This window comes from Felis catus, chromosome A1 (assembly GCF_018350175.1).
Source record: "Felis catus isolate Fca126 chromosome A1, F.catus_Fca126_mat1.0, whole genome shotgun sequence".
NCBI lineage: Eukaryota > Metazoa > Chordata > Mammalia > Carnivora > Felidae > Felis > Felis catus.
This window is the reverse complement of record NC_058368.1, coordinates 89,338,215-89,478,350: the sequence shown is the minus strand read 5'-3', so window position 1 is coordinate 89,478,350 and position 140,136 is coordinate 89,338,215. Positions and strand designations below refer to the sequence as shown.

At 44.8% G+C, this 140,136-nt stretch overlaps 5 protein-coding genes, 2 long non-coding RNA genes, 9 other non-coding genes and 1 pseudogene across 44 annotated transcripts; 12 read left to right on the top strand and 5 right to left on the bottom strand.

Moving 5' to 3' along the window:
• Positions 1–28,751: 28,751 nt before the first annotated feature.
• LOC101094232 (H-2 class I histocompatibility antigen, Q10 alpha chain-like) lies at positions 28,752–47,739 on the top strand. 8 transcript variants are annotated; one of them, XR_006597484.1, is made up of 11 exons: positions 31,527–33,358; positions 33,667–33,774; positions 38,963–39,223; positions 40,333–40,608; positions 42,384–42,659; positions 42,773–42,883; positions 43,227–43,259; positions 43,520–45,140; positions 45,507–45,677; positions 46,751–46,893; positions 47,016–47,739. XR_006597484.1 is itself a non-coding variant. In XM_023253928.2 (8 exons), the coding sequence occupies exons 1-8, from the start codon at positions 30,484–30,486 to the stop codon at positions 43,582–43,584; spliced, it is 1,179 nt and encodes a 392-aa protein (XP_023109696.1). In that variant the 5' UTR covers positions 28,752–30,483; the 3' UTR covers positions 43,585–45,491. The 8 variants fall into 8 exon arrangements, 5 of the variants coding, with proteins under 5 accessions (XP_023109696.1, XP_044912992.1, XP_044912988.1 ...); XR_006597480.1 differs by lacking the exon at positions 45,507–45,677; XM_023253928.2 differs by lacking the exons at positions 31,527–33,358; positions 45,507–45,677; positions 46,751–46,893; positions 47,016–47,739 and adding an exon at positions 28,752–30,532 and having other exon boundaries at positions 43,520–45,491.
• A 2,848-nt stretch (positions 47,740–50,587) lies between these two features.
• On the top strand, positions 50,588–68,024 carry TRIM52 (tripartite motif containing 52). 4 transcript variants are annotated; one of them, XR_002742261.2, is made up of 3 exons: positions 50,595–54,258; positions 59,407–59,593; positions 65,428–65,501. XR_002742261.2 is itself a non-coding variant. In XM_006927490.5 (2 exons), the coding sequence occupies exons 1-2, from the start codon at positions 53,440–53,442 to the stop codon at positions 57,668–57,670; spliced, it is 888 nt and encodes a 295-aa protein (XP_006927552.2). In that variant the 5' UTR covers positions 50,588–53,439; the 3' UTR covers positions 57,671–58,981. The 4 variants fall into 4 exon arrangements, 3 of the variants coding, with proteins under 3 accessions (XP_006927552.2, XP_006927554.2, XP_019686023.2); XM_006927490.5 differs by lacking the exons at positions 59,407–59,593; positions 65,428–65,501 and adding an exon at positions 57,602–58,981 and having other exon boundaries at positions 50,588–54,258; XM_006927492.5 differs by lacking the exons at positions 59,407–59,593; positions 65,428–65,501 and adding an exon at positions 65,856–68,024 and having other exon boundaries at positions 50,590–54,258.
• On the bottom strand, positions 56,332–65,433 carry LOC123385269. Its single transcript, XR_006597474.1, has 2 exons — positions 64,720–65,433; positions 56,332–57,420 (listed from the first exon to the last, which is right to left on the bottom strand). It is a non-coding gene; the product is annotated as an uncharacterized LOC123385269 (long non-coding RNA).
• A 143-nt stretch (positions 68,025–68,167) lies between the features above and the next one.
• RACK1 (receptor for activated C kinase 1) lies at positions 68,168–72,674 on the top strand. Its single transcript, XM_003980639.4, has 8 exons — positions 68,168–68,396; positions 69,418–69,589; positions 70,128–70,275; positions 70,521–70,616; positions 71,014–71,124; positions 71,540–71,680; positions 72,071–72,181; positions 72,566–72,674. The coding sequence occupies exons 1-8, from the start codon at positions 68,288–68,290 to the stop codon at positions 72,629–72,631; spliced, it is 954 nt and encodes a 317-aa protein (XP_003980688.3). The 5' UTR covers positions 68,168–68,287; the 3' UTR covers positions 72,632–72,674.
• On the top strand, positions 68,691–68,758 carry LOC111557009. Its single transcript, XR_002736729.1, has one exon. It is a non-coding gene; the product is annotated as a small nucleolar RNA SNORD95 (small nucleolar RNA).
• LOC111556989 lies at positions 69,896–69,974 on the top strand. Its single transcript, XR_002736704.1, has one exon. It is a non-coding gene; the product is annotated as a small nucleolar RNA SNORD96 family (small nucleolar RNA).
• Positions 72,675–73,536: 862 nt separating the features above from the next.
• Positions 73,537–85,026, bottom strand: TRIM41 (tripartite motif containing 41). Of its 11 annotated transcripts, none has more exons than XM_019830363.2 (7): positions 82,822–84,949; positions 80,718–80,765; positions 78,470–78,565; positions 76,474–76,737; positions 75,890–75,912; positions 75,562–75,689; positions 73,537–75,119 (listed from the first exon to the last, which is right to left on the bottom strand). In XM_019830363.2, exons 1-7 carry the CDS (start codon positions 83,629–83,631, stop codon positions 74,518–74,520), a joined length of 1,971 nt encoding a protein of 656 aa, XP_019685922.1. In that variant the 5' UTR covers positions 83,632–84,949; the 3' UTR covers positions 73,537–74,517. The 11 variants fall into 11 exon arrangements, with proteins under 11 accessions (XP_019685922.1, XP_019685926.1, XP_006927551.1 ...); XM_019830367.2 differs by having other exon boundaries at positions 76,474–76,704; positions 82,822–84,932; XM_006927489.4 differs by lacking the exon at positions 80,718–80,765 and having other exon boundaries at positions 73,537–74,371; positions 74,944–75,119; positions 76,474–76,704; positions 82,822–84,916.
• A 468-nt stretch (positions 85,027–85,494) lies between these two features.
• Positions 85,495–85,567, top strand: TRNAV-CAC. The gene has a single exon. It is a non-coding gene; the product is annotated as a tRNA-Val (tRNA).
• Positions 85,568–86,014: 447 nt separating this feature from the next.
• On the top strand, positions 86,015–86,087 carry TRNAK-CUU. The gene has a single exon. It is a non-coding gene; the product is annotated as a tRNA-Lys (tRNA).
• Positions 86,088–89,419: 3,332 nt separating this feature from the next.
• TRNAV-AAC lies at positions 89,420–89,492 on the top strand. The gene has a single exon. It is a non-coding gene; the product is annotated as a tRNA-Val (tRNA).
• A 6,200-nt stretch (positions 89,493–95,692) lies between these two features.
• Positions 95,693–95,772, bottom strand: LOC111557074 (annotated as a pseudogene).
• A 323-nt stretch (positions 95,773–96,095) lies between these two features.
• Positions 96,096–96,168, bottom strand: TRNAK-CUU. The gene has a single exon. It is a non-coding gene; the product is annotated as a tRNA-Lys (tRNA).
• Positions 96,169–96,601: 433 nt separating this feature from the next.
• Positions 96,602–96,673, bottom strand: TRNAA-UGC. Its single transcript has one exon. It is a non-coding gene; the product is annotated as a tRNA-Ala (tRNA).
• A 1,892-nt stretch (positions 96,674–98,565) lies between these two features.
• Positions 98,566–108,515, top strand: TRIM7 (tripartite motif containing 7). 9 transcript variants are annotated; one of them, XM_006927481.4, is made up of 8 exons: positions 98,580–99,687; positions 100,607–100,702; positions 103,111–103,341; positions 104,548–104,570; positions 104,863–104,978; positions 105,460–105,495; positions 105,734–105,842; positions 106,894–107,106. In XM_006927481.4, exons 1-8 carry the CDS (start codon positions 99,181–99,183, stop codon positions 106,952–106,954), a joined length of 1,179 nt encoding a protein of 392 aa, XP_006927543.1. In that variant the 5' UTR covers positions 98,580–99,180; the 3' UTR covers positions 106,955–107,106. The 9 variants fall into 9 exon arrangements, 8 of the variants coding, with proteins under 8 accessions (XP_006927544.1, XP_006927543.1, XP_006927545.1 ...); XM_006927482.5 differs by lacking the exon at positions 104,863–104,978 and having other exon boundaries at positions 98,576–99,687; positions 106,894–107,032; XM_003980637.6 differs by lacking the exon at positions 105,734–105,842 and having other exon boundaries at positions 98,866–99,687; positions 106,894–108,515.
• Positions 108,516–111,026: 2,511 nt separating this feature from the next.
• Positions 111,027–114,320, top strand: LOC109499615. Its single transcript, XR_002156968.2, has 2 exons — positions 111,027–112,094; positions 113,076–114,320. It is a non-coding gene; the product is annotated as an uncharacterized LOC109499615 (long non-coding RNA).
• Positions 111,763–111,835, top strand: TRNAT-UGU. The gene has a single exon. It is a non-coding gene; the product is annotated as a tRNA-Thr (tRNA).
• Positions 114,321–114,372: 52 nt separating the features above from the next.
• Positions 114,373–114,444, top strand: TRNAP-UGG. The gene has a single exon. It is a non-coding gene; the product is annotated as a tRNA-Pro (tRNA).
• Positions 114,445–140,136: the final 25,692 nt, after the last annotated feature.

The following is a 140,136-nucleotide window of genomic DNA, read 5'->3' as shown; positions in this document are numbered from 1 at the left end:
AAATGTCATTCATTTTCACTGCTGCATAATATAGCATATTCTACTATAAATACATATATATTTCCATATTTTGGCTATTGTAAATAATGGTACAATAAACATGAGAGTGAATATCTCTTTGAATTAGTGTCTTTGGGTGTACCTGGCTGGCTCAGTCAGTAAAACATGCAACTCTTGATCTCGAGCTTGTAAGCTTGAGTTAGCATTTTTGTTTTCTCAAAGTAAATATCCAATAGTGGAATTATTGGATCAAGTAGAATTTCTATTTTTAATTTTTTGAGCACCTCCATACTGTTTTCCAAAGTGGCTGCATTCACAATTCACATTATATTCACTATTCCCACCAATAGTGTACAAAGGTTTCTTTTTCTCCACATCTTCACCAACACTTGTTACTTCTTATGTTTTTTATTTGAGCCATTTTAACAGGTGTAAGGTTATATTTGATAGTGGTTTTGATTTGCGTTTCCCTAGTGATTAGTGATATAGAGCATATTTTGTTTCCTTTTTTTCCTTTTTATGATGTTTATTTATTTTGAGAGAGAGAGAGAGAGAGAGCGAGCGCACTGGTATGGTAGGGGCACAGAGAAAGGGAGACACAGAATCAAAATCAGGCTCCAGGCTCTGAGCTGTCAGCACAGAGCCCAATGCAGGGCTTGAACCCATGAACTGGGAGATCATGACCTGAGCTGAAGTTGGATATTTAACTTGCTGTGCCACCCAGGTGCCCCTCATTTTCTAATAACCTAATAAGCTAGGATGTTTCACACATGAAGCCCCACATGAAGGCATTTATCAAGATTCTGTTTGTGTTATGTTTGCTCCACAGTGAATGGCAAAGCAAGTCAAAGGCTAAACCATATTCAAAGGATGGAAAGAAACACATTACAATGTCTACATAGGGAAAAACTCACAGGTATTTTTCTGTCTACTACATTCTGGGATCAAGAGCAAATGAGATGTGAGAAATTGGAGAGAGAGAGAGATAATTACTTCAGGAATATTGCTCAAATGAAGGGTAGAAATGACTCAAGAAATGTACAAGAAATACACTACATCTGCATGTTGATAGGGAAATTTTGATAATGGGTGTAAGAGAGAAGAATAATGAAAGTTTGGAGTCTTAAGCAGAAAAGAGAGCTCCAGATTTATTGCACAAATGGATGGATTAGCTATGATAAAGAGCCTTGGCAATTCATTCACTGCACCAGGGTAGAATGACAAAGATACAGAGAAAGTGACTGATGTAATGGCAAGTTTTTTTGGGAAATAATCTTTTTATTACTTTAATTTCCTAAAAGAAATATGCAGACTATCGATAAATGAATGAATAAAAATGCATATATACATTTATGTACAAATATTTATATAAATGGATCTTATTCACAATGGAATATTATTCAGTCAGTAAAAAGGAAATCTTGCCATTTAAGACAACATGAATAGAACCTAATATAAGTCAGATAAAGACAAAAACTGTGTGATCTCACTTATATGTGGTATATAAAAAAGAACCATTGATACAAAGAATAGGTTGGTGGTTGCTAAAAGAGGGGTTGGAGGTAGGTAAAATGGGTGAAAAGAGTCAAAAGGTATAAACTTCTGTTATAAAATAATAAGTCCTGTGGATGCAGTGTACAGAAAGGTGATGATAGTTAATAATAGTATATTGTACCTCTGAGGTTGCTAAGAGAGTAGATACTAAAGTCTTGTCACAAGAAAAAAGTTGTAACTATGTGTGGTGATGGATGTTAACTAGACTTGCTGTGGTGGTCATTTTGCAGTACAAGTGACTCTTGAACAACATAGTGCTTGGGGCACTGAACCCCCATGCAGTCAAATATCTGCATATAAATTTTGACTCCCCTAAACTTTACTGCTATTTGCCTACTGTTGGTCAGAGGCTTTACCAATAACATAGTCACTTAAAACATATTTTGTATATTACATGCATTACATACTGTATTCTTATGATAAAGAAATCTAGAGAAGAAAAATGTTATGAAGAAAATCATAAAGAATACACTTACAAATCTAGAAATACATTCACAGTATTGTACTTTTAAAAATCCACATATAAGTAGTCTAATGCACTTCAAACCTGTTTTTTTATGACAAGTTTGTATTTTATTTTATTATTTTATTACTTTATTTTATTTTTATTTTATTTTTTCTGAATTTTCTTTTTATTTTTTTTAAATATGAAATTTATTGTCAAATTGGTTTCCATACCACACCCAGTGCTCATCCCAACAGGTGCCCTCCTCAATGCCCATCACCCACCCTCCCCTCCTTCCCACCCCTCATCAACCCTCAGATTATTCTCAGTTTTTAAGAGTCTCTTATGGTTTGCCTCCTTGCCTCTCTGTAACTTTTTTTCCCCTTCCCTTCCTTCATGGTCTTCTGTTAAGTTTTTCAGGATCCACATAAAAGTGAAAACATATGGTATCTGTCTTTTTCTGTATGACTTATTTCACTTAGCATAACACTCTCCAGTTCCATCCATGTTTCTACAAAAGGCCATATTTCATTCTTTCTTATTGCCCAGTAGTATTCTATTGTATATATAAACCATAACTTCTTTATCCATTCATCAGTTGATGGACATTTAGGCTCTTTCCATAATTTGGCTATTGTTGAAAGTGCTGCTATAAACATTGGGGTACAAGTGCCCCTATGCATCAGCACTCCTGTACCCCTGGGTAAACTCCTAGCAGTGCTATTGCTGAGTCATAGGGTAGCTCTAGTTTTAATTTTTTGAGGAACCTCCACACTGTTTTCCAGAGCGGATGCACCAGTTTGCATTCCCACCAACACTGCAAGAGGGTTCCTGTTTCTCCACATCCTCGCCAGCATTTATAGCCTCCTGATTTGTTCATTTTAGCCACTCTGGCGTGAGGCGGTTTTGATTTATATCTCAGTGTGGTTTCGATTTGTATTTCCCTAATGAGGAGTGACGTTGAGCATCTTTTCATGTGCCAGTCCTGTGATTGATTTCATTTCATAACATTGTAATCTGAAAATGTGCATGGTATGATCTCAATTCTTTTATATGTACTGAAGGCTGTTTTGTGACCCAGTATGTGATCTATCTTGGAGAATGTTCCATGTGCACTTGAGAAGAAAGTATATACTGCTGCTCTAGGATGTAGATTCTAAATATATCTGTCTAATGGGACCTCATCAAGATAAAAGATAAAAACTGCAATGGATAAAGAAGATGTGGTTTATATATCCAATGGAATACTACTTGGCAATGAGAAAGAATAAAATCTGGCCATTTTCAGCAACGTGGATGGAACTGGAGGGTATTATGCTATGTGAAATATGTCAGAGAAAAACAGATAACCATATGTTTTCACTCATCTGTGATAGTGAGGATGTGTGGATATTGAGAAACTTAGCAGAAGACCATGTAAGAAGGGAAGGAAAAAAAAGTTACAGAGAAGGAGGAAGGCCAACCATAAGAGCCTCTTAAATACAGAGAACAAACTGAGGGTTGATGGAGGATGGGGGAGAGGGGAAAGTGGGTGATGGGCATTGAGGAGGGCACTTGTTGGGGTGAACACTGGGTGTTGTATGGAAGCCAATTTGACAACAAATTTCATTAAGAAGAACGAAAGAAAATGTTTCCTGATATCAATTTTCTTAGAAGAGTTAGAGAAGAATTGTTATTAATTCTTCTTTTAATGTTTGGTAGAATTAACCAGTGAAGCAATATAGTCCTGGGATACTCTATATTGAGAGAACTGATTACTTATTCAAAGTCCATCATTATCAGTCTGTTTAGATTTTTAAATGTCTCCCTGAGTCAGTTTTGGTAGTTGCATATTTCCAGGAACTTGTCAATTTCACTTAGATAATCCAGTCTGTTGGCATATATCTTTTGTATTTTTGTTTTCAATAGTTTCCAGTTTTGTTTACTCTTTATTTTTCTTTAATTAAAGATTTGTCCATTTTCTGTATCATTTTACAAAACTAGCCCCTAGTTATATCAGTATTTTCTGTTGTTTTTCTTGTCTTTAATTCATTTATTTGTTTTGTGATGTTTATGTCTGTTCTTCTGTTTGTTTTTGACTGCTATTTCTTATTTTCCTTTTCTTTGAGGCAGAAAGTTATACTTTTTTTTGAGATGTTTACCTTTTCTTAATGTAGGGATTTATCACTCTAAAATTTCCTCTTTGAACTTCCTTTACTGCAACCCTTACATTTCAGTATATGGTGTGTCCATTTTTGTTTGTTTTAGGGTATTTTTCATTTGTCTTTTGATTTTCTCTTGGCCCACTGATTCTTTAGGGACATGTTATTTAATCTGCATATATGTGTGAATTATTTTTTCAAAGAACATGCTCCTGATTTCATTAATTACTTTGAATGTAAATAAACTAATGCTCCAATATATAGACATAGGGTGACAGAATGGATAAAAAGACAAAAATCCTCTATACACTGTTGATAAGAGATTCATTTCTTTCTTTTTTTTTTCACTACCCACTTTTTATTTTTTTATTTTTTTTTTATGAAATTTATTGACAAATTGGTTTCCATACAACACCCAGTGCTCATCCCAAAAGGTGCCCTCCTCAATACCCATCACCCACCCTCCCCTCCCTCCCACCCACCATCAACCCTCAGTTTGTTCTCAGTTTTTAACAGTCTCTTATGCTTTGGCTCTCTCCCACTCTAACCTCTTTTTTTTTTTCCTTCCCCTCCCCCATGGGTTCCTGTTAAGTTTCTCAGGATCCACATAAGAGTGAAACCATATGGTATCTGCCTTTCTCTGTATGGCTTATTTCACTTAGCATCACACTCTCCAGTTCCATCCACGTTGCTACAAAAGGCCATATTTCCTTTTTTCTCATTGCCACGTAGAATTCCATTGTGTATATAAACCACAATTTCTTTATCCATTCATCAGTTGATGGACATTTAGGCTCTTTCCATAATTTGGCTACTGTTGAGAGTGCTGCTATGAACATTGGGGTACAAGTGCCCCTATGCATCAGTACTCCTGTATCCCTTGGATAAATTCCTAGCAGTGCTATGGCTGGGTCATAGGGTAGGTCTATTTTTAATTTTCTGAGGAACCTCCACACTGCTTTCCAGAGCGGCTGCACCAATTTGCATTCCCACCAACAGGGCAAGACGGTTCCCGTTTCTCCACATCCTCACCAGCATCTATAGTCTCCTGATTTGTTCATTTTGGCCACTCTGACTGGCGTGAGGTGATATCTGAGTGTGGTTTTGATTTGTATTTCCCTGATAAGGAGCGACGCTGAACATCTTTTCATGTGCCTGTTGGCCATCCGGATGTCTTCTTTAGAGAAGTGTCTATTCATGTTTTCTGCCCATTTCTTCACTGGGTTATTTGTTTTTCCGGTGTGGAGTTTGGTGAGCTCTTTATAGATTTTGGATACTAGCCCTTTGTCCGATATGTCATTTGCAAATATCTTTTCCCATTCCGTTGGTTGCCTTTTAGTTTTGTTGGTTGTTTCCTTTGCTGTGCAGAAGCTTTTTATCTTCATAAGGTCCCAGTAATTCACTTTTGCTTTTATTTCCCTTGCCTTTGGGGATGTGTCGAGTAAGAGATTGCTACGGCTGCGGTCAGAGAGGTCTTTTCCTGCTTTCTCCTCTAGGGTTTTGATGGTTTCCTGTCTCACATTTAGGTCCTTTATGCATTTTGAGTTTATTTTTGTGAATGGTGTGAGAAAGTGGTCTAGTTTCAACCTTCTGCATGTTGCTGTCCAGTTCTCCCAGCACCATTTGTTAAAGAGGCTGTCTTTTTTCCATTGGATGTTCTTTCCTGCTTTGTCAAAGATGAGTTGGCCATACGTTTGTGGGTCTAGTTCTGGAGTTCAAATTCTATTCCATTGGTCTATGTGTCTGTTTTTGTGCCAAGGAGATTCATTTCTTAAAGACACATGAAGATTGAAAGTAAAGGGATGGAAAAGCATTTATAATGCAAATGAATGCAAAGAGAAAGTTGGTATATTAATACTTATGTCAGACAAAATAGACTTTACAACTAGGACTATAATAAGAAGCAAACAACATATAATCACAAACAAAACAATCAACAAGGAGATATGAACATTATAAATATTTATGCACCCAATATGGAACACCCAAATACATTAAACTGTTAATAAAAAACATAAAGGAATTATTTGATAATAATATAATAATAGTAGGGAACTTTAATGACCACTTACATCAACAGACAAATCATCCAAATAGAAAACCAATAAGAAAACTGTGGCATTAAGTGACACATTGGACCAGATGGATTTAACTGATATATTTAGAATATTCCATCTCTAAACAGTGGAATACACATTCTTTTCAAGCACACATGGAACTTTCTCCAGAACAGACTACATATTAGACCACAAAAGAAGAGTTAACAAATTTAAAAGATCAAACTCATACCATGCATCTTTTCTGCACACAGTGCTATGATACTAGAAATCAATCACAAGAAAAACCTCTAAGGGCCACAAATACAAGGAGGTTAAATAACATGCTACTACACAATGAATGGGTCAACCAAGAAATCAAAGAGGAAATAAAAAAATACATGGAGACAAATAAAAATAAATACAAAATGTCTTCTGCCTATTTCTTTACTGGATTATTTGTTTTATGGGATGTTGCATTTGATAAGTTCTTTATAAATTTTGGATACTAACCCTTTATCTGATATGTCATTTGTAAATATCTTCTCCAATTCTGTTGTTTGCCTTTTAGATTTGTTGATTGTTTTCCAAAGAAGACATCCAGATGACTAACAGACACATGAAAAGATGCTCACATACTCATCATCAGAGAAATACAAATAAAAATCACAATATGATACTACCATTTCATACCTGTCAGAATGGCTAAAATTAACACTTCAGGAAAAAACAGTTGTTGGAGAGAAGGTGGAGAAAGGGGAACACTTTTGTATTGTTGGTGGGAATGCAAACTGAAGCAACCACTCTGGAAAACCGTGTGGAGTTTTCTCAAAAAATTAAAAGTAGAGTTAACTTATGATCCAGAAATTGCACTACTAGGTATTTATCTAAAGGATACAAAAATGCTGAATTGAAGGGGCACATGCACCCCAGTGTTTATAGTAGCAATGTCAACAATATCAACAATAGTTTGATTCAGCAGTCAAATGTCCATTGACTGCTAAATGGATAAAGAAAATATGGTATACATATGCAATGGAATACTACTGGGTGATGAAAAAGATTGAAAATTTTGCCATTTGCAACGTGAATGGAACTAGAATGTATTATGCTAAGTGAAATAAGTCAGTCAGAGAAAGACAAATACCATATGATTTCATCCAGATGAACATAGGGAAGGGAAGGAAATATAAGGTAAGAACAGAGACTCTTAATTACAGAGAACAAACTGAGGGCTGCTGGATAGTAGGTTGGAGGGCAGACTGGCTAAATGGGTGATGGCATTAAGGAGGGCACTTGTTTGAATGAGCACTGGGTGTTATATAAAAATGATGAGTCACTGGATTCTACTCCTGAAACCATTACTGCACCATATGTTAACTAACTTGTATTAAACAAGTAAATAAATAAAAATAAATGCAGCTCTCTCCCCGGTATCTCACCGCTGCCTCAGTGCAGTTAGGCATCAGCAAATTAATGAGAGGAGAGAGGAGGCCCCTGCTCTTGGGCACCCGCAGGAACTTACTCCAGCTCCAGACACACCGTAAACACTTTCATCTAACGGAAGATAAGCTGTGAAATCGGATTTCTGAACCACAAGACACTTGTGTAAAAACTGCATTCCATGCCAGGCCTGAAATGTTCCAAAGCTCAGTTCGCTATCAGCATCCCAGGTGGTGCAATTAATAAAGAGCTAGCGTGGGGCCACTGGCACAAACAAGGCAGCTCCTTAGAACCTGAACTTCCTATTTGTTCCATTCCTTGGGTAGATAACGCCTGTTAATTACTCTGGAGGGGAGTCAGGAATAAATTCAAAACAGATACCCATCTGCCCATGTGCCTGGTGGACATTTCCAGTCAACCTGAAGCCTTCTGGTTGCTCTATGTTCCCTGGTTTTGTTAGAACATTCTATCTGGTCTCGCTGGATCAAGCTCTCCTCTCCAGATCGCCCTATATGGGGAACTGAAAATAATCCTCGTTTCAGTGAAATTATTTTGGCGAGGAGAGAGGGAAGATGGCGGCGTAGGAGGACGCTGGGCTCACCGTGCGTCCTGCTGATCACTTAGATTCCACCTACACCTGCCTAAATAACCCAGAAAACCGCCAGAGGATTAGCAGAACGGAATCTCCGGAGCCAAGCGCAGACGAGAGGCCCACGGAAGAGGGTAGGAAGGACGGCGAGGCGGTGCACGCTCCACGGACTGGCGGGAGGGAGCCGGGGCGGAGGGACGGCTCGCCGGCCAAGCAGAGCCCCCGAGTCTGGCTGGCAAAAGCGGAGGGGCCTGACGGACTGTGTTCCGACAGCAAGCGCGACTTAGCGTCTGGGAGGTCATAAGTTAACAGCTCTGCTCGGAAAGCGGGAAGGCTGGAGGACAAAGGGAGGGAGAGCTGCTGAGCCCCTGGACGACAGAGCTCAGTTTGGTGGGGAACAAAGGCACTCGCCAGTGCCATCTCCCCCGCCCATCCCCCAGCCAAAATCCCAGAGGGAACCAGTTCCTGCCAGGGAACTTGCTCGCTCCGCGCAAACACCCAACTCTGTGCTTCTGCGGAGCCAAACCTCCGGCAGCGGATCTGACTCCCTCCCGCTGCCACAGGGCCCCTCCTGAAGTGGATCACCTAAGGAGAAGCGATCTAAGCCTGCCCCTCCTGCCCCCGTGCACCTTGCCTACCCACCCCAGCTAATACGCCAGATCCCCAGCATCACAAGCCTGGCAGTGTGCAAGTAGCCCAGATGGGCCAGGCCACCCCACAGTGAATCCCGCCCCTAGGAGAGGGGAAGAGAAGGCACACACCAGTCTGACTGTGGCCCCAGCGGTGGGCTGGGGGCAGACATCAGGTCTGACTGCGGCCCCGCCCACCAACTCCAGTTATACACCACAGCACAGGGGAAGTGCCCTGCAGGTCCTCACCACTCCAGGGACTATCCAAAATGACCAAGCGGAAGAATTCCCCTCAGAAGAATCTCCAGGAAATAACAACAGCTAATGAACTGATCAAAAAGGATTTAAATAATATAACAGAAAGTGAATTTAGAATAATAGTCATAAAATTAATCGCTGGGCTTGAAAACAGTATAGAGGACAGCAGAGAATCTCTTGCTACAGAGATCAAGGGACTAAGGAACAGTCACGAGGAGCTGAAAAGCGCTTTAAACGAAATGCAAAACAAAATGGAAACGACGACAGCTCGGCTTGAAGAGGCAGAGGAGAGAATAGGTGAACTAGAAGATAAAGTTATGGAAAAAGAGGAAGCTGAGAGAAAGAGAGATAAAAAAATCCAGGAGTATGAGGGGAAAATTAGAGAACTAAGTGATACACTAAAAAGAAATAATATACGCATAGTTGGTATCCCAGAGGAGGAAGAGAGAGGGAAAGGTGCTGAAGGGGTACTTGAAGAAATTATAGCTGAGAACTTCCCTGAACTGGGGAAGGAAAAAGGCATTGAAATCCAAGAGGCACAGAGAACTCCCTTCAGACCTAACTTGAATCGATCTTCTGCACGACATATCATAGTGAAACTGGCAAAATACAAGGATAAAGAGAAAATTCTGAAAGCAGCAAGGGATAAACGTGCCCTCACATATAAAGGGAGACCTATAAGACTCGTGACTGATCTCTCTTTTGAAACTTGGCAGGCCAGAAAGAATTGGCACGAGATCTTCAGTGTGCTAAACAGAAAAAATATGCAGCCGAGAATCCTTTATCCAGCAGGTCTGTCATTTAGAATAGAAGGAGAGATAAAGGTCTTCCCAAACAAACAAAAACTGAAGGAATTTGTCACCACTAAACCAGCCCTACAAGAGATCCTAAGGGGGACCCTGTGAGACAAAGTCCCAGAGACATCACTACAAGCATAAAACATACAGACATCACAATGACTCTCAACCCGTATCTTTCTATAATAACACTGAATGTAAATGGATTAAATGCGCCAACCAAAAGACATAGGGTATCAGAATGGATAAAAAAACAAGACCCATCTATTTGCTGTCTACAAGAGACTCATTTTAGACCTGAGGACACCTTTAGATTGAGAGTGAGGGGATGGAGAACTATTTATCATGCTACTGGAAGCCAAAAGAAAGCTGGAGTAGCCATACTTATATCAGACAAACTAGACTTTAAATTAAAGGCTGTAACAAGAGATGAAGAAGGGCATTATATAATAATTACAGGGTCTATCCATCAGGAAGAGCTAACAATTACAAATGTCTATGCGCCGAATACCGGAGCCCCCAAATATATAAAACAATTGCTCATAAACATAAGCAACCTTATTGATAAGAATGTGGTAATTGCAGGGGACTTTAATACCCCACTTGCAGAAATGGATAGATCATCTAGACACACGGTCAATAAAGAAACAAGGGCCCTGAATGAGACATTGGATCAGATGGACTTGACAGATATATTTAGAACTCTGCGTCCCAAAGCAACAGAATATACTTTCTTCTCGAGTGCACATGGAACATTCTCCAAGATAGATCATATACTGGGTCACAAAACAGCCCTTCATAAGTTCACAAGAATTGAAATTATACCATGCATACTTTCAGACCACAATGCTATGAAGCTTGAAATCAACCACAGGAAAAAGTCTGGAAAACCTCCAAAAGCATGGAGGTTAAAGAACACCCTACTAACGAATGAGTGGGTCAACCAGGCAATTAGAGAAGAAATTTAAAAATATATGGAAACAAACGAAAATGAAAATACAACAATCCAAACGCTTTGGGACGCAGCGAAGGCAGTCCTGAGAGGAAAATACATTGCAATCCAGGCCTATCTCAAGAAACAAGAAAAATCCCAAATACAAAATCTAACAGCACACCTAAAGGAACTAGAAGCAGAACAGCAAAGGCAGCCTAAACCCAGCAGAAGAAGAGAAATAATAAAGATCAGAGCAGAAATAAACAATATAGAATCTAAAAAAACTGTAGAGCAGATCAACGAAACCAAGAGTTGGTTTTTTGAAAAAATAAACAAAATTGACAAACCTCTAGCCAGGCTTCTCAAAAAGAAAAGGGAGATGACCCAAATAGATACAATCATGAATGAAAATGGAATTATTACAGCCAATCCCTCAGAGATACAAACAATTATCAGGGAATACTGTGAAAAATTATATGCCAACAAATTGGACAACCTGGAAGAAATGGACAAATTCCTGAACACCCACACTCTTCCAAAACTCAATCAGGAGGAAATAGAAAGCTTGAACAGACCCATAACCAGCGAAGAAATTGAATCGGTTATCAAATATCTCCCAACAAATAAGAGTCCAGGACCAGATGGCTTCCCAGGGGAGTTCTACCAGATGTTTAAAGCAGAGATAATACCTATCCTTCTCAAGCTATTCCAAGAAATAGAAGGGGAAGGAAAACTTCCAGACGCATTCTATGAAGCCAGTATTACTTTGATTCCTAAACCAGACAGAGACCCAGTAACAAAAGAGAACTACAGGCCAATATCCCTGATGAATATGGATGCAAAAATTCTCAATAAGATACTAGCAAATCGAATTCAACGGCATATGAAAAGAATTATTCACCATGATCAAGTGGGATTCATTCCTGGGATGCAGGGCTGGTTCAACATTCGCAAATCAATCAACGTGATACATCACATTAACCAAAAAAAAAGAGAAGAACCATATGATCCTGTCAATCGATGCAGAAAAGGCCTTTGACAAAATCCAGCACCTTTTCTTAATAAAAACCCTTGAGAAAGTCGGGATAGAAGGAACATACTTAAAGATCATAAAAGCCATTTATGAAATGCCCACAGCTAACATCATCCTCAACGGGGAAAAACTGAGAGCTTTTTCCCTGAGATCAGGAACACGACAGGGATGCCCACTCTCACCGCTGTTGTTTAACATAGTGCTGGAAGTTCTAGCATCAGCAATCAGACAACAAAAGGAAATCAAAGGCATCAAAATTGGCAAAGATGAAGTCAAGCTTTCGCTTTTTGCAGATGACATGATATTATACATGGAAAATCCGATAGACTCCACCAAAAGTCTGCTAGAACTGATACAGGAATTCAGCAAAGTTGCAGGATACAAAATCAATGTACAGAAATCAGTTGCATTCTTATACACTAACAATGAAGCAACAGAAAGACAAATAAAGAAACTGATCCCATTCACAATTGCACCAAGAAGCATAAAATACCTAGGAATAAATCTAACCAAAGATGTAAAGGATCTGTATGCTGAAAGCTATAGAAAGCTTATGAAGGTAATTGAAGAAGATTTAAAGAAATGGAAAGACATTCCCTGCTCATGGATTGGAAGATTAAATATTGTCAAAATGTCAATACTACCCAAAGCTATCTACACATTCAATGCAATCCCAATCAAAATTGCACCAGCATTCTTCTCGAAACTAGAACAAGCCATCCTAAAATTCATATGGAACCACAAAAGGCCCCGAATAGCCAAAGGAATTCTGAAGAAGAAGACCAAAGCAGGAGGCATCACAATCCCACACTTTAGCCTCTACTACAAAGCTGTCATCATCAAGACAGCATGGTATTGGCACAAAAACAGACACATAGACCAATGGAATAGAATAGAAACTCCAGAACTAGACCCACAAACGTATGGCCAACTCATCTTTGACAAAGCAGGAAAGAACATCCAATGGAAAAAAGACAGTCTCTTTAACAAATGGTGCTGGGAGAACTGGACAGCAACATGCAGAAGGTTGAAACTAGACCACTTTCTCACACCATTCACAAAAATAAACTCAAAATGGATAAAGGACCTGAATGTGAGACAGGAAACCATCAAAACCTTAGAGGAGAAAGCAGGAAAAGACCTCTCTGACCTCAGCCATAGCAATCTCTTACTCGACACATCCCCAAAGGCAAGGGAATTAAAAGCAAAAGTGAATTACTGGGACCTTATGAAGATAAAAAGCTTCTGCACAGCAAAGGAAACAACCAACAAAACTAAAAGGCAACCAACGGAATGGGAAAAGATATTTGCAAATGACATATCGGACAAAGGGCTAGTATCCAAAATCTATAAAGAGCTCACCAAACTCCACACCCGAAAAACAAATAACCCAGTGAAGAAATGGGCAGAAAACATGAATAGACACTTCTCTAAAGAAGACATCCGGATGGCCAACAGGCACATGAAAAGATGTTCAGCGTCGCTCCTTATCAGGGAAATACAAATCAAAACCACACTCAGATATCACCTCACGCCAGTCAGAGTGGCCAAAATGAACAAATCAGGAGACTATAGATGCTGGAGAGGATGTGGAGAAACGGGAACCCTCTTGCCCTGTTGGTGGGAATGCAAATTGGTGCAGCCGCTCTGGAAAGCAGTGTGGAGGTTCCTCAGAAAATTAAAAATAGACCTACCCTATGACCCAGCCATAGCACTGCTAGGAATTTATCCAAGGGATACAGGAGTACGGATGCATAGGGGCACTTGTACCCCAATGTTTATAGCAGCACTCTCAACAATAGCCAAAGTATGGAAAGAGCCTAAATGTCCATCAACTGATGAATGGATAAAGAAATTGTGGTTTATATACACAATGGAATTCTACGTGGCAATGAGAAAAAAGGAAATATGGCCTTTTGTAGCAACGTGGATGGAACTGGAGAGTGTGATGCTAAGTGAAATAAGCCATACAGAGAAAGGCAGATACCATATGGTTTCACTCTTATGTGGATCCTGAGAAACTTAACAGGAACCCATGGGGGAGGGGAAGGAAAAAAAAAAAAAAGAGGTTAGAGTGGGAGAGAGCCAAAGCATAAGAGACTGTTAAAAACTGAGAACAAACTGAGGGTTGATGGGGGGTGGGAGGGAGGAGAGGGTGTGTGATGGGTATTGAGTAGGGCACCTTTTGGGATGAGCACTGGGTGATGTATGGAAACCAATTTGACAATAAATTTCATATATTAAAAAAAAAAGAAAAAAAAAGAAAAAGAAAAGAAAACCAAAGCAAGAGGCATCACAATCCCAGACTTGAAGCTACACTACAAAGCTGTAGTTATCAAGACAGTATGGTACTGGCACAAGAACAGACACTGAGATCAATGGAACAGAATAGAAAACCCAGAAATGGACCCACAAACGTATGGCCAACTAATCTTTGACAAAGTAGGAAAGAATATCAAATGGAATAAAGACAGTCTTTTCAGCAAGTGGTGCTGGGAAAACTGGACACCAACATGCAGAAGAATGAACCTGGACCACTTTCTTACCCCATACACAAAAATAAACTCAAAATGGATGAAAGACCTCAATGTAAGACAGGAAGCATCAAAATCCTCGAGGAGAAAGTAGGCAAAAACCTCTTTGACCTTGGCCGCAGCAACTTCTTAGTCAACACGTCTCCAGAGGAAAGGGAAACAAAAACAAAAATGAACTATTGGGACCTCATCAAAATAGAAAGCGTCTGCACAGCAAAGGAAACAATCAGGAAAACTGAAAGGCAACCAGGGGAATGGGAGAAGATATTCTCAAACTACATATCATATAAAGGGTTAGTATCCAAAATCTGTAAACAAGTAATCAAACTCAACACCCAAAAAACAAATAATCCAGTGAAGAGATGGGCAAAAGACATGAATAGACACTTCTCCAAAGAAGACATCCAGATGGCCAACCGACACATGAAAAAATGCTCAACATCACTCATCATCAGGGAAATACAAATCAAAACCACAATGAGATACCACCTGACACCTGTCAGAATGGCTAACATTAACAATTCGAGCAACAACAGATGTTGGCGAGGATGTGGAGAAAGAGGATATCTTTTGCATTGTTGGTGGTAATGCAAGCTGGTTCAGCCACTCTGGAAAACAGTATGGAGGTTCCTCAAAAAACTAAAAATAGGACTACCCTATGACCCAGCAATTGCACTACTAGACATTTATTCACAGGATACAGGTGTGCTGTTTCGAAGGGACACACGCACCCCAATGTTTATGCACCCCACTATCAACAATAGCCTAAGTATGGAAAGAGCCCAAATGCCCATCGATGGATGAGTGGATAAAGAAGATGTGGTATATATATACAATGGAGTATTACTCAGCAATCAAAAAGAATGAAATCTTGCCATTTGCAACTACATGGATGGAACTAGAGGGTACTTTGCTAAGTGAAATTAGTCAGTTAGAAAAAGACAAAAATCATATGACTTCACTCATATGAGGACTTTAAGAGACAAAACAGATGAACACAAGGGAAGGGAAACAAAAATAATATAAAAACAGGGAGGGGGACAAAACAGAAGAGACTCATAAGTATGGAGAACAAACTGAGGGTTACGGGAGGGGCTGTGGGAGAGGGGATGGGCTAAATGGGTAAGAGGCACTAAGGAATCTACTCCTGAAACCATTGTTGCACTATATGCTAACTAATTTGGATGTAAATTTTAAAAAATAAAAGATTAAATTAAAAAGAATAAAAAATAAAAAGTAAATAAAATCTTTTACCTTCTCAGGTAATATAATGAGCACTGAACAAACATCCCAAGAAAAAGAACATCTCTAACAACTCACACCAATCTGTTCCTATTCACTCCAGTTCTGTCCACAGCTCCCGGGTAACAATGTCATGAGTACAGATTTATGATTCCTTTCTTTTATTTGTGGTGCTATCACTTACATATGCATGCCTAAACAATATATGGTTTTGTTTTCCTGAAGCTTTATTTAAGAGGTATTTGACTGGTTCTTTATCACAACACTATGCTAAAAGATTAATTCCTTTCTATATAACTATGGTTTATTCCTTTCAACACTGTGTAGCTCAACTTATTTACCCATTTCCTGTCAATGCTTACTCTCTCCTTTTTTCTTTTTTCTTTTTTCTTTTTTTTTTTTTTTTTTTTTTTTTTTTACAATTATGAAGACTTCTGCTAGGAGCGCTTGTCCACATGTCTCCTGTACAGTTTTACAGAATGACTCTTCAGTATAGTGTTAGGAGTGGAAACTTGAGTTCTGAGACACATGAATGTTCACTTTTATAAGATTCAGCCATACCGTAAAGTGATGGTATTGGTTTACATTCCCAGCTGCCATGTTTTAGAGATCTCCAATCTACATACATTCTTACCAATACCCAATTCTGTCCAACTTTATAACTTTTTCAATAGTATTAATGTACAATGCCATCTTAGAGTGTATTTGCCTCATTACTAATTCATCTATGGCACTTTCTCTCTCTCTCTTTTTTTGTTTTGCCCTAACATATTTCTTTTTCTAAGAGAGTTCTGTCCATGTCTTTTGCTCATTTTTCCTATATCATGGATTGTTTCACTTTTCCATAGTGAATTCTGAAAAAAAATTTAATGCCTTCTTTCCATTCATCCTTAGTTGACTACATTTGTGCAAATATCCTTTCCAGATTTGTGAAGATTTTTAAGATTTCTTTTTGTATTTGTTTTCATGTAGGGAAGCTTTTCATTCTAATGTTGTCAAAGGCATCGCATTTGTCAGTCTGCTTTATGTGGCTGTCATCTTGGTATCTTTATACAGGAATCACTTCATTTAAGAAATCTTTCCCTAAAGAACAGCTATATGTTCTTCTACAGTTTCCATTTGAGATTTAGGTCTTAAATCCATCTGGAGGGGCACCTGGGTACTCAGTCAGTTAAGCATCCGACTTCAGCTCAGGTCATGATCTCACGGTTTCTGCTATCAGCACAGGGCCTGTTGCAGATCCTCTGTCTCCCTCTCTCTCTGCCCCACCCTGACTTGTGCTCTCTCTCTTTCTCTCAGAAATGAATAAACATTTTTTCAAATAATAATAAAATGCTTTTTTTAATCTGTCTGGAGTTGATTATCATAAGTGATGTAAATAGAGATTCAATAACCTCTGTGTATACAGAGAACCAGTTTTGCAGCTCCATTTACTAGGTAGTGCCTTCTATACCCATTCACATCCCCTGCATTTCTTCCATGCAACAGAATTCCACACATTCCTGAATCTTATACATGGATTTGTGTTCCTTTCTGTGGGTCAGTTGTCCTATCTCTGTGCTAACATCCAAATGTCTTAGACACTATAGCATTGGAATAAATCTTATCTGATACAGCAAATCTTCCTATGTTCTCCTTCTTCTAAAGAAACTTTGGTAGTTTCCTCTTGATCTTCAATATAAATCTTAGAGTCCAAGCTCCTTCCTCCCTTTCTGTGTCCCACTCCCTGATATTTTGCCAAATTTCTTCAGAGCCCCTCCTTAAGTCACTCATGAGAAGTGACCCCATGACCTGGCAGGGTCATCTACCCCCAAAGATGACAATGTGGCAGCCAGCAACAGAGTTCCTAAAAATAAAGGAAACAGAAACACAGAGAAATGTTACAGTCTCTCCCCTTTCTGATGGGAAAAGCATCTCTCCTTTACTGGAAGCTTTGGAAACTCACTCACAGCCCTCCTCCCTGTCTCCAGTGCTCCCATAGGAGTCTTGGCTAGATGACCTCACAGGGGTCATTGGAGACCTGTGTCCCATGATCTCTGGTGTCTCTCTGCCCTCCCCCTACTCTCTGAGTCACCTGAAGTCACAAGACTTTCATGTTTGTTTTCCTGGAACTGCTTGTTTTGTACAGAAATGATAGTTTCACTTTCATATTTTATAAATGTGGGTCTTCAACTATCAGCTAAGTCTTCCTGAGGGAGGAACTCAAGTCAGAAGCTGTTATCCTTCCTGCTGTCCTTCACACTTTACCCAGGCAGGACAGGGTCTCTCCAGTTCCTTTCTCACTGCAGTGAACTCAGGGGCACCCAGTGCCTGCATTTCCCATGGAGGACAAGTCTGTGGAGTGTTCCTGTGTCAGGAGCTCCTGGGAGCACTTCACTAGACTCAGTATTTTCTGTTGTGTTACTAGAAACATTCATGATCTCTGACACTAGAAATCTTTTTTCTCTCCAGAGCTGGTGAGTGAGCAAACTGCACCTGCGGTGATGGGATGCTGGCTTTGTGTTTGTGGTGCTGAGGGCCAGTGCTGGCTGGTGGAAAAGATGTGGGTTCACTGTATAAACAGTGAACCATGCCACCTCCTGGGTGGCTCAGAGAGTGTGGGAGGGCAGAGAACCTGCTCAAGCCCAAGAGAACAGGTCCCTAGTGAAGCCTGGGAGGTCACCTAGCAAGACTTCCAGGTATATATCTTTCAATGTCCCAAACTCAGATCCTTCATCTGAATACAGATATGGTTGTATAATGCCTTATAGAGCTATTTGGAAGACAAAATGAGAAATGTTTATCCACATACAGATGTGAAGTTTTATTTTTATAAATTTCCCACATTCCCTCCCACTTGTCTCTCTGTTCACATCTGTGAACACACTCTTGCATGCTGGGTGACAAGATCCTGAGAATTCTACCAAGAGCCTTGCCTTAGTTAGCCCTATGCTAATTCTTACTGAAGAAAATAATGTTTAACAGAAGCATACATACAACCTCAAGTTCAATATAGGTCTGAACACTAGGGCAGGAATTAGTGTGGCAGAAATTTGTTCAGGTCATGGAGTTTGGGTGTCCACATCCTTCATTATCCAGGCTCTGCCTTTCTGAGGTTTTTTCTTTGCTCACTTGTCCCTTGGACTTTTGTGATGTTCCTCTCCTCCTGGTTGGTGGCTCACTAGTTAAACATGCAATTAGTCATCCTTCAGGGAATGTTGCCAAGAGAGCAGCTTACTGAAGCACCTGAACAGCTTGGGTGGGCATACGCTTCAGAAACTTGGCAAAAAGGATCCCAGGGGACGGTGGAGAGAGAACATCAAAAGTGTCTGCAATGAGTCAGTCTGTGGAGGGTAAAGAGCTCCCTTTGAGTATGTAAGTGGAAGTAAGTGAATCTCTCCACTTGCGACAACTGTAAGAAAATCCCCCCTCTCCTCAATGGAGAAGGCTCTTCTTATGCTCATCAGAACCTTGGATCATCCTTTCTGTACATGGTGAGTCTTAAAAGGTGGGAATTTGTAGGCATCCCTTGCTCACTTCCATTCAAACACCTCCCTCTCCATTTATCCATTTAACAAGTATTTATTGAGCATATCATTATGCACTTTTCTAGGCACAATAGAAAAATTAAGGAACACAAGAGAAAGATGCCTGCCTCATGAGTGGGGAAGACAATGGGACCAGAAAGGATAGACAAATGAGCAGATAAAAATGGAAAATATACAATCTTTCAGGTGGTGTCAAGTATGCCGGTGGTGGGGAGGACCAGCAGGAGAGGGCTGCAGATTAATTAGCGTGGTCAGGGAAGCACCCCTGAAAGGGGACGGATAGTGAGCTTGGGGACGATCTGGAGCCATAAAGGCAGAGAAACAGAAGCAGGAACAGATCTGGCCTATTGGAGGAACAACAGGGAGGTGACAGAGACAAAAAGGGAGAGGGGGAAGCAGGGGCTAGAGGGAGGGAGTGCAGACAGGACACAGGAAGGGCGTTCAAGGAGTATGTTTTTTCCCCCAATGAGGCCAAAGGCAGTGGTAAGTTGTGGACAGAAAGGAGTCCTGTAAAAAAAAAAAAAACAAAGGTCAGCAGTTGCTATTTCTGGTAAGACTGCCTGAAGAAAGGCCAGGGCAGAGATGGGGTAGAGGAAGAAACACTTTCCCTCCACCCTCCTATGTTCCATAGCTGGATCAATGAAGTGAACTAACAACTGGAAGATTAACAGGAGAGGTATACAAATCTATTAATTTTTACTATACCATACCATAGGGTACCACTGGAAAAATCGAATATTCAAACAGCTAAGAGGTTTGAGAGCTCATTTACCATCTTAATAGGGGAAGGAGAGAGGAAATGTAGTCCTCTTAGTGGAGACTAAATGGTTTTTAGGAAGATGAATGGGCCTTTTAAGAAGAGATGGGAGGTATGATAGTTTGTGACCAAGTTTGTCTGCATGTGGTATGGACTTCTATTCTACTCTCCTGTGAAGAGTCACTCTTCCACGGTTGATGAAATTCCAGGCAGGGTGTTTATGAGAATTGAGTTCCTTTTGGAAGATCTGTCTTTACATAAACAAGGACATTCAAAGAAAGCTTCTTCCTGCAATTGCTGTTTTTCAAGCGCCTTCAGCTCAAAAAGAATCAACATACCACCAAAGCAGTCTATTTTTTAAATTTATTTGTTTAAATTCAAGTTAGTTAACATACGGTGCAGCATTGGTTTCAGGAGTAGAACCCAGTGATTCATCACTTATATACAATACCCAGTGCTCATCCCAACAAGTGCCCTCCTTAATGCCTATCACCCATTTAGCCCATCCCCCCCACCCACCTCTTCTCCATCAACCCTCAGTATGTTCTTTGTATTTAAGAGTCTCTTATGATTTGCCTCCCTCTCTGCTTTTTAAAAAAAGTTTATTTATTCATTTTTGAGAAAGAGAGAGAGAATTAGGGAGAGAAAGAGAGAGATGGAACCCCAAGCAGGCTCCACACTGTCAGCACAGAGCCTGATGTAGGGCTTGAACTCACAAACCATGAGATCATGACCTGAGCTGAAAGCAAGAGTTGGATACTTAACAACTGAGCCACACAGGTGCCCTGCCTTCCTCTCTGTTTTTATCTTATTTTTCCTTACCTTCCCCATTATTATCTGTTATATTTCTTAAATTCCGCATGTGAGTGAAATCATACAGTACTTGTCTTTAGCTTAGCATAATACACTCTAGTTCCATTCACATTGTTGCAACTGGCAAGATTTCTTTCTTTTTTATTCCATTGTATGTATGTGTATATATATATGTATATGTATATATATATGTGTGTATATGTATATGTATATGTATATATACACTCTAGTGTATATGTATATACACTAGTATATATGTATATATGTACATATGTATATATGTACATATGTATATATGTATATATATGTGTATATGTATATACACTAGTGTATATGTATATATACACTCTAGTTCCATTCACATTGTTGCAACTGGCAAGATTTCTTTTTTATGTATACACATACATACAATGGAACAAAATTTGTATGTATACACACACACACACACACATATATACACATACAATTTTTTTTAATATATGAAATTTATTGTCAAATTGGTTTCCATACAACACCCAGTGCTCATCCCAAAAGGTGCCCTCCTCAATACCCATCACCCACCCTCCCCTCCTTCCCACCCCCCATCAACCCTCAGTTTGTTCTCAGTTTTTAACAGTCTCTTATGCTTTGGCTCTCTCCCACTCTAACCTCTTTTTTTTTTTCCTTCCCCTCCCCCATGGGTTCCTGTTAAGTTTCTCAGGATCCACATAAGAGTGAAACCATATGGTATCTGCCTTTCTCTGTATGGCTTATTTCACTTAGCATCACACTCTCCAGTTCCATCCATGTTGCTACAAAAGGCCATACTTCATTTTTTCTCATTGCCACATAGTATTCCATTGTGTATATAAACCACAATTTCTTTATCCATTCATCAGTTGATGGACATTTAGGCTCTTTCCATAATTTGGCTACTGTTGAGAGTGCTGCTATAAACATTGGGGTACAAGTGCCCCTATGCATCAGTACTCCTGTATCCCTTGGATAAATTCCTAGCAGTGCTATTGCTGGGTCATAGGGTAGGTCTATTTTTAATTTTCTGAGGAACCTCCACACTGCTTTCCAGAGCGGCTGCACCAATTTGCATTCCCACCAACAGGGCAAGAGGGTTCCCGTTTCTCCACATCCTCTCCAGCATCTATAGTCTCCTGATTTGTTCATTTTGGCCACTCTGACTGGCGTGAGGTGATATCTGAGTGTGGTTTTGATTTGTATTTCCCTGATAAGGAGCGACGCTGAACATCTTTTCATGTGCCTGTTGGCCATCCGGATGTCTTCTTTAGAGAAGTGTCTATTCATGTTTTCTGCCCATTTCTTCACTGGGTTATTTGTTTTTCGGGTGTGGAGTTTGGTGAGCTCTTTATAGATTTTGGATACTAGCCCTTTGTCCGATATGTCATTTGCAAATATCTTTTCCCATTCCGTTGGTTGCCTTTTAGTTTTGTTGGTTGTTTCCTTTGCTGTGCAGAAGCTTTTTATCTTCATAAGGTCCCAGTAATTTACTTTTGCTTTTAATTCCCTTGCCTTTGGGGATGTGTCGAGTAAGAGATTGCTACGGCTGCGGTCAGAGAGGTCTTTTCCTGCTTTCTCCTCTAGGGTTTTGATGGTTTCCTGTCTCACATTCAGGTCCTTTATCCATTTTGAGTTTATTTTTGTGAATGGTGTGAGAAAGTGGTCTAGTTTCAACCTTCTGCATGTTGCTGTCCAGTTCTCCCAGCACCATTTGTTAAAGAGACTGTCTTTTTTCCATTGGCTGCTTTGTCAAAGATGAGTTGGCCATACGTTTGTGGGTCTAGTTCTGGGGTTTCTATTCTATTCCATTGGTCTATGTGTCTGTTTTTGTGCCAATACCATGCTGTCTTGATGATGACAGCTTTGTAGTAGAGGCTAAAGTGTGGGATTGTGATGCCTCCTGCTTTGGTCTTCTTCTTCAGAATTCCTTTGGCTATTCGGGGCCTTTTGTGGTTCCATATGAATTTTAGGATGGCTTGTTCTAGTTTCGAGAAGAATGCTGGTGCAATTTTGATTGGGATTGCATTGAATGTGTAGATAGCTTTGGGTAGTATTGACATTTTGACAATATTTAATCTTCCAATCCATGAGCAGGGAATGTCTTTCCATTTCTTTAAATCTTCTTCAATTACCTTCATAAGCTTTCTATAGCTTTCAGCATACAGATCCTTTACATCTTTGGTTAGATTTATTCCTAGGTATTTTATGCTTCTTGGTGCAGTTGTGAATGGGATCTGTTTCTTTATTTGTCTTTCTGTTGCTTCATTGTTAGTGTATAAGAATGCAACTGATTTCTGTACATTGATTTTGTATCCTGCAACTTTGCTGAATTCCTGTATCAGTTCTAGCAGACTTTTGGTGGAGTCTATCGGATTTTCCATGTATAATAACATGTCATCTGCAAAAAGCGAAAGCTTGACTTCATCTTTGCCAATTTTGATGCCTTTGATTTCCTTTTATTGTCTGATTGCTGATGCTAGCACTTCCAGCACTATGTTAAACAACAGCGGTGAGAGTGGGCATCCCTGTCGTGTTTGGGCTCTTTCCATAATTTGGCTAATGTTGATAGCACTGCTATAAACATTGAGGTGCACGTGTTCCTTCAAATCAGTATTTTTGTATCCTTTAGAAAACCAAAGCTGTCTATTTAGGGGAAGTGTGTCCTGAACTCATTCATGCATCATTTCTAGGAGGCTATCTATAATCATTCCAGGTAGAGATGATGGTAGTTTGGACCAGGGCGATTCTCAATAGACTTGGAAGATCCAGCTGCAGAATTGTGGATGTGGAACAGGAAAGAACAAAGATTGTGTGGATGGGCTCATGTGCAAATAGGGGGTAACACTGCCATTAAGTGGAAGGGGGAAAGGAAAAGGGGCAGGGGCTCAGGTTAGGTTTGGGCACGTTCAGTTAGTCCAGATCATCCTAGACATACATAACAAAGGGAAGATGTTGCATAAACAATGGGATATTTAGGTCTGGAGTCAGGGGAGATGCCTGGGAGAAAAATTTGAGAGTTGACAATTGGTACTGGATGACATAAAACAAGATAAGATAACCAAGGGAACAGATACGTTTAAAAAAATAAGTCAACCAAGTAAATCTGAAGATCTAATTGGCGCTATTAGAGAATTCATGAATTGGGTTGCAACCCATCTAGCAAATAGAAAGCTCTGCTGAGTTGCAGAAAAGAAAATGTTTTTAAAGGAGAGAGAAGGCTTAAAAAAGAAAGGGGTTTATTAGCAAGGAATGCACTGTTTAGTCAAAATTGCCCTCCTAAGGGAGAATGGTCTCTCAGGGAACCACTGGCCAGGAATGGGGGTCTTAACTTAAATGACTCCATTATGGGCCTATGATTTTTCTTTTTAACAGATGCATGTGACGTAAGACTGAGCCTGTGGACACCTTAAATTTTAGGTCTCGTTGTAGGGAGAAGGTGTACACAAAGCAAGGCAGATTCAGCCTTACCCACTCCCTACTTTAATTTAACAAACTGGTTACTCATATGATTTCTCTTCCACCTTTGAAATGAAATGGATTCTCATTGTTCAAGTATCTTTTTCCTTTTATGGTTTAAAGATAAGTGTAATAGACATCAGAATGGGACTCATACTTTCTTTCTCACTTTTGGCTGAGGCATGGAAACAATTGCTGCTCCATTTCAAGGCAAACCATCACATAGAAATTTCAGATGAGGTGGTCATGAACTGGTTAGATGACTGTCACAGATCTCACTTTCATAGAAGGTACAGGAGGGTCAGAGTGAGGGGATTCCTAGAAGGAATTCCTAAAACTCTTGTAATTTCTTCAGCAATAGGAGTGTCTTTCGTATGCTAATGAGATACTCAGGGGTGGAGACCCTTCAGGATGGGGGCTGATGGCTAGAAAGACAACCCAAGGTTAGAGGATTGGAACTTTCAGCCTCCTCCTTCCTTCCTTCCCCAACCCCTACTCCCTCCCACCCCCCTCCCACCTCCACCCCCCCTCCCCGCCCCCCCCCAACCTCCAGGGAGGTGAGGGGGACCAGGGACTGAGTTCAATCACCAATGGCCAATGAGTTCATCAATCATGTCTATGATTCCATGAAAACCCCTAACTGGGTCAGTTCCTGACTTAGTAACTCAGTATTGTTTCAGGCATCTCTCTATGTTCATATGCATATATCTACTTTATTCCTTCTGACACAGTGATCAGTCAAACATATGTCCTATTATTAACAATAACATTGGGGCGCCTGGGTGGCGCAGTCGGTTAAGCGTCCGACTTCAGCCAGGTCACAATCTCGCGGTCCGTGAGTTCGGGCCCCGCATCAGGGTCTGGGCTGATGGCTCCAAGCCTGGAGCCTGCTTCCGATTCTGTGTCTCCCTCTCTCTCTGCCCCTCCCCCGTTCATGCTCCGTCTCTCTCTGTCCCAAAAATAAATAAAAAACGTTGAAAAAAATTAAAAAAAAAACAATAACATTATAATTTTATTAATTGAACTATAATAAAAGGTATTAATTATAAAAGACATGGTATCACTAGGGTACAGGCAAAACTACTGTAAAAGAGGGACCCAAACACAAAAACTGAGCACCAGGGCAACCTATCTCTCTCTCTCTTAAGACAGTGCAGAGATGAGCATACCATGCAGCTGGATGCAAATACAGAGAACAAACTGGTGATTGCCAGAGGGGAGGTGGCAACAGGTGAAATAGGTGAAGGGGGTAAGAGGTACAAACTTCTAGTTATAAAATAAATAAGTTATGGAGAAAAGGACTGCATAGGAACTATTACATATTTACCCAAAGTATACGAAAATACAGATTCAATGGGTTACGTGGACCCCAATCTTTATAGCAGAATTATCAACAATAGCCAAGCTATTGCTGAAAAGAGTCCAAATGTCCATCAACCAATGAATGGATAGAGAAGATGCAGTATATATACAATGGAATATAACTCAGCCATCAAAAAGAATTAAATATTGACATTTGCAACAACATGGATGGAACTAGAGTGTATTATGCTAAGCAAAATAAGTCAGTCAGAGAAAGACAAATACCATATGATTTCACTCTATGTGGAATTTAAAATACAAAACAGACAAACCGTATGGAAAGGAAAAACAAGAGAGAAGGAAACAAACCATGAGACTTTTAACAATAGAGAAAAAAACTGAGGGTTGATGAAGGGAGGTGGATGGGGGATGGTCTAGATAGGCGATGGGTATTAAGGAGGGCACTTTGATGACCACTGGGTGCTATATGTAAGTGATGAATCACTAAACTCTAGTCCTAAAATCAATATTACACTATATGTTAACTAACTAGAATATAAACAAAAATTTGAAAAAGAAAAAAATAATTTAAAAAATTTTTTAATAAAAACTGAGTATAGGACTTGAATAGACATTTTTCCAAAGAAGGCATTACAGATGGCCAACAGATACATGAAAAGATGCTCAACATCACTCCACATCAGAGAAATGTAAATCAAAACTACTATGAGATATTGCCACACACCTGTCAGAATAGCTAAAATTAAAAGCACAAAAAATGAATCTACAGTTATGTCAAAGTAAAGTTTTATTAAAAATTAATAATAAAATAGATGATATTTTTTAATCCCTAAAGCAAAAACATAAGAAGAAAATTGTTAGCTTTGATGACACCAAAACTCAAGTTTCCTCCTTAATGACAGTCACCATATACACACAGAAGAGGACAGATGAGAAAAAGATATTTAAAACAACTGCCAATGGCCAGAATATATTCTACAACTGGAGGAAAAATGAACAGGAAGTACTATGGAAAAATAAAGACTATGAAGAGGCAATTCACACAAGGAGAAACTTAAAAGGCCAACAGATATATGAAAGATTTCTCAAAATCAAGTGTCATGAGGAAAAATGGAAATTAAAACAAAAGTGGGGCACTCATCTATGCCTATCAAAGATGAGAAAAGTGAGGAGGCCATGTGTGAGGGGAGATGATGCAGGGAGAACCACAGTGGAATACCATGTAGGTATCAATTGTTAACAAATTTCAGATTGAGGCTGTAAGAACTAACAATGCACTTTTTTGGGGGTCTTAGGAGTTGCAATTCCAGGAGACACAGATTCAAGAGGAATTGAATGCATGTTCCAATTTGGGGAAGAAATTAGGGGTTATAAAGGCCCAAACTGCAAGGTTGTATAAACTGTTTTTGAAAGAATTATGATTGATGCTGACAAAGTTTAAGCTATCTAATACATAGAAATGTTCCAGGATATGGTTAAGTGGTTAAGGCCCAAGTGTGAGAGTTCAGTTTCCATCAGGGTGTGGATGTACATAAGCTCTGTGTTTCCAATGACCTCCCAGCTCCATTTCGGGACCCCCTTGCAATTATAACTCAATTTTGTAACTCTCTGTTCCCACTGTCCTCATGGCAAAATGGACATGTACAGATTATAAGAGAAAAAGTAAAAAAAGAACCTGTTCCAGAGAAAAATACTAGTTGTGTAAATTTAAAATAAAAACATGGGGCACTTGGGGGGCTCAGTTAAGCATCAGACTCGATTTCAGCTCAGATCATGATCTCATGGTTGGTGGGGTAGAGCCCTGAGTTAGGCTCTGTATAGTGTGGAGCTTGCTTGGGATTCTCCTCTCTCTCTCTCTCTCTCTCTCTCTCTCTCTCTCTCTCTCTTTCAAATAAATAAACATTTAAAATAAAATAAAATAAAAATATATTCAAATAAATACACATTTAAAATAAAATAAAATAAAAATATAAACTGCAACACAGACTTATCAAAGATACAAATGAATTTAATGATACATGTCAAAGCAGACAAATGCTATTGTGTGGGAGGAGAGTAGAATGAGGGGATGGAACAGGAATGGGACTTGACTTAGTAAAGAGCTGTTATCCTTAAAGATAAAACTGTCAGTTATTTTATCAGCAAAAAATGGGTTATTGGGGAATAGCAAAGAATAACAATTTAGGACAAGCAAGCTATGGCAAAACCATAGGCAAGTCTGGAGAACAAAGGAGAGGGCTGCTCTTTTACAGAGAAAAAGGGGAAGGTGGGAGGAGCTGTTATAAAAGCAAAGTCCATTGGAGCAAACTAGGAGCTCAAAGTACAGTGGCTTTTCATTCCAGGATGAGTGGTAACTTTATAATTAGCCTGTAGGGTGCAGAAATCTCATACCCCAAATAGGTAAATCCACAGACAGAATTCATATTGGTGGTAGAATGGGTTGAATAGTGTTCCCAAATAGATATGCTGAAGCCCTAAGCCCCAGTGCCTGTGAATGTAACTTTATTTGGAGATTGGGTCTTTGCTGATGTACTGAACTAGAGTGGGCCCTAATTCAGTAATGGGTATCTTTATAAAAAGAGAAGAGACACAGAGGGAAGGTAGCCACATGAAGACAGAGGTAAAGCAAAGATTGGAATGAGGCTGCCATAAACCAAGGAAGCTGGGAGAGGCAAGGAAAGATTCTCCCCTAGAGCCTTTAGAAGGATCATGGCTCTGCCAACACTTTGATTTCAGACTTCTGGCCTTCAGGACTGTGAGAGGATAAATTCCTCATGTTTTAAGACACCCAAATTGTGGTCCTCTGTTAAAGCAGTCACAGGAAAAAATACAAGTGGTCACCAGTGTCAAGGGGAGGCAGAAAGTAGGAGCAAATGTTTAACAGTTGCAACTGGGTACAGGGTTTCCTTTTCAGGTGATGGAAATGTTTTGGAACATTTCCGGTGAAATTGTTTAGAACTAAATAGAGGTTGCATAACATTGTGCCCTTCTTCCTAACTCATGCACTCGTTCTCTCTTTCCAAAAAAAAAAAAAAAAAAGAATTAAAAAATAAAGATGAATAAACAGATAAAAAGTAGAATCAAACCTATAAATACATAAACAAACTGATGGTTACCAGAGGGACGGGGGGTAGGAGGTTGAACAAAATGGGTGAAGGGGAGAGGGAGATACAGACTTCTAGTTATAAAATGAATGAGTTGCAGGAATAAAAGGCACAGCATAAGGAATAAATGCAGTGATATTGTAATAGCAATGTGTGGGGACTTGGGAATACAGCATAATATATAAACTTGTCAAATCACTATGTTGTACCTCTGAAACTAAAAAGCATTGTCTGATTATACTCAAATTTAAAAGAGCAAAAAAATAAAATTAGAGGACATATTTTTAAAAGAATACTTGAGGAGAACTGACAGCTAGTGAAGCTTCTGATCTGTGAATATGGTATAAGTCTTCTTTGTATGTTGGCTTTAATTTCTTGTCCAAATATTTTATATAATTCCCCTATGCATATATAAGAAAATAAATAGGAATTCTTATTTTTGCCCGAAGAAGTAACATAACAGACACTCACTCTCACAATTGATGGAGATCTTTCCATGTCCATACATAGAGCATTCTCATTGTTTCATGACAAATACTGTACCTACATCCATAATGTGTCATTACATATGCAGCCAGCCTCCACAGATGTACTTTGGGTTTGTTTCCAACTATACTGAAGCTGTAATGAATGATGTTGGTTATTTGAGCAGCCAGCTCTAACTCCTCACTCCTCCTTTAACCTGGCATGTGGGCCACAGCCTTAATAGGGGTCAGGAACTCAGAAAATAGTCTAGCTCTGGAAGTGGTTTCTCCTAATCCAGCCCCCCATTTTCCAGTTTATGGGAGTGAGGAGTAAAGCTCCAGGGTAGCCCCTCCAGTCTCTGCCTCACCTTAACTTCATTTCTTCTGCTCCACTCCAGTTCTCCATCAGCATAGGTGACCATGCATATATGCACACACTCACCAAGATGTAGAAGAAACCATTTTAAAGCCTGAGCTCTTGGCTCCTTCCCTCAAGATACCATGCTTGGATGACTACTAGACAGGAAAGAGATGACCCAAGATACAGAGTACATGGAGACATGACCTGGTAGGAGTCTCCAGACACCAGACTCAGCTACTAGAAGTGAGCGACAGTGGAGACTGTATCCAAGGAGGAGCTGAGATATACCTGCCTAGTGACACACGCAGGCCTGTAGGAACCTCTCTGTAGAGCCCAGGGTGGAAAGTGAAGGAAGAGAAAGAGAAGAAAGAAGAGGGAGAGATGTGGGATTGCAGAACAGGGCAGGCAAGAGTCTGAGGAGGCCAGACTGCCTGTCTCTCCCCTCTCCAGAACTTCCAGCCAGGGTACCCTCATGTCCAGGCTGTTGCTGATGCTGTACTGCTGTCCTCCAGTTGGAAGTGATCAGAGCCATGCTTCTCTGCACGTCTGGACACATCCTCCTGATGCTGCAGGTGCTGCACCCCCAGTTCCACTTTCAGGTTACTATGGGCACACGGTGTAGCAGGAGTGGCAGAAGTCCTCTGACCTTTAAACACCCTTGAAACCAGGTGATCCTCACTGGCCAATTACCAACACGATTGGTTTTCCTATGTATATATAAAGGGGACCGTCGAGGAGCTGTGGGGGACAACGCGGGGGAGTGGGGGAAGCTGTGACAATGGCCTTGGGAGCCGGAGCCCGAGGCTGAAGGGGCCGGGCTGGAACTCCAGCTGAGCGAGGCGGGCTGAGGTCGCTGATGCGCTGCCTTCCCAAAGCTGAGCTCTCTCGCTCTCCGCGGTTGGCGCCAGACCACCGACCCCACAGCTGAAGACCGACTCCGGGGAAATCGACGCCCTAGGGACGCGCGCAAGGCTGGCGGACACCGGCTGGCGGTCGTCGGGAGCGCGCACGTCTGGACGCCGCCGCGGACAATGCTGCTGCTGCTGCAACTGCTGTCGCTACTGCGGGAGCTCACGGCAGGTGACTGGGCGGAGAGTCTGGGGGCCAGGGGCAGAACCCCAATCGTTGCCCAGCAGAGCGCGGGTGGGGCTGGGGGAGGCAGGGAGAGATAGGCCACTTCCGGGTGTGGGGAACGAGGATGGTGGGAGAGCCGACCCAGGATTGTAGGAGACGCTAGGCCCTGCGTTAGAGCTCCTGTTTGCTGGCTCCCACGGTTACACCGGGATATGGATTAGAGTATACGGGAAACCGGCGGGACGTGGGGTGTTGGCGGTGACCCCGGCCTGGGACGCAGCCGATGCCATACCTTCTTGGGGGTGCCCTTGGGCACATCTGTTGGACGCCACTCGGTTTCTGGGGCCAGGTCCTCCAACAAGGCCCTGGTGAAGCCCTTGTGGAGTCAGGAATGTGAGAGCGGCTGGCACTTCCCCTGCTATCTAGCTGGGGCAGGCGCCCGCCCTTCGCGGTAGTCTCCCTGGAGCCTTAGCGAGGCTCTGTTGGGTTACCCGAGCATCCCCTGGCGTGGGTTGTTGGGTGAGGAAGATTTCTCTGACCTGGTCAGGAATTTCCATTCTTTCCCAATTTTAATTCTTCCAGCATTGGTAGCTGGGCCTGACATCATCCTGGACTCCCCCACCCCGCCCCCGGCTCCCATAGGGCACTGCCCATCCGGGCCGCATGTATACCCGAACATTTATTAGCACAGGCGGGGAAATGTCCACCATCATAGAAGTAACAATAGCTGGTCACCCTTACGCCAGGCTCTATTTTAAGTACTTCACATACAAGAAGCCATTTCAACTCACAGAACACTTCTCAATTTACTGTTTACAGATTTAATGTACGGCTCAGGACGCTAGGTGGCAGGATCAAAAGTCGGATTTTTTTTTTTTTTTTTTTTTTAATGTTATTTTTGAAGGAGAGAGAGACCATGAGCGGGGAAGGGGCAGAGAGAGAGGGGGAGACACAGAAGCTGCGGTGGGCTCCAGGCTCTGAGCAGTCAACATAGAGCCTGATGCAGGGCTGGAACCCAGGAACCGTGAGATCATGACCTGAGCTTTTAAGTCCAACACTTAACCGACTGCGCCACCCAGGAGCCCCAAAAGTCGGAATTCTTAACCTTTTCTATGCCTTAGACCCGGTCCCAGAATGTTTTCAATACATAAAATGAAATATATAAGGTTACAAAGGAATCTGATTGTTTCTACAAAGCTATTAAAATCTTTTAAATAGAAATATAAATGTGTGAGATGTAGAATGTATGCTTCTAAGTTAACACGTTTAATAACGCACTGAATAGCAACAATTCCCAGAATTTGTAAGTAGTGAGATTAAAGCATATTTCCAGGTGTCTGCAACAACTGGATTGTGATTCAAAAACACCTGTGGCTTCTGTCTGAGAACAAAGCACAGACCCTGCTAATCCTGCTGAGCTTTGTTGCCTTCATTCATCATGAGAGAAAAGCTAAATTTCAGCCAGAGGTTAGTGAAAATAAAGAGGTTATTTTTTTCCCTCCAAGTTGAGGCTCCCAAACTCAACAGGATGCATCTACAGAAGGATTCAGCCCTCAGCTCCCCACATGGAAAACACTTGAAGGAGAATCAGCTTGGATGTCTGGGAAGAAGATTGGGGAAGAGTTTGGTCCTTGGAATAGTGACCCCAAGGGCATGGGCCACTGTGTCTCTGGGCCAAGATTGTATAACCAGTCTTGGTTTTCAAGTTACATACAGCCTCTAGAGATTCTACTTACAGCACCCCCAAGTCCTCAGGTGTGATACAGGGGCATATGGGTGATTCTAGTTCTGCGTGGCAGGAATGGTCATGAGTGTGGGCACAAAGGCCCTGTAGCCTTTGTAGGGAATGGCCGGGATTGACTTAGGGAGACAGGACTCCAAACCAAAGAGGAGGAAAGGAGTGGAGGATAACCCCGGGGTTTACCAAACTGTAGGAGGGAGATGGCACACAGAGGGGAGGTAGCCAGAGGTTTTTGGCTGCCTGCTCACAACACTCCTGGATGCCAGTCTTTCCCTTTAGAAGCTAGGGAATGAGGAAGTGGCTTTCATGGGGCAGTTATCATGAGTGCTGCAGCAGGGAAGTTTGGAGTGGCCCAAACCTTAGAGGACTTGTTGAACTAAAGAAAGCTGGACCCCACCCCCAGAGCTTTTGATTCAGTAGGGCTAGGTTGGGTCCTGCAAATTTGCATTTCTAGAAAATTCCTAGGTGATGTTGATACAGCTGGTCCTGGAACCACACTAGATTCACTAGCCTAGAATGTTCTTTCCTCCTCACCAACTCCACTGCCTGGTAACTCACAGCTGGTGAGATCCCCTCCATGTTTCAGCCTATAAGGCCCCTGACCCCAGCACATTCCCACCCCAGGGTGTTTCTGGAGCCTGGTACTTCCTGCACCACAACGCTCATCAGCCCTGCTCACCTTATTGGACCTACTTATTTAATTGTTCAATTGCCACCTCCTTGTCAGACCTGAGCTTCCTTGGGCCCATGTCTGTCTTGGTTTCTCTCTGTCCCCACACACACCCCCACCTAGCTCAGTGCCTAGCTCATAGTAGTAGGGGCTCAACAGATGTTTGCCAAATGAGTAATGTCACAAGGGGAGAGGTCAGGACTGGCCCAGGTGAGCAAGTGTACAAAGCTGGGCAGGGCCAGGCAGAGCCAAGAGGGCATGGGCTCTTCACCTGGCAGCACATGAGCATTACCTGGGAGGTTTCAGTGCCTGCTAATGTCCTCTCCTCTTCCCTCCAAACCAACCAAATGTGTGTCCGTAGCAGAATTGTCAAAGCTGCCAGGAGGTACAGGGGCAGCTGGTTGGAAAACCTCTGGCAGAGGTATGAGCAACCCAGCCCTGGCTTCCCTCTTAAGTGGGAACAGCCTACCTCGCAAAAATGCAGTAAAAATGTCATGAATTAATCCTTATAAAGCTCTGGCACCAAGACCCAGAACTCAGCCCTTTTGGTTTTATACTTGCATGCTAAGGAAGTTTCTGGTCATTCCTGAGGCAAGGCTCCAATGTCCCTCTTCCCTTCCAATGTGCCTCTCTTTGTCATTTCATACCATCTCTCCAAGCAGAGACAAGGATGTGTAGGATGTTTATGCCTTGAGATTCATATTTCCCTTTTCCTTCTCCCCCATGCAGAGAGTCCCTGGGGGCTGCCTGTGGTAGCTGATGGCCCAGCTTCCTTAGCAAAGGTGGTGATGGCAGAACTGGCTGACCTGAAGTTAGAAAACAAGCCATGGCCTGGAGGTAAGGCTCTGCCCAAATGATGAAAAAGAAGGCAAGATGGCAGAGACCAGGAGCTCCCCCCCCACACCCCCCAAGCTTACAGAAGGGCATGTACAGTCTGGGACCCTGGTAGACTGTCTTTGCTTAGGTAGGGGACACAGAGGCCATACCGTCTGGAAGGTACCCCAGGGGGGCTTCGCTTAGGTATCTTTCCCCACCCTCATCCCCCCCGTACTCCAGCTCTCTTTTTCCCATGCCCACCTCTCCCTACCAGATAGGAAAGAACTAAGGCGAAGAAAATGATGTCCACAGAACCCTTCCTCCATGCCTATACTTCTTTGTGTTTATTTACCTCACCAAATGCTCCAGTGGAGCAGGTCACAGAGGAAGAAACCAAAGCCGGAAGCTGTGAAATAAGGTCACACAGCTAGAGAGTTGTAATCCACATGGATTGTAGGGAGGTGGGGCAGATACAAAAACGTCTACAGAGATTGGGGCAGGAAAGGGGTAGGGTACCTCATTCCCCACCATAGTCAGAGAAAAAGGGAGGCTGTGCATAAGAGGGCAGGACTGCCCCTTTTGTGTGTGGGGGGTGGGAGGGGTGGGTAATGTGGCCCAGTAACCAGGAATCAGCAGTGAGGGAAGGGGTGGATGATGACACAGAGCCTGAGGTAGCAGTGGGCATGTGGCCACTTTTGTGCCCCCAGCCAGCCACACACTGTTAGTCTTTATAATGTGTTCACTAAAGGGCAGGTGCAGGCCAGGGGACACCTTGAGAATCTGAATAATGCAGTCTGGCCCTGCTTTTTGCTACTGGTGTGAGCTTGGCAGTTGACTTTGCCTCTTTGGGGCTCAGTTTCCCCATAGACAGGAACAGTAGTGGCACAATACCTGCCCGATAAAATTGTCATGAGGGTTAATGGAGCCAAAATTTTGTAAAGTGCTCGGGACAGGGCCCAGCACCTAAGTGCTTTATAACTATTTTGTGATTTTAAAAAATAATACATTGATAGACTTCCCCTCATTTTTTAAACTAAAGTAACTGGCTACTGAGCAGCTAATATTAATAAATAGAAATGTTACCTAGGAAGCAAATTGTGCACTTGCCCCAACGAAACAACCAGATGTGTGTTGGTGTCTTTCCTGCAGGCCTGAACTTGGATCTCTTGTTCTTTCCCACCTTCCCACACCTAGGAAAGAGCATGTCAGCACCTGTGCGGCCTCTTTCCTTCAGTGGTGGGAATACCAGGGTCCCTGCACCCTCACTCTGCGTTCCCCAGGCCTCAGTCTTAGTGGCAGCTTAAAGACTGGCACAGCTTTCAGAGGACATCTCTCTTCCCAGACTGTGCATCTTTCTCTCCTTTTCAGGGCAGCAGAACCTCCAGAGCTCATGGGTTTGAACTGCTCACCAAACTCACAAGACACAACAGACTTTAGTCTCATGTTATATGTATTTGTTTTCTATAGCTGCTATAACAAGGGGACCACGGGGTGCCTGGATGACTCAGTTGGTTAAGCGTCTGACTTGGGCTCAGGTCATGATCTCACTGTTCATGGGTTCGAGCCCTGCGTCCGGCTCTGTGCTGACAGCTCAGAGCCTGGAGCCTGCTTCAGATTCTGTGTCTCCCTCTCTCTCTGCCCATCCCCCACTCGCACTCTGTCTCTCTCACAAAAATAATAAATAAACATTAAAACAAAATTTAAAATAAAAGGGGGGGGACCACAACTTGGTAGCTTAAGACAACATACATTTATTTTCTTAGATTTCTGAAGGTCAGAAGTCCAAAATGAGCTTCACTGGGCTAAAACTAAGGTACCACAGGAAAGCTCCCTACAAAGGCTCTCAGGAAGAATCCATTTCTTTGCTTTTTCCAGCTTCTAGAGCTGCATTCCTTGGCTCATGGCACCTTCCTGCCTCTTTCTCTGTTCCATCTTCACATTATCTTCTCTGATAGTCATGGAATCTTCCTCTGTCTCCGTTTCATAACAACACATTTATGGCCTGCCTAGATAATCCTGGATAATCTCCCCATCTCAAGATCCTTAATTTTTTATTTCTTTTTATTTTTTATTTATTTTATTTTTTAACCTTTTTTATTATCTTTTTTTACAATCATCATTAAGCTCAAGATCCTTAATTTAATCACACCTACAAAATCCCTGTTACTATATAAGGTAACATTCATAGGTTCTAGGGATATCTTGTGGGAGTGGGGGGCATGATTCAGCTACCATACTGTGTTCCCTTAGTTGTGGAGGAGGCAGGACAGAAACTACAACATGCATGGCTTCCCCACCACTCAGGAGGCCCAGCAGCTACCCAAGGGCACAGGCTCTTTGCCCTCCGTCACCCCACAAACAAGCAGAGCTTCTGCAGATCACAGCCAAGGAGAAGGTGGGTCACCTTAACATAGAGAAGCCACAACCTCTCTTCCTTTCAAGGCCTGCATGCCTGTTTACAGCTCCCAGCCCAGGAGCATCCCACTAATCTTAACTCAGTGGTTTGCAAGGAAACAACACCCTGAGACTCAGTCATTTCCCAGGAGGCCCACACCAGTCCAGACCTGGTATCAGTTCTTCACTCAAACACTTTCAACGTTGATCCCTCTCACCTCCCATAAGGAGGTTTCATCAGTGTGAGAAGAGGGCTCCTCTGTATTCTTCCTAAGCTTAGAAAAAGCAGGCTTGGGGCACCTGGGTGGCTCATTCGGTTAAGCATCCAACTTCGGCTTATGTCATGATGTCACAGTTCATGAGTTCGAGCCCTACATCAGGCTCTGTGCTGACAATTCAGAGCTTGGAGCCTGCTTCGGCTTGTGTCTCCATCTTTCTCTGCCCCTCCCTGCTCTCACTCTCTCTCTCTCTCTCTCTCTCTCTCTCTCTCTCAAAAATAAACATTTAAAAGAAAGAAAGAAAAAGCAGGCTCTGGGGAGAGAATCTGGGCTCTTCCCTTTCTAGTTACGACTTTGGGTGCTGTACTTGCTCTCCCCTGGGCTTCAGTTCCCTCATCTGAGAAACAGGGCCAATCACATCAACTTCTCGGGTTTATCCTAAGGATCAGCTGAGATGGTGAATGAAAAGCAGTTAGACTGGTGTAGGGCACACAGTGGTCACTGTCCAAAACTGACAGCTCTGATCATCATCATTGCCCTTCATGTTCTTGTTTTTTGTCCAACTCAGTAAACGCTGGAAGTGTCCACTGTATGCCAAGCATGGTGTTCTTCCAAGACCCGTGGAAACACTAGTGGCACAGTCAGATGTATTGCCCGCCTTCATGAAGCCCACAGTTTCATAGGGAGCCCAGAGACCCCTGAGGGATGTCTGGGTGGAATCAGAAGGGGTTCCTGGAGGAAGGGATGCTGACCTTCAAACCTGAGGGCTGAGGAGACATTGGCCGAGAGAAGAGAGGGAGCAGCAGGAACTGCAGGTACAAAGCGCCTGGGCAGAGTTTGATGTGGTTATAAAATAGCAGAAGGAGTTGTGAGGATGGGGATGCATTTGACTCATCCCTTCATATCTGAATATTCAAATGTTAACCACCTGTTGTGTGCCAGCAGCTGTTGCAGGCTGGGAAAGAAGGATGATCCTTTTTTTTTTTTTTTAATTATTATTTTTTTTTTAATTTTTTTTTTCAACGTTTTTTATTTATTTTTGGGACAGAGAGAAACAGAGCATGAACGGGGGAGGGGCAGAGAGAGAGGGAGACACAGCATCGGAAACAGGCTCCAGGCTCTGAGCCATCAGCCCAGAGCCTGACGCGGGGCTCGAACTCACGGACCGCGAGATCGTGACCTGGCTGAAGTTGGATGCTTAACCGACTGCGCCACCCAGGCGCCCCCTTTTTTTTTATTTTGAAAGAGAGAGCACAAGCGAGAGGCAGAGAGAGAGGGAGAGAGAATCCTAAGTGGACTCCATGCTGTCAGTGCAGAGCCCAACACAGGGCTCAATCCCATGAACCCATGAGATCATGACCTGAGCCAAAATCAGGAGTAGGATGCTTAACCGACTGAGCAGCCCAGGTGCCCCAGGAGAATGATCCTTACAGTAATCTCTGGCCTTGGGGAATGGATGTTACAGGGGAGAGACAGACTATGAACAAGATAAACAGAAAAAGTGCATGTTCTCTAGGAGGTGGTAATAATGCCCTAGAGAAAAACACTGTTGGGAGTGCTGGGGTTGTAAGTATTTAACAGAGTGGGCAAGGAAGGCTTTACTGGGAAAGCAGCATTTGAACAAAACCTGTTGTTTTTTTTTTTTAATGTTTATTTATTTTTGAGACAGAGAGACAGAGCACAAATGGGGGAGGGGCAGAGAGAGAGAGGGAGACACAGAATCTGAAGCAGGCTCCAGGCTCTGAGCTGTCAGCACAGAGCCTGACACGGAGCTCGAATTCACGGACCATGAGATCATGACCTGAGCTGATGTCGGATGCTTAAACGACTGAGCCACCTAGGCGCCTCCTGAGCAAGACCTTTTAAAAAATTAAGGGAGTAAGCCCTGGGTGAATCTCTGAGAAAGGTGGACTGAGGTTTTTTTTTTTAAAGATACAGCATTTGTTTTCGTAGCTTGAGTCAGGCCTGGCTGCTAAATAGATTTCATCTCCAGCATCAAGTTGAATGGATGAGTTGGTGCTTCTGGAGATAGTGGAGAACAAATATTAGGGCAGCATTTGGACATAAAGAGAAGAGATGACTAGCACTGTCTGCTACGGGAACAGGAGTAAGTGGAGAGTGCAGTCAAGATGCCACCAACTTGGCAGCAATGGTTCAAACCAGGAGTGATGGCTCAGCTTCATCAGGCATCTCTGGGGAATGAATAACTTCACGTAAATTAAGCTTAAAAACAATCAATTTTTTTTAATGATACCTTTTTTATTGTGAGACGGAAAAACAGTAATCATACTTACAGAGATGAGTGTAAAGCATGAGCAAGTAAGCCTGAGTCAGGAGCTGAGAAACTTCCTAAAAATAAAGTCCACAAGCCTGAGCAAATAAACTTTGGCCTCAGTGCTTGCTTGCTTGCCTGATTGATTGATTCTTTATTTGAACTATTTGGATACACTTATTTTCTTAACTGAAATTCTCAGTTCTTGCTCTTACTGATAAGCAAATACTCTGGATAGGTTTCCACCGCCAATCCCATCAGTCACCCAACCTGTGGTGCAGATCCTGGCAGTGCATAGGAGCCTTATTGTTTCATATCTTCACAGGGACACACTCTCTCCACTACCACTACCTGGCCCTATCAGAGCCAGGCCCGGACCTTCCTCAGTTTCTGGCTGTAGGCTACGTGGACGACCAGCCTTTCATCCATTATGACAGTCGTGTGGACAGAGCCAAGCCCCAGGCCCCGTGGATGGCAGCTGTGGACACCCAGTACTGGGAAACAGAGACCCAGAAGCAGAGAGCCTGGGCAAAGGTGCAGCAGGTGGAGACATGGACTGTGATGGGCTACCACAACCAGAGCAGTGGTGCGTCAGAGGCTCCTGCCACCCCACATCCTCCTTCCTTCATACTTTGCATGCTGACCCTCTGGGCAGCCATGCCCTTCCAGTTGGGAACAGAGGTCACTCCACTGAGCCCATAAGAGGGTACAAGGCATGCTCCTGATGCATAGCTTTCCCACCACAAGGACCAAGCAGGGGCCATAGGGGCCTTCAGAATAAGTTGTGGCTCCAGTGGCCAGCCCATTGGGCTAGCACAGCAAGCATCCACAGAAGTTAGGGACTCACAACACCTCCCCTTCAGCTACCCATGGTTCCAGACCTCAGCAGACTGGCAGAGGCAGAGGCTTTTCCCTACCTCATCCCTCATCCTCACCAAACACTTAAATCACACCCACCCACCAGGCTCTCAGACACCAACTCTGCCATGCAGGGAGGGAAGCCAAATGAACTTGAACTAGGCAGACAGCTCAGGGTGGGAAAGAGAACCTAGTTAAAAACCCCTGCTCTACCCAGTGTTAGGTATAGCATTCTCTCAGGCTTCTGCTTCCTTATCTCAGCAAAGGCTAGCTCATGCCTACTGATGGCTGCTGCTAATGCTGCATGTGTGCTTGTGGGGCACTTGTTCTCAGCCCTTTCCCATCCTGTCCCTGGAAACCCAAACTGAAGCCTCAGGTCCCAGATGCCTCAGAGGGAGTAGATTTAAAAGCCCAAGGCTGGGACAAGCTATACATTAGCCCAGGGGCCCCAGAATAATAAGCATGACCAGCCCCCAGGTGCTGTGGCAGCAGCCAGGTTCACATTTTAACATCTCTTTCACATCTCTGAAATTGGGGTGTGATTTCATCTTACCACGAGTGTATTTTAAGGACATCTTACTTCCATAAGTAGCAGAGTTTTCCTCCTAATAACAATGCCTGTAGTTATGTATGCAAGTGTTCTCACGTGAGAAGCCCAACGGGTTTCTCAGCCCTGGCCTGCTCATGAAAATTAACCAGGGAGCATTTTTTGTAAATGGCACCACTCTGACCCCCTCCCATCCTTCAGAGGCACCCATGGGTGGTGGGCTTCTCCCCAGCCTCAGGGATACGACCTATAGCCCAGGCAAACCGCAGCCTGCTTGCCCACATGCACAGGCACACACAGCACTCAGCGAACGTTCGGCTGTGAGATCCGGGAAGACGGCTGTACCAGCAGCTTCTGGCAGTTTGGCTTTGATGGCCAGGACCACCTGTCACTGGACCTGGAGACTCTGAGCTGGGTGTCAGCCAAGCCTGTGGCTGTGCAGACCAAGCGTTGGTGGGAAACAGAGCGCTGCTATGCCGAATACGACAAGGCCTACCTGGAGGGCCTCTGCCTCACTTCCCTGCACAGGTACCTGGAGCTGGGCAGCCAGAGCCTCACCCGGAAAGGTAAGGTGCAGCCTGTGGCAACACAGAGGGGCCCACACTCCCGTTCTCGAGGATCTTGGCGGGGTGAGGAGATAGGCTGTGTTTCCCTGGCTCAGACAAGCCCAATTGGCCCCAGAAAGAAGGCTGACTAGCCAACAGCTTCCTCAAGTAGGGCAGCACAGAAGCTTGGACCTTGGGCCCTCATTCCAGGTGAGGTAGAATGGGGAGTTCATGCCCCATGATATGGTCTTGGTGAATGAGGCTCTGACTCTGGGCCTCATTTTATTCATCTATAGAATAAGTAGGTTAAACTAGTTGGCTCATAAAGTCCTTTGCGCGTTTAACATCCTGTGGTTCTCTTTGGGAAATGGACCTCAGGCCCCAGGGGATAGCATCCATCACTAGGCCAGTCCCTGGACTACTGGGGACTGCCAGGGAAGCTGAGGCTCTTTGTCCCCACACCCCTCATGCTAAACATGCTCCTCAGACTCCAGGTGCATCCTAAATTCTTGACTCCAGCCAGCAGGGCTGGAGATACAAGGACTAGGATGGACCCTAGGGAAGGTGGGTGCATGGGGGTGCTGAGGCAGAGGCCTCACTGGCTACTAGTGGGTAGGGCTGGTCAGAACACTCAACACAACATGGATGTTCGGTGATGGACTGGTGGGATGTGAATCAGCTGAGGCAATGGGGAGGACATTCCTTGAAGGTAAGGCAGGGAAAATAACATCAAGAGAAGATGTGATTATGAGAGTAGAGTGTGTGTGGGTGGGGCGGTGGTCAGGGCTCAGGTACTGGAGCCTAGCCTGCAGATCCACGTCCTGGCTCCAGGACTGGCTAGCTGTGTGACCTTGGGCAAGTTACTTGCCCTTTCTGTGCCTGAGTTTCCTCATTAGTATTACAGGGATGGTAACAATAGCCCCTGCCTCCAAGAAGCACCATATTGGTGTTTTAAATGAGTGTTGAGCTCTCATCCAGCAGCAGGGGGATGTTCTACACACATATCACCTGATGAATTCATCAGGAATCTCCACAGAAACAGAACCAACAGGATGTGTTTAGAGAGAGAGAAAGAGAAAGGGACATATTTAAGGAATCCGCCCATGTGATTGTGGAAGCTCGGGAGTTCCAAGATCTGCAGTTGGCAAACCTGGAGACCTAAGGGAGCCAATGTTTCAGTTTGAAACTATAGTCAGGAAAAGACTGATGCCCCAGCTGAAGGTATTTCTTCTTACTCAGACTTTTTGCCCTGTTCAGATCTTCAAGTGATTGGATGGAGTCCACTCACATTGGGGACAGCAATCTGCTTTACTGAGTCTACTGATGCAGATGTGAATCTCACCCAGAGTAATGCTTGAGCAAATGCCTAGGCACAGTGTGGTCCAGTAAAGTTGACACATAAAATGAACCATCACTCACGGATTATGTCATTTGGAACAATCCTGAGAGGAAAAAACAAAGAATCCCTATCCGGCCCTGAGAGACTGGAGGATTGTGGACAGGAGTCAGGCTGGGCTTCAATTCCAGGCTGTCTGGCTCCAGAGCTACACACATGACCACCTCCTTCCAAAGTGAGGGAAGGACCATCATTCTTGCTTTCACTTCTTGTTAGACACCTATCATGTGCAAGAAGTCATGGAGGAAGTATGTAAAGTCTCTGAGAAAGCCACAGGGTTTCTGTGGGTAGAAGGGGTGTCCTCCACCCTGGAAAATGCTAGAGCAGCCCAGGATCAGGCATGAGGAATGAGCAGAGAGCAGCTTCTCACCAGCCTTCCTCCCTCAACCTCTCTCTGCAGAGCCGCCCAAAGTGCAAGTGACAAGACACACAGCTGAGGATGGGAGCATCACACTGAGATGCTGGGCCCGGGGCTTCTACCCACGGGACATCTCATTGAGCTGGTGGCTGGGGGAGGAGGAACTGGTTCAAGAGACCGAGTATGTGGAGACACGCCCCGGTGGAGACGGTACCTACCAGACATGGGCGGCCGTGCGGGTGCCAGCCAGGATGGAGAATGGGTACATTTGCCATGTGCAGCACTCCAGCTTGAACCATACACTCACTGTGGCCTGGGGTGAGGAGATGGGCTTGGTAGAGGGGATGGGGAGGAGCAGGGGAGGGTCCCAGGGAACCCAGAGACAGTCCCATGGCATGGGGCTGGTGCCCCCTTTTCTCTGCCGTCCTTAGAAGCACCCTCTCATCAGTGGATAACCAGTGCCAAGGTTATCTCCATCATCTTCACCATCACTTTCTTGCTGGTGGCTGGAGTTTTGACTTTCATCAAGCAGTACTCTCAAGGTAGGTAGGGAAGAAAAAAAAAAGTGGTGGAGGGTCCTCACAGCCAGCTCAACCCTATAGGGAGGAATGCTCTGCTCCCATCCCTTCCACCAGAACTGTTCTCTCTTGGGAAGAAGCAACTACTATTGAACACCTGTCCCCATCTGTGGAAAAGCCCAAGTACCCACACCCAATAGCCATACATTGCCCTAAAGACACTGTGGATCACACAGCCAGGGAAGACCACTAGGATTGACCTTCAAAAGACCCGAGAGGGGGAGAGGGAGTGGAAGGTGGGTACCTGGGACCCCCACCTCTGCCTACCACCCACCTAGTCTCTCCTTTTGTGTTCTTTTTCCCATAGCCAGGAATAAGGAATCTTGCAAACAAGCCCCAGGTGATTGTGGGATGGGTGGGTTGGGGAGAGGAAGCCCCAGGTGCTCCCAAGCATGGCTAAGATGCCTGAAAACCAAAAATGGAGGCAGGGTGGTGGGTGGAAGCTTTCAGTCTCCAGCATGGCCTCATCCCTCACCCTCTGCTCCCTCCCACCATCTGGGAGCCAGGTGGAGGGGGCAGGGAGCACTCCATTGAGCCACTGCTGAGTTTGGGAGAGGGCTGGGGAGCAGTCTGGATCACCTCCCTACTTTCTCCCTGCAGGTGGAGAGGAGCCTCATAATTCCCAAAACCCAATGAGCGTGGAGGCTGCTCAGCTGCTCTGCTGACACAAGTTCACTGTCACAGATCAAGGAGGTGTTTTATAGAGGGTTTGGGGGCATCCAGTGTGCTAGCTGGCTGGCAGTGGTGATCCAACTGTGAAGGGCCCACCCCACCTCAAAACTGAGCCCTCCTCAGCTCCGTCAGCCTCATCACAAGCAGTCTGGGCCACTAAGATAGATTTGCCATCTTCCTGAAGTCCTTTTAAAAGTCTAATTGTCTCCAGTTTGGGGGCGTGGGAAGGAGGGCAGTAATAATTCCTCAGATCGGTTCACACTTGACAATTTGCACGATAATTTCATGTAAAGTGTAAATCCCACCTGAGCCTCTCAGGTACTCTGTGAGTTCGGTGATGGTATTCTCACCTCCACTTCCCCAACATGGAAACCACAGCTATGGGAAGTTAAGGAAGAACCAGAACAGTCAAGGAGTTATGGGGGCAGCATGGCCAAATGCCTACCTCCTTTTATAAATGTGTTCTTGTGTGTATGTATATTTTCTTTTATAAAGATTGGAGTGTTGGGGGGTGTGAGGATATGTGGTTCCTGCAGGGTGAGGGTGGGTGTGTGAGGACAAGGGGGTCCATGATGTGTGTGAGGGTGTGTAGGGAGTGACGGTGTATGGGGGGGGTGTGTAGCAGGGGGTGACTTTGTGTGTATGAGAAGTTCAAGGGACAGGTGCTCAGGGACCTGTTAGCCCAGGGCAGCTGAAGGATGGAAAACAATACAGTCAGTATTTTCCATCCTGTCCTCTTGAATGGTTTGAATTTTTACAATAAGTACATGTTACTTTTACAATAAGGGGAAGAGAAGTTTCACTATGTCCTGTGGAAATGCTTGTTAAGAATTCTTGTTAAGGATGTGTCTGGGAAGGTCCAGCCTCTCCTTCTCTGAATTTCAGTATAGCAGAAACCCTACGTCTCCTTTGTAAATAAGAATCTCCTGGGGAGCACACATTTTTGTTTATTGAGAGAGCAGTTCAAGTCTCATGGCCAGCCAGCAGATGTGCAAAGGGAGAGGACTCCAGAGCCACAGCAGAGGGACCACTCCACTGGCATAAAGGACACAAGGTTGTGCCCTTCACAGGGCACCCTCTGCCTCTCTGTAGAGCCCCAAGGCATGACTAAGCCTCTTGTGGGGATTTCTGAAACCTTCATGTCTGCAGCCCTGGGAGGCCCCAAGCTGAAGGATGTGAAAGATTTGTGATACTAGACAGATTCAGCCTGCCCTGGTGGCCTGAAGAACCTCGGCAGTGAGCTTGCAACTATGTGATTGCACTGAAAATGTGTCTCTAATGTCTGTCTGCCTGTCTTAGTGCTGCCATCAGGATCCATGCTGTGCTGGTTCTGAGCACTTTTACATGTACTAAACTGTGTGATCCTCATAACACGCCTGTGTGGGAGAATTAATAATCCTGTGCTACAGGTGAAGACATTGAAGCCCAAGGTCGTATGGCTGGTTTGTGCCAGAGCCAGGACATGAAACCAGGAAGTCTGTGGCTGCAGTCTGGGCACTTCACTACTGCACCAAAAACCTCAATGACATCTGTGCCATTCTGTAAATGGGTACGTAAGCACAAATCTGCAATCCCTTATCTGCAGTTGTGAAAACCCTAACCCAAAACCAGAAGTTCCTTCCTTATTTTGGCATCAAAACCCAACCTGAAGTGAAGTGAGGCTATTTGTAGGCCAGTGTGCCTTTTCACAATTTTCCACAGATATATTGATATATTTGATTATGGAGTGGTGCCCCAGACAAACTCTGGAGATGTTATGTAACATTCAGCATCTGTACTTTGGCATTTTCTAAAGCCCAAAGAATTCTAAATTCTTAAATACATCTGGCCCCCAGGGTTTCAGGTAAGGGCTGTGGACCTGTATTAATAAGATTTTGTGATAATAAATATTTTATTTTTACACTTGTCTGTACAGTGAAAATGTTGAGGCACAAGGTGGGTCTGGCCCACACCAATGGAAGGCACAAGTGCCTGTGCTGTCCTTTGAAGATGTGCTTAGGATCTCCAGAGCAAAGGTCAAAACTCCATCCCTGAGGAGCATGAGGGCCCAGTGTATTTGTGGAGAAGCAGATGGGAGGAGGCTCTGGTCAGTCAGTCTCACTTTGAATTAGTATAGCTATGTCACATTTCTGTCCCCCTACCCCCAAAGACATCAGGCTCCTTCACCCACAGCTAACTTTACCCACCCCATCCTCCAGCATTGGTCCTGCCTAGTAAAGCATAGGCCTTAGACCAGCAGTTTGTGTGGCTTCTTTGATACAGAGGTTTTGTAAATTCAGGGAGCCTTAGACGAGGTACTCATCTCACTGACACTGGCTTCTATAAGTGTGAGCCTTGGGCAGAATGGGCTAGAATTTCCTGTTCAGTTCTGCGCATCTCTATGTGCAGAACTCTGAGAACTTCTTGGGCTGCAGGATTGTAGGACCATCTCTCTGATGAGGAGAGAGGGCAGAAAGGCCATGGACTGATACAGTTTCAGAACGGTGCCTACAGGATGGCAGCAGAGCCCCAGCCACCTGCCACAACCCAAAGGGTAGGGTCACCACTTACCAGAGTGGCCTCATTGGCTACTTGGTTTAGAAATGCCTGAGGGCTTGGGCTATGCTGTCTGTATCTGCCCTAGATAGCCATTCCTTTTTTTCACCTCACTTCCTTTTCCTGATGGCTTTCCTCAACCTCCACCTACCTGACCTTCCCGGTAGTTGGGAACCTGACAACTGCATGGGAACCTGGGACTCTGGGGACAGGGCCTGGTAGACAAAAATATCTTGAGGAGAGGGGTGGCCACTACACTGCCCCCTAACATGGAGGGGGGGGCTGTTCTCCCCTTTCCTGAGTCCTACTAACCCAATAACTTCTAGTTCACACCCCTGAAAGAATCTGATCTTCTTGTTGCCAAGGGCACCACCATTCTGACCTTCATGAAGTATCTGCTCTATAACTGGATTATGAGATCTTGGCAACTGAGCATCCTTCAGCTTTATTTTGTTTCAATCATATTTCCTTTACAGACTAGTTCAGTGTTTTGCCCATGGAACCATAAAATAAATTTTAGACCTAAAGGAACCCCATATAGCACCCTACAAGCCCCTGATAATTTGACACACTCTCCCCCACAAACCCCATGATCATGCCACCTCTCTCTGCTTCTCATGTTAGAGTCCTTCCTGTCCAGGATGTCAGCTCTCTCCAGTGCACATCTCTCTTTCTCTTCCACCCACATCCCAAGCATATATTGGTTTAAGTCCAGTGCACCTGCAAAACCTGAGACAAAGGAACATGCACCAGCGCCTCATGGCCAGGTAGGAGGTGAACCTGGGAGTCCCGAGTCTAATTCCACAGAGGGATGAACAGGCCCAGAAAATAGGGTGGTCTCGCTTAACCCAGGCCTTGCTCCCTCTCCCATTTTTGTTTCTCTGCTTAGCAATGGCTGGTCAGTGATCTCAACCAAAAGACAGGGGCTCTGGACCCAGCAGGACCAGCCTAGATGCCCTGCCTGCCTACGTCCCTGGTTCTTTCCTCAGCCACTCCTGCCTGGAGAGAAGCTCGTGAGAGGACAGAAGGCAAACACAGAGGGAGTTCATCTGAGCCCCAAGTGTTCCCCTGGGTGCCCCCTGATTACTACCACAGTCTTAGGAGTAGACAGAGGCAGGAGGGCAAGTGAGGAGGGTTCTAAGCACACTTGGAAGCAGTAAAGGGGCCTACAAATCTGGCAAGGACAAGAAGACAGCTTTGCAAAAAATCACAGACCCACAGGAAAAGCAACCTTCTCACCCAGCAGGGCAATACTTCCACTAGCTGCTCCTGAGAACTGCTTCTCTCTCTCAGCCTAGACTGGCCTGACCTTGGGTCAGAACCATGGGATCTCCATCCACAGGCCATTCCCTCACTCACAGAGGCCAAGACATCTTCCCCACGGGAGGAATGCTACATCAGACTTCTCTAGTCTTCAGGCTGCACTGAGATACCCCTCCACTGACACAGATCTTACCTGCTAACCCTCTGGACTCTAGTCCCAAACCATGACATTTTCCAGACCACCATATTTAGGGCAGAATTCAGTGTGGCCTGGAATTGTGCTTTGTGATGATGTGTCGAATGAATGAATGCATTGATTAATATATAATAAATTATGAGTATTCGATGAATATTAGCTTCTATGTCCACCAAATACTAAGGCTTCCTTACAGGCTATCCCCATTGCAGCCTCAGTCCTGTAAGTAACTGCACTGTTCCAATCCTAGAATGCCACACCTACTCTCCCCACAGCCTCCAGGAATTCTCTGAGACTTGTGCTCAGGTCATGCTCCCAGAAGCCCTCCTAGCCATCCCTGCTCTGAGGTTCCATGATGCCCACAGCACATGTCTCTCGGGTGTGTCCAGGCAGTCAGGGCCTGGCCAGCAACAAAGACCAGGAGGAAGGCCCAGTCCTGGACGAGTCTTTTTTTTTTTTTTTTTTTTAATCCCCTAACTTCCTGAAGAAGCTCACAGACCAATGTAAACAGAAGAGGATTGAAGACACAGGCTGTTTCATTTGTGTCTCTTTAGCCTTGCCCCTAGACTGCCACGTAACTGAATAGTAAGTTCCAGAATGGAATCACACAGCTTCACCTCAAGACAAACAGCTAGGGAAAAGGGAGTCAGTCTGCCAGTCTGCCCTATGCCAAAAGGCTGACCCTCAGGTTTCTCTAGGCCTGCTTCTTGGCCACATTGACGGAGCCACATGCTAGAGCAAATCCAGGACAGGGAGAGATACAGAGAGCCAAAGCATTGCAGTGACAATGGAGGAGAAGCTGAGCCTGAGTTAAGGAAGATGAAGGCTGTGCCAAAACTCATTTTCCCTTCACAGAGTACTAAGCTCAGAAGGCAAAATCTGTCCTTGCAACCACCTCCTGAGACATTTGCCTGGGAAGAAACAGCCAGCGGGAGGGAGCTAGGGAGTGTCTGAGAATGTTGGGAGCAGGGAGAATATTGCAGGCTCCAAGTTAGACCTGACCATGAATCAGATGGGGCTTGGGGGGTTGGGAGGGTGGATTCTTACCCGCACAGGCTCCCTGATCTTCCCCACCAAGACACCAGAGGAGAAGACACAGGGGAACTGTCCTGGATCATATGTCTTTCATCCAGCATCTGTCCCCATCAGGAAATGGGGTGCCTGGCACTCATCATCTTCAACTCTAAAGGCTAGCTGGAAAGGAGGTGGTGAGGGGCGCCTGGGTGGCTCAGTCGGTTAAGCAGCCGGCTCAGGTCATGATCTCGCGGTCCGTGAGTTCGAGACCCGCGTCAGGCTCTGTGCTGACAGCTCAGAGCCTGGAGCCTCTTTCAGATTCTGTGTCTCCCTCTCTCTGACCCTCCCCCTTTCATGCTCTGTCTCTCTCTGTCTCAAAAATAAATAAATGTTAAAAAAAAAAAAAAAAAAAAAGAAAGGAGGTGGTGAGGTGAAAAGAATGCCCTTTGAAAGAAATGAGTTGGGGGACACGTTGAGCTTGAGGTGTCCCCTAAATCCCTGATAATGACAACAGGCTGCTCCTGAGATCCCTAACTTTGTGTGCTGCCTGAGGACTGGTACCTCATGCTAGCTGACCTGGTCTGCTCTGGGGAGGTGCCAGCAAGGAGAGGCCTGGGGTAGCACTCCAGAGGCCTAGTTACTACCTCTCACTCAGCCTCAGTGTCCCACTCTGGTCCAGCCCCACCCATCCCAGTGAAATAACCAAAGTGCAGGGGGCTCTTAATTCCAAGGTTTAAATAATAACAGTTAAGTAGGATGTACTCAAAACTAAACCTATGTATCCCTCTGACCTAGTAACTTGACTCCTAAATCTTACATCCAGAAGAAGAAAATCCATACATATGTTCACTAAATGACAGATTCAAGTGTTCAAAGCACTGTTCATAATAGCCCCAGACTGGAAACAACCCAAATGCCTCTCAACAGAAGAACAGGTAAACAAATTTGCTCTACTTACACAATGGAGCAGTTATACCAAATTGGAATGAAGAATTTACTACTACATACAACAGCATGGATGAATCCCCTGGACATTAAGTAAAATGAAAGAAGCCAAGCATAAAAGCACACATTGTATGTTCCATTTTGGTGAAGTTCACAAAAAGACAAAACTAATCCATGGCTACAGAAGTCAGGATAGTGCTTGCGTGCTATGGGGAATGAGTGGAAGTGGACATGGGATTTCTGGGGATGCCCATTTCTTGTTCTCAATGTATAACTTTGAAATTTTTTTGGAGCTATAAATTTATGATTTGTGCATTTCTGTATGGATGTCACATTTCAAGTGGAGGGGAGTGAAAGAACTACCAGTATTTCTGGAGTCTTATAACAGTGACACCACCCACAAACCCACAACCAGACTCAAGGCAGACCTACTGGTCACACTCACCTGTCTAGCTAGGTCCTCTGTAATCTGACTCAAGAAGGGAGTGCTAGGGAAAGAGTCTGGCTCTTGAACCCAGAGGGGAGAAACAAGCCAGAATCACATCAAAAGACACTCTAGAGATCCTCTATTCCATGCCTCCTAGCCCAGGTGTCAGCAAACATTTTCTGTAAAGTATCAGAGAGTAAATATTTTAGATTTCTCTGGCCACATATAGTCTCCATCCACATATTCATCTTTATTGAACTCCTTTAAAATTTAAAAACCATTCTTGAGGTGCCCTGGGTGGCTCAGTCAGTTGAGCCCCTGACACTGGATTTTAGCTCAGGTCATGATCTCACAGTTCGTGGGATTGAGTCCCACTTTGGGCTCTGTGCTGACAGTGTGGAGCCTGCTTGGGATTCTCTCTCTCCCTCTCTCTCTGCTGTGCCCCACCCCCACCAACTCATGCATGCATGCTTGCACTCTTTCTCTCAAAATAAATAAATTTAAAAAATTTTTTTAAATTTAAATTTAAAAAAATTAAATTAAAAAAAAATAAAATTTAAAAACCATTCTTACTTCTTGGGGTTTACAAAAAGAAACTGAGGGCCAGATTTGTCAACCCCTGGGCAACGTAACCAATGCTAGACTGCCTCTCTAGTACCTCTGGCAAATGGTCCCCAGTGTCTGTGACAAGGGCTTGCCTTGTCACCATGAACTGGAATTTAATTATCTGCAGTTGAACTCTTGTGTGGGCTTCTCCAACCTAAAAATTCTGCTAGGGGCACATGGCTGGTTGGGTCCAAAGAGCATGCAACTCTGAGCAGCCCCCTCTTCTTTTGTTCTACTCCCCAGCTGGTTCCCCTACCATTCCATGTGTAGGGTACAACCCGCATTCAGAGATGGGTAAGTATTTCAGCCCTGAAATGCAGTTTCAGTTCTTCTTGTTCAGATTTCCCCTCATGGCTCCTCAGCTCAGTCATGACCTCTAGGAAGGCTCCCAGATTGTATACTGGGAATTTACTTGTTAGTTTCCTAACAAATAAACACTACCAATAGATGCCCCACTGTAGGCAGGCCAGGCCTGGGTTTCAACTCCCTCCCTCTCCAAACATAAGGTTTTCCAAACCACTAAACGACAGGCAGTAGGATATTTTTCACCACAGGGTCCCAATCTCCTGACCCTTCAAAGAGGAGGACTTTCTTCTATGGCTCATCTACTACAGGAAGGGCATATAATAGTAGGTGATGGGGATACAAAGATAGCCCCAGTAGGCACTGTTCCAATTACTTTACAGATGTCAATTATTCCAACTTCACAACAACTCTAATATATGTGTGCTACTGTCATCTTTATTTTGCAGATGGGGATATAGCAGCACAGTTGTTAAGAAACTAGTCCAAAGTCACACACAGAGTTAAGTGACAGAGTTGGAGTGCTAACACAGTCTGGGACGAGCCTCAGGGAAGCATCTCCTTCAAGAGGTTATGCCTAGGCAGAGACCTGAAGGATAATTAAGGAGCTATATCTGGGTGAACCAGTGAAACAAAAGCCTTCCAGGTGGAAGAACATGCCCAAAGACATAGAAGCCAACAGCCTAGCATGAGTGTGTCAGACTTCCATTTCAGGTGGATGGTTCTGGTGGCTTCAGGATGGACTGAAATGAGGGCAAATGACCCTTTGGGAAATGTATCCAGTTGGAAGCTGATAGGGTCAGATCTAGGATGACAGGAAGAGATAGAGAAATCGGCCTAGGTTTGGGGAGATAAAAATCAGCAGGACTTGATGGTTGCATTTTGTTGTGTTTGTTTACTATTTATTCAGCAGATAGGCTGTATGTTCAGCATTATGATAGATGAGCTGCATGTACAATGTTAACAGCATATTTACCATCCCTGCTCTGTAGAATTTACAGTTCAAGTTTGGGCTCAGAGAGGGACAGCAGGGGTTCCAGGGTGCCTTGAAGATTCCATTAGGGCAGGTGGTGTTCCTCAAACCAAACAGTGACCAATTAGTGAAGGGTGCAATCATACCAGTGGATCTTGAACAGCATTTTACCGAAGCAAAATAGAATAGAACATATCAGGGTGCCTTGACTGCCATAAGGGAAAGAACAATTTTCAGAAATCTTATTTCTGTTACATATGTGCAAGTCTGTATTAGATTAACATATGCAATGCACTTCTTAATGAGGGCCAAGGAAAGAAAGAAAAACAAACCTTGTAAAAACCTTGGGTTAAGGATAACCACACGCCTGTAACTCTGAACATCTTGAAGGGACTGATCATGCCTTACTCATGTTTTTGTTCCTATAATAAAGTGGATGGATAAATGGATGGGTTATGCATGTATGTGATAGATGGATGAATTAAATGAATTAATGATGGACATTAATTAAATGAATGGGCAGGTGGATGGGTGGATGTATTCATGCATGCATGGATAAGTGAGGGGATGGTGAATGGAAGCATTATTGATGAAGACAAAAAGATCTATAGAATAAGTCAGCGTAGGGCATGCTGAGTCTGAGGTTATCTGAGAAATTGCAGGACAGTGGAGATGGACATAGAAGTCGTAACGGGAGAGATGAGGGCTAGAAAGCCGAGGCTCTGCAGGTAGTAAGGGATTAATTGGTTTGAGGAGAAAAGTTGGAGGTATACGAGTCCCCACGCGAGATCCTTTGATTTCACAGCCACTCCACGCTACCGCAAGCACCACCCCACTGCGTTCTTGCAGGCCACACCCTCGAGCGTGGCCTCCGTGGAGAGGGCGTTCTCACTACCACAAAGGCTTCAGGCTAGAAGGGCCGAAAGTGCACGAGAGCACTTGGACGCCGCTCTCCCCACCCTTTTGGGTCCGTGTCCGGGGAACTGCCTCGGCTGAGGGACTGCTGGACACTCTGGCTGGTGTGGAGCGGTGTAATGGTCTGTTGATTCTCTTTCCACCTCTGCCCATTCTCACGTCTTTCCTATCAGGACCGGCTGGATGGCCGTCAGGGCTCCCAACTGTCGCGTCCCCTGGGGCATCATAGAGAACGTAGTCCTCCATTGGCTCAGTCTACCCTTTCCGAGTGTGGGTTAAAGTGCCTACGTCATTTTCGGTCGCCTCGGGCTGGGTGGGGAGTGCCGCCACCAGAGGAGGACGCCGCTGGGTCGGGCAAACCTGGAGGGAGGCAGGAAACGTGTCGGGACCCGGATTTGCAGGCTGAGGCTGGAAGGAAAGTGGAAGCTGCAGCCTGGTTCCGCTCCCGCTCCTCTTGGAGGGCGGCTGAGTCAGCGCTAGAGGGCTTTCGTGCCTTGAGCTGGGAAGAGCCTGAGGGAGGGGAGTAAGGCTCCTTTGCCGGCCTGAGGAGGAAGAGCAGTGTAGAGAAAAACCTTGGGTCAAAAGCGTAGCTTGGACACGTAGCCTGCAGACACGTTCCCCGCTCCTCAGCTCGGAGTTGACGCATCCACACCTCCAGGCTGCGCATTAAAATGGCTGGCTGTGCCACTACTCCTAACCCCATGCAGACCCTTCAGGAGGAAGCGGTGTGTGCCATCTGCCTGGATTACTTCAAGGATCCCGTTTCCATAGGCTGTGGGCACAACTTCTGCCGAGGATGTGTGACCCAACTGTGGGGCAAGGAAGATGAGGAAGACAGGGACGGGGAAGAAGATGGATGGGAAGAAGACGAGGACGACGATGTGGAGGGGGCCACCGGTGGATGGGACAACTCTATTCGAGAGGTTTTGTACCAGGGCAGTGCTGACGAGGTGTTCCAGGACCAAGAAGATGAACTCTGGGTTGGTGACGGTGGCATCAGAAATTGGGACAACATGGACTATGTGTGGGACCAGGAGGAAGAAGAGGAGGAAGATCAGGACTATTACCTGGGAAGCTTGAGACATGACCTGAGAATTGACGTCTACCCAGAAGAGGAGATATCGGAAGAATACGAGGACGAGGAAGAGCTGTATCCTGACACCCACTTACCTCCTCCTCCTCCACCTCCACCCCCTCCTCCGCCCCCTCCACGTCAGTTCATCTGTCCCCAGTGCCGAAAGAGCTTTAAGCGTCGCAGCTTTCGTCCCAACTTGCAGCTAGCCAACATGGTCCAGATAATTCGCCAGATGAGCCCCACTCCTTATCGAGGAAGTCGGGGGAATGATCAGGGCATCTGCTCCAAACACCAGGAAGCCCTGAAACTTTTTTGTGAAGTGGACAAAGAGGCTATCTGTGTGGTGTGCCGAGAATCCAGGACCCACAAACAACACAGCGTGGTGCCAATGGAGGAGGTGGTGCAGGAGTACAAGGTGAGAGGCACAAGGGGGGAAGGAAAATGGGGGGGTGAGGGGAGCGGAGAGAAAAACAAGGGCAGCTGGGAGGCAGATACTTGCTAGTTGAATCTTTTTTGTGAGAGATAAGGGCACAGTAGTGGAGAGAGATGGGCATATGTGGACAAGAGACACAATGGCTGAGGCTGATTGGCTTCCCCAAAGGAAGCTGAGCAGAGGCACCAAAGCTGACCACTGTTGTTATTCCCTTTCAATCTGAGTATCAGTGGCATGTCCCTAGTACCAAATTTCACTCTGTTGAGTACTGAGGGTGTACCTGACCAAGACTCCAAGACCCTTAACACATAGGAATGGAAAGCCATTAAGTACTTGAACCATAATAGACATTTGAAACCTCAGAGCAGGGGCGCCTGGGTGGCGCAGTCGGTTTAGCGTCCGACTTCAGCCAGGTCACGATCTCGCGGTCCGTGAGTTCGAGCCCCGCGTCAGGCTCTGGGCTGATGGCTCAGAGCCTGGAGCCTGTTTCCGATTCTGTGTCTCCCTCTCTCTCTGCCCCTCCCCCGTTCATGCTCTGTCTCTCTCTGTCCCAAAAATAAATAAACGTTAAAAAAAAAAATTAAAAAAAAAAAAGAGAAACCTCAGAGCACAAGCAGTGTCAAAATGATGACTGGGGAAACACACACACACAAACATTGCTGGTTTTGGTAGGCTGAAATGCCAGGTAGGAGTCATAGACTAAGTGCAACAGGCCATACCCCCTTCCCAAAATCTGAGGTTGCTTCCTCACCTTCAGTGGGGTCTGTTTTCCCTGTAGAGAGAGGCAGAGGACATAAACATCTTTATGATGGATCAAAAGAAGTCTCATGTCCTTAATCACTCTCCTTTCCTGGTATTTTATCATGAAAGGAGTGAGGGATTTAGGATGAGATGACCTGGCTCTGCCACTTACTGTCTAAACTTGGGCAGGTCTCCACCTCTTACCTTTACTTTTCCCCTAGGCTTGTTAAAATTAAAAGAGACCACATATGTGAAAGTTTTTTATAAACCATGAAGCACTAAACAGATGTTTGCTTTTATTTGATTTTCCTGTAATTTGTCTTTGCTTTGGGTTCTGATTTAGTTAATACATTGCTTTCCTGACCTGAGTAGTAGAGAGTTATCTCAATGACCACATAAATAATGTCTTCCTTACCAAAAGCCTAGGTGAATGTGACTTCTAGCAGTACCCAAGAAAGGAGAGGATAGATATCTCAGGCCCCAAAAGTCTTATCTTGGATATTCATTAGCAGCTGCTCACATCTCAGTGTGCTTTACAGTTTATAAAATCTATTTCCTCATGTTCTCCTACAGCAGTGGTTTTCCAGTTGTGGATTTTGACCAATTAGTGGGTCTTAAAATAAATGTGTCATGCCCAGCATTATTTTCAAATTAAACAGAAAATATCAGGGTTCATGGAATATAGTAAGGTAAACATTGTCTTATGAAAGCTTTAAATTATATGTACACCTGTGTATACCTGGTCTCACAGTAAAACGTATTGCTTACTCTGGGTTGCAGTCAAAACACAAACGTTGTCCTAAGGCATCATACATTAGCTATTATCATCACCCTTCAGTCTGGTTACTGGTAAGTGCACAGTGAGACACTACAATCTTAACTACAAATCACTGCTAATTTCATCATACAAACCTGACTTTAAGGACAACCCTAGCACCATGCTTTCCCCCAGGGTAATAAAGTTTGCCTCCAGAAGAAACTCTGTCCTATACTTCTGGTTTTTAGTACAGTGAACCTGAGGAAAGAAGGTAACCTTTCATTCCTCTGCTAGAATTTTCTGTAAGGATTTTGAAACCACAATTTTCACTGAAAGTTAAAAGAGATGGTCTTTTCAACTAGGGAAGCCAGATAACACTCACTTGAAACTTGAATTATTTATAAAACATACCAGTAAACATAAACAGCAAAACCAAGTTAAACAAATTGGGGATAATTCCTTTCAAAATATAGAATATTTAAAAGAAAATAAAACTTTTATTTTCAAACACATACCAGAATTTAAGTAGATGGTATTGCCAAACATAGGAATTACAATGAAGATGTTAAAAACTTTTATTTTATGTATGTATAAACTTTTAGTAATTGGTAATGTAGTTTTGTTACTACATTGGTCTTTCATTGGTCAACATATACCAGCAGCATAATTTACAATTTTACTGAAAACTCTCATGATAAGTAACATTATAAGGAACTATTTTTGTATAAAGGTTTATTTCATATTATGCATTATCCATCATACAGTTCTGGTTACAGTGAATTCTTGTCAGCTACCACTTGAACACATTTTTTTAATCTACTTTGAAGGTGATCAAACTTTTTAGTTTTAGGGACTGAGTAGGGAGTTATTACTCATAGACTCAAGGAATAGGTCAGTGATTTTTCAGGAATAGGAGAGAAAGGCTTTCTCTCTCCCTCCACAAGTTATATTAGCATTGCACATATGGGGAATGTTATAATTTATAAAATAACTCCTTGGCTGGTGGGAATACAAAGATAGAACAAGAAACATTCAGAGTAAGGCCTATAATTAATGAGGCATATGAACAGGTTGGGTAGCCACAGATGTTCATTGTGGGTATGATGCTAAATATTTATACTGCTATTTTTCTTGCATATCCAAGACAATTATATTGTTTCGAGGTCAATGTACTTTTAAAGTTTAATTTTGTATAAAAAGAGGCTTTTTAGCTCTGAAAAGCTTACTTATTTACATCTTCCATTTTGTCCATCCCATGAGTTAGAGTTCATCTTGACTCTTCAAGATAGAATCAGAGGATTATGAAAGTAAAAGCATTTAGATTTGACCAAGGGCACCATTAAATGGTGTCAGGTTTTAGGTGGCAGATGGGTGTATAAAAAGGAAATGAACAAAGATTTCACTTGTTGGGGTTCAGGCACAACTGGATGCCTGTATTGCCCTGCCACCCAGCTGCCGCCAATAAAATCATTCATCGTTCTGCAAGAGGGACCAGATGCTTCCATCATCAGTACTCCTTTTTCTGTTTTCTCCTTTGAGGTAGCTAAAGATGGCAGCCAAAAAGTTATTTGAGGCTTTTATCAAGTATATATTCACATTATGATGCAGAAGATAGGGTCATCTTCTTCAGTTGAGTTACCAGTTACCTGAAAATGTTGGGCAGTGACACAATGCCAAACACTGTTAAATTTATGCCATTAAAAACAGTGGAGTATTCTGCAAAGCACAGTTCTCTGAAGCTTTAAGATTGGACAGTATTGGAATATTAACAGCAATCTTCCAAAAGCTATGAAAGCATAATATTAAATAGCCCTTTTAATTGCAAAGGAGAAAAAAATGAAGAAATTTGTGCAGCCTTGCATTCCAAGTGCTGCCACAACTTTGAGAGGAAATTGAGGAATTCCAGACTTTCTTCATCTACTTCTACAGTCTTAACTCTGAAATGATGACTGAACATATCAAACTTCAGGTTTTAAAAACTTCAGCTCATCTTTCTTTGCTGTTGAGATGAATCTACTGAAAAAAAAAAAAGTGTGCTTTGCTTATGTTTAAAAATAAAGCTTTAAAAACTGTGGATGTGGTGGTTTCATAAATGTAATACTTGACCACTAAAAACAGTATTTTTGAAGCTGTATCAAATGAACTGAGTTGGAAGAAAAGTATACGAGTATACTTGGTGGTGCTACAGCAATGGAATGTTCTAAATCTGGGTTTTTGGCAAGAACTGAAGAAAACTGTGTGTAAGATGTACTGTAGCAATCCCCACCAAGCATCCACTTCCATTGATTGGCCCATAATCTACTGGAAATCTTCACCTTGCTGTCAGCATAACCCTTGTGAAAAACAGTAGATTTGATCCCAGTTTGCCTTGATTTTTGAAGATCTGTTCAGAATGCCATTGAGAGTGTTTTCTCTTACGTACTAAGGTTCCTTGGTTGTCAAAGAACTGTACTCAGCTGAATTTATGGACAGAACTAATTTTGAAACACCAATGACAAAATAACCCTCTGATTTTGGAACACCATCTAAAGAGAATTTGTTCTTTAAAATTTCAAAAATTAAAACTTTTGACAGAATGTAATGCATTGAAGCTTAAAATACATTGACCCTGAAATGTCAAAAGGTAAACACCAACATCACTCTCATTATGAAATACTTTAAGCAAAACTTGCCAAAAATCCAGCTACACATAGCAAACTCATGCTAAAAATGTCTAACTTGCTTGGCCAATCTTTCAAGGACTAGATTTCTGAATGTTATTTCAAGACAAAAATATGAAATATCCATAACTATTTTGGGTGATTGTTCTTGACCTTGTTCTTAAAACCTACCTGGGGTCGCTTTTATAAAGAATGTTTTCAACTGTCGGTTCGTTCAATTCCTTTAAGAGGAGTATGTGGAACTTTAAGTCTGTTTGTTTTGATTAGAAACTTCCAGATAAATACTCTAGAGAAATTGGGATATAAAATGTCTAAGCATATGTGAAGACTTTGTTCCATTTGTTATTCCATTTTCTCTTTACATCTTAAAAGCTTTTTTTTGGGTGGGGGGGGGGAGTATATCTAGCTGTGGGGAGAAAACAGTACAAGAGTATTGTTAAAGCAGCTTGTGTTTTGTTACATCTTCTACACCGCCCAAGAAAGATAAGGCTTTTAACAGTGACATAGTTATCACATCATCTGAATAAATTTTTGCCTTCCAAAATTACCCTTGTTTTGATTTTTAGTCATGATACTTGTGAAATTTTAAATAACACTGGAGGGAAAATGTGAAATTTTTACGTATATGAAAAGTAGAGCTATGAGTTCCAAAAACATTGAGGAAAAACTGGTATATCCATATTCACCAGATATTCATCTATTTATTGAATGTTTTCCCTACTAGGTTCAGCTATTGACTGTTGTATCACAAGTCAGACTGTTTAAACTTGGTCCTCACTACTCCTATGGTTGTACCTGGGACCTCATCTTTACAGACTTGCTACATATCTGAAACCCTCACTTTAAACTGCACTATGACCTTAGCTCTTTGCCTCCTAATGCAGTTAAACACACTCTAGTTATACCTGCTCTTCAGTTTTGTGGAGGCCACAGTTCACTGACTCCTAATTTTTTTCTTTCCCAATTTAATAGATTCTTGCTGAGCCTGGACCTCATGATTAGTCTTGGCATGAAGAACGGATCCACACTGTAGTCTAGACCAGCGTTTCTCAACCTCAGCACTAATGACATTTTGAATAAGAGAATTCTTTGCAGGTTGGGGCTGTCCTGTGCATTATAGGATGCCTAGGGAGCATTCCCTGGACTCTACCCACCAGATGTAAGTAGCACCCCTCCATCAGCTGTGGCAACCACAAATGTCTCCCAACATTTCCAAATGTCTTGTGGAGAGGGGTGACAGGAGCAAAATCATCCATGGTTAAGAATCATTGGTCTAGACTCAGGGAAAGTGGTCAAATCCACAGATGTGCCATTACCAGCTTTACTTATGCCCTATAGCCAGTGATTGACATAGGTGTTTAAAAGTGTTCAATGGGGCACCAGGATGACTCAGTCAGCATCTGACATTGGCTCAGGTCATGATCTCATGGTTTGTGAGTTTAAGCCCCATATCAGGCTGTCTGCTGTCAGCACAGAGCCCGTTTTGGATCCTCTGTCCCCTGCTTTCTATGCCCTTCCCCTGCTTGCTTGTGCTCTGTAAAATTAAATTTAAATTAATATTATCTTTTTAAAAAAAGTGTTCAATGGAAAAATAGCCCCACCTACCTAGAACCTTATTAAACGGTCTTAGCATCAGTGTATTAATTGATATGACCCCTACTTCTCCCAGCTCTTGGCAGGCAGGTGGCAAAGTCAGCAAACTTTAAAAAAAAAATTTTTTTTTAATGTGTGTTTATTTTTGACAGAGAGAGAGAAAGAGACAGAGCATGAGTGGGGGAGAGGCAGAGAGAGAGGGAGACCCAGAATTCGAAGCAGGCTCCAGGCTCTGAGCTGTCAGCACAGAGCCTAACACAGGGGCCGAACTCACGGAGTGCAAGATCATCATGACCTGAGACAAAGTCGGACGCTCAACCGACTAAGCCACTCAGGCACCCCAGCAAACTTTTTTTTTTTAAGCCAGAGCTGCATATGTCACTGCCATTTGGGAGAACAAGGCCTATGACAGATAAAGCAGTGTATGAAATCAAGATCTAGAAATGATGAGTAATAAAAGACAATCACTTCAGCAAATATCAGTTTCAGCAGGGCTACAGGGCAGTCATTTTTTGTTTTGATTTTTAAGTATTATGCAGAATTTACAAAACCAGAGCCTGCCTGCTCCTGGTGGAGTGGGGTGGCCCTGCTTTAATAAGTATAACGTCAACCCCTAAAGCACTTCCTTAAAACCTGAGTCTCCTCTACTAGCCACCAACCTCTGGCCCCTATGCCATGCCTCCAGAAATCTTTATAGGACCTACAGATTCTATGCTATGTCCCACCCCCAACTCCTGACCCCCTCTGAAAGTTAATCCTGGAACACTGAAAGTTATTACAAATATTTATTGACTGATAAAAGATTACAAAAAGGGGGACACAAGACATTAGGCTGTTATACCAGGTCTGAAAGGACTCTGCAACAATGGAAGTATTCTAAATCTATGCTATTTGATATAGTAGCTACATATGACTTAAGCTCTTGAAATGTGTCTAGTGCAACTCAGGAACTGAATTTTTAATTGTATTTAATTTTAATTAATTTGAAATAGCCACTAGTGGCTATCAAGTTATATTGAATTGTATAGTTCCATAGAAAGAAGGCACGTTGAATTCTGGTCCTTCCTAGGACTCAGGAATAGAGGCAAGTCCAAAGGAAAGATGAAAAAGAAATGAGGCAACTTTCTTTTCCCCATCAGAAGAGGCAGGCTCAAAGGTGATATTTTTTGGCACAGAAGCAAATACATAAAAGAAAGTGGCTCAGTCAGTTGAGCATCCGACTTTGGCTCTGGTCATGATCTTTCAGTTTGTGAGTACGAGCCCCACATCAGGCTCTGTGCCGACAGCTCAGAGCCTGAAGCCTGCTTCAGATTCTGTGTCTCCCTCTCTCTCTCTACCCCTCCCCTGCTCACGCTTTGTCTTTCTCTCTCAAAAATAAATAACATTAAAATAAATAAAGGCCTTCTTACATTTTTTTTTAAAAATCTGACTAAAACAACCTTGAACAGTTCCACTTGTGATTCATGTGGATCACATGTGAGAAATGTGATAAGGAACTCTAATGGGAAGGCAGCTAAAAAAGAAACTGCATTACCCTCTTCCCCAAAAAAGCCAAAGCTGGGGCCTCAAAATAGGAGGGGAAAGAAGTATAAATAAGGTTTTATTTGGTGCCTGACTTTTTGAAAATGGGATGTGGGGCAAAACCTAGCATTAAAGTAGGTAAGTGGGTTCTTCCCTTTTTCCTCTCACACCTAAATCCTGACAGAGAGTGGTAAGGACATCATGGAGTCCTAGAAGGGAAAGCAGTTTGTGCTGGCAGTGCTAAATAAGAAAAGAGGAAGTGAGAGGTTTTAGGAATAACAGGGCTGAAAAGGAGGAGAGCTAAAAGCGGTGACAAATTTAACTTTTAATTATATAGTCTTTGCCCACAAACCAGAGTCCTCAGAGGTATAGTATGAGAACCCCAGGCATAGGGAAATAGCTCATCTTACAATGTGAGAAGTGTAGGAGCTGTGACAGGAGACCAGCAAAGAAGGAAGGAAATGGGCTGCTAAGTTACTACTCTTCTCCCCACTTCTATCCCTTCCAAAGAAGCAGGAAAATGGATACCTCAGAGATTTGAGCTAGAAATAGCCTTAAAGAATAGGTCTTATTCTTCCATAGCTACTGAGGCTTATTCTTCCATAGCTACTGAGGATCATGCTTAGGCCTTCCCAGTCTTTTACCCCATCCTAAAGGACTCAGCAGAGTTGGTCAGAGACTTCTCATTGACTATTCCACCTGGTATGAAGCAGGGCCCCACAAAGATGAAGGACCCAGGTCACCTGGAAGAAGACCCCTAGGGGTCCTGCCCTTTTTTGTCTGCCATTTCCTAATCAGATAGAATCCTCTGTCTACCCTCTCCAGCAAAGGATGGAATTTCTCAGCAAGCTCTGACTATTTAATCCAAGTGTGAGTAGAAAGAACTGTTTTCTCTTCAGCCCTCTTACAGTGTGCTAGCCAGTCTTAAGGTTCCATTTTAACATACCTTCCCAACCCTAGTTCATATGAAATTGTCTTCCAGGAGAAAGCTGAAAAAAGGCACCTTGGGTCATCTTTTGTTTCTTCCTACCACCTAATGTTGTTTTAAATCCTTTAACAAGCCAGAGGTTTGCCTTCTCCTAGCATGTCTTATAATTCTACCTGGCCTATAGTCACCTGCCTGGACCACACCCACTTCCACAGCCTCTCGCTGTACATCTGCTGAAGTACCTAGGGCCTGGAGAACCCACAGTCCCTCTCCCAGGGAAAACCCAACAGAATGCCTTAGCAGCTTTCACTATTAGACTTCAGATTTCTGCCTAAGATGGGCAATGAATATTTATCCAGAGACATAAGGAAATGATACGTGATTTTTTGCAAGATCTCTTCCTGGCTTTGACTTAATAACATATCCCTGCCTCTCACCAGGAAGAAAGCAATAGAACCTACAATAAGAACAGAACTTCCCATGTTTCTTTCTAATCTTTTTCAGCTTAATTCTTTAGGCCTCAATCATGAATTAGTTTCTATAATCAGAGCCCAATTCTAGATACTGGAGTGAAGAAGGTGGGGTAGGGAGGAGACAGATGGATTAGACATGTTGAATCCCTCATCATAAGGCCATTGGTAAGTCCTCAGTCTCTCCTTTCATAGGACTCTCATGACCCTCCTACAAACCCCCTTGTGTGACTTCTGAACTCTTGTCGTTTCTAGTCTTCCTTCAACCTTCAACCTACCCTCCATTCTGAGACCAAACACTTTACAACAAAATCAAGTCTAGGCAGGAGAGGGATGAGATAATCCTAAAGAGAAAGACCTAGGCCTCAAGACAAATCCAGATTCCTTAGTAGTCAACTCCTTCCTGATAGAGGCTCTCTGGCCACCTTGGGTTTCACTCTCTCCTACCTTCCCATTTGAAACCATCCCTCCAAAACTTCTGCATGCAAACCACTCTAACCCCTCCCCATGGTGATCCCTCTGCCTGGAACACCCTTTAACTACTTGCCCTTAACTACTTAGCCTGTGAGGCTAGTTACCAAGATTGGAATCTTCTACAACCAAACCCTCTACCAGCAAATGCAGCATATGAGCCCAAACAGACCAGTCCCTGACCTCAAGGCACTGAGAAAATCCCTGAGGGATTCAAATAAGGGGAAACTGAGCTAAGGGCTATGAAGGCCCAGCACACCATCACTATGAGGGTATGAAACCAGAAGCCTAACTTAGACTTGAGGGTCACAGAGGGTTTCTCTGGGGTGGCAACCTGAGTTGAGACCTGAAGGAAGCTTAGATTAAGAAAAGTGGGGGTGAGGGGTGCCTGGGTGGCTCCGTCGGTTAAGCATCCAACTTCAACTCAGTTCATGATTTGTGGTTGGTGAGTTCGAGCCCCCTGTTGGGCTCTGTGCTGACAGCTTGGAGCCTGGAGCCTGCTCCAGATTCTGTGTTTCTCTTTCTCTCTGCCCCTCCCCTGCCCACAGTTTGTCTCTCTCTCCCTCAAAAATGAATAAACATTAAAAAAAGAAAGAAAAGAACAGTGGAGATGGAATATGGTGGGCCTTCCCGGCAGAACAAGGTGTGTGTTCTGTGTAGGAGAGAACTGATAGTTGGGAGGAGCAGGGGAGAGACAATGTACCCACAAAAGGAGTATGGGCCAGGGGTACCTGGGTGGCTTAGTCAATTGAGTGTCCGACTTCAGCCCAGGTCATGATCCCACGGTTTGTGGGTTCAAGCCCCGCATCAGGCTCTGTGCTGACAGCTTGGGGCCTGGAGCCTGCTTTGGATTCTGTGTCTCCCTCTCTCTCTGCCCTTCCCGCACTCTTATCTCTCTGTCTCCCAAAAATAAATAAACATTAAAAATTAAAAAAAAAAAAAAAAAAAAAAAGTAAGTATGGGCCAGAGCCAACCACACTGAAACTGCCAAGAAACAGTAGAATGAAGGGAAGTCACCCGCTTTAGCTGGCAGTGGGCCCTCTGGCCTTGGCCACATCCTTTTCCCTCAGCCCTTCACCTATCACCCACAATAGTCATCACCACCACATTCAAGGGAAGACCTGTCTCACCTCCTGACTGCTGACAGGAGGGAATAGAGGTCTGTTCCTAAAAGAGAGGCTGTGGACCTCTAGCAGGGAAACCAGAGGGGCTTCTCCCAGCTGTATGAGTCTTAGGAATGCCCAGCAGAAAAGACAGACTTCCTTAAAAGAGCATCTCCAATTTCTCCCTTAGGATGCTTACCTTGTGTGGGAATGGAAGTGGTGCCAGTGAGGATGTGGGAGACAAGGGAGCAGCCCAGGGACTGGGACTAGAAGTGGGTGGGGAACCCTCCAGGAGGGGCAGCCTGAGGAGCAGAAAGAAGGCTCTGCAGAGAAATTCTCCCAAAGGCCAGGTGGGGCCCTCCAGCAGACTTCCACCTCCTAGAGGCCAGATCAAAGACATCTGGAAAGAAAAGGCCGGCCACAATAGACCCGTTGTGGGAACTGTGCATCCTGTAGGCAAGGGGAGTCATCCCACTGGAAGGGGCAGGGCTTGAGGTGTGAGGAGTCCAGGTGAGCCCATATGCCTAACAGGGAACCATGGGGACCCAAAGGGAAGCAGGTGTGTATGGGGCTCAACTCCAGCTGGGGCTGAGAAGGAAAGGCTGCCGCTGCACCCTCCTTCCTGCCCCTCGCTACACCCAGAGTCGGGGCCATGCCTCCCTCGGTTCAGGAATGCTCTTCAATGACTTTGTGGCTTGCCGGGAGGCCAGGCAGTAACTGGAGGAAAACTCCAGTCTGGAGGTGGAAAGCCCAAAACCTGTAATCTGGTCGTCCGGGGAAGTCCACTACATTCCATTTCTCCTTCTCCTCTGGCATTGCCAGACCGGTACTAACAGGCTCCAGGAGAAAACGCGAATTACCCTCCCTTGGCCGCATAGGATGGGGCGCTAACACAATCCTCTTACAGAGCAAGGAGCTGGCGTACCAAGAGGCCCACGGAATTAGGGGAGGTCAAGGGCACTTCCGGAAATTTCGAGCTCGGTAGGTGGCAGGGAGGACTCCGTGAAGGGGCCAGCCAAAGATGGGACTGGGGGAGGGCGGGGCTAGCCTGGGAACCGCCCTCTTCTGGAAAGGAACTGAGAGATGCCTAGAAGCGTCGTCCTTGAGCATGTGTAAGACCTGGGAGGCTCGTTTTAAACCTGCACCCTTGGCCTTGCCTCAGGGATGCTGATTCCACAGCAGCTCCCTGGCAAAATTCAAGAAAACTGAGAGCCAAATGATATTTCTCCAGGCGGGTAAACATAAAGTGACTGAGCAATGATCTCTTTAGGGAGTGGAGATAGGAGACGAAGAACTCGTGTTCTTGAACTGAGAGGAAATCCTCTGCGTATACAGGTCAACAGCCAGGGGAGTGCTTGCGCTGAGCATCTCTACTAGATGATGTGTGGAATCTCTCACCTCTCCATTTGTGCCAAGTGCCCAGGGCACTTGGCATGACCCCAGTTACGAACAGCAAGCTGGATATTGGTGTGGGTGAAGGTAAGAGTCTCCCACGACCAGAGGAGAAACAAAATACATGGGTCGAAGTCGAGTTGGACTATAGTGTTGGAAAAGCAAGAAGACAGCTAATTGGGGGTGCTATGGTGGCGGGTGACATACGTGACTGGGAACCTTGAAGCACAGTCAGGACAGCGTCCTGAAGAGCCATGATTCTTCCCCAAGCCTGCTGGCCCTCTTGTCAATTGCCCCTTACCTCCATCTCACGGTTTGAGTTTCAGCACCTGCAACAATCCAGTTCAAGACTTTTGCACTGACTGTCTCTCCAACTACATCTCCTCCCACATACTTTCCCTTATTGGAACATTAACTTTCCATATAGCCACAGGGCTGTATCCTACTTCTTCCTCTCTTTGCTCCAATCTCTCTCTCAATCTCCGTTCCACTCACCCCATCAAATGTAAACCAAACCAAACTAAACCAAACCAAACAAAACAAAAAACAGGTCCCCACCATCTTGGCTCACAGGTGTATTCCCCCCAACACCTAAAACAGGAACTGGTACCAAAGAAATGCTAAGTTTGCCTGCATTTACTCTGCCAGGCACCATTCTGGGCGGCTTTACATTTATTGACTGATTGATTGATTGATTGATTGATAGAGATAGAGCACAAGCAGGGGAGAGGCAGAGGGCAGAATCCCAAGCTGGCTCCGTGCTCTCTGCGCAAAGCTGGACACGGGGTTCGAACTCACTAACTGTGAGATCATGACCTGGGCCAAAATCCAGAATCGGTCGATTAACTGACTGAGCCACCAAGGCGTCCCTGGGTGCTTTACCTAACTCACTTACTCTCCTCAACATCGTTTTAGGTTGATACTATTGTTTCCAACCTCATTTTACAGATGTGAAACTAAAAATAATACACATTACAAACAAAATAATTATGTATAATCCCCCTTATTTTGCATAAATGATAGTCACTGCTATCATCCTGGTCTGTGCAAACCCCCCCCATTTAAAAAACATTTGAGGGGCACCTGGGTGGCTCAGTCAGTTAAGCATCTGAATCTGAATTTTGATTCAGGTCATGATCTCAGGATTAGTGAGTTCGATCCCAGTGTCCAGCGTTCTGCCGAGAGCATGGAGCCTGCCTGAATATTCTCTCTCCTTCTCTCTCTGCCCCCACCCCCGTTCATGTGCACCTCCCTCTCTCTCTTAAAATAAATAAACTTTAAAAAAATAAAATTAAAAATACTTGAGAGAGGCGCTGCCAGCCAGCATCATATCTTAATTTCAAGAATGTGCCGTAGCGGGAGGCACTACATACTCACATACCATGAGGTTAAATGGGAGGGCGGTAGCCAGCCAGGCAACCATGTTCCACTGCTTCCCAGTCTGAGGACACCTCCTTGGGGGCACGCCTGGACCCCCCAGCCGGCCTTTCTGTGAGGTGTTTAGGCCCAGAGCGGCTTTGGACCCGAGTCCCCAGAATTCAGAACCCGGAGGCCTTTCCTCTCGCGGCCGTTCAGTTTCTATGACGGCTCTCTGCACTCCTGCCTAGACGAGAGCTCGGTGACCGATAAGCGGCCCACGGACCGATTTTTCGTTCCTCCCCGCTTTTCCGCACCGTAACCCATTTTCGTCTTAACTCCTGCCTGGACTAAGCCCTTCCGAACAGGGAGTGCCTCAGCCAATTCCCTCAGAGCAAAAACCTCTTGATGAAAGAGCTGCCCTCTGAGACAGAAGTCTGTTAGGGCTTAATAATTCACCTGAGCACAGTGTATTTAAAAAAATTTAATACCATATTTTTCATATCGCTTACCATTACTTGCAGTTCTCACCCAGAAATTAAGCTCCCTCAGCGTTGCCCTCCGAGCCACCCTGCGGAAAGGGCGGGGCTCGGGCTGTGCCACGTGGGAATACCAAAGGTGCTGGGCGATCCTGACGGGAATGTGCCGTGCACTTCCCCTCTTCCGCTTCTTAGACATCACGCCCCAGTGAACGTTTGATGGGTTCTTTAAAACACTTGACCGAGTTGGTTTCAGAATGTTTTTGTATGGCACTGCGAAATTATAATGCGTGGCGGAAGGGGACCATGAAGTTTTATCATTTCACCTGTCCCTATGCCCCACCTGGCGCCGCCATCTTAAGCAGAAATGAATCATGGGGGCCGCCATTTTGTTGGAGCGGACGGGTATTTCCGGTTCCGGTGGGGTTCCTTCTCTCTCTTTTCCTCTGCAGAGCCGCGGTGCGAGCGGCTGTGGTGCTAGTCTCTGAGCTATCCAACTTCATCCTTGTCGCCCCGGCGACATCCGCACTCCCCGCCGCCATGACTGAGCAGATGACACTTCGTGGCACCCTCAAGGGCCACAACGGCTGGGTGACTCAGATCGCCACCACCCCCCAGTTCCCGGACATGATACTGTCCGCTTCTCGAGGTACGGGCTGAGGTGCGGGGCAAGGGGTTGAAAGATAAGTGGGTTGCGCGTGTCTCCTGTTGTTTCCAGTGGATCGCGAGTTGGCGGCCCGGGAAACTCCGTCCGCCTGCGAGGTGGGGCATGCGGACCCGGGCCTAAGTCTCAGCCTGGATAAGCCCATGAGGCATTTTCCACTTTGCAAAGGCCGAGACATAGATCAGCTCGTAGCTGCTAGGATTGCAGGATTGGGGTTTTATTTCTTGCCCGCCTCCTCGCAGATGTGGCTAAGTGTGCAAGAGCCTATACGGGTCGGGCGGGGCGGTGATGACCCCAACATGCCATCTGAGTGCCCATGCTGAGACCCAGAGGCTGTTTCTGAGCTGCCGCCCGGCCCTGTGCCTAGTTTTTCCTGGATGGACTCCCAAGGGGAGTCCTGATGCCAATCTCCTTGCAAGCCCGTGTCTTGTCTTTTCTGCCTTTTTTTTCTTGTCATTCTCTTGTTTGAATGAACACGCTATTGTTTGCCCCCACGCTATTAAAAACAGTCTGAGGTTAGGATCATGTGTGACGCATAATCGGAAAGCGTGTGGAGTCCAACACCTTTCAGTGAAAGCTTCCAGCCTTGTAGTGTGTAAATCAACTAAATCCAGTACTTCTGGCATCCTCAGTGGTAGTTGTAGGAAGCCCACATTCAGTCTTCCCACACCCAAGCAGCAGTGTTTATGTATTAGACCTCAGAATAAGATTCAGACATTGGGCTGTTATGAATGTCACAAAAAGGCATTCATAATCTGCTAAAGGCCTCCACACCTAAGTTTAATTCTAGTGGCGTTGCTTAGTTCTACTTGACTTTTTTTTGGAATAATGAATCACTTAGCTTTGACTAATGACAGCACTCTCGGCTTGGGGGTCCCCTCCCCCCTTGAGTGTCCTTAATTTCTTTTAAATCCACCAATGACCTTGAGGGATCCTGGATTATCCAATAGGTCAGTGAGTGGGCTGTGGGATTCCTCACTGGATTTTCTGTGTTACCTCCCCTTAGATAAGACTATCATCATGTGGAAGCTGACCAGGGATGAGACCAATTATGGCATCCCACAGCGTGCTCTTCGGGGTCATTCCCACTTCGTTAGTGACGTGGTCATCTCCTCAGATGGCCAGTTTGCCCTCTCAGGCTCCTGGGATGGAACCCTTCGTCTTTGGGATCTCACAACGCAAGTAGCTGCTCATTTAACTCTGGGGCACTGGGGAAAAGCTGGGCAGAAATGAGGTAGATGCTGTTGGGAGGTGGTTTCCAAAGGACAGTGAGGTTCATTGTGGGAACTGTAAGGCAGGGCGTACAAAGAGAAGGTAGTTGGGTTGCTTGGCTTCCATCCTTGCTGCTTTTAATTACTTTCGCAGAGTTGCTTCAGAGTGGGCTGGTTGAGCAGCTTTGCCACATACTGTGGTTGAGAGTAGGCAAGGGTTTGAACATGTTTTATCTTGGGAGCTCAGTCGTTGGATGGTCAGGCATAATGGAGGATCCTAGTGATGACAGATGACATTGTCAGCCAATCCCCATGTGGGAGTGAGGACATGTCCTGCAATTCTGAAGGGATTCTCTGGCATATGCTCAACCATGTTGTGATCAGACCCATGTCCAGGGTCATGTGAGTAATGGCAGCTCCAGTAAGACCACGGAAGGCCAGGGAAACAGTCTGATGTGGAAGAATGTTTGCAGAGTCTAGAGACTGACCAAGTCCTCTTCCTTAGGGGTACCACCACACGCAGATTTGTAGGACATACGAAGGATGTGCTGAGTGTGGCTTTCTCCTCCGACAACCGCCAAATTGTCTCTGGCTCCCGAGATAAAACCATCAAGCTGTGGAATACTCTGGGTGTATGCAAATATACTGTCCAGGTAACAGTGAAGGCACATGCAGAAAGCACATGAAGATTCTCTCCCATCCTTCTTAACCTTGGCATTATGTGGTGATTTCAAGCCTGGCTTGGGCTCCAAAGGGGTTCTGTTGATATTAAAGGTTTGGGTTCCAGGGATGTGAGTGCAAAGCCATCAGTGTACCTCCCATGTAACTGAGGGAAGGGGTAAGGGGTGTAGTTTCATGGGACAGGATAGTTTCTCCTTACTTCTTTTCTGTCCTCTAGGATGAGAGCCATTCGGAGTGGGTGTCTTGTGTCCGCTTTTCACCCAATAGCAGCAATCCCATCATTGTCTCCTGTGGCTGGGACAAGCTGGTCAAGGTGAGCTTGAAGTCAGGATGTAGGGCTTTTACCAGCCAGAATGTTCCCATTGCCTCGTAGGTGGTCATAAGTTCTAACTTTGAAAGCTTTATTTCTCAGTTGACTTTTCCTATTGTTGTTTTCTAACTATTAGTTTTTGATACTTGGTATGGAGTAGCTAATTGAACCCAATATCCCTTGTAGAGCAACGAAGCATTCTTTATTTAATCTTGATTGTCCTTAGGTGACCAAGACAAATTCTTTAACCTTTTTTGTTACTGGTAGAATGAAAAATGGCCACCATATCCAGAAATGCTTTTAAAGAAGGTGCCATGCCTTTTTTGTCTTGAGCCCTCCTGACGCCAGTGGATTTGGAGCCAGGTTTTTCACCTATTACCCCTAACCCTCCCATATCTAGGTATGGAACCTGGCAAACTGCAAGTTGAAGACCAATCACATCGGCCACACAGGCTACCTGAACACTGTGACAGTCTCTCCAGATGGATCCCTCTGTGCTTCTGGAGGGAAGGTATGTTCAGGAGCTGGGAGTATTCTACTCAATGGGGGACAGTGGTTTTTTTTTTTTTTTAAAAATACTTAAGGTAGCAATCCGAGAGTAAATGTTTGTGAAAATTGTTTTCTAAAAATTATACACACCATACTGTTTAAAAGATTGTTTTCAGTAAAGCTGGTTTCTTAAAGCTGTTATTAGAATTCTGTTTTCAGAACTGATTGTAGTGATTTTAGAAATTGTCAGGGCCTTGGTAGGGTTGATGGGGTGTCATGCATTAACGGAGGGGCATTCAGAGATATACTGGTATTTGAATCATTAGCTTTGGGGAAGTTGTGGGAGGGAGAATAAGGATTAAGACAGAACCTTGACAGTAGAGATTAACACCTGGAATAGGTTTCATATTACCCTGACTCCCCTTTCCTCTTCTCAGGATGGCCAGGCTATGCTTTGGGACCTTAATGAAGGCAAGCACCTTTATACACTAGATGGTGGGGACATCATCAATGCCCTGTGCTTCAGTCCTAACCGATACTGGCTCTGTGCTGCCACAGGCCCCAGCATCAAGATCTGGGTGAGTGTGGGCTACAGTTGAGGGCCGAGCTCCTGGCTTTACTCTTGTGAGCCATGGCAATGTTGTGATTTCCTGATATGTCACTGCTGGGATTCGAGCTTCCTGAACAACTGCTGATCATCAGGCTATCAGTGGAGACCCAGGAAGAGCAAGTTACAACTTGCTAGGATTGGGATTTGCAGTGGTGCACGATACTTACCTACTAAAGGGTGTCACAAATTACAGCAATTTATTCAGTCTCAGCATAATCAACCTTTTGGTCTAGATAATTTGGTGGGGGGAGGGGAGACAGTCCTATGCATTTTAGGCTGTTTCACAACATCCTTGGCCTCTATTCCTTGGATGCTTGTAGTAGAATCCCTCCTTACCTTGATTTTGCCCCTTTCCCAGGACTTGGAAGGCAAGATCATTGTAGATGAACTGAAGCAGGAAGTTATCAGTACCAGCAGCAAGGCAGAGCCACCCCAGTGTACTTCTCTGGCCTGGTCTGCTGATGGCCAGGTAAGTGGGTCTCTGCTTAAGTGACTCAGCTTTTACCTTTTCTCTCCCCCTCTTTGCTCTTGGAATGTCTTTGACATAAAATGAAATGACAAAACTAGCCAGGTTGATTTGAGAGAACCAAATTAGCTCTACCAGTGAACAGAGTACATGTTCCTGCACTGGAAGGAAAATTGATCTAACAAGCAATGATTACCTACCTTCAGTTAACACTTTGGATAACTTAATCATTTTACAAGAGTATGAGTCCTTACTACCAGCTGTTGCTTCCTCTAGGAATACATACCACCTACAACCTGGTGGTTAGAAGATTGGGGGTCTTAAAAGAAGGGAATGCAGAGTTCCATGGCTCTGACATGACCTATCACTGTCATTTCTCCCTTGCAGACTCTGTTTGCTGGCTACACGGACAACCTGGTGCGAGTGTGGCAGGTGACCATTGGCACCCGCTAGAAATAGAGGGCAGAACTTTGGAAATAAAACATTGGTTTGCTGACTTATAGTGTCTTTCTCTGATAAGCAAAACTGCTTTCTAATGCTGGGTTGCATCACAATGTACTGTGTCTCAGGTATAGATCCTTGGGGCCTCGCTTAAGCCTGGAGAAAATGTTCCTTGGGCATAGTAAAATCTCAGTTCAATCTGTAACATAAATGAGTAGGCATTTGTCATTCCTCAAGGTAATATGAGATATTTTGAAACTCAAGTTAGTGTAGTCTGTCAAGTTGTCTTTTTGTTAAAATGGAGATTTTTTTGAACCCTTCGTCTATGATAAGGCAACTCTCCCCAAAAGAGTTTCTGCTTAAGATCAGGTCCTTTTTACTCCCTCCATTGTTGGAGATTAAAAATTATGTAGTCTGCAGGTATTCATAAATACAATTACAGCTGGCTTTTTCTCAGGTAGTGGCTAAGTAAATATGTAGCATGTTGAAGTAGCCTGTACAGTTTCCTTTGCCATCAACTCCTAATGGTGATAAGGCTACTGTGGCTTTAGCTTCAATTTTATGGGATTTCAACTAGATGCAATCACATGGAAAGACTTTAGAAATGTAAAGATTCTTGGGAAAACCAGAATCCTAAAACCTCAAAGCAGTGATACACAAGTGGCAAACAATTTTCAAAGTGCATGCTGAAGAGGGTACCAATAAAACTATGTAGATATTCAAATGGGGTGAGAGTGAATACCCCAATCTATGGAAATAACATGAGTGGTGTAAAACGCAGGTTATGGGGAAGGTACAATCAGTCCTCAGTTCTGTGTCATTATGTGTCATTACGTTTATTGGAGAGACTGGCTTACTGTGGAAGAAACCCTGGCCCTACATTCTATTTTTGCTCACCTAAAGGAAAGGACTCCACAAAAGAAGCAAATAAACTTTATTTCCACAACACATCCCGTCTTCCCTTTCCCCCAGGAACAGAAGTTGACCTCTGCCATCAAAGCAAAGGACAAAAGCTGACAAGTGACAAAAGGCAAGGGGTTACTAGAAAAATAGATTATACCCAAGGCTCTCCTGGGGATCCAAACCCCTGTCCCCAGGCTCCTGGTCAGGGCTCACCAGATGGAGAGAACTAATATATGAGGCTGGATACTGACACAAGGAACTTCATTGGACAAAGAGGAAAGGAGCCTGGCAGTGAAAAGACCTGGAGGGGATGGGCAGGGTGAGCTTTACTCCTAATGTGAGTGCTGGAAAAAGGGTGGGGGAGAAAATAATTTATTGGGTAATACAATGGTATGTAGTTTCAATTGTGTTGACCATTCCAGATCTCAAGCTTAATTCTGGCCAGTCTATGGAGGTAGAAATTGGGGATGGAAGGAGTCTAGAATCCCTCCTACCTCCCCCAGAGAATAGACATTTATTACCCAGCTCTACCCTTTTGCCTAACCCGCCTCCCCAAAAAGCTTCCAAATCCCTTAGCTAAAATTTGCATCAGAAAATGGAATTCGGGGCAGACAGGAGTCTTGCCCAAATATCCCAGCCTGGGAACTGACAAAGGTGAAGAGTAGGGGCAAGGAAAGGGAAGTTAAGTAATAGAGTTAAATCTCCCCTCAACTCCTACTCAAAACCCTGGGTGGACAGAGGGAAGGAAAACCAGGCAGCTGTTCTCATCAGGGACCCATGCAGACCTGTTGGACAGACATTGCAGGTGAGAGAAGGCAGAGCTGCAGGCCAGGAAGGTTCTTTAGGCTCCTAGAGGGAGAAGCGGGCCTGGGGTCAAAGGGGAGTGGGAAGCAACAGTGGAAGGAGCCTTTGAGCCCCTAAACTTATGGGACACCCTCCACCACCACCCGCCCCTCAAGTGCTGACCAGAGGGGCCCCTGCGGGTGGCAGGCTAATCAAGGGCATAGCTTGATACGAGTACCCTTGGAGAGCACTCGAAAGAAAGGGAAGACACGCTCGCCCAGGAAAGCAGCTGAGAAGGTATGCACGTGGGCTAGAGTCTCCGCATTGTAGAAGCCTAGGCGCCCAGCCTCATAGTCCAGGTACACGCCAAAGCGCCGCGGTTTCTCACTTGGGCTCAGCAGTGTCTGCTCCGTTGAGCTCTGTGCCTGGTAGCGTTTGCCATTGGTGCCCACACACCACACTTCGCGCTGGAGCAGGGGCTGTTGGGGTAGGTGGAGCCGGCGGCGGCGATGGTGATGGCGTGAGGAGCTGGCATCCCCACTGCCCAAAGAGGATCCCCCAGAGCCCACCTTCTCCTTATGATGGGTCGATTCACGGGCAGCACCCACCGCCCAACCCCGCCGCCCTCCCACCTCTACCTCCCAGTAGTGCCGCCCAGAGCGGAAGCCTTGGGCCCCCAATACGCAGCAGTCGGCTGAGAAGCGCTTGGAATGGTCAGCAACCTCCTGCCGCCGCTCTGCCAGGCGGACCCCCCGGCGGTCAGGGGAGAGCATCAGGGCCGGGTGAGCCGTGTCAGGGTCCAGCGTCAGGTCCACTTGGGGAGGGGGAGGACAAATACGCCAAGGCTGGAACAACTGTTCCCCATCAGTAGCCAACTCCAAGATTCAGCCTTTCCTGCTGCCCTCCCCTTTGCCTCCCTCCCTGCCTGCCTTCCAGCTGTCCTCACCCCTCCCCATCCTAGAGACCAGACTGTAGTTCCTAGGAGCTCCACCTCTTCCCCAACTCTTGTTTCCAGGACCCTGGACAGGTCTTCCCTCTGGCCCTGGCTCTTGCTATCCACCCTCCACTCCCACCATCAACACCTACCTGGTCTAGGTCAAAAACTACTCTTAGCTTGAAGCCCCAAGCGGCCTACCTGTATCCTGCTCCACCTTAGCCCCAATCTTCCCCCCACCAGGCCCAACCTCCTCCTCAGAACCCAATCTCAGGTCTGTGAAGGGAAAGGAAAAGGAAGGTCGTACAGGTGACCTCCCTACCTCGGGCAGCCTGACAGAACATCCGGCTCATTTTCCTCACGATGGCATCTGTCAAGAAGTCATGGCTATGGGGCTGACACGGGTCAGGGGACCAGACCTCTGGGGGTTGCAGCTGTACCTCTTCACACCTAGAGGAAGGGGACCGGGCAGGGGGTGGGACCATGATATTCCCAGAGGGAAGAGCAGAAGCTGAGGGGAAGGAGAGGAGGGTCCAGGAGGCAGAAACTCGGGTCCTGGGGAAGGAAGGAAAGGAGCGGGATATCCAAGAGAGGTAGGGATGGGGAACCAGATGCCACTGGGTCACAAAGGATAAAGGGTGGCAACACACCTATTGAAAGTCTCCTTGATGTCCTGGGAATAACAGAAACAAAAAGAGGGAGAGGGAAAAAGAGACAAAGAGAGAGTCAGCTGCACACAGACAGCTCCTTTCTCTCAATCTGATTCCAGCCAGAGAAAGGACTGAACTTGAACAGGGAGTAAGAAAAAGCAACCCTCAAGACCCTCAGTGTGTATCCATCTCAATCATCCCTATGCCCTAGCACACTTATCTCATCCTGCCGTGAGACCAATAATAGAATTTTCAACCCCAGTAAAAGAATTTTTACAACATGACTTAGGCATCTTTCTCAGGATGTCTCTGTCAAAAATTCTTTCCTTGACTCTACTTTAAAACCCTCTTTATACAATTGAATTTCTTTCTTTTCACTGGGTATAATCACACACACACCACATTTGGCATTAACCCTGTCCCCAGCCTCAAAAAACCTTTTGGTCTTAGGTTAAATTATCATGGGTCCTCCCAATGAGAAGAGAGGCAGCTCTGAACAGATGTTTGGTAAGCACTGCCTAACAGAGCAAATACAGGGTGCTGGGGGGAAGGCAGGGGGAGACAGGGAAGGGGGCACTGCTCACCTGGAGCAGCCGCAGGCCCCCCTGCTGGCTCCGCTCCTGGGCCTCCGCCAGCAGGCGGCTCAGCTGGGCAGCCTGCTCCGCCAGGCGGCTGGCCGCTGCTCCTGCACGCCCTAGCTGGGCTTCGTGCATCTCTCGGAGGCGCCGCTCCAACCCTGCCTGCTCTTCAGCCAGAAACCGTGTCAGCCGCCCGAACTCCGAGGCCACAGCTGCCAGCTCTGACTTCATCTGGCTCTGGGATGATGCAAAGGGGATGGTGGATACCACCTCAACACACAGAAACATAAACTTCCAATTTTGCAACTGCTGCCCCTCAATCCAAGGTAATGGAGCTCTGCATCCCAAATGGAAAGGGGCCCCTGTCCCTTCCACCACCTCCCAGCCTTACCAGGCACCACTCCCACACTCCAAAGCACACTGGTCTCAAACTCACTAACTTCTGCCTGCAACTTATCTCCACCCTGGCTATCTAACTTGATTCATTCTTCAGATCTAAATTTAAAAATATTCCCTGAGAGAAGCCTTCTCTCCCCACTAGATCTAAATCAGGACTACCCCCATAAATACCATCGTATCTCCCATAAATATCATTCATTATATATCCTCACAGCATTAATATTAATTTGAAATGTTGTTTACATTGAAGTATCTTTTAACATCCTTTTCCACCAGTTTTTTGTCACAGGATCCTCAGACCTCAGAACAGCACCAGTACTTAGTAAAAGTTTTTTGCAATGAATAAATTAAAAATTTAGGAATCAAGATATCAAGTTAGGGTCTTGACTACACTACTAATGACTTTGGAAAAGTCACCGAATCCTTCTAGATCAGGAGTCTAGCAAACTTTCTCTGTAAACGGCCAAATGTTATTTTACACGTTAAAAGCCAAAAGCCAAAATCATGGATATCATTGTGTAGATTGTAGTCTATATATAATCAGAGAAAACTTCTGCCTAATCTCACCCCATTTGCCTGGACTGGGCAATCCCAGATAGTGGGCATGCTTTCCATGCAGGTATCATCAGCTAGAGACATTCTTGGGACAAAGAGGGACAGGCCACAGTGAGGAAGGAAGTTCTGACTGGGTAAGTCGGTGAAGGAAAGTCAGCTTCACTCTCTGTCCCAGTGATACACAGACTCTGACATCTTCTCTCTGCATCCCAGGACCCCAGAAGTCTCAATCTGAGCATTTGGCTAAGAGGACCCCCTGGCTCCCAGACACACTCAGTGTGTGGCAATTGCCAGCAGCAGAGTCCCTAATGTGTAGGTGGCAAAAAAATAAGTACAAGACTTGGGAAGTGGCAAGACCCACCCACTGGCCAGGGAAAGATGAGGGAAGAGGTCAGACAAGAAGGATGTCCTGTCTTGGTCTCCAAAGCTCAGTGCCAGGCCATTCCAGTTTCTGCTGACCTTACAAACACACGTACAGAGTTGGGGGTGGGGAGGGTGGTATTAGGGAAAAAATATCTAAAAATACTCCTTGGAGAGGGGTGATCAATCAAGAAAAACAGCTGAGAAACACTGGACTAGAGAAGACAAAGTCTCTGTAACATTCTATCCTCTATTAAACATCATGCCCTCCCCTTCCCGTTCATGCTCAGGGTTGCTCTACCTACCACCTACCATCTGTCCTGGGACCTGGGGCTTCTCTGATGGCTGTTATGTAGATTTTGCCTTGCCCACTTCTGCCCTCTGTGCTATCCAGCCTGGTGGGCACAGGCCTTGAAGTGAGGTGTCTGGGGTGGTAAGCCTGTTCTTCAGGCTTGGGCCACGGACCCAACCTCTCTACACTAGATCTGTTTCCACTCCATTCTGGAACCTAGAATAAATGTGCCCCCTGACCCTTTAAGGCCCCTCTCTCTTCAAAACCGTGGGAATGTCTCTACCTCTCTCCCAGGTCCCTCTTCAGGGAATCTTGTCACCACTTCTGAGAGTAGACAACCCATGTTCCCTGCCCTGATCACAGAGCCAGTAAGCCCTATCAAGGACATTCACCCACCTTCAGTTCTGTCACCCGCCTCTCCTCCTTGGCCTTCATCTTCTGCACAGCCTCTAGATGCTTCCTCAGTGGTTCCACATGCCCCTGCAGTTTGGCCTGAGGGAATGAGAAAAGGAAGGTTAGAAGCCTGGGATAGGAGAGGCACCTGCTTTCAGTGCCCACTTCCCCCATCCTCCCTGCATTGGACTGGGGCTCAAAGCCTGACCCCCATCACAGGTATTAGATGAGCATCATACTCTCTTCCTCCCCTCTCTTCTCTTCAGATGATGACAAAGGCCTCCAACCCTCTGCCTGCACTCATGTATAGAAGAACACACCGCTGAGTGTGTTCTCTATTGGTAGGATCCTGGTGACCATAGAGCTCCATACCCAGAGTTGGGGTGGACCTGGCTTGAGCCCCTCACCACACAAGGTCCTTCCATATGAAATGTTCCAGCCCTCAAAAGCAATCTTCCTCATAACTTTCATCTCTAAATATTTCTCTGATGATTTTGTGCCTGTGCTAAAAATCTTTCAGTGGTTCTCAATCACCTGCAAAATATGAGGTTCCTTCATTGCCTCTACATTTCTAGACTTCTCTACTACACTTACCCCTTCTGACATAGACTCTTAGTTTTAGCCACATAAAACTGTCTTTTCCCGAATGTAATTCTATTATCTTTATACATGCTCTTCCCTCTTTCTGGGATTTCCTTTCTCCACCTGGCCCAAGGCATTCTTCCTTTAAAATACCAGCTACCTGGGGTGCCTGGGTGGCTCAGTCGGTTAAGCGGCCGACTTCGGCTCAGGTCATGATCTCGTGGTCCGTGAGTTCGGGCCCCGCGTTGGGCTCTGTGCTGACAGCTCAGAGCCTGGAGCCTGTTTCAGATTCTGTGTCTCCCTCTCTCTGACCCACCCCTGTTCATGCTCTGTCTCTCACTGTCTCAAAAATAAATAAACGTTAAAAAAAAAAAATTTTAAATACCAGCTACCTGACCATGGTCCTCCCTGCCCCCAACTTCCTCTGTCATCCCAAGGAACGTGAATACAACCTTTACAATACTTCCTAGACACTGTAATGGTTTTTAAATATGTCTCTGCCAGGACACAATGGCTCCTTGTGGGGCAGGGGCCCCACTTTACTTATTTTAATTTCTATGCCTCTTTGTCCATCTGCTTTCTCTCTCACTCACTTACTAAATGGAAAACAAGGGGTGCCTGGGTGGCTTAGTCAGTTAAGAGACAGACTCGGTTTTGGTTCAGGTCATGATTTCAGTTTGTGGGTTCAAGCCTTGAGTAGAGCACTGGGCCTGCTTGGGATTTTCTCTCTCCCCCTCCCTCTGTCCCACCCTCACATGAGCTCTCTCTCAAAATAAACAAACTTAAAAAAAATTATTACTGGGGCGCCTGGATGGCTCCATTGGTTGAATGTCCACTTCAGCTCAGGTCATGATCTCACCACTCATCAGTTCGATGCTGTGCTGACAGCTCAGAGCCTGGAGCCCACTTCAGATTCTGTGTCTCCCTCTCTCTCCTCCTCCCCTAGCTCACACTCTCTCTCTCTCAAAAATAAACATTAAAAAAATTTTTTTTAATTATTATTAAATAAATATAAATGGAAAACAAAACCTCTCTCTTCCTAAGATTTTAACCTTCACGGCAAATATGCATTTGAGCTCTATGTTCCAATCTCTTGTAATGGTATCTTTTTCCTTTTTTTTTTTTTAATGTTTATTTATTTATTTTGTGAGAGCAAGGGGAGGGATAGAGAGAGAGGGAGAAAGAGAATCCCAAGCAGGCTCCCTGCCCCCAGACATGGGGCTCTATCTCAGGAACAGTGAGATCATGACCTGAGCTGAAATCAAGACTCAGAGGCTTAACCGACTGAACCGCCCAGGTACCCCCAGAATCTTTTTCTTTAAAGGGCTGTTAGAGACCAGAAATAGGCCCAACCTGTTTTCTTTCCTTTTTTTTTTTTTATGTCTCCTACTACTTCTGCCTTTTTCCTTGAGAGGTAATACAGAGCAGAAGAGCTCAAGCCTAGACTCCAATCTAAACCTAAATGTAGCCAGGTGACCTGAGGCAAGCAGCACTTCCAATTTCCTCATCTTACATGGGAATTGGGAATAACAGAATGCATGTTATGGACAGTATGCTTCACACAGTAGCACATAGTAAAGATCAATAAATGTTATCTAGTATTCTCTACCTATGTCTAAACTGCCAATGACAACCTGATAATGACCCTTGAACTAAAGAGGTTACTGACCCAGAGAAGAGTACAAAAGGCAGTGGTTGTTGCACAGGATGAGTGGTTCTAGAAAAAATTACATTAATAATATTACAATCAACCCCTGACATGAAAGTAGCATAAACTACAAAAAATTTTGTTTTTTGATATTACCTTCTATTTTTCTCCAATCCTGTTCAGAATTTATGATGCTTAAATTTCCCATTTAATAATTTTCATAAATCATTGACAAATTCATGAGCACAAGTCCAAACAGAGTACTATTTTAAGAGAAATTTTCAAGAACTTTCACTTTTTTAGGAGATTTATTTATACATCATCCATATTATTACCTACTCAATAAAAAATATTTCTATAAAACAACACTGTTCCAAACTAGTGCTAGTTAGTGTACAGATTTGAAAAGAATAAACTACGTACCTATAAAATGGCCTGTAAATTAAAAAAGGAATCACTCAAATTAGTTCTAAATAATAAAATCCATGTATTTACATTTGCTGATCAGTTAATGGCAGATTATTTGCATCTATGTGGCCTCCTCAAATTGCAGAGCCCTACTAGGCTGGCATACAACAGATATGGCTAACACAAATTCACAAATAAAAATCCATTTTCAGAAGCCCTTCAGAAGAGCCCTGTAGAAGGAGGGTGGAGAACAAGTGGAATGTCCATGAATAGTCCATCCCAACATTTAATTAACAAACTGCCCACTGAGGAGCCAAGAGGAGATAAAAAGGACAAAAGGAAATCACAACCTCCCCTAACAACACAGAGCCTAAACAACAGGTGATATTACCAATGCAGTGATGCCAATGCTAGGCTGGGCTTTCTTAAAGACACTCTCCCTGTCTCTGACTCAGAATCTCTAGTGGTAGGGCCCACTGTACTTTTGAAAACTCCCCTAGTAATTGGGAGTATCACTGTGTGGAAGACATAGTTTCTTGTCATGAGACGATGTAAGTTTGTCTTAGCTGTACCACTCATAGCTGAGAAGCTCTAGACTCGTTACTCTAAAACTGGGGTAATGCACAGAGCACACAGGAGCTACCCTCTCTTCCTCCTGGTCCCACTGTTTCAAACCCTTCCCAGCCTTCACTAAGTAGTGCTATTTGTGCTGGCTGTCTCACAGACCAATCTCCTTTACCTGTATCCCAAAAGAGTAAAGGCCAGAAGTAGGGTGCAAAGTATTAACCAAACTAGAATCAGACTCCAAGAAGTCACATATCAGTAAAGTCAAACTAACGACAGACACCTAAATGGTGATGACACTGTTAACAGTATGCAGGGGCACAGGGGCAGGTCATAACTAAGTCCATCACTTACTAGTAGCTATGTGGCCCTGTGTATATTACTTAAGTCTATTTCCCAATCTGTAAAACAGGGACAGAAACCATATCAAACTCACAGGGTTGTCTGAAGTTTTAAATGAGATAGTCCATGAAAAGTGCTTAGTACAGTGCCTGGTGTACATAGTAAGTTAAGTGTTCAGTAAATATTAACTTTTAACCCTGGAAAAATTAACGCTCCAAGACTTTTAGAGATGCCTGGGTGAGTGAGTGCAGAGCCTGGTCTTCTGACTTAAAAGCTTCTCCCTTTTATCTGCATTCTCAGGTAAGGTAAGAACTTCTAGTCAGTACATCCGACTGATGCAGATTTAACAAAAGTCCTCAAGGACAGAACCAAGCCGTATCATGGGGTAGGTAGGAAACCCATTAAAAGGCAAGTGCAAAGCATCTGGGTCTGACACTAGTAGTCATTTCTACACTCCTGCTCCTTAGGGCCCTTTCTTGTTGAGGCCTCAAGTCCTTTCCATCTCCAGGGTCCAAGTCAAGGATAGACTGAAAACTTACCCAGAGGAAAATGAGACTGGTGGTAAAGCCTGAGGGACCTGTCACCTGTACTCCTACACTTAGGGACAATGGAAGTGTGAAACAGCAGTGGCTTTCCCCAAGACATGCAGCCCAGTGTACAGGATCCTTCTCACTCCAACCCACCTTGATGCCACTAAGTGCTTAGAAAAGGAGAATCAGTGCATCAAGTTCTGGGGAGTGGGAGGGGACATATTGCCTTTTCCCAGCTTCTCTCCACCCCCACAAAACTCCCCATCTTCTACTTCTCTCACCTTGTACTCCTGCACCACCTCCTCCAATGGCACCACGCTGTGCTGTTTGTGGCTCCTGGATTCTCGACACACCACACATATGGCCTCTTCATCCACCTCGCAGAAGAGCTTCAGGGCTTCCTGGTGTTTGGGACAAATGCCCTGCTCGTTCCCACGGCTCCCTCGACCAGGAGTTGGGTGCATCTGTCGAATCACCTGGACCATGTTGGCCAGCTGCAGGTTGGGGCGGAAGCTCCGCCTGGGAAAGCTCTTTCGGCACTGGGGGCAGGTGAAGCACCTCCGAGGGGCTGGAGGCGGGGGCAGTGGGGTGACGGGGTCTAACTCCTCTTCCTCGTCCTCCTCCAGCACTTCCTCCTCGTCCTCCTCATCCTCCCCTCTCAGGTCCTCCTCCATGTCCCCCAAGTAGTAGTCCAAATCTTCCTCCTCGTCCTCCTCCTCCCACACATAGTCCATGTTGTCCCAGTTGGACCCGCCCATGCCACTGGTCCAGAACACACCCTCCTCTTCCTCCTCGACCTCCTCCTCCATGTCGCCCTCATAGTCTTCATCCCTCATGGGGGTGTCCCACCCTCCACCGGCCCCCACAGCCTCCACCTCCTCCTCCTCTCCGTCCTCCTCTTCCTCTTCCCGGTCTAACTCGTCCCTGTCCTCCTCATCTTCCCCTCCCCACAACTGGGTTACACACACTCGGCAGAAGTTGTGCCCGCAGCCGATGGACACGGGGTCCGTGAAGTAATCGAGGCAGATGGCGCACACCGCCTCCTCCTGAAGGGTCTGCACAGGGTTGGGTGTCATGGCAACGGCAGCCATCTTAGTGTCCAGTCAGCCAGTGTAGATGGGCGGTGGGGGGGCGGGGGCGGGGGTCTTCCCTCTCAGACGCCCTGACGACCCGGCCCCACCCCCACCCCGCCTCTCCACACCTTGCCTCAATCGCAGACACAGAAAGGTCCTCCCGACAACCCCCCCCTCCACAAAGTTCCCTACTCCTAGACGACAACCGTGTCTCTGCGAGGGGAGGGGACAGAGCTGAGCGCTACAGCCAAGTCCCTCAGGTGGCCCTGAGTGCAAATCTGTCCCAACGCTCCCTTGGCCTCCTCATAAACCCCCGCCCCTCCTCACTTCCTGGCTCCGCCCCCTCACTTCCGGCCTCCCTCTCAACACTTCCGGTGTCTGCGAGTCACCTAAGCTCGCGAGTTCCCCCCGCGGTAGCGCTACGCCCCCTTCTTTCCTCTCGGGCCCCTGGGCGACAGGAAACGGCGAGGAGACGCTCTAGCAGGCACACGGGAACAGGACGGGAGGGCTACAACGATGGAGGCCCACGTCTCTGTAATACGAAGGAGCAGGGAACGCGGACAACTCGGAAGGACCGGCCTCCTCCATCCCCCGCCACTGGGGATAAACTTCGGGGAAAGGTTGAGGCTCTTAACGGCCGTCCGCTCTCGGTGCTATGACTGCGTCGGCCCAGCGCCATCCTACTAACCGGACAAGGAGGACAACGCCAGGGACTCCCCACAGCTGATGCCGGAAGCGGAGGGGCGGGTCCCGGTGAGCGCCCTCAAGTACTTCCGGCCCTTCTAGGCCGAGGACTTTGTTGGTTGGGAACTCAGAGTGCCTCCGGGATCCAGAAGGCGACCGGACATCTTCTCCAACCTCCCCGCTGTAGTTGGCATTTCCACGCGCATTAGAAACTGCCGTCTGGTCACTGTCGTAGCGTTTAGATGAACTTTTCTAACTGCCCATCAATAAAGGAGTAGTGAAACCGTCACATAAACATTCACACAGTGGAACACTCTTTATCTGTAAAAAGGGAATCCTTCACGATTTACTCTGAAGTGAGAAAAGCAAGGTGCTGAAAAGTGTAGAAAAGGGGGGGGGAGGTTAAAAATGTATTTGATATCTTTGCAGTCCTGTGTTTACTTGTATAAAATAAGTATAATAGTTGCTATCAGAGGGTTTTGTGAAATTAGAGTTAATACAATTTCAAAGCTATGTTGCTTAACATATAGTGAGTTAAGTCATTCAGCACTTTCTGAGTGGGCACCATGCATGCTCCGCGTCCAAACTACCTCGAGGTCTGTCTTCATGGAGTCTCAGTCTAAGAGAATGGGCTCCAATTGGGTTTGTGGTATTAAATTATTATTATTATTATCATTATATATTTTATTTATTTATTTATTTTTGAGAATCTCATCCAGGCTGTAGAACTATGCTACCAAAGATGCTGCTTTCGTACGTAGAGCATCTCTGCCAAATAGATTATTCGGGCGATTGAAATAATACTTGAGAAATTTTTAAAAAGAAAACAAAAACTGGAGGGGGAGTTACAGGAACGCAATTCATGTACAGAAGTCTCAGTGAGTGCGAAACGCTGCAGAATGCCAGGGCTGCGCACGCAGAACTCACCCTGTTCTCGAGGCGCTTCCCACCTAGTAGGGAAACTCGGAGTGAACGCCTGCTTCCTCGGAGGGGTGGCCTGAAACGCTAAAATCACGAATTCTCGTTGGTGAACAACTGTAGGAAGCCACGCCAAAAGAAGTGTGGATAGGTGACCTGAACACAGCAGCCGGCAGCTCAGAAAACGCCAGTCACTTACTTGGAAGTCTGGGTTCCCTCAGCCCCTTAATCGCCCCAGTGTAGCTTCTAGGTAGTGTTAGTCAAGCGCGAGAGGTGTGGGTTTCCGTAGTGTAGTGGTTATCACGTTCGCCTCACACGCGAAAGGTCCCCGGTTCGAAACCGGGCGGAAACAGGAATTCAGTTTTGGTGTTTGTTTGTTTTTAGCCTCCCTTTCATTTAAAGGGTTATCTCCTCGTCCACGCTGCTTCTGCCTCCATAGGAGAAAGAACTGCCTTCACACAGAGGGAAGGACACGTGTATGTCTATTTCTGTTTCTGGTAGACGCTCAGTGAAGCCAGACCCCAGCAGGACAGAGCTCACAGCACGCCCTCCATAAATTCTCTAATGTAAATTCAGATCTGGCACCTCAGCTCTCTTGCTCTTCCCCCTCGGGAACCCGCGCAGCCACTTCTCCCAGGTTCAGGGATGCTAGGCTTCCGATCCTCTGGCTCTAGTCACTAGGACAATCAGGCACACAGTAGGTGCTCCATAATACTTATGCAATTACTTTTTAAAGTGTGTCCTCATCCCTGCATGTAGATTTCAGTCTTCTGAGGTACAACGTAGGACTTGCACATGTGCCCGGCTAGCTCAGTCGGTAGAGCATGAGACTCTTAATCTCAGGGTCGTGGGTTCGAGCCCCACGTTGGGCGCAAGTTCCTCTTGAAGGGAAGTAGGCGCAAGGCAGGCATCGAGTTTCCCTCCAGCTCGACAGCGGGTGCTCCTCTGCATCCTTGGCCAAGCAGACGGAAACTGGACGGGTGGTTTACCAGTAGCCGAATAAAAGAATGCCCCAGCCATAGGCCCTTGCTGGCCAAAAGGGAGTGAATGAGTGCTGGTTGCTAGCGGATAAATGCCTCAGGACACCGTTTTGCTTGCTGAAATTCGTCCATGGTCAACCATATTAGGCGTCTGGTACAGGGCGAGCTGCGCAGAGAGGGAGGGTTACGGCGTGGCTTCTCTCTGCGAGGAGACCCAAGGGCCTCCAGAGTGGCGACCACCTTACTAAGTAACTTAAAAGCTGGCATTCTCGAGCTCTTGCCGCCGCCGGTTTTTTTGTTTGTTTTCGTCAGGAAAGAGGTGCTCTTCGTAATCTGAGACCCCCAAATTCTCTTTTTAAGGGTCCATCTTTTGTGAAATGTTGCCCCACACAGAGAGGAATGTAAAAATATCCTTTATTTTGGAACACTCTAACATGAACATCCTCAGTTTACTTGTCTTATCATGAAGTTCTTCCTTAACTTCAATTGAAATTCATTCCGTTACGTTAAATGGTTTTTTTTTTTTTTAGTCCTGCAAATTCAGCCTATTTTCTGTTTTCCGAATGTAGAAGTCTCCCTCACACACCAGACCATAGGAGAAGTCTTGATCATGTAAAGCTGGTTTACTAAACTTGCTAAGCAAAGAATTGAATCTCCTTCGGTCTCAAAGCGTATGGGAATTAGGGAGGGTTTCACATGACACCCTATAAGGGCAGTCTGGACAGGAATTGATCAAACTTTGTAAAATAGGTAGATTTGCTGGTAAGTCGTAGCTCACTCGTGCCTTCCTGGAGAGTTACTTTTACTGTGGTCTTATCTTGGAATTAATGGGTCTAAATAAACTTGTGTCCCAAGAGTTTCAACTTTGACATTTTCTCTTGCACAAATATGGATTCATTTGCAAATTGTGGTTTCACGTTTTTGTTTTGTTTTTTAACAATCTTTACTGGAAAAGGAAAACATTCCTAAAAAAGATCCTGGCTTTTTATTAAAGGGAAGCCCAAGTGGCAGGCTTCTTGATCCATCTCCCAACAAGCTGGGGCCACACCCTTCCAAGCTTTTTGCTACAATTTCTGCTTCTCTCTCCTCTCCACCCTTTCCACCGCTGCCCCTCCAGCCAGGCCCGGTTTGGAATCCCCTCTGGTAGGCGATCCAGGCTGCTCTTAGAACAAAAGAGTCAAGTGTTCATCAGTTCAGACATTCAGCAAACAGAAGGAACCCTACTAGGATCTTTGGTCTTTTTCCTCCTTGGCTATGGAGGCCATGGAGGCAGTAGGATTCACTCTGATTTACATTCCAGAAGGATTCCTTTAGGAATGATAAGCAGGATGTGTGATGGGAATGAGACTGCATTAGACAGAAGGAACTGGATGGACACAGCCATGGTCTAGAAAGGAAGTGGCTGACCTGGCAGTGGCAAGACAGCAGCCAGAAGGGAGAAGGGTAAAGGAGCTAGGGGCGTATGGTTTATATGTGGACAGGAGAGGGAGATCCCAGGTTTCTGCTTTAGATGGTTTAGTAACAGAGATCAGAGACTGAGTGTAAGAGTACTGACAACATTGACCCACTTTTGGCCCTCCATCCTCTTCAAGCCAGGCAATGACTTCCCTCCCACTACGTGTTCCAGTGCCCTGGAGGTTAATGTATGCCTGACTGGAATGCCCCTCATAACATAAAATCTAGGGATTAAGGTCTGGACTGGGAGGAGTATAGCTGTGGAGAATATGGATGGAGAATGGCCTGGTAAGGCCTGGGTGGTCTGTGCTCACCCACTCTCCCTTTCAGTTAAGTTACTCTGAATAAAACTCTGTGAAAGCCATAATGGAGTAGCTTGCTTCCTTTTTTCCGTCTTCTCAGTTTAGAGGATGCTTATACTGACTTTCCACCTTCTGACACTGAGGAGTGGGGTGAGAGGTGAGAGAGAAGTAATGAGTTCTGTCTTGAAGAGATTGGGAGATGACTAAACGGTTATGTCCAAGACTTGTGGATTTGAAGCTTGGGGAGAGTGGTCATTGCTGGAGCCACAGACATAGGGGTAGAGGCTGGGTCAAACTGTCAATGCCAATGTGACTCTCCAGGGAGATGGCCATCTGTAGATAGATGGACAAGGAGTCAGAATAGGAGTAAAGCTAGCAACAAAGCTTCCATAGAGGCCAAGGGAGTTAAGATGTGCAAAAAAGGAGGGACAGATTGGTAGAGTCAAATTCCATACATGTTCTAATATGGGAAGGTGGTAAAACATCTATGGATTGGGCCACCAGCAAGCCCCTGGTGACCTTGATCCTAGAGCCAGACTTGGACAAGAGGGCCTCCACCTTGTGCTCTGGTGAAGAAGGGCTTACCAGTTGCAGACAACTCAAGGATCCCGACTCAGTAGGAATCAGCCTCCAATCCAATTCCTGGCTCTGCAGGTCTTCTGGAATCAGCTTAGGCGACCAAAAACAAAACAAAACAAAAAAAAGTTTTGCAATATTAAATAATCTATACTGCTCTTACATTTGTATGTATATAGATCTACATATACCTGCATTAAGCCTCATCCCAATTCTGGATGTTCCATGATAGAATTGATTAGTTTTATTTTTATGAAATACTTAAAAGATATCATTACATTACAAAATTTAATTAAATATTCAGCTTTATTTAAATAACATTGAGTTAAAATTTGATATTTATTAATATCAATTTCCCCTTTATTTTTAATAGATAATTTTACATAACTTAGAGGAAACAATTATTTTGAAAGCATAAGGTAAAACCAGTTTTATTTTTGCCTTATTTATATTTACATTTTAACGAAATATATTCAAGTCTCGTATTCTTTGAATGCATTTAGCATTTCTTTAATCCTTTAAATCTTCAGTCTCAATCCAGCACAAATTGGGTGAGAATTTAAACCCTCCCGCTGTCTCCCTAGAAGAGACAAAATGGAGCCAATTATCTCGTATCAAACATCTGAAGCCACATTTACCCTACTTCTAGAGAGGCCCACTGCTTTCATTCACTACTGTTCTGGGGGGTGTTTTAATTGCAGAATGTGACTGGTTTCAGGACCTACTAAGGGGTCGCGCGCGCTATTACCCAGGGCCATGGTGGGAAGTGAGAGCCTTTGGTAAACGAGGAAAAAAGGGTTCCAAGAGCTCTCTCAAATCCCGTGCAGAGTCCGGGGCAGTAGCAGGACTATACGTCTTAGAAGGATTAAGGAAGGGAGGTTTTTAGCATGTGTTTCCGTAGTGTAGTGGTTATCACGTTCGCCTAACACGCGAAAGGTCCCCGGTTCGAAACCGGGCGGAAACATCTCGGGCTTACGCTTTTGATTTAAGCGAATTTGTTTACTTCGGTCTTATGCTTTTGATTTAAGCGAATTTGTTTACTTCGGTCTTTTGCCCTTGGAATATATGTGCAAATATGTATGGATACATCGTTCTTCATGTACTCTTGTCTTTTCCAATTCATGACCAGTTCACTTAAACCAACACAGTCCAGATCTCTAAATCTGTGGTACAAAGAAGGTGGTCTGTGTCTTTAGACATTTCCTTCAAAGAACTTAAAATCCTGTCGGGTTAAAAGACTGAAAAGGGAAGGAATGTCACGCAACCACAAATGAAATATTGAAAAGTGCAAGAAAGAATGAGCTGAAAATGCATGGTGGAAGTCAGGCCAGGGGAAAGAATTCACAGGGAAGATCGTTGCAGCGGTAATGACCACACCACCTACAATGCGTTGTGTTGCTCTTGTCTGGACCTGTTTTAGGTGTCTGCCTCAAAGGAACCTAACAATCCTGCAGGGTACTTAATATTGTTGTTCCCAGTTTGTAGGTGACGCCTCTGAGGACAGACACATCACGTAAGGTGAGGAATCGTGAGGTAGAGGAATAGAAGTCGGAGCTAAAGGATGGAGAAGAGGAAAACAAGGCACGTAGAGAAATTCAAGTAAGCACAGCAGAGGAACCCAACGTTGGTCCTACCTGCGGACCGTTGGTGATTGGCCAGGTGGAACCAAAGGCAATGGCCTCACCATCCACACTATGGACACTACCACGAACAATTCTACACCGACTGGCTTCACTTCCAGCTTGGGGCCTCCCCATCCACCTGTCCTGAGTGGGACCGTCTCCGCTCCTCCAAGTGGCGCCTTCCTCTCGCTCCCCGCGCGCCCCCTCATGCAGACCCACATGGTATCTACCCTGCATCCCTCACACTGTACAGTGTGTCCTCAGTGATGGAGAGCAGTCAAAAGGACCATCCCTCTCTCCAGAGGTGCCTTGATCAGCCGCCCTCTTCACTGATCCTCACTTGCAGCTCGTCGGCCTCCATCCTGTGAGACGCCTCGTGTGTTGGGAAACAGGCTCTAGAGGTCAAGGGGAAAAGGCTTTAGAGAAGCAGTCCAGAGGTGCTCTGGGCCCCCAGTCCAATGTTCCAGGCTTGACAGATGTCCGTAGAGACGCACACTTTGTGGACCTCTGCAGCGCGGTCTGTTTTCACGCCCTGGAAAATAGGGTTCACGCTTTCATAACTGATGGGGGCACATTTAAACATTTGACGAGCAACTTCTTTCTCGGCACTTCTGTCAAACTGGAAAGCCAAATAAAACATCAAAGTTGTAAATCAAATTGTCTTTAAAGCTTCACACAATGCAGACAAAGCATAACCAAAAATAGCATAAGAAAAAAATCAATTATCTTGCCCATTTCTTTATCATTGCTCTTTCACACTTATTTGTATAACTTCCCAGAACTTAAAGATGCATTCACCCAACCAGAAAGGTTAGAGCCCAGCCATGGAACTTAGAGACCCAGAGGAGTGAAGAGTGAAGGATTCTGGATCACACCTGGGAGAAAGCTTCTCCTTCCCCTGCTGACCCCATTGCTTGCTTGCTTGTTTGTTTCCTTGTTTCCTTGTTTCCTTGTTTCCTTCCTTCCTTCCTTCCTTCCTTCCTTCCTTCCTTCCTTCCTTCCTTCCTTCCCTCCTTTCTCTCTTTCTCCCTTTCTTTCCTTTCTTCTTCCTTCCTCTCTGTCTCTCTCTCCCTCTTTCTTTCTTTCTTTCTTTCTTTCTTTCTTTCTTTCTTTCTTTCTTTCTTTCTTTCTTCTTTTTTCATGTTTTACTGATTTGAGGCAAGTCAGTCAGTACATGCTCCTCACTCCAGGCTCTGCACTGTTAGAGTGTCTCCTGCACGCCCCCCCAAACTGACCTTGGTGGCCCCAGAACTCTGAGAGGCCAGCACCATCACTCAGTCACTCTTCACCAGGTGAATTTTGTTTTGTGCCTCAGCTTATCTATGAGCTTTCATTCCTATTCCTTGTGGAGATAGTAAACAAATTCAAAGCAACACAATTAACACCAAAAACCCAGCTGGGCTGGGCAACAAGCTGTGCAGGAAGCCGTCTGCTTTGAGTCATATTTCTTTGGATTACACTTAGTGCTAACTTGTCATGATGGTTTTAAAAGCTTTCCTAGGCTCATCTTGTTTCAATTAATGCTAATTATTATTCTCTTTTTGATACTTAAATTGTAGCTGCTTGTCAGTGGGAGCCCCTTCACATTGGCCCCTTTATCTGTTCAGCATTGCCCTGACAATTTGAGAGCATCCTTGTTTCCTGGAAACTACTCATGCTTTGGATTCATCTGTAATTTTTTCCTGCCTTAGGACGCAGGAGAATATTTAGGGAGATTCCCTTTTTTTTTTTTTTTTTTTCAGCGAAGAGTGAAAGAAAAAGGCCAAATCTAGGTGCCAGGACAGTGCATGGAGCTCAAGGTTTCTGGCTCCCCTGCTTCTGAGTACCCCAGGGAAATAGTTTAAAGGCCATGAGTTAACACTCAGGGTTCTATGTAATTGTCGCTTTGCTAGATCTTTACATTTTTTCAAATAAGCCCCAATATCATTATTCTACAAAATTATCTACCTAAAATTTTAATCTCTCACTCATAAGTAATTATGTTTCCTTTTGATTTATTTGTTAAAAAACTTATTAGGAAATTCAAAGTAGAGTTAATGATATTATGAAACCCAAGTACCTATCACCCAGCTTCAACATTTTCCTCTATTCCACAATTCCAGTTTTATCTCTGCCTCCATCACTTCCCACCTCACTGTCTCTATCTCAGAGGATGATAAGGACTGTGAGAAAATGAAGGATATCTGATAGAGTGACAAGCAAACAGAGATGGACTACTGAGGGTTGCTGGTGGGATGCTGGATGGGGGGATGGGCTAAACAGTTGAGGGGCATTAAGGAGGACACTTGCTGGAATGAGCACTGGGTGTCATATGTGATAAATCACCAAATTCTATTCCTGAAATCATTATTACACTATATGTTAACTAACTTGGATTTAAATTTAAAAAGAAAAAGAAAAAAAAAGGTGACAATAAGCTGAGTCAGGAAGATAAAAAGGAGCCAGCCTTTCAAAGATCTTGGGAAGAAGCCTTTGGGAGATGGGCAGAGGATTAAAAGTCTCTGAAGTAGGAGTGTGCTTGGTGGGTTCAATGAGTGAAGGAAGACCAGGGACTTGGAGGATAAGGAGCCACAGCTATAACTCCTTGGCTCTGCATTCTGATGACTCCATCCACATCAGCTGCTGTATTTATTTACAAGTGGATAGAAAAAGGTATGGAAGACACTAGATCTGTAGTCTTAGAGGACTCCCAGGCTGATGAGAAATACAGCAGGACCTCAATGTGGAGTTTTTAAGGACAGATGAATAAACACATAGCTTCATTCAGAAGCCTGCAAATAGACAACACACCCGGGGTTTCTAAATGCTGTGAGTTGGTGGTTGAAGCAGGGAGACGGCAGCAGCAACCAAGGTTCAGGTACTGGCTCTACACTGCACCTGTAACCTAATCAGTGCCTCCCTCTCCTCCACACTCAATGAGGGTTCAGATAGGTACATCTACAACTGTCACCTGAAACGTCTAAGAGAAACTATCACCAATGGCTGAGATGTTTGGGATGATGCCTTTCGGTAACCATAATTCATGAAGGCACTAGTGAAGTAATGAGTGCAAGGACCTAGTGATTTTCCTGTTCCAAAATTTGCTAGCTTTATAAGAAAAACAGCAATACTTATAAGTTGAATTTAAAACCTTGAGAAAAACTAGGCTTTAACCTTGACAACTGTAATACATTGAATATTAATCACAGAACAAGTATGTATTCTTTTCCATATTCTAAAGCCTCCCTAGTCGTTAGACATTAAACATCTCAAATGACAGCAGTTGCCAAAAATACCCAGTGATTTTAATCCAGTTGGTCCTGACACAGAATGGAGGAGCAGGTCATTCTGGGTCATCTATTTGGTCACTCTTCCTCTGGCATGCAGTCCTCCAGAATTAGGTTGCTCTGATTGACATTTTGTCTTCCTACTTACCCCAAATTCACATTCCCCAGGACACCAGTATGTGACTGAAACCTGCCTTTTATTTAGGGGACTTTGTACCCTTAACAAATGTGATATAATATAAACAGCATTGAAATAACAGGGGGGTATTTGTTGGTCGTTGAGCCATTTCTCCTGATTCTATACAGACCCTAGGAGAATGACTTTGTCAAGCTAGTAAAAGGAAACCACTGACTGTTAAAGAAACAGCTGACACTGGAGTATTTTTAGACTAGTTAGAAAATAGCCATAAATATTTTAAACCTGGAGATAATTTTCCGTTTCAAATGAGGTTTTAGATAAAAATATTCAAGTCTATGGTGAATTAATACTTTATATATAAATTACATATAATTATTATTGTAGACCACAAGTTCATGCATGATCTAATAAATAATATTTTTAAATTTATATTTGGAAGAGAGAGAGAGAGAGAAAGCATGAGCAGGGGAAGGGCAAAGAGAGTGGGAGACGCAGAATCTGAAGCAGGCTCCAGGCTCTGAGCTGTCAGCACAGAACCCAAGGCAGGGCCTGAACCCATAAACTGTGAGCTCATGACCTCAGCTGAAGTTGGAAGCTTAACCCATTGAGCCACCCAGGCACCCCCATGATCTAATAATTTATACCTGCCCCATGTGATATCAAGACCAAATAGAAAATCACATACAAATTTAATTTCTTATGTTGGGTTGGTTTCTTCCTGTCCAAGGGAGAAAATTTGCAGAGTAAGAAATAAACGAGTTTGCCTTTCCAAAGATGTCGTGGCTCTGCAAATGAAGGAAACATAATAGTCTTCACAGAACCAGGCCTAAAAAAGAAAAAAATAATGTTGTCCTATAGAATTGGATTAGAAGCCATAAATAGATTGACACTGTGATCTTCAGAATCTTTTGCTTGAGTATGCTCCTCTGAGAGGCAAAAGGAGGGTCCCTCTTCCTGTCAGGCCATGCCCTGTAGGCCCTGCAATGGGTATCATCTTATCTAGGACAGGCAGTGAGGAACCCTGGCAATTTTAAGGAGGGTGGAGTCATGTTAGATTTGTTAAAGCAGTCCATTGCCACCAAAGTAGTGGAGAAACAGGCAATCTGATTCATGGCTGGTAGGAAGGAATATCAGCCTGTAAGATCCACAGTTCAGTGATTTGTCTACATCTATAAAATTACAATCACATTTAAGCTTTGACCTAGCAATCTCACTTCTAGGAATTTGCCCCACAGATATGAGTGCAGAAGTGCAAAATAACAACACAATATCCTTATTAACTGCAGAATTGATTATAATAATAAGAGGTTAGAAACAACATAAATGTCCATCAGTAGGTGATTTGTTAAATAAACTGTGATTCATCTACAGGGGAATATGATGCAGCTGAAAAAAAAAAAGATTTAGAAAGTTTCCTATGTCTTGATATGGAAAGATCCCCAAATGTAAGAGTTGTAACTATCTTTTTGTATAAAATAGAGGAAAATAGAAATATATTTGCATCAAAAATATGTAACTGTGGAAGAATATATACAAAGAAACAAAAGTTGTTACCTAAGGAGAGAAGATGACAGTTTTCACTGAATATTTTTATATATGGTTCAATTTTTGAACAGTACAGTTTGTAACCTACTCAAAAGATATTTAAAAACTTATTTTGTGGAATTCTGTGGAAAATGGTATAGTGATTCTTCAAAACTATTAAACATAGGAATACCATATGTTATAATACTGGAGTTAAAATTAAAAAGAAAAAAATAAACACCATATGGTAAGCAATTTCACTTCTAGGTATATCCCCAACAGAAGTGAAAGCAGGAACTCAAACAGGTATTTGCACACCGATGCTAATAGCTTCATTATTCACAAGAGCCAAAAAATGGAAGGAAACTAACCAAGTGTTTGTAGACAGATGAACAGTTAAAAATAATGTAACATATGATGGAATATTAGTTAGCTTTAAAAAGAAAGAAATTTTGATACACACGGATGAACCCTGAAGACACTGTGCTAAGTGAAATAAGCCAGTCACAAAAGAACAAATATATGTACAAGGCCCCTAGAGTAGTCATAGAGATAGTGGAATGGTGGTTGCCAGGGGCTGGAGGAAGGAGAGAATGGAGATAGTATTTCCTGGATAGAGTTGCAGTTGGGGAAGACGAGAAAGTTTGGAGATGGATACTACACTTGATCTTAGCCAAAAGGCCAAGAAGCGATTGGAGATGGATAGATGGTGATTGCACAACAGTGTGAATGTGTGAAAAGCTACAGAACTGTACATGTAAAAACTATTGAAATGGTAAATTTTATTTTGCATATTTTAACTATTTTAAAAACTAATAATTTACATATACTTATGTAAAATTCACTTTACTAGCGGTAAAGCATAAATTAATCCATGAACAAAGGTATAGCTACAAAAAAAAGGCCAATTGACTGCTGCACACAGGAAATTTCCAGAATGAGGTTTTTGTTGTCCCAGAACACAGAGGTAGTGAACCGGTTGTCATCAATTGAAATACAAGAAAAGACATGCTGTGCGCCCAACGTGGGGCTCGAACCCACGACCCTGAGATTAAGAGTCTCATGCTCTACCGACTGAGCTAGCCGGGCGGCCTGGGGAGGTATCTCAACAATTCTTACTTCAAGGTACTGTTCAGGCTGTTTGCGGCTCCAAATTTAAGGGTCGGTTTAAGTTGTGATCTAATCAAATGGTTCCTTAGCCCGGGGAACGTAAAGCCTGTAGATCATGCCTGACTGTCCCTCCCACCTAAGTCTGTTTTCTGTTTACTCTGGTCTGCCCGCGACCTAAACTTTTTCCATTCCCCGAAAGTGCAGGGGGCATTCTTTCTATGGCGCTGGCATGCTCACTCTGTTACTTTAATCTGGAGTTCAGAGGTGGTATCTGGGAAATCGAGTAGGTGGGTCCCACGGTAGCCCCCTCCAACCTGTGCAAACTCCAAGATAGGAAGTTTGTCCCCCAGGCTTTGCAAACACGCCTAGTTTCAAAACTTAATGAAAAAGAGGCTTTCACGCAAACCCGCGCTGGAGATGCCGGGGATCGAACCCGGGGCCTCATACATGCAAAGCATGCGCTCTACCACTGAGCTACATCCCCACCTGGCCAAGTAGCTCTCTACATGCTCTCTTGACTGTATATTAGCACAGAGAGAGGCTGCGCAAATGGCGGAGCGAGATAACCCAGATGCTGCAAAGCCGGTACCGTAGCGCTTGGAGCTGTGTTTCCGAGTCCTCCACTGTCCCCACTGAGGGGACGTTCGCTGGAAGAACAGGGCCGGAGTAAACACCTGAAGGCAGGGGGGGAAGTCATTGGGCACAATGCCCCAAATGAACTGTGATCCGAAAAAGTGAAGTAAAGAAGACTGTGTGCAGACTGCTACGTTTGTTAAACAAAAAGAAAGGGAGTGTAGTAATTCAGAATTGTAAAGTTGATCGCTTGGGATGGGGAGGAGACTCGAGCGTAGACAGTGGACACACTTTTCTCTGTGAAGTGCTGTGTATATCTGAATTTTGAACAATGTTAAATCAGTTCATTCCAAGAAAACTTTACCGATCGCTTACTATGTGCCAAGAACTGCTCTAGAAATCTGGGGGTCCAGCCGCGAACAAAACTGACACAGTCATCCCCTTCAATAGCTCAAATTCCAGAGGAGGGAGTAGAGTGTTAGAAAATAGAGCCCGCGTTGAAGATTAAAGTGCGGTAAGGTGTGATTTTAAACAGTGTAGTGGGGGCAGGCTTCGCTGAGAGGTTATTTGAAACAAGGCTTGAAAGAGGTGAGAAGTAAGCCATGCAAGTATGGGAAAAGAGAAGTCCAAGTAATGGTAAAAGCCAGTTCAAAGGCCCTGAGATAGGATCTTGCTGGCATGGTGCAGGAATAGCAAGGAGGTCCATATGGAAAGAGAGGAGTCAACAGAGGAGAGTGACAAGAGATGCGGATAGAGAGGCTGGGTGCAGGGTATGGGGTCAAAGAATGGATAGGACCTTTGGAGGACTGTAAAGACTTTGACTTTGAGAAGTGGGAGCCAATGGAGTGTTTGAGCAGAGGAGAACTTAACATTAATCTGACTTAACATTTTAACAGGACTGTTCTCACAGCTGGGTGGAGAAGACAAGGTAGAACAATGTGACAGAAGGGGAGAGAATTGTGATCATCAGATCATTGGAAATGGTGCAGTGGAGGACATGAGAGAGGGAGGACACACTGAGGAACTGAGGGTGGAGTGTGGGCAATGTATTCCTCTTGGGAGTCATAGAGGACTCCCCAGTTTGGCCTCAGCACCTGAAGGGATGGAGTTGCTGTTAAATGGGGTGGAGTGGGGAAGACTGTGGAAGGAACAGGTGGAGAAGCAGATTAGAAATACAGTTGTGGATACAGTGAGTGCGGAGTGATATTCCTTAGGACATGCTGCCTGGGGATGGATGTGGGAGCCAGGCATCCTAAGGGAACCTGGGTGGGGATGTGTATTGTGGCATCCACAAGGAGAGGGTATTTCAAACTAAGAAAATGGAAGAGATCACAAGTGAGAATAGACGGAGGTCCAAGGGCTGAGCAAGTGCGGGGAGAGGAGGAGGAAACCACAAGCGAGACCAAGAAAAAGGTAGGAGGCCAGGGATGTGGGTGGAGAGCCAGGGAGTACAGTAACCTGGAAGGCGCCAGGCAAGAGTGTCAGCAAGGAGGAAGCCTCAGAGAAGAGGGCAGATGAGGTGAGGCCGGAGAAGGAGCCTATGCCTTTAGGTTAGGATTGCTGAGGTTACTGGTGACCTTGACAAGAGTGGTTTCTGAGGAGGGTGGTCGCTAAAGCCTGCCCTGAGTGGCCTCCAGAGGGAATGAGGAAAGGGGGTGGAAACAAATACATCAGGTAGTTCTGGAGGGACAGTAGAGGGTTGAGTTATTTGGGAGGGAGATTAAAGTGGGAAAATTCATTGTAAATGTATTATTTATTCAAAGCCAAAAATTAAATAAAGAATAAACAAGGGGGAGAACAACAGTGGGAAATAGATACTATGCCAGGCTTGGGGGTGGGGGCAAGACCCAGGTTCCAGACACTAAATTTAGGTCAGCACAGGACCAGGACAAACCTGCACTCTGGGAACCTGACACTGTGGCCCGGGCGCTAGGCCCAAGGCCTGGCCCTGCTGGGTTGGCCTCAGGCGGCCACGACGAGTTGTGCCCGGCTGGGTGTGGGCTCCCACCTGTCCGGGCCTGTTTCCCACGGCTGCCTGGGCCAGGCTGTGGGTGGCTTAGAGAGGACTGCTGACGGGCTGGGCTAGGGGGGGCGACAGAGAGAGGGCGCCAGGGGACCGAGGAGGCCGCAGACCAAAGCCAGTGATTGAGTGGCCCAGAGCAGAGGCGCAGGGAGCTGGCCGGCGCTTGGATCCAGTCGAGCAGTGCGGACTGGCCCGCCCACAACTCTCATTCTTCTCTCCGCTTCCCGGCCCCGCCAGCCCTCAGCTTACGTCTCCGCCTGCCCGGCGTCAGCCCCGCCCTTCCTCTCCTAGTGGGTGCTCGGAGGCCCCTACTGGGCCTCCCCACTCCGAGCCGCGAACTGTCGGGTCCCTCGGCTTCTCCAGCACTGCTGGACTTAAGTGCGCTAAGGAAGCGCATGGCGGCGGTGGGGCCGCGGACTGGCCCCGGCTCCGGGGCCGAGGCGCTGGCACTGGCGGCAGAGCTACAGGGCGAGGCCACATGCTCTATCTGCCTGGAGCTCTTCCGCGAGCCCGTATCCGTCGAGTGCGGTCATAGCTTCTGCCGCTCCTGTATCGCGCGCTGTTGGGAGCGCCCCGGCACAGGAACGACCACAGTGCCGCGCGCGCTGCCTTGTCCGCTGCCCTGCCCACAGTGTAGAGAGCCCGTGCGTCCCGGCCAGCTGCGGCCCAACAGGCAGCTGGCCTCAGTGGCCACGCTGTTGCGGCGCTTCAGCCTGCCTGCGGCCGCGCCAGGAGAACACCGGCCCCCGGAGGCGGCGGTGGCCGGGTGCGTACAGCATGGTGAACCGCTCAAGCTCTACTGCCAGGACGACGGACGCGCCATTTGCGTGGTGTGCGACCGCGCCCGCGAACACCGAGCGCACGCAGTGTTGCCGCTAGACGAGGCTGTGCAGGAAGCTAAGGTGAGGGCGGGGGCGGGCCCCACCCATGCAGAGCCTCAGGACCCAGTTCGGGTCCTGTCTTCCCTCGCAGACAGTGCAGACCTCTGGCAGGCAGGCAGGATACCCAGGTGAGACCCTGCCTCTTTCTTCTTGTTCCACTGGCTCTGGGACTGATTGCAGCACTCGCTGGGTCACCCACACACAACCAGTACCATCCTCCCACCCACCTCGAGCTTCCCTCTGGGCTCCCTACTGGATCGCCTAATTGATGCCCCCAGACTTCGCGATTTTCTGTCTGTCCTTGGCTTCTAGCGGTGTCTCCGTCACACCCCCACTTCCTCTGCCCCCATTCTCAGCCCCCGCCCTTTCCCTGGGCGTGGCTCTGTGCAATGTCCCCGCGTCCTGGAGTGGGACGACCTTCCAAAAAGGTTGGGGTAAGGCAGTGGGTGACTTCTGGGTTGAATAGAGCACCAAAAGCTGTCTTTGGTTGTGTCAAAGATATGGGTTTGAGGCACTTCTCTTTCCCACTTCCTTACTGGGGTGTGCACGGAGGCTTCAGGCACACAGCCCCCAGTTTTTCTTTACTCCTTAATCCGCTCCAGCACTCCCTCCCAGACGTCTTTCTGATGGTGATTAAGAGATCAGAGGACAAAACTAGGCAGGTTGGGCTGCCAAAGGGCCTGCATTTCAGCCAGGATTGTGCACAGATGGTTGGGGAAGTGAGACCTTGAGGTCTTTGGTGTCACCTTTCAATTGCCCCGTACCCCTATGTGCGTCTGTGCAGGCTGTCAGCTATCCCGATGTCCAGACAGGTCTTCAACCTTGCCTCCTCCTCTTCAATTAATAGGGCCTTGTCTTTCTCCTGGATGGCTCTGGGAAGGCACATGTAGGGTTTCCAGAGGCCTCTTCCCATAATGTCTCCCTTCTCACCCTCCTGCAGGAGCTCCTGGAGTCTAGGCTGAAGGTCTTGAGGAAGGATCTGGAAGACTATGAGGTGTTTCGTTCCACGGAAGAGAAGGAGAGCAAGGAGCTCCTGGTGAGCAGGGCACTTTCCAGGTGGGCCCTCTTTGGGTGACAACAGAGGACCCCACCATCCTGGCATTGTATGTGCAATCTTTAAAAAGAAGTGAAGAGTGAAAGTTGGAGGGGTGACAAATGTTAAAGGACAAAATCTGAGTAAAATTTGCAGTTCTTATTGGTTTTATTCAGTGATTCATGTACTGGGCAGTATCCCATCTAGCAGATAGAAAAAGAGCTCTGAAAAGCTATGCAAGCCAAGAGATTTTATAGGCAGTAGGGGGCAGGAACAAGGAAGTTATACTGGGCCAAAAAGCAGATGGATTATTGCAAGGTTACTTTCCCTGCTTGTCAGGTAGTTACCCAACTAATGCTGATCAGGTGACTCCTGATTGACTGGTTTAAGATTCTATTTCTGGGAGAACTGAAACTGTAATTAAGTCTCTGTTTCCTGATGGGGGACTTAGCGTGAGTGACTCCATTTTGGGCCTTTTGTCTTTTTTTTTTTTTTTTCTAAATATGAAATTTACTGTCAAATTGGTTTCCATACAACACTCAATGCTCATGCCAACAGGTGCCCTCTTCAATGCCCATCACCCACTTTCCCCTCCCTGCCACCCCCCCATCAATCCTCAGTTTATTCTCAGTTTTTAAGAGTCTCTTATGGTTTGCCTCCCTCCCTCTCTAACTTTGTTTTCCCCCTTCTGCTCCCCCATGGTCTTCTGTTAAGTTTCTCAGGATCCACATATAAGTGAAAACATATAGTATCTGTCTTTCTCTGTATGACTTATTTCACTTAGCATAACACTCTCCACTTCCATCCACGTTGCTACCAAAGGCCACATTTCATTCTTTCTCATTGCCAAGTAGTATTCCATTGTATATATAAACCACATCTTCTTTATCCATTCATCAGTTGATGGACATTTAGGCTCTTTCGATAATTTGGCTATTGTTGAAAATGCTGCTATAAACATTGGGGTACAAGTGCCCCTATGCATCAGCACTCCTGTATCCTGTGGGTAAATTCCTAGCAGTGCTATTGCTGGGTCATAGGGTAGATCTATTTTTAATTTTTTGAGGAACCTCCACACTGTTTTCCAGAGTGGCTGCACCAGTTTGCATTCCCACCAACAGGGCAAGACGGTTCCCGTTTCTCCACATCCTCTCCAGCATCTATAGTCTCCTGATTTGTTCATTTTAGCCACTCTGACTGGCGTGAGGTGGTATCTCAATGTGGTTTTGATTTGTATTTCCCTGATGAGGAGCGACATTGAGCATCTTTTCATGTGCCTGTTGGCCATCTGGATGTCTTTAGAGAAGTGTCTATTCATGTTTTCTGCCCATTTCTTCACTGGATTATTTGTTTTTTGGGTGTGGAGTTTGGTGAGCTCTTTATAGATTTTGGATACTAGCCCTTTGTACAATATGTCATTTGCAAATATCTTTTCCATTCCGTTGGCTGTCTTTTAGTTTTATTGATTGTTTTCTTTACAGTGCAGAAACTTTTTATCTTCATGAGGTCCCAATAGTTCATTTTTGCTTTTAATTCCCTTGCCTTTGGGGATGTGTCAAGTAAGAAATTGCTGTGGCTGAGGTCAGAGAGGTTTTTTCCTGTTTTCCCCTCTAGGATTTTGATGGTTTCCTGTCTCACATTCAGGTCCTTTTTCCATTTTGAGTTTATTTTTGTGAATGGTGTAGGAAAGTGGTCTAGTTTCATTCTTCTGCATGTTGCTGTCCAGTTCTCCCAGCACCATTTGTTAAGAGACTGTCTTTTTTCCATTGGATATTCTTTCCTTCTTTGTCAAAGATTAGTTGGCCATACTTTTGTGGGTCCAATTCTGGAGGCTCTATTCTATTCCATTGGTCTATGTGTCTGTTTTTGTGCCAATACCATGCTGTCTTGATGATTACAGCTTTGTAGTAGAGGCTAAAGTCTGGGATTGTGATACGCCCCACTTTAGTCTTCTTCTTCAATATTACTTTGGCTATGCGGGGTCTTTTGTGGTTCCATACAAATTTTAGGATGGTTTTTAACTCAAAATAAATGTGTTCGGGGGTGGGAGGGAGTGACCTCAGTTTAATTCTTGCAGTGGCTCTAGGAGGCACTAATTTATTCCTCCTACTTTTCAAATGAGGAAACTGCAGCCCAGGGTGGTTCTGAGGCAAGTATAAGTTGTCCTAGATTGATGGGAGAGCACATCTGTGACAGGGGACATGAGAGCATGTGTTGAAGCTGCTCTGCATTCAGAGGTGGGATATTTAAATTAGAGGCTGTGCTTGGTGGGTATGTGTAGTTGAGTCTCTGACCCCTGACCAGTGAGGGGGACGGAACTTTGTCCTGTGGGATGGCTCAGAGTCTCTTGTCCAAATGCCACATCTTGATGCCTGTGCCCCATTGCCTCTCCAACTTCTCTCCTGAGACAGAAGCAGATGGCAGCTGAGCGAGAGAAGGTGGGTGCAGAGTTCCAGGCTCTGCGGGCCTTCCTGGTGGAGCAGGAGGGCCGGCTCCTGGGCCGCCTGGAGGAGCTGTCACGGGAGGTGACACAGAAGCAAAATGAGAACATAGCTCAGCTTGAGGGTGAAATCACCCAGCTCTCCAAGCTCAGCAGCCAGATCCAGGAGACATCTCGAAAGCCTGACCTTGACTTTCTCCAGGTGAGCCTGGCTTGGCCAGAGGTATGGATCATTTATCCTAAGGCTTCATAAACAGTGAGAACAGAGTTAGATCCTGTGAATTTAGTAGAATCACATACTCAAGCAGAAGGGGACTGGAGAAAACTGCCCTGATTCTCCTGGGGTTAAAGGTCTAAAAAGTTGTGATAAAAATTTCTTGACCTCGAGTCACAATAAAGATCTTACTGGCTTTACTCAACGACATGAATTGAGCAACATCCAATCTAGCAGACAGAAAGGAGTTCCAAAGAGCTATATGCAAGGCTTATGTCATATTCCAGGATGTAAACCTTATGCCAAAAGTCTCATAAAATAATACTTTACTACACCGGATGTACTTTGACATTTTCTATTCTATTTCCTTTTAAAATAAATAGTCACACTCTCTCCCTCCTTCCCCTGCTCATTCTCTCAATATTTATTAATATTACTAATAAATTATTAATAAACTTTAAAAAGGGGGGGGTGGGTGGCTCACTTGGTTAAGCTTCAGACTCTTGATTTCAGCTCAGGTCATGATCTCATGGTTGGTGGGATCAAGTCCCATATGGATCTGCAGTGACAGCAAGGAGCCTGCTTGAGATTCTCTCTCCCTCGCTCTCTGCCCTTCCCCCACTTGCTCATGGGCTCTCTCAAAATAAATAAATAGTCACAATCCACAAATTGGTCAAGAATAGGCATTTGAAAGGTGCTGGTATGAGTAACCAGTCATTGCATAAGAGCTGTGTCTTATCTGGGGTGGTGTAGAGAGGGTAGGCAACACTGGATCCCAGCACAAAGCTCCAGTGATGATTCTGTAATGAAGAGAGCATTTGCAAAGCTGTGGGCAGAGAGTTGATAAGACATCCAGAAACCAGCCACAGCAGGAAGCCATTGACACCTGGGCCCATAAAGGTAGTAGGGAGTGGTAGTACACCTTATTGCTTATTCCTCTGGGGGTACCTAGATCCCTGGGTGCCTTGGTTGGCCAAGCCTCTGACTCTTGATCTCAGATCAGGTCTTGATCTCAAGGTTGTGAGTTCAAGCCCCACCTTGGGCTATAAACTGCTTGTGGAGCCTACTAAAAAAATAAAAATAAAAAAAGTTGCATATTCCTTTGGAAGCAGCACAAGGGGTCAGTTTTATTTTCTCAAAAGTAACTGGAGGTTACCTCGTGCTGATTTGGCTTTCTTTCATCTTTCTTTCCAGGAATTCAAAAACACACTAAGCAGGTGAGTGGACCTAAGATTTCCTTAGGTCTTTCCAAGCTGGCTCTTCTCCTTTTCCACTGAGCTCTCTCTCTTCATCCCCTCATCCTTGACCTCACACTCCCAATTCCCACACTGCCTTACCTATGTACCTTCTAAGGCAAATGTCCACCTGCCTGGCTGTGGATATTCTGCTGCAAGATCAGCCTCTCTTTTCCTACCTCTCCCCACCAAGAGGACCTTACCATCCTAATTGTCACAGCCTGGTGGGAGTGGACAGTGTTTGTGGGCCTTCCTCAGGCTCTTTGTCCTGCAGATGCAGCAATGTGCCTGGTCCCAAGCCAACCACAGTCTCTTCTGAGATGAAGAATAAAGTCTGGAATGTTTCCCTCAAGACCTTTGTCTTAAAGGGGCTGCTCAAGAAGTTCAAAGGTAGGGCCTGTGCTTGGGGTTGGGCCATGCAGTGCTGGTGGCCATGGTGTGTTTCTGGTAGTTTGGGGGCCCAGGAATGTGTCTTTCCAGAAGGTTTGTTAGAAAATAGGAGCTAGGGTGTGTCAAGGACAGATTGGCGCAGGGAGATGGTGGTGGCAAATCCATTCAGCAGCCCCTGCTCCCTAGAGCACAAAGATTCCCCCAGGGACAGGCAGGGTAGAGGGCTACTGGGGCAAGAAGAAGGATGAGGAGGGAGAGCTCAGCTCAGACTAGTTCAGGCAAAAGAGAGGGAAGTGGAAGAGGTAGAGCTAGGATACTGCCCCTTCCTGACCCCTCACACTTGACCCAGTGTCTACACATCAACTCTCAGCCTTCGGGGTATCTGGCTGTAAATGTCAGAGGAGGTGATATTCACCATCATTGCCAGATAGACAATCTTCTGAGTCATTTACGAATATCCTGCTTTGTTTCTCCTCCTCAGAGGATCTTCGTGGAGAGCTAGAGAAAGAGGAGAAAGGTAAGATGGTTCTTGTGATAGTGATTTCCCATTATTTGGCCATGTAGAGAATCCACTGCCTCCCCATGATTGTTTCTCTGGGCTTTGTGAATGGCTGGTTCCTTCTACCTGCCTGCCTCTGCCCTCCCCTCATCCTTGCCTCCCAGTTCTGGCTCCCTCAGGCCTCAGTGGGACCTTTAGGCCTATAAATTGCAGACCAGTCACCTGGATGAGCCTCTCTCCCCATTCCCCCTTCCAGACAAACAGAGACCTCTCCTGGGGACAGGGCTTGTGTGCAGGGGTCAGGCAAAGCAGGAAGAGATTGAAGACAGGAAGGGAGGAGGTTCTTACTACTGCAGAGCTCTGGGGTGAGTGGGATCCAACTCTGCAGGAGGGCAGAGGGGGGCACATATTCATGATGCTAATGATTGATCAAGCTATGTCAGAATTTACCATGGAAGGATCTAAACCAAGTCAGATCATGACGCTCCTCTGCACAGAACCCTAGGACAGCCCCTCTCATTCAATAATGTCCTCTCTATGGTCTTCAAGGCTTCAAAGGCTCTGAACTCACTGCACGCTCTCCCTCTAGCTTACTCTGTGCAGCCACAACAAGTGCTCTTTGCTGTTTCTGAAATGCACTAAGCACACCCCCACCTCAGAGCACTGCATTGGCTGGCCTCAGCCTTGAATATGCTTCCTCTAGACAGCTACATGCCTGGCTTCCTCACCTCCTTTATGTCTTTGCTCAAATGCATACCTAGGCCTTTTCACCTTCCCTGGCCACTCTAATTGAAATTACAGCCTTCTCTTCTGACTCCTCTTATTGTCCATGTTTACCATTTATTGTCTCTTCTTTCCTTCCCCCCAGAAAGGAAGCTACAGGAGGGCAGGGATACTGAACCGTGGGATTCCCAGGGCCTAGAATAGTCCTAGAACATAGTACTTATGACAAGTGTGCATATTTGAAGTTTTTATTATGAAAAAAATTAAATATATACAAAAGTAGAGAGAAGATCATAATGAATATTATGTTCTCATCATAGACCTTCAGCTGATATTTTTATAAACGCCCCTACCTGCTTCTTCCCACTGGATTATTTGGAAGCAAATCATGGATAAGTTATTTCCATAAATATCAGTATGTTATCTCTAAAGATAGACTTAAAAAACCCCACAAAGCCATAATCACAATTAGAAAAAGTAATGCTTCTTTCCAATACCTAGTGTTTGAAATTCTCCAGTTGTCTTTTAAATTGTATTTGTCGATCTGTTCTAATTGTGATCCAAATTAGGTTCACACATTCCTTTTGTTTGGCTTCCACTTGTACATGTTTTGGGGGGATGGTGGAGGAGAAGTAACTGAGGGAGCTGGGGAGAGGGCTTGCATGGGACATCTCTCCCTGTCTCTGCCTTCAGTGGAGCTGACCTTGGACCCCGACACTGCCAACCCCCGCCTCATCCTCTCTCTGGATCTTAAGAGTGTGCGCCTTGGACAGCGGGCTCAGGACTTGCCCTGCCACCCACGCCGCTTTGACACCAACACGCGAGTCTTGGCGTCCTGTGGTTTCTCCTCCGGGCGGCACCACTGGGAGGTGGAAGTGGGCTCCAAGGACGGCTGGGCCTTCGGCGTGGCGCGAGAGAGCGTGCGCCGCAAGGGCCTCACGCCCTTCACCCCTGAGGAGGGCGTCTGGGCACTGCAGCTCAACAGCGGGAAGTACTGGGCAGTGACAAGCCCTGAACGGACGCCCCTCAGCTGTGGCCACCTGTCCCGCGTGCGGGTGGCCCTGGATCTAGAGGTGGGGGCCGTGTCCTTCTACGCTGTGGAGGACATGCGCCACCTCTACACCTTCCGCGTCAACTTCCACGAGCGAGTGTTCCCCCTTTTCTCTGTCTGCTCCACCGGCACCTACTTGCGAATCTGGCCTTGAGAGTCTTTGGCCTCCCAGAGAGGGTGAATCAGTCCAGGGTGAATACCTCCTCATCCGGGCTGCCCATGGGAAGTAATGCTGCCCTCTGTCGGAGCCTCCTGGTTACTGTGGGCCTGCCTTCCAGATTGGCCCCGGGCTGCCTTGGAGGGGCTCCTGCAGATCACAACATTGGAGACAGAAAACGGGCGATTGTGGAAAAGGGTTCCGTGGTCAACTGAGTAGAAGAGAAGATGCCTTGGACCCTTGGCGCCTGTCCTCTGCCTGTTGTCGACATGTGGATTTAGCCTGAGCTGTGAGGACTTGGAGGTGGGTGAGGACAGGAGCCCAGCTATTGACAGAGGTGTTTCCCATCATTGGGACTTTCTACCTGGACTTAGCAGGGCCTCTGGTTCTGGAGCAATAGCAAGTACAGTGCTGTCCTCAGGTGCAAGGGGGCAGGTTCAGGCCCAGCCAGCCAAGTTCATGACCACTTCTGCTTTGCCTTCTTGTCAGCTTCTAGCTCTGCCTTCAGACGCCTGGATCCACCTGGCCTGAGGTCATTTACTCAGGGAGGAGCACTGTAATCCCAGGTCAGAGAGCAGCTTGGGACAGAACTGAAAGGAGATTCTTGACCTGTACATGAGAGGAAAGCCCAGGACAATAGCATTTATCATGGCTACCTTCCAATACCCCTTAATGATGATACAGAGTGATATGTACATCCTCTGCCACAGTGACAGCCATGTGTTCTCACACATGCCTAAACCCCTTTTAAACGCCAAAGTATAGTCTCCCTTGAGTAAGGAGACCAAAGGCTATGGGATTTTGAAACACAAAACAACACTTATAATTTTACAGATGCAACTAATATCAGCATGGGAATGCACAGAGCACAAACATGCCCCTGATATACCCTTCCTGGAACTTGTCAAATGTGTGCCAACAGCAGAGGACCCTGGTGCCAAGGTCTGCTCAGCCTGTGCCCTGGTGGGGTGTTATTCCCTTGGCTAATTGTTCCCAAGCTTCTGTTTGGGTGGGCTTCTGGGAGGGGGTTTTGGGCAGTTTCCTGTTTAGTGCTACCCAGGGAAGGGGGATGAGGAGATGGAAATACAAACTCTGAGCTCATTTCTAGGATGGCTTAGCTCATTCTTGACTCCTCCAGTCTGAGTGCAAGAGCACAAGTAGTAGTGAAGGTTTCTGCTAGACTGGGTGATCAGGTGTGTTTAAATGTGTGAGGAATGTGTGCATGTATGTTTATATCTCAGATTGAGGGGGCAGGGGTTTGTGTGGATTTTGGAGAGCAGTTTTATCAGCACATGCGTAGGTTTAGGTATTGCAAACAGACGTAGGTCAATTTGGTAATACCCTATTTTTCATTTGTTGTTAAATATTAGCCACTCCACATTTAGGTGAGGATCATGGTTTTCCTCCCCCACTACCTAGCTAACTGGCTAGATGAATCTGTTTAGACAGATATGTTGGCATGTAGGGACAGTGACAATTGAATAACCTGGTCTGCAAGTGTCATGGGGTTTCTGTGCTCTGGGGTTTATGATGCTCCAAGCACACTTTGAATACAGGGGTCTTACAGGGGAGGCATGACACTGTTCTAGAGGCAGACACAGCAGACATAGCACCAGGAAATCTGAATCCATTGTCCTATGGGCCTGGGTCAGGATCATATAAGTGTCCAGCCTACAGTATAATTGTATCTTTCCAGAGGGTGAATCCTATGTTGTGTTCATATATGGAGAAGTTCTAGAACACTGCAGCCAATCCATGTATTTGAATACTACTCATTTCCACAAGGACCCCCCCCCCCCGGCTTTATTTTAACACTCACTTGCTAATTAAATTGCCTAATGTTATCGTCAAGCCCTGATATTATCTGGGCTTATATGGCTTTTGGACTGAGTATCACAGTTACCTTTAAGGTCACATAACAACTGTGCTGAAGTATTGCAACACGTATTACGGGTCACAGAAGGTGGGTGTCTGGTGGAGGTGCCTGTAGGGCCAGGTCTGGGGACTGTACGAGTGGCTGTGTGTATATTTTCAGCTTTTGTGTTTGTGAATGTGATTGTGTGTCTATCAAAGTATGTGTTTGCAGAGTTAATAACTACATAGACATCTATATATCTGAAGAAATATAACAACAGTTACAGTAACAATCACACATTGAGATGTTCTCTTTTGGTCAACAAGGCAATGTAGTGACTTTGGATGTCACAATGCTGGTGTGAGGGTATGTGTGATTGTATGCAATTTTCTCTCCCATCCTTTGGGATCCTAAGATCTGTTAGGTGTTCAGGTCTCTGAAAGCAAGGACTGGCTTAGCTTGGGTCCTTCTGACCCCACCCATTAGTCCCAGATGCTTGTGAATTGCATGAGCTAGTTCCCTGACAACAGACCCTTAAATGGTTCCTTAGCATACAGACTAGAGGGTGCCCATGGATCTAAGTCACCTGGCCTTGCAGGGACCATAAAGCAGGTTGGGCCACCAGGGCAAGGTCCATCACTTACAGCAGTCACTTTCTTTTTTTTTATTTTTAAATTTTTTTTTTCAACGTTTATTTATTTTGGGGACAGAGAGAGACAGAGCATGAACGGGGGAGGGGCAGAGAGAGAGAGAGGGAGACACAGAATCGGAAACAGGCTCCAGGCTCTGAGCCATCAACCCAGAGCCTGACGCGGGGCTGGAACTCACGGACCGCGAGATCGTGACCTGGCTGAAGTCGGACGCTTAACCGACTGCGCCACCCAGGCGCCCCCCTTTTTTTTTTTAATTTAAAATTTTACTTTAATTTGAGTTGGTTAACATAAAGTGTTATATTAGTTTCAGGTGTACAATATAGTTAATTCAACACCATACATCACCCTGTACTCATCATGACAGGTGTATTATTTAATCCCCATCACCTATTTAACCCATCCTCCCCTCCCCTCCCCTCTGATCACCATGAGTTCATTCTCTATAGTTAAGAGTCTGTTTCTTGATCTTATTTTTTTCCCTTTGCTCACTTGATTTGTTTCTTAAATTCCACACACGAGTGAAATCATATGGTATTTGCCTTTCTCTGACTTATTTCACTTAACATTATACTCTCTAGCTCCATCCATGTGCTTGCAAATGGCAAAATTTCATTCCTTTCTATGGCTGAATAACATTCCATTGTGTATATATACCACTTCTTCTTTACCCATTCATCAATGATGGACACTTGGGCTGCTTCCATATCTTGTACAGTCGCAACTTCCTGACGGTTGCAGGTCTAGGGCTCCTGTCTCTCACCTGGGCTCTCACCCTGCTCTCTATCCCCTGGGCTTTTAGGGACTTTCACAGAACCAGCACCTCCAGAGTTGAGGTGGGCCCCAAAGATTGCCTTTTCCTTTATTATTTTTTTTAACTATTTGAAAGTTTTTATTTTTTTATTTTTTATTTTATTATTTTTTTTAAATATGAAATTTATTGTCAAATTGGTTTCTATAGAACACCCAGTGCTCATCCCAACAGCTGCCCTCCTCAATACCCATCACCCACCCCCATCAACCCTCAGTTTGTTTTCAGTTTTTAAGAGTCTCTTATGTTTTGGCTCCCTCCCTCTCTAACCTCTTTTTTTTTTTTTTTTCTTCCCCTCCTCCATGGTTTTCTATTAAGTTTCTCAGGATCCACATAAGAGTGAAAACATATGGTATCTGTCTTTCTCTGTGTGACTTATTTCTCTTAGCATAACACTTTCCAGTTCCATCCAGGTTGCTACAAAAGGTTGCCTTTTCCTAACTTGCCTAAAGGTGCCTCAGGGGCTAGGGAACCCCACCCCTGATCCAGTCCTTTTCCCACCAGCACCTCCTCACGCTCTGACCTTCCGATTTCTCCAACACCCTCTCTCAGCCTCTCACTCACTGCCCACTGACAGCCCACCTTACCAGCCCGGACCTGGATTCCTTCGGAACAGGCCTACTGACACCCTTACCCTAACTCCTCCCTCGCAGCCCTGACCTTGGACTCATTCTCATACAGAATAAGCCTTGGACTTATCTATCCAACTCGTCTTTGCCCCCGACTCCCAAGCCGGAGAAGGACCTCGGGTCTTCCTACAGCTCCGCCCACTGGAGGCCCCGCCCCCGCCCACGTCGGGTAGTGCTCTCACCCTATCTCTCACAAGATCTGCCCTGTCTCCCAGGATTTGCGGTTTGGCCTGCCTCACTGACACTTATTGAAGTCCCCGGAGAGGCAGCGAGGGCCCAACTGGGCCCTAGTTCGTGGAGAGACGCCGGCCGGCTTGTTACTGCTTAGCTCCTTCCTGTGGTTCATTGCGGCTGCGCGGCAGACGATGACAGCATCAAGTATTCTTGCGCAGAGGCGAAGTTTACGGTTGGCTCCATAGCTCAGGGGTTAGAGCACTGGTCTTGTAAACCAGGGGTCGCGAGTTCAAATCTCGCTGGGGCCTGCTGGTGCGACTTTTTTTCCCCACCCTTTCCTCAAAGGTGGAAAAGCGGAAGATGCTTGAGCCAACACGAATTTCCGCTTTTCTTAGAGACCAGGCCTTAGGCGGAGCTGCCTGTTCCTTGACACTTAGATGCCCACCGACTAAAAGTGGCTTTACTTTTTCAAGAACCAAACCCACTGCGTCCGTGACCTTTCGATCACAGGCTCCGCTGGCTCCGCGCGTCTTCTCCACAGCGGTCCTTCGCTGGTATCCTTCGCTGGTATCCTTCGCAGGCTCTCTGCAAGTTCGTGGAAGGTCTTTCCGTTCCCCTCCTCTCACCTACTCAGGCCAGGGAGTCGCCCTGGTCTCTGTCTTCTCCGTTAAGTGGGGACCACCTGTCTGTGCCCACCTCTTAACAACGCACCCTGGGAATCTATTTTAGTCTGGAGGGGGACTAGGTTTAAGCCTTACCCTTGGCTCGCCATTGCTCTCCACAATCTAGCTTCCATAGTGAGGTGGTTGTCCAGTGGGGCAGGAACATGGGGTCAACGAATTCCAGGAGCCCGGGACGCGCAGGTGCCGGAAGGTGAGGGTACGCTCCTGGCCTATCCTGGGCGTGTCTGTTCGGGTCTTGAAGCACTCTAGGCTCTTTGGATGGGAGCCGGCCGGTGCAAAGGCCTGTGGCCCCCATCCACCACGCTCCCTACCGGCTTACTCCCTTTGCCTCTTCTCCGGCGTCTACCCAGGTTTCCGCAAGCGGTTTTCTCCACTCTGTTGCCCCAGGCCGGGGTTGTTTTCGAAACCCGAATCGCGATAGAGTGCTGCCAGGAGTCAGCCGCGTCCCCACGTGGGGACTTTTCTGAAGGTCCCGTTTGACTTGGAGAGAGGACTCCTGCGGGCTGGGATAGCGCGGCGGGGCATGGTCACGCCTCTGCCTGAGCCACGGCTGCCTAGTAGGGTAGTGCGGGCGAAAGCCGTGGCGGGATGGTGCCGTAGACCCTCCGTGAGCCTGGCTCTGCCTATCTGGCAGCGCCCCAGTTGTTCACTGGGGATTTAGTTTCATTTTGTACACTTGACTTCCTTTAACAGCATAAATAAATAAATCAAAGTCAGAAGGTCAGCAGTTGTGTTTTTATTGTTTTGTTTAAAAGAAAAACTAAATGGTTAAAAAAAAGACCGGAAGTAAATGGGACAATTATAGTCTTTAGGGCAGGTGTTACTAATTGTGGAAGTTTGTACTTTTCTTTATATAATTCCATAGAGAAGAGAAGCAAATGCTTACCACACGGAGGTGGTAGTAACGGAGGCCGAGGACACACGGTGGCCTAGGGCAGAAGAGAGCCCATCTAACGCTTTGTGCGTCTGGAAAAGAGACGAGGACAACGCCAACGCCTTGTGGCGAAGAGGCGGGTTAGCATTGTGTTTTCCAAGGAAGAGTCCGAGAGGAGCAGCGAATGGAGCGGTCAATGCAGAGGGATGAGCAAGATCGTGGAGTGGCAGTAGATAAATTAGCACTTTTTTCCTTGGAGGAGGTTAACCACCATTCGTCTCCCACTCATTTTTTATAACTGCCGTTGTGTAGGAAATTTCTTTGCTGGCTGCACAAAAATAAACCTTTGGACCAACTCTGAGTGGATTTTCGTGAATTTTACAGCAGGAAATCAGAATCACTGGCTTTTGTTTTTTTACTACTGAATAATCCAGCGCAGTTAAAGTCTTTTTAGGGAAAGCAAGCCTGAGACGAGGGAGGACAGCGCCCGCACAGCCCAGGACCCTGGTTTGGCGGGAGCCGATGGCTGCTCCAGTGCAATCTCGGACAAAGCTTCGGGGACGGAGAGCCGGGGCATTCAGCCTGCGTGCCCAGTGTGCGCGCGCGCTCTAGTGCGAGCCTCCAGAACTGCGCAACCACCACTGCAGCCAGCCACCCCAAGGGAACGGGGTTTCCGGTCATCTTGTTTCTGCCTTACACTTCCCTACATTTTGTGAAGCTTTTGCAAATAAGGGTGTGTTGCTTTTCATGTTTTCATAAAACAATAAAAGAAAAGCTCTCGCCCTTTTACCAGGCGCCCCACCTGAAGGGACTACTACCTCGACTTCATTTCGCTTGTGGCGGCTCAGGACCCAGTCAGTCCCGCGTCCCCTCCAAATCCCGCGCGCGGTTCTCTCCAGGAGCCCTGGGCTTCTCCCGGCCTCTGAGCCCAGACCCTGGGCCTCCAGACTTGCGCCTTGCTTGGGCTCCCTTGGGCAGGGGCTCCCGGTCCCCAAAGCGGAAAGTTGCCCCTGCCTGCTGCTCCTACCTGCTGCTAGTGAGGCACTCCTTCGGATTCCAGATTACATAGAAGGACCAAGAGACACGGACCGTTTACGCTGGGCGAGCTACCTACGGATGAGATTAATGACAGATGCCCAGACTGTGGAGTAGGGATGCGTTGGGTGTGGGAGACTCAGATCCAGAGAGCAATTTCAATATGTCAAAAATAAAAATCTCCGTCGGTGATAAAAATTACTTCTTGGAGAATCTGATTATGAGCTGAGCAAAAAACAGCTAAGCACGAAGTGGCTCGTTGGTCTAGGGGTATGATTCTCGCTTTGGGTGCGAGAGGTCCCGGGTTCAAATCCCGGACGAGCCCGCTTTTTCAATTCTACTAACTTTCTAGCTAGGTCCCTTATGTGGATGGTTTTGTCCTTGAATAGAGTTGACATACCCCAGAGCTCTGAGTGTCCTGGGGTTTAGTAAGAAGAGCAGGTAGGAGAGTGAGTGAGCCGTTCCAGAATTGAGGGTCGCAGGTGAAGGGTTCGGTGCAGAGCCGTTCGCCTTTGTTTTCCGCCAGCATGGAACCTGGACCCATCTTTTCTCAGTCTTAGAACTTTGCATCTAGTGTACCCAGGGAGGCTCTCTTAATCATCAAAGGTCTTACAGGGATTTCCCCAGCCAAAAGTTTCCGTAGTGTAGTGGTTATCACGTGCGCTTAATACGCGTGGAAGTTCTCGGTTCAAAGCTAGGCCAAAGCAATGTGTGGGGCTTCCCCTGCCATTTTTCTTCTTACTACTTAACATTTGGAGACTCTGTAAATCAAACTCGGTCCTGATTTAGAACATCCACCATCATCTACTACTTGCAATTTACTACATTGGGGTACACTTGGAGACTCTATGGGGACATACCAGGGTCCAGTTCAGGACTTCTACATCACTTCTGCTTGTACAGAGACGCGCGATCTTCCAGGATGGAGAGGAACGGTATCTACACAGCCGTTTTTCCGCCTCAGCCACGTACGCCTGTTAAATACCTCATCCCAACTCACTGTCTCAGGACACCAGAGCGCACGGAGACCGCACAGAGCATCCGACAATCCGTAGCAGACTCACGCTGCTAAAACGGAATCCCAGACACTGAGGTCGGAGCCCTCCCAATTCTGCCTCATTCCTCTTTTGTGACCCAAAGCAAAATAGCATAAAGCACGTCAAGGAATTAGCAGCGGTGGAATTCATACCCACGCCTCCAAAGAGTCTGGAGCCTTAATCCAGCGCCTTAGACCGCTCAGCCACACTACCCTGCTGCAAAGTCCCTTTGGGTGTCTTCACTGCTGATAACTTTTCAAGGGTTTTTCAGGAAAAGGAAGCATTGAGGAAAATTTACAGGTTAAAACAGAACCGTATCCCGACCGGAAAGATTAGTTTAACCAGAGTCACAGGCAGGGAACCTGAGCTCCACGAGCGCTGTCAGAGAAGGGTACGCGAAGCGCACACCCCACGCCTTGGTTTTGGGAAAGACACTCAAGTCCCTCCCACCTCTCACTTTGGGGAATGGGCCTGAACGCAGGGGAAGGCTTCTATAATCTCACCTTGTTTTTAATTTTTTTCAAATTAAACTGTGAGTGTATATTATTTTCAGAAATTAATGCGTAGGAATCTTGCACCCCCTCTCAATTAAAAAAAAAAACATAACATTTTTTGTTGGCAATAGCACCAGCACTTTCAGAAATGGCTGAGATCTCAGAGGCCTCCACCTGTGCAACTCTGCTACCCAAGATTTCCCTCCTTTTCTTTCTTTTTCTTTTTCTTTTTCTTTTTTTCTTTTTCGTTTTCTTTTTCTTTTTCTTTTTTTTCTTTTTCTTTTTCTTTCTCTTTCCTCCTTCCTTCCTTCCTTCCTTCCTTCCTTCCTTCCTTCCTAACAGCAAGCAAAAGTTTATTAGAGTATAAGATTAGAAAGTAAGAATAGTAGTAAAGCTCTGTTTACAGAGAGGGGACATTCGAAAGTGAATGCCCTGATTTCCACCCTTTAAACAAGTGTTTCAGCTGGAGGTATCGGGTCTTGAAAAAACACGCTAGATTGAATCCTATACAGGGTATCCTCCCTTCCCTCCCCATTATAAAAATCCATTAAAAAAGTAAAACCAACTCGGCAAATCCGGGAAAAAAAATAGAAAAAAATTCACCAGAAAACCCACAACTCAGAAACAACTATCAATATTTAGTGATCAGTATCAATATTCTCCGTTAACTTTTTCTTGCACCAGTAGGTCTACCTCCTATAGATACAGATTTGAATCATGTATTTTGTTACGGCAGCTCGAACAGAAGTAGATAAGTTTACTGTTACAAACATCAATAGATTTCACTCACATTAATACTGAACAAAGAAGTCAGGCATAAAAGATCCTATTTTCTGTTGATTGCATACATAAGATATTCAAGCATGAGCAAAACTAATCTCTGCTGATAGAAGTTAGAAATACTGTTACTTCGGGGAAAGAAGTGCAGGTACTGATGGCAGAGAGACAGGAGGTAACAGTTTCGGGTGCTGGAAACATACTACCTTGATCTGGGTGATGGGCACGTGTGTGTGTGTGTGTATTCACTTAATTGTGTGCTTAAGATCTTTGCACATGTAAAAATATTTGCACAACAAAGATATTTTTCACAATAACAATTTTTTTAAAAAGAGGGGTTCCTTAATTCAAAAGGCCATTTTTTATTTTTATTACTGCATAACAAATTGCCACAAATTTAGTGGCTTGAAACAACACAAATTTATTATCATACAGTTTTGGTGGGTCAAGAGTCTGGGGACAAATTAGCAAGGTCCTTTCCTCATGTTTCACCAGGTGGAATCATGGTTTTGGCCATTGCTGCCATATTCTCTGAGGCTCGGGATTCTCTCCCAAACTTATTAGCTGTAGGCAGACTCCAGTTCCTTGTGGTTGGGGACTAAAATCCCCATTGCTTTGCTGGCTGTTTGTCGGATGCAGTTCTCAGAGCCCTCTTGCTGGCTCATTGACCCTTTCACAATAGGATACTTTACTTCTCCCTTGAGGCCAAGAGTGCAACCTCCCCTGGTACTTCACTTTTGTCTGAGGTTTCACCTGATTAAATCAGGCCCACCCAAAATGGATTTATTCAAAGTCAACTGGCCAGTGAACTTAATTACATCTGCAAAATTGCTTCTTCCATAAAATGTATCATGATCATGGGTATGATATCCCTTCGTATTTACTCAAGGGAAGGGGAGTATACAGGGTATGTACACCAGCATGGGAAACTTGGGACCCATCTTTGAATTCTGCCTACTGCAGTTACAGACACAAGAACCAGATATGGAAGCATCTCCCAGCATAAGAGCCTTTCCAAGTTCCTTCAGTCTTTTTGTTTTAGTAACTTGTTAAAAATGTGACCCTGCAGTGAGGTGAGAGGGAGTTCTGGCTTTCCCTTCTTCCTGTGTGTCAATGCTAACTTTCTGTTTTTATTTGGCAACATGAGACTAAATGGGCTTGCTGTTACACTGCACCAAAGTGGGCAGAAACAGAGGCACCCTTGGCCAAGGTGCACCCTGGTGCTCTCCCTGCTGCTTGTGTCATGTGGGTGGTCAACTTCCTCCAGTTCTTTTAGTTCCTTAGGACTTCCATTTGTATTTTTAGAAACTTAAGGATTATTCCATCAATATGTGCACAGTATAGAAAAATTAGACAGGCATAAGAATAATTAGCATAAAGAAAATGAAAATCACCTTCAACAATGCCACCCAATTGTTAATATTTTGCTTAGAGCTTTTCAGATTCTTTTCATGCATATTTTAATACACACACTATTTTAACAAAAATACTTTGCACTGTCTTGTAACTTGGTTTGTAAAAATATTCAAGAAGTGTAATTATTATACTTTCATGCCATAAATTCCTTCTACATCATTTCACCCTACTTTTATGAAATTTTAAACAGAAAGCAATAGGCCAAGGAGGTGGGTCAGGTGTAGCCCTTAGGAACTAAACCAAAGAAGCTCATTTACACATGTTTTTTTTGGTAAGTCAGTTAGAGAAAGACAAATACCATGTGATTTCACTCATGTGGGATTTTTTTTTAAGTTTATTTATTTATTTATTTATTTATTTATTTATTTATTTATTTATATATTTTCACTCATATGTGGAATTTAAGAAAAAAAAACAAAACAAATAAGCAAAGGAAAAAAGAGCAAGAGGCAAGCCAAGAAACAGACTCTTAACTACAGAGAACAAACAGATGGTTACCAGAAAGGAGATGGGGGGAAAAGGGGATGGGTTAAATAGGTCATGGGATTAAGGACTCCACTTGCTGTGATGAGCACCTGGTAGGTGTTGTATGGAAGCACTGAATCACTATATTGCATACCTAAAGCTAATACTACACTGTAAACCAACTGTAGTTTAAATAAAAACTTTAAAAAAATAAACACGTTATTTGGTACTTGTCCACAGCTCCTTCTAAGAAGCTTCAGATGGTTTTAAAATAAGCCTTTCACCTTTTACCCAGTGGCCAGTTTAAGGAATTACTGCAACCTATTAGGAGGGGCTGTGTGAAGAGTCAGGAAATAGCTCCAAAACTCACTTGTTGAGATTGTTGAGATCCCCTTGCACAGGAATATGACAGAGACCAATCAACTGGTTGATTTTCTCAAATAAAGGCACATGTAGGATTTATAAGAGAAAGAGAGGAGAAAGGAGAGAACATCACAGCCAGTCTTGAGAGTGAGTCTTTTTTCTCACAGGTAACCTGCTTAGCTGGAGGTTATCCAAATTCTAGAGCCTGTAGTGAATGGGCTGGCTGAGCTCAAGGGGAAATGATTCATTTATTTCGGTTTTTCCAAAAAACAAAACCAAACCGTGAGTACTCAGCTGTTGAGGCATGCTGTAACTCTGTAATGCTTGCAAAATGCAGATTGTGTCTGCACCATTTTCCTCATTATAATACTTCAGAAATTACGCACAACTTGTTGTTTCTCAGTCATGTCTAAAAGTAACACAATGGAATTCAGCAGTTTCTTTTATTTTTTAAAACAAAACGATTTCCAATTATTCATGTCTAGTATATAGAAACACAATTTATTTTAGCTATCGATGATGTATCTTGTAACTTTGCTAAACACGTTTACTTCTAGTATTTGTGTATGTGTGTGTGTGTGGGGGGGAGATTGTGGTGGATTTTCCCCATAGATATTACATCATTGTGACGAATGAAAATTGTACCTCTTCCTTTCCAATCTGGTTGCCTTTAATTACTTTTCTCACCTTGTTGTACTGGCTAGAATGTCTAAAGCAATCCTAAATAGAAGTGGTGAGAGTGTAAATTCTTGTTCTTCTTTGGGGGAAGGCTCTCAGACTTTCAACATTGAGTATGATAGCCCTTTCTAGGGTTGAGAGTCAATTCTCCTGGTTTGCTGAGTTTTATCAAAAATGGACATTAGACACAAGAAAAAAGAAACAGAACTATGTATGGTGACAGATGTTAACTAGACTTTTTGCAGTATAGATTTCCCTGCTCTCCAAAAATAGAATGTTGTAGAGGTGCCTGGGTGGCTCAATTGGTTAAGCGTCAGATTGTTGATTTTAGCTCAGGTCACCATCTTAAGGTTTGTGGGATAGAGCCCCACTTCGGGCTCTGTGTTGACAGTGAGGACCCAGCTTGGGATTCTCTTTCCCTCTGCCCCTGCCCAGCTTGCTCTCTGTCAAAATAAATAAATAAACATTAAAAAAAAAGAAAGTAGAATGTTCCTATGAGACCTTTGGTAAACCAAACTGGCATAAAGTGAGGAGTATTGCCCACTTTCTGAAAGTTCAAGTTACACTACTTTGATTTTACAAAAGACCTGGATTAGTATGGTCACAGCTTTTCCCTTAAAAATGAAATCTTTGGCTTTCTTTTGGTTAATGAAAACAGGTACTAATGTAGTATATACTACATTATCAAATATACAAATATCAAATCATGATGTTATACACCTGAAACGAATATAAGTCAATTATACCTCAATAAAAAAGTTATGAATCCAGAAAATGTTTTGTGTAGTCTTTATATCTTGTTGTTTAGCCATAAACATTATGTAAGTTTCTACTGGAGAATAGGTAAAGCCTGTTATTAAATGTCCCTAAAAAAATAATATTAGATTTTGTCAAATGCTTCTTCTGCATTTACTAGGATAATAAGATGGTTTTTCTTTTTTAGTTAATATGGTGAATTATATTGATTGATTTTTCAAATGTTAACCTGGCCTTTATCAGTAGCTGAAATCATCTGGGTCACTTGTTGTTGTTGTTGTTGTTTTATTGTCTGGCTCTCCTGTGTGTGTAAGCTCCTGTATCCCTAGACCCTGCTGACAGTGCTGTTCCATAACCTATCTTTTCCCCTCAGCTTTATTGAGGTATGGTTGACAAATAGAAATTGTACATATTTAATGTGTACAATACAATGTTTGTACACAAACATTGTGAAATATTCACAAACTAATTAACACCTCTATCACCTTACATAATTTTTTTGTGTGGTGACAACATGTAAGATCTACTGTCAGCAAATTTTAAGTATACTATATACATATTTTTTTAAAGTTTATTTATTTGAGAAAGAGACAGAGAAAGCACGGTGGAGGGGTAGAGAGAGAATCCCAAGCAGGCTCTGCAAGGACAGCGTGAAGCCTGCTACCAGATCTGATGTGGGGCTCTATCTCTTGAACCATGAGATCAGGACCTGAGCTGAAATCAAGAATCAGATGCTTAACCAACTGAGCCACCCAGGCACCCCTACAGAATATTAATTATAGTCATTATGCTGTACATTAAGTTTCAAGAACTTACTCATCTTATAACTGAAAATTTGACCAATGTATCCTATTTTGCCAACTCCCAGTCCCAGGTAATCACAATTCTACTCTGTTTCTTTTTGACTTTTTTAGATTCCACATATTAGTGAGATTATACAGCACTTATTTTCTGTGTGTCTGGCTTATTTTCCTTGGCATAATGTTTCCCAGGTTCATCCATGCTGTCACAAATGGCAGGAGTTCCTTATATTTTAAGGCTGAATAATATTCCATTAAAAATATATCACATTTTCTTTATTCATTCATCCATCAGTGGACACTTAGGTTGTTCCCACATCTTAGCTATTGTGAATAATGTGGTGTCTAAGTGGGGTGTCTCTCGGTCAGACAGGGGCCTTCAAATGTGGGGCGATGATCAGATGGAAGTCAATGGCATGGAAGGTGAAAGAATTCACTTGAGGCAGGACAAAGGAGATAGTTTACTGAATACACCACAAGGGAATAGTGGGCAGGAAAGCAGAGAAGCTGTCTGCAACAAGGCAGTGGGTATGGACCATTCTTTAAAAGGAAAGGTGAGGAGGTATGGTGACCTACAGAATTCTCCCTTTTTTAGTAAGTGTGCCTAGTTGTAAGTAGCCCATTGGTTAGTTAAGGTCTGTGGATATTTAAAAAAAAAATTTTTTTTTAACACTGATTTATCTTTGAGAGAGAGACAGAGACAGCGCGTGAGAGGGGTAGGGGCAGAAAGAGAGGGAGACACAGAATCTGAAGCAGGCTCCAGGCTCCGAGCTGTCAGCACAGAGCCCCATGCAAGGCTCGAGCTCACAAGCTGTGAGATCATGACCTGAGCCGAAGTTGGACACTCAACCAACTGAGCCTCCCAGGTGCCCCATGGCCTATGGATATTTTTGAGGTGAGTTGCCTGATATGCCTGTCTATATTGCATTGCTCAAGCCTGTTTGCCAAAAAGCAGTCTCTACATTCCTCCCCACCCCCCGCCCCGATAGATCAACAAGGAGAATCTATGGCATTTGGGTGGAGGTCTCCTCCCAGTAGCTTCTTCCTGCTTAATAAGGGGTGTAGAGATGTCCCTACCTAAACTTGTTGGTTCATCAAGGGTTCTGTGCAGCTATAGACCAGAGCATGGTATTATATTAATGTGCTGAGAGGCAACTTGAGTGAAATTCTTTGGTGGCCAGGTCCATGGGACTTGTGAGAACGGGCCCTCTGATGGTATGGGCTGGAATCCCTGTTGAACCATCATTCATATATGGAATTGTTGGATTCTGGAAGAGACGGATTTAACAAAGAGATTAAAGAAGGGGGGAGGACCAGTAATTACAAGTATGAGTATTGAGGCCAGGGGTCCTAAGAAGGGAAGGAATTAGGATAGTCATGAACAGGGTTCCTTTCCAGGAAAACCATCCTTGTGTTGCATGGTCCAGGAAGGAGGAAACCAAAAGAAGGTTATGATGTGAGAAAGACAAAACTTAGCCCCCAAAGGGGTGATGATTGTATTGTGAGAGCAAGACATCAAGGGATTGGGGAGAGGAATAGCTCCAGGTAAGTTATGATTTCTGACCAAGTGAATTCAGAGAGGTCACCCTGAAGAAAAAGGTGGAGAATGAAGTCTTGGAATTGGGAAGGAGAAATTGTAAGAGTTTTTGGGAGGAATGTATCGAGGGGCGTTTTTCTAAGATAATATCATAGAATGATTGAATGTGAGAGTAGAGATTGGCCATGGGCCAGACTCATGGGCCTCTAGGCCTCTGGGTGTGTATTACCAGGGTCTCCTCTGAATAATAGGCATAGATCTCCCACCTGCTCGTAGCTTCGCTTAGCAAAGGGCTCCTTATCTGGGGCCAGAGAGGTCTTGATTTGGAAAGATGGATCCACGAGGAGAAGCTGTGAAGTTTTTCTACTGTTGGAGTGGTCAAGAGGACCTGATCAGGCCTGGTGCAGATAGGCTTTTTGTCCTGTGAAACAGTCTTAAGGTATACCCAATCCCAGGATGTAAACTTTGGATGTATGTTACCTGAGAAAGAGGAGTTAGGTTTTGAATTGTGCTGGTTTTGGTGGTCATTAAAGGTGGAGACAGTTTGCTCTAGGGATATAACACACTAATTAGAAAACAGAAAAAGAAGCCCAACTAAGGGTCCTTTGATAGTTGACAAAAACCAGAACATCAACCAATCATTAAAGGAAAGAGAGGGATTGTTTAAAGCACCAGTTGAATATTCTTGTCAGTTAGTAACTCAGTCACATTTTTGTGGTAATTTGGAGTATATACATAATACTCTGTTTCAATAAAGCATAGGTTCCTCCTTGAGCTGCAGTCAGGATTTAAGGGCCATTGTTTGAATTTGTCCATAACTGCATGTTGAGTTTAGTTAAAGGTGGCTGCTGAATGCTTGGCTAAAGCCTCTATTTACAATTTTATATCAATAGAGGTGGCTTCTGGGACAAATATGGCTAAGGGATAAAACCATCAAGAAGCTCTCTGATGTCTGGGTGTAACAATGTCCTAACTGTGAGAATCATTGGCAAATAGAAGAAGAATTGTCTGGGGATATGGGCATCCCCCAGTGCATCACCCAATCTAGTCATAAGGAAAGTGGGGCCGGCCACCCATTATTTTCACAAACCCATAGTTAATCCTATCAAGTGGGGTATACGCTGGCTTTTAAGGAGAAATTTTGTTATTCTAGCTACATGGAAATGGTCAAAGTGCTAGCTAAATTATACAATTGTTGGGGAATCCATTTCATTTTCCAGCTCTTTAAATAATCATATGCCATCAGGTCCTGTTATTATCCCCACAGAATAACCAGCATGAAGATTGTCCATACAAGGGCTATTGTGGCAATTTACTTCAAAGTTGTCCAGCTGAGGCAAGAAACGTTTAAAGACAATCAGAACTAGAACTTAACATCCACAAAGGTGTGTTATTGAAACATATTATTTATTTATTTTTAATGTTTATTTTGAGAGAGGGAGAGAGGGAGAGAGAGCGAGAGCGAGCGAGTCGGGGAGGGGGAAAGAGAAGGAGACAGAATCCCAAGCAGGTTCTGTAGCTGTCAGCACAGAGCCCAACGCAGGGCTTAAACTCCCAACCTGTGAGATCATGACCTGAGCTGAAACCAAGAGTCAGAAGCTTAACCCACTGAGCCATCTATGTGCCCCAAAACATATTTTTTCTCTCTAAAATCACCCTTATTCCAGAGATAGCCAAATCAAGACACTTTTAAAACAATCCAATTTTAATAAACTTGGCTTAATTATTTACATAAGCTCAGCAAGAACAGTGATTAGCCATATAGATCTTTTAAAATTTGCTTTGCTAGAGGGGCACCTGGTGGTTCAGTCAGTTAAGTGTCTGAGTCTTGGTTTTGGCTCAGGTCATGATCTCACGGTTAGTGAGTTCAAGCCCCAACTTGGGTTCCTTGCGCAGTCAGCATGAAGCCTGCTTGGGATCCTCTCTCTCTCCCTCTGTCTGCCCCTCCCTGCTCTCTCTCTCAATAAATAACAATAAAAAATAAACTTAAAAAGAAAATTTGCTTTACTGGAACTCTTTATAAGGAATTTCAATTGAACTTTTAGTAGTCTCTCTAGACCAGAAGCCTAACCAAACACCTGACATTAGACATGCCTGCAATACCTTCAGATGTGGGTGAATTTCTCTTCTCGAGGTTCCCCAAACATCCTGAGTTTCCTGCACCTGCCAGGAAGTGACATTATTTACTCACCTGGTAAGGCTGCTAGGAACTCTGTCAACAAGGTATCAGGCCAACATTTCCAAGAGACTTTATGACTCCATGTTTCATAAAGTTAACTTCAGTTCCTTAAAGCTGTCTGGTCATATCTGAGTCTATGGATGTCTCTCTCAAATAGGACATTCCAGTCAAAGCCTGGGTAAAATAACCAATGTTTCCAATGGTGCCCTGTTACAAGGAGAACAGATTCTTATTGAACTTATGCAAATAATATGATTGCCATGGAAGAAGAAATACTTAGAGACTTTTTGAATTTTAGAGAGTTCAGATAGAGAAAAGTTAAATGCTTCAATTCACAAATGAATACTTACCACATTTTTATAAGTCATAGATATCTTATGAGAAAATTTCCTTAATCTGGAAGAACATTAGAAACCAGCAACATTTCAAACAAGAGTCACAAAACTATAATCATCGTCTTCAGTTCATTTAGTACCATTTACTAATTCTTGGTCAGTTTGAATGTAGCTTTTTAGTTTAGGTCTGGAAATTTTTACCCATTTCACTTTTACAATCTTAAAGATATTAAGACTTAAAAAAATATTTTTCATGAATCTCCTTGAAGACAAAATTCCTTTTGTAAGAGCATCAGAACAATAACTATAAATGACAAAAACTCAGAACCAGACATTGTTAATGATCTGATATGAGAGTTCATTATGAAGTAGCTGACAAGGGAATTTGGTTATTTCTGTGCCCCATAACACTTAAAAACCCAGAATATCAAGTGATGACCTTGTACCTGAAACTAAAATACGAAATAAACAAGCCTAGCTATTCAAAGAGATTTCAGACTTCGTTCACTATTTAAATCTCAGGGAAATTTGTTATAAACCTTAGAAAGTTTTGAAGCACATGCCTGAATAGGATTACCGATAAAATCAAAGACCTGATAAGCACAAAACATAGAAACTGTTTTTTCTGGGCAGACAAAAAAAGAGAAAACAACTTTGTTTACATTTTCTTATTAAAAGCAAACCAATGATGCAAGAAAACTTTGTCTTTTTCACAGAGAGAAAAGCAGAATTTTAATCTTACACCAGTGTACTTCTAAAATCCATTCATTTTAACCTTAGTCTGTCCTGACAGCATAAAATTCCTTTCCAAAGATTTCCCTTCACAAAGACCGTCTACAACTTTCCTTTCCTTTGCAATTAGATTTTATCCCAAGCCATTTCTCTCCAAGCCATCAGTCTCATTTTAGGACAAAATTACTTACCTTCAACAAAAATGTAATCCCATTCCTTATGACTTTCTTACATATCTCCCACTTTCCTACATACAGTATTGCTTCCCTTATTTCCTTCAGTCTTAACTCTTAGTTTTCACTGGAGACTAAGGTTTCTAAGTAGTAACCAGTTGTGAACTGTTACACCAGAATTCGTTAGATGGCAAATTTGTGAATCAACTAAGCACAAAGTATGATTAACAACAGACTCAAATATCATTACTTTCTCTGCAATAAGAAGTCAAAAGCACAAACCTATGTTCAGTAATCAATGATTTTGTATTTTATCTCATTTGGAAAAGACTTAGATGTCCAATGAATTCAACCTCAATTTATCATCCAGCAAAAGTTTAAAGTTTCAGGTTAGCAAAGACTATCTTAACAATACCCATGAAAAATTTGAGACAGATAAAACTAATCATCATTTTAGGTCATCTTTTTTATTTTTATTTTTATTTATTTATTTTTAATTTTTTTTTAACGTTTATTTATTTTTGAGACAGAGAGAGACAGAGCATGAACAGGGGAGGGTCAGAGAGAGAGGGAGACACAGAATCGGAAACAGGCTCCAGGCTCTGAGCGGTCAGCACAGAGCCCGATGCGGGGCTCGAACTCATGGACTGTGAGATCGTGACCTGAGCCGAAGTCGGCCACTTAACCGACTGAGCCACCCAGGCGCCCCAGTCATCTTTTTCTTTTAATGTTTATTTATTTTGAGAGAGAGAGTGTGTATGTTTGAGCATGGTAGGGGCAGAGAGAGAGAGAGAGAGAGAGAGAGAGACAGAGAATCCCAAGCAGGCTCCTTGCTCTCAGAGAGGAGCTGAATATAGGGTTCGATCTCATGAACCATAAGATCATGGCCTGAGGTGAAATTAAGAGTTGGACGGTTAATCCACTGAGACACCCAGGTGCTCCAGGTCATCTTTTTGCTGACAAATTGCAACAGAGATAACACAATCTTATTTTTCACCTTTAGTAAACTTTGGTAGAGTAAAAGTTTCAGTTAGTTTAAATATTGAATTATGTTCCACTTGGGTCCACTCAAAAGTCAATCAGTTTGGGGGTGCCTTGTGGCTCAGTTGGTTAAGCCTCCGACTTCAACTCAGGTCATGATCTCTGGTTGGTGGGTTTGAGCCCCATGCCAGGCTCTGTGCAGCTGCTTGGGATTATCCCATAGAGTCCCTTTCCTGAGGTAGAATTAACCAGAGACAGTTGGCTCCAATCATAGCATATTAACCCAGGAAATGAATGAGGAAGAAGCCCCTACAATACAGCAAGAGTAACCTGGGTCTGTTAGGAGAAGGAACAGTGAGAGAGCCTCCAATATGTCAGAAGGAAGTTTATTTAGCCTGATTAGTGGCCAAGCACATTCCCTAATAGGCTCTTAGGGTCCTGATTTAGGGCCATGAAACAGAGCAAAACAGTTATGGGACTTTCCACTTTGCTGGAGGAGTTCCAGCAAAGGAGGGCAAGCTGGAAATTACTCTTAGAAAAGAGAGTTCCCAGGGAGGGCGATACCTCTTGATCTGGGAGTTTGTCAAATTTGTCCCACCTTTTAAGAACACAGTCCAAGGGTGAGGCGGAAGGAAGAAAGGGGGTTCCATGGTAAGACCCACTTGTTGATTGCCAAAGGGAATGGAGCTCTTACTGGTGGTCATGATTTCGTTCAGGGCGTCCTGCTGACCTGAAAAAGGACTGGACCTATATGAGGGGACTGACTCTTTTTGGGCATCCCACCAAGAGGGTCACAGCAAATATGGAGCAACTGACTCTTGGGGCATCCCACCCAGTTGGGAGTGAGGGGGGGTGTCCCACCAAAAGAAGGTCACGGCAAATGGCATGACACTTCCTGTTGGGGCGTCCTGTGGCACCAGGGAGAGCCAGATAGGGGTTTGGCCAAACCTGGTCAGAAAAAGGAGGCAGAGGACTCACCACTCAGATGGGTGGGAACGTGCTTGCCTGCAGATCAAAATGGTGGCTTGATCTGTGGGAACAGAGGGAAAGAGACAGAGGCCCAAAGAAGTGAGGCAGCTGAGAGCAGCTAGCATCAAGAAAGCGTCCTAACCAAGTGTGTAACGTGTGTGAAGTCACCTTGGGCGAGCTGTCAGTTGCCCTAGACTCTGGGAGCAGACTTCAGTGGACGGAGTGAGAAAGCAGAGGAAAGGGGTTTTTCACCCTCATCTGAAGGTAGTGTCGGTCCTGTTCACTCTCTGACCTTTAAACCACACTGGAAGCCGCCCTAGCTGAAGGCCTTCGTTGTCTGTGAGGTACTAGGGTTAGACTGCTGAAGGGCCAGAAAGAGAAAAGAGAGTGAAGGAGGGGTCCCTGCAAGGGCAAAAGGGAGATCTCTCACCCTTTAGGGCAAGGGAGGTCTGGCTGGTTCCCCTGTGGGGCTTGGAATTCTTACCCAAAAGTAACATTGGCGGGTAGTCATCAGTTCCCCAAGGAATACTAGAGGAAAAGTCCAGGGAAATTCCTGGAGAACTGGGGAGAGTCCCATACTGGCAAAGGCTCCTCATGTGGGGTTCCCCCAGATGTGGCAGGGGGAGGGTGGCCACAAAGTCTCCCTGTGCTAGCCACCAAATATGGTGTCTCTCAATTGGATAACTGTGGAGTCCACCCAAATGTGGAGTGATGATCAGGTGGAAACAAATGGCATGGAGGTGAAAGAATTCACCTGAGGCAGAACAAAGGAGATAGAAGTTTATTGGACACACTGCAAGGAAATGGGGTCCCGCAAGGGCAGGACAGCAGAGGAGAGGCCGTCTGCAAAGAGGCAGTGGGTGGGGACCATTCTTAAAGCAGGAAGGTGAGGCAGTATGGTGACCTAAGGAATTTTCCCTTTTTTGGTACTGTGCCTAGTTGTAAGTAGCCCACTGATTAGTTAGGGCCTATTGATATCTTGAGGTGGGTTGCCTGATGGGCCTGTCTGTATTTCATTGCTCAAGCCTGTTTGCCGAAAAGTAGCCTCTACAAATAATGCTGCAATAAACTTGGGGGTGCAGATATCTTTCCAAATACTGATTATATTGCCTTTGGTTATATTTCTAGAAGTGGGATTACTGGATCATCTTGTAACCCCAAGTTCAGGCAGGGTGGAAGTAACAGCATCCCTGTTGGATGATAAGGGAATCACCCAACACACATTACACCTTTCACAATGGTTGCCAGTGACCTCCGTATAGTAAGAGCCATGAACACTATTCAGTTACCATCCTTTTCAGTTCTCTGAAGCATCAACACACTGAGTTTGTAATATGATACCACATCTAGTTTTGTCCCACCTCCTGACCCTCTGTGTCTGACTCTCCTCCTCCATGTTGGGATTCTGCAGGACAAGGGTCTGGGCCTCTTTCTCATGTCCCCTTCCATGCCTGTCAGTAGGATCAACAGCTCTTGATTTTTAACTCTAGCTCAGATCTGTCACTTGGCTTCCTCTTTCACTTCCACTCCAAGTCTCTCCCACCCCACAAGCTCCAGATTCACACCAGAACAAACACATGCCCTCTCCATTCTCCAAACAGCAGCTTCTGCACCTTCCCCCCTTCTGGAAATGATGCCAGCATGCTCCTGGCTTTTCATGTCCACTAGGTAGCTCTGGACAACTCCACTGCCACAATCATCTCCCTCCAGGATTATTGGCACACCCTATAGTCAGGACCCTCACACCCCCTACCACCAGCACATCAGAAAGGTGTCATTTCTTCTGTGCTCACTCCATTAACTAAGCTCAAAGGGATGCATGAGCAAACCCAAGAATTTTTAGTGAGAAGTAAAACAGAATAGACACTCATGATGAGTGCTAGGAAACAAGGGGAAACCAGAAGGTAATAAGTAAGCAAAGAGCAGGCACTGCACACCCTCTTGCCTGGACAGAGCAGGGGGCAGCTGTGTGGACAGACTTAATCCCTCCCAACCTTGTGAATAATTTACTATCTCAATGCACATACTTTGTAAAATACAACCAATCATCTAGAGAAAAAATTCTTAGTTATACTTATAATGACATTCCTAATCACTGCAAGCTCTTCAGTCACAGCTTGCAGGCTCTAACTAATGCTTCCAGTTATTTGGGATTCGATTTCCGATGTGCAGGGGGAGAGCCTTGCTGTTGGCTCCCTCTACTGTGGACAGGCAGTGGTGGCAGCATTGGAAGTGAAAAACACCTGTTACGGGTAGAGAGGTTTGCTTATTCTGGCGGTGGTCAGTAACAGTCATCGGGTCTGTGAACCTGGATGGGGGAAAAAATAGCAGAACTCATATTTTTCCTAATCACTAACTGAAATTCAGTCTTTTATTATGAGTTCAAGCTACAGATCCCTGTAAGATTAACAGGACTTGTAACTTCATTGCCGGTAGAAACGTCAGAAGTTTTCATATCACATCATAGTTGATGTAGATACCTTGAATTACCCTTTATGCTCCTTAGTATTTAGAAAATTATGGAAATTATTAGATAAGCTTCTATATCTTGTTATTAAGTGTGTCAATAAATCAGCACATTTATTTCTATATTGCAAATTGATTCTTAAAAACATTTTTGATTACTTTTCCACAGAATTGAACTCCTTTGTAATCTTATGTATTTTGTACATATAAAAACATTCTGAGAAGACGTTCATAACTTTCACCAGACTTCCCAAGGGGTCCCTGGCCCCAGAAGTTTTGCTTGTTGAATAAAGGATTATTACTGCCTATTATTATTATTATTATTATTATTATTATTAACTTTTCATTTATTCATTTATTCAGCAAACATTTATATGATCGGCTCCTGTCTCTGGCATGTCCTAGTCTAGATCCTAAGGGTACAAAGATTCCTGCCCTCAGGGAGTTAACTCATGGACTCATGGGCAAGACATCTGTTCAGATTGAGAAACAAGTGGAGGCTGGAGAGGCAGGCAGCTGCAAAGGGAGAAGGACAAGATCTCAGGAACATGGGAAGGTCAGAGTGCAGCAGTGGGATAGCATGCCAGACTCCAGGCCCAGGTGCTCTGGATTAGATATTGTCAAAAATCCAGGGCAATTCTGCGATAAGTGTTAAAAAAGAAATAATAAGAGTCACTTGCCCTAAGCCCTCCATCAGCAAATGAAGACTCACTATTTATTTTTTTTTCAACGTTTTTATTTATTTTTGGGACAGAGAGAGACAGAGCATGAACAGGGGAGGGGTAGAGAGAGAGGGAGACACAGAATCAGAAACAGGCTCTAGGCTCCGAGCCATCAGCCCAGAGCCTGGCACAGGGCTCGAACTCACGGACCGCGAGATCGTGACCTGGCTGAAGTCGGACGCTTAACCGACTGCGCCACCCAGACGCCCCTGAAGACTTAATATTTAACCTAACTGCAGTTCCAGCCCCTCAGGAATGTAACCTTTAACCAGTAATCTGGAATTACCTGGTCAGCGCTAGTGAGAAAATTTGCCTGATAGACCCCTGCCTTCCTTCAAAGGAAGGTGACTCTGCCTGAGACAAGACTTTTTTTGATAGAAACTTCCTTTTTTTTACCCCCTTATGCCAATAAAAGCTTTCCATTTTGTACAGCTCCTCAGAACTTCTTTCTGTACACGAAGATGGAGTGCTGCCATTTCATGAATTGTTGAATAAAGCCAATATATTTTCAAATTTACTATGTTGTACTTTGTTTTTTAACATTGGGTATCTCAATAAATCTTATGTGTAGAGAAGGTAGACTAGAGTGAAGATAAAGCAAAGAGGGAACAGTCACTCACTTTGGCCAAGAGAGGGGGTGTTTGGTCTTATGTGAGTGGCACTGGGACCTTGTTTTTGTCTGTGCTTAGACATAATGAAAAATGGCCTTGCTTTGTTTCATTTTATCACAGTCTCAGAATAATCTCGCCTAAGATTGGTATTCTGTAGACTTATGTCAAATAGGAGAGCAACATGACCTACCTGTGAGTACCTGGCTAGCTTTTGAAAGTTGGGGCTTCTGGTGTGTGTGTGTGTGTGTGTGTGTGTGTGTGTGTGTGCATGTAACTTCTCAGAAGTTGTCGTGGTCTCTTTTTACTCTCTGTGTCAAGTGTCCTAGATTTCCTGGGATAGCCTTAATGTGAAATATTTTCCTCTTTGTCCCATAGACCAGAATGAATATGCTGGTATTATAACCAAACCAACTGAGTTCGCTCCTTGATGAGTCAGAAACTGTGCCAGGTTGAGTTGTCATACAAAAGAAACTATTTGCAGCAAATAAGGACATCACAGGGAATAGCTTCCAAAGCCAGGACTCCCTGAGCAAGGGTGGATGGGCTCCTTTTATTTAGGGTTAGGTGAATGTTTAGATAGGGAAGCCTTGTCATCCTATGTAGAGGCAGACATAAGGTCGTGTGTGCGCCTTAAGGAAACATACCTATACATATATTGTATGTTACGTAAATGAGGCTTGAGCTCCTCCTTGGGTGGAGATTTTAGTATTATATTAATGAGGTACAGGTAATTGTTGGTCACCCTCGAGGTCACTCCATGGTCCATCTGTGCAGGCAAGAGTCAGGGGTTAAGCTCAAACTAGTCTGGGTGGTCTGGGCCAGGGTAGTCACTATTGCTTGAGGGGTGGTTTCACTTTCCATTTGCCTGAGTTGAGAGGTAAGCTAGAAAGAAGAGCTTAAGAGAAAATGTGGGACAAAGGCTGGTAAGTACAAGCAGGTGAGAGGCAAAGGTCAAATCTTGGGTTCTAGCTGGAGACAGCACTTGGGTCTAAAGATTTTTATCCTATAGAAAATTCCTGATGATTTTTAACACTAGCTGCTATTTATTTAAGTCGCTGCTACATGTCAGATATTCACAATAAATATTTAAACTCTAATCTTAACTAAAACCCCATTAGTAGGCATAGTTTCCTTATTGTACTCTTGATAGAAGGATTAAGTAACTTCATAATAGCTAAGAAGTGACATAACTAGACTAGGATTCAAGCCCTAGTGTTCTGACTCCAAAACTCAAGGGTTTTTCACCATTAGCTTTTCTGAGGGCTTGAGCCCCAAAGACTATGCTGACAAATCAGAAATTTCTCACCTCTAAGGGCGCCTGGGTGGCTCAGTCAGTTAAGTGTCTGACTTCAGCTCAGGTCATGATCTCATGGTTTGTGGTTTGAGTCCCATGTTGGGCTCTGTGCTGACAGTTCAGAGCCTGGAGCCTGCTTAAGATTCTGTGTCTCCCTCTCTCTCTGTTTCTCCCCTGATTGTCTCTCTCTCAGAAACAAACATTAAAAAAAAAAAAAAAGAAATTTCTCAACTGCCACGTGGAGTCCCACCAACTTCCATCACCTTCTCCTAGTGGATCCAGGCTGGATAGGATACTAGGTGCATCCAGTGTCCATCTAGACACAGCCTGATTTATAAAAATTTTAACATTTTTTCATTTTTATTTTTGAGACAGAGAGAGACAGAGCATTAACAGGGGAGGATCAGAAAGAGAGGGAGACACAGAATCTGAAACAGGCTCCAGGTTCTGAGCTGTCAGCACAGCACCCAACGCAGGGCTCAAACTCACGGACCATGAGAACATGACCTGAGCCAAAGTCAGCCGCTTAACCAACTGAGCCACCCAGGTGTCCCTAGACACAGCCTGATTTAAATGAGTACTTTGCACTTCTGAGGTCCTTCCAATCCTGGGAAACACCCTTGCCCTTGTTAAAAACAGAACAACAGGCCCCAAATGGAGTCACTTATGCTAAGCCTCAGTCACTGAACTGAGATTTATTTATAGTTTTGACTCTCCCAGAAATAGAATTTTAACCAGCCAGTCGGGAATTGCTTGATCAGCACTAGTTAAGTAATCTGCCTGATAGACCCCCCCCCCCCCGCCATCTCCTAAAGAAAGGTGATCTTGCCATAACCAATTCACTTTTTTTTGCTTAGCAAAGCTTCCTTGTTCCCTCTCTCCTTTGCCTTTCACTGTTCTGAGGGCTTGAGCCCCAAAGACTATGCTGACAAATCAGAAATTTCTCACCTCTAAGGGTGCCTGGGTGGCTCAGTCAGTTAAGTGTCTGACTTCAGCTCAGGTCTTTCACTTTGGATGACTCCTCAGAGCTCCTTTTCATTCACTAGATTGAATGCTACCCAACTCATGAATCTTTGTTGAATAAAGCCAATAAGATCTTTAAGCAAATAAAATCTTGAATTTTGTTTTTGATCACACTTAATAAAGGCCACCCTTTGCCAAGCACTCAAGAGGCCCATCCGTTTTCCTCAACTCATTGACTTGGTTCAATCTGGGACAGGGAAATTGAAGGGACCTCATGGGGGGAAAAAGCCATTTTTTTCCTTCACTGCTTTTCAGTTTCTATTCTTGCTAGGGCCTGCACCCCCACCCCACTATTACTCTACATATGTCTTGTGATGCAAATAGCATATGTCCTCCTTATAAGAGACAGAGATGATGTCTTTGGAATCTTCCAGCACATAGATAACATCTAAGGAGTGATGGGGCAAGGTGTTCATAAACATTCTCCAAGACTGTGAGTCCAAACACCCTAACAAGACCTCTGGCTTCAGGAAATGAGTATTTTTATTTATTTATTTATTTATTTATTTATTTATTTATTTAAGTTTGTTTAGAGAGAGAAAGTGTGTGTGTGTGTGTGTGTGTGTGTGTGTGTGTGTGTGTGCAGGGGAGGGGCAGAGACAGAGAATCCCAAGCAGGTTCTGCACTGTCAGTGCAGAGCCCAACTTGGGTTGAACTCATGAACCATGAGATCATGACCTGAGCTGAAATCAGGAGTTGAATACAATTGACTGAGCCACCCAGGAGCCCCGGGAATTAATGATTTATGAAGGACACCTGGACTCTGTCCTTGTTCTGACCAGTTCCTGGATGCCTAAGAGAACATGTGCACCACACCACAATCCCCAATAAAAACCCCAGACCCCAAGCATGTTCTTTTCCTTTCCAAGTCTTCCAGACACTCTGTCCAGATCTTTTTTTTTTCTTTTTGTTCTCTTTCTCTTTCTATGTATATCTTGAATAAACTCTGCTTTCACCTCCTGCTGGCTCGCATCGGATTCCCATCCTTTGCAAAGGCAAGGACCCTCTTGGCTAGTCCTGTAGGGCCCCACTCTACATCAAACCCACTGCTGGCATCAAACCCACTTAACTCTCACAACAGCGTTAGGAAGTAAATTCTATTAGCTCCAGTTTATAGATGAGCAGAGTGAGTCAGGAAGAGTTTATGGTCATGTAGGAAGTGGTGAGAGGATCTGACCAGCAGATGCCAGGCACCAGAGCCCCTCAACAGCACACACTCTGGATGGCAGTGTTAACTGTGTAACAACAGCATTCACAGTGCTGATTATCAGGCATCATTACTGGAATCATCAGTCATTAGCTAGGAGGTTGTACTATGCTTTACTGTGAAGATACCCAAGCTCAGAGCAGTTATGTAATTCTGCTTGAGCCTCAGGGTGTGTTTTGGACCCAAGCCAGACCTCAGGCTGATGCCCCAGTGCCACACCTGGAATGTACCCCATGGAAACTCACACTTGACTCAAAGTTTGTGCCCCAAGCAAACAGGTCATGAGGCAAAGATTTGCGCGCAGGAAGTCTGTTGGGGAGTGCTCCCGAGATCAACAGTAAGTTGTAAGATCAACAGCAGTAAGGGTGGCAGGCAGGCAGGAATGTGCAGAGGGAGAAGCTGAACTGCAAGGAAGTTACTACTGAGGTCTCAGCTGTTTCATGAGGAGCTGTGGAACTGAGAGGAACCTGCAGAAATGTCCCAGTTGAGGTGAGGCTGAGGTGAGTGGGCCAGGCCCAATCCATCTTTGGATTCTGGGTAACCGTGGGTGAGGCAGCTCCCTTCCCCCCTCGGCAACTCCTGCAGAGGGCCTCAGCTATAGACAATGGCTGACCACAAAGAAAAACATGTGTTCAGTGACTTGATCACTCACCCTCTCATCCCACCAGCTCACAGGCAGTGATAGTTAGATCTGAGCAAGGAAATATAAAACAGGTGCTGGCCACACCCTCTGAGCCACCCCCGAGGGATACAGCCACACCTTCAGAATCACCTCTAAGTGCTAACATAACAGGAAAGGCCTAGCCACAGAGCTGGCTCAAAAGCCACAAGGGGACTTCTAAGAGCTGAGCAGGTGCACAAAGGGTGCAACTGCAACTTGCCCTTAAATACCTTTAAGGTCACCACAAAACTCATTAAAAGTCTATAAATATGCAATATATAAATACAATTATAACAGAATGCATCATGGGTAGGTGCATGTGCAGGCCAAAATGTTATATAACCACCAGCTGTCAATCAAAGCCACATTTCCATGCACATAAAGCAGGCTTAAAAGAATGAAACTAGAGTTTCGTGGGGCCACTGCCACTCTTGCTCTGGCAATGGCCCACTTTCATTCTTGAAAGTATACTAATCTACTCAATAAACTCTCCCCATTCTGGTCTCAGGCCTCTGATTCTTTGGTGCGCCTGGGACAAGAAACAGGTGACCCACTAACAGGCAGTTCTCTTGAGCTTTCTTTATCAGAGTAACTTCCTTCTGCCTAATCTTTGAGAACTCTGAGATCTCACCTGTCTGAGCCTTCCCTCTCCTGCAATAGTTCCTCCCTTTGTTACAATGGTTCTTTTGAAGAAAGCCTCTCCTTACCCAAATCAAGATGTGTTTTATTTGACAGTAAATTTGTACAATGTAGTATGATACAGTATTAACAGTGAAAAACTACTACAAACTGCACACCACAACATGGATGGGTCTCACAAGCATAATGTTGAGAGAGAGATGTCAGTCACATGAAAATACCACAATCTACACCTAAAGCTTAGACAGGCAAAACTCATCTATGGTACAGGAATTCAAGCTGGGGTTACATTCGGGTATAGACTGAGGGTAGAATAGGCATGAGGGGTCTTCTGTGATATTAGTAATGTCATTTATTCATATGGGTTTTGGTTACATCATGCATTCTCTTTGTGAAAATTCACTGAGCTGTACAGTTAGGATTTGTGTACTTTTCTGAATACGTTTAGGCTTCAATAAAAGTTTATAAACAATGAACAAAAGACAAATGACCATTTAATCCACTGTGTGCTGGGCACACAGGTAGTTAACCTTGACCTTGTGTCTCAGAACTGCTAGGGGAGAGAGAACTGTTCTGTGCAACTGTCACCTGGGAGCAGGCATGAGCAACTCTTATTCCATTTGAGGAGGGCATGGCCTTTGGCCAGAACTAGGGGAAGAGCATTTCATTTGAGAGAGACAAAGTAGGGGAAAGCAGGACAGGTGGCCCAGGGAGACATAAAAACCATCCTCAAATATGTTTGGGGTTGGGGAGAGACCTCCTCAGTGCTGCAGGCCTGGCTGGCGGCAGGGTGGCGGGGGGGGGGGGGGGCAAAAAAGGAAGGTCTCCAGTGTCTCTGACACTGAATTTTACCTGATGCAGTGTTCCTGGAAAACAACAACAGTTAGGAAATCCTCTCCAAAAACCAGCCTTCCCCATGTCACTTGAGATGATCTTATGTATCTGTGAACAAGGCTGACCCAGATTCAGAAACGACTAGCTGAACTGACCAATCTGTACAAAATGCCTGTTAAATTGAGTTGAGTAAACTTTAGTCAGGTTTCCCCCTCCCCAAAGGCCCCCAGACCTTGACCACCCTTGGGCAAACATTGAAATGGCCCTTCCCCAGAACCAACATCCCCTTATGAACTGTCCTATTGTGTCAACTCATCCCACCCCCATACCCAGCACCTCCTCAGTGCTCATCCTCCAGCTCCCACCTCATTCCCAGTTCTATCTAGTCTTATCTACTCCTGCCTACGAAAGAAGAGCCCTCAACAAAGTAGGAGGTGAAGGACAATTCCTCAGTCTGATGAAGTGCAGCTACAAAAGATCTACAGAAAACTTCATGCTTATGGTGAAACACCAAATGTTTCCCTCTAAATTTTGGAATAAGACAAGGATATCTTCAACATTTTTTTTCAACATAGAGGTGAGAAAAAGAAGTTTGAAGGTATCAGACTTGTGGGGGGCCGGGCCCCGGCGCCAGGCTGAGACCGGGTCGAGCAACGTTCCCTGTTGACTCAAGCCAACCCGGTGGTTCCCCCTCCCATTCCCCCACTTTCAAGGGCATACGAAAGCCTTGTCAAGGCTGAGAGAGTTAATTCCTGAAGCCTGTGGTCTTCAGGTGTTGGCAGTAATGCTACCTCCCTTTTTCTACCCCTAGTCAGATAGACACAAACATGGGAACTGTGTTTTGCTAGCAATCTATCAACAAGGTCTTGTGACCCGTTCACAAGGTTCACAAGGTATACAGAACTAAATGTTTTGGCTGGCAGTGATCATGTGAAACCTGTTTATTCTTAGAATGACCTGATCCATAAGAGTCTTATAAAAGATTGTGTACAGCAACAATAAAGCCGTCACTTGGGCCATCAGCCCAGGGGACCCTCCTGTTCCCAAACTTTCTCTTCTCTCTTTTTTCTTGCATTCCCCTACCCTCAGGACCCTGACCTCGGTGTTTGTCGCGCCAGTCGCGACACAGACTGGAAGTGAAGAAATAAAAATCTTTTTAAAAAAGTTTTTATTTAAATTTGTTAGTTAACATACAGTGTTACATTAGTTTCAGGTGTACGATGTAGTTATTCTTTTTTTTTAATTTTTTTTTTCAACGTTTATTTATTTTTGGGACAGAGAGAGACAGAGCATGAACGGGGGAGGGGCAGAGAGAGAGGGAGACACAGAATCAGAAACAGGCTCCAGGCTCTGAGCCATCAGCCCAGAGCCTGACGCGGGGCTCGAACTCACGGACCACGAGATCGTGACCTGGCTGAAGTCGGACGCTTAACCGGCTGCGCCACCCAGGCGCCCCTGATGTAGTTATTCAACATTTCCATACATCACCCAGTGCTCATTAGGACAAGTGCACTCCTTAATCCCCATCACCTATGTCACCCATCCCCCCCCCCCCCCACCTCACCTCTGGTAACTGTTAGTTTATTCTCCATGGTTAAGAGTCTGTTTCTTGGTTTGCCTCTCTCTCTCTGTTTTTTTTTTTCCCCTTTTGCTCATTTATTTTGTTTCTTAAATTCCACATATGAGTGAAGTGATATGGCATTTGTCTTTCTCTGACTTATTTTGCTTGTCATTAGGCATTATACTCTCTAGCTCCTTCTATGTCATTGCAAATGTCAAGATTTCATTCTTCTTTTTTTCAATTTTTATTTTAAATTTACATTCAAATTAGTTAGCATATAGTGCAACAATGATTTCAGGAGTAGATTCCTTAATGCCCCTTACCCACTTAGCTCATCCTCCCTCCTACACCCCCTCCAGTAACCCCCTGTTTGTTCTCCATATTTATGAGTCTCTTCTGTTTTGTCCCCCTCCCTGTTTTTACATTATTTTTGTTTCCCTTCCCTTATGTTCATCTGTTTTGTCTCTTAAAGTCCTCATATGAGTAAAGTCATATGATTTTTGTCTTTCTCTGACTAATTTCAATTAGCATAACACCCTCCAGTTCCATCCATGTATTTGCAAATGGCAAGATTTCGTTCTTTTTGATTGCTGAGTAGTACTCCATTGTATATATATACCACATTTTCTTTATCCATTCATCCATCGATGGACATGTGGGCTCTTTCCATACTTTGGCTATTGTTGATAGTGCTGCTATAAATATGGGAGTGCATGTGTCCCTTCAAAACAGCACACCTGTATCCCTTGGATAAATACCTAGTAGCGCAATTGCTGGGTTGTAGGGTAGTTCTATTTTTAGTTTTTTGAGGAACCTCCATACTGTTTTCCAGAGTGGCTGCACCAGCTTGCATTGCCACCAACAATGCAAAAGAGATCCTCTTTCCCCGCATCCTCACCAACATCTCTTGTTGCCTGAGTTGTTCATGTTAACCATTCTGACAGGAGTAAGGTGGTATCTCATGGTGGTTTCGATTTGTATTTCCCTGATGATGAGCATTTTTTCATGTGTCAGTTGGCCATCTGGATGTCTTCTTTTGAGAAGTGTCCAGCCATGTCTTTTGCCCATTTCTTCACTGGATTGTTTTTTGGGTGTTAAGTCTGATAAATTCTTTATAGATTTTGGATACTAACCCTTTATCTGATATGTCATTTGCAAATATCTTCTCCTATTCTGTCGGTTGCCTTTTAGTTTTGCTGATTGTTTCCTTTGCTGTCCAGGAGGTTTTTATTTTGATGAGGTCCCAGTAGTTCATTTTTGCTTTTGTTTCCTTTGCCTCCGGAGACGTGTTGAGTAAGAAGTTGCTG

Excerpts from the sequence above, each read along its gene's own strand:
- LOC101094232 (XM_045057049.1), top strand. The coding sequence starts at position 33,253 with ATGTCCTCTCCTCTTCCCTCCAAACCAACCAAATGTGTGTCCGTAGCA. Across the intron at positions 40,609-42,383 it reads CCAGAGCCTCACCCGGAAAG|AGCCGCCCAAAGTGCAAGTG; the intron begins GTAAGGTGCAGC and ends CTCTCTCTGCAG. Across the intron at positions 43,260-43,519 it reads ATCTTGCAAACAAGCCCCAG|GTGGAGAGGAGCCTCATAAT; the intron begins GTGATTGTGGGA and ends TTCTCCCTGCAG.
- TRIM52 (XM_006927490.5), top strand. The coding sequence starts at position 53,440 with ATGGCTGGCTGTGCCACTACTCCTAACCCCATGCAGACCCTTCAGGAG. Across the intron at positions 54,259-57,601 it reads AGGTGGTGCAGGAGTACAAG|GAGAAAAAAATGAAGAAATT; the intron begins GTGAGAGGCACA and ends TTAATTGCAAAG.
- RACK1 (XM_003980639.4), top strand. The coding sequence starts at position 68,288 with ATGACTGAGCAGATGACACTTCGTGGCACCCTCAAGGGCCACAACGGC. Across the intron at positions 71,125-71,539 it reads TCTGTGCTTCTGGAGGGAAG|GATGGCCAGGCTATGCTTTG; the intron begins GTATGTTCAGGA and ends TCCTCTTCTCAG. Across the intron at positions 71,681-72,070 it reads GCCCCAGCATCAAGATCTGG|GACTTGGAAGGCAAGATCAT; the intron begins GTGAGTGTGGGC and ends CCCCTTTCCCAG.
- TRIM41 (XM_019830363.2), bottom strand. The coding sequence starts at position 83,631 with ATGGCTGCCGTTGCCATGACACCCAACCCTGTGCAGACCCTTCAGGAG. Across the intron at positions 76,738-78,469 it reads GGCGGGTGACAGAACTGAAG|GTGGTATCCACCATCCCCTT; the intron begins GTGGGTGAATGT and ends CTGTGTGTTGAG. Across the intron at positions 75,120-75,561 it reads GTTCTGTCAGGCTGCCCGAG|TGGACCTGACGCTGGACCCT; the intron begins GTAGGGAGGTCA and ends CCCCTCCCCAAG.
- TRIM7 (XM_003980637.6), top strand. The coding sequence starts at position 99,181 with ATGGCGGCGGTGGGGCCGCGGACTGGCCCCGGCTCCGGGGCCGAGGCG. Across the intron at positions 100,703-103,110 it reads AGGAGAGCAAGGAGCTCCTG|AAGCAGATGGCAGCTGAGCG; the intron begins GTGAGCAGGGCA and ends CTCCTGAGACAG. Across the intron at positions 104,979-105,459 it reads GCTGCTCAAGAAGTTCAAAG|AGGATCTTCGTGGAGAGCTA; the intron begins GTAGGGCCTGTG and ends TCTCCTCCTCAG.